The sequence below is a fragment of the Papio anubis genome, chromosome 15 (genome assembly GCF_008728515.1).
Source record: "Papio anubis isolate 15944 chromosome 15, Panubis1.0, whole genome shotgun sequence".
Lineage (NCBI taxonomy): Eukaryota > Metazoa > Chordata > Mammalia > Primates > Cercopithecidae > Papio > Papio anubis.
In genome coordinates, this window is record NC_044990.1 from 8767365 (window position 1) to 8911543 (window position 144179).

General features: G+C 38.8%; 1 protein-coding gene and 1 long non-coding RNA gene across 3 annotated transcripts in view; both read right to left on the minus strand.

The window, feature by feature from the left end:
• The window catches only part of LOC103879133, a 19676-nt gene extending 13435 nt beyond the window's left edge, over positions 1-6241 (minus strand). Inside the window, exons 1-2 of one of the 2 annotated variants that reach the window (XR_002518263.1) lie at positions 6203-6241; positions 3016-3140 (exon numbers count right to left, since the gene is read on the minus strand). This is a non-coding gene — a long non-coding RNA (uncharacterized LOC103879133). Of the gene's footprint in view, positions 1-3015; positions 3799-6202 lie in introns of those variants that run through there. The other variant, XR_002518262.1, reaches the window with a different exon arrangement.
• A 6932-nt stretch (positions 6242-13173) lies between these two features.
• Positions 13174-92154, minus strand: UBL3 (ubiquitin like 3). The gene is made up of 5 exons (XM_003913725.4): positions 91052-92154; positions 26001-26109; positions 20925-21011; positions 16392-16469; positions 13174-16081 (listed from the first exon to the last, which is right to left on the minus strand). The coding sequence occupies exons 1-5, from the start codon at positions 91076-91078 to the stop codon at positions 16029-16031; spliced, it is 354 nt and encodes a 117-aa protein (XP_003913774.1). The 5' UTR covers positions 91079-92154; the 3' UTR covers positions 13174-16028.
• Positions 92155-144179: the final 52025 nt, after the last annotated feature.

Genomic DNA, 144179 nt, shown 5'->3' on the forward strand with positions numbered 1-144179 from the left:
CACATTCTAGTAATATAGCTGGACCTCTGATGTTAGAGGATAAGAATCCCACAGGACAGGTATGGTGGCTCACACCTGCAATCCCAGCACTTTGGGAGGTTAAGGCAGAGTTCAAGATCAGCCTGGGAAACATAGACACTCCGTCTGTACAAAATTTTTTTTAAAAAAATTAGCCAGATGTAGTGGAGCATGCCTGTGATCCCAGCTACTTGGGAGGCTGAGGTGGGAGGATTGTTGGAGCCTGGGAGATTGAGACTGCAGTGAGCCAGGATTGCATCACTGCACTGCAGCCTGGGTGACAGAGCAAGATCCTGTCTCAAAAGAAAAATAAGAATACCTCAGACAAAGCCAGAAAACCAAATAAACAGGAAGAGTGAGGCAAGGGTTCCAAAGATGTCCTATTCTTGGGAGCTATTATGGCAGGAGCCCCCACCCACGTTGCTGAATGTTTTACCTTTCATGAGAGTTCTCAGTTGCACAGTGTGTTAGTGAGGTTCTCCAGAGAAGCAAAACCAACAGGATGTATACATAGAGAAACAGGGATTTATTACAAAGCATTGGCTCCCACAATTACGGGGGCTGGCAAGCACTAAGCTCCACAGGGGAAATTGGCCAGCTGGAGCCCCGGGAGAGCCAGCAGTGCACTTCCAAATACTGGCAGGCTTGAGACCCAGACTAACATTTCAGTTCAAGTCCAAAGGCAAGAAAAAGCCAATGTCAGGCAGGAAGAATCCTCTCTTAAACTGTGAAGAATCAGTCCTTTTGTTCTAGTCTAGCCTTCCACTGATGGGACGAGGCCCACCCGCATGGAAGGGACAATCAGTTCTACTCAGTCCGCTGATTTCAACACTAACTGCATCCACGACACCCTCACAGAAACACCCATATGTTTGACCAAACATCTGGGCACCCTGTGGCCTAGTCAAGTCAAACATAAAATTGACCATCACACATAGCTTCTCAAGTCACGCACATGCCTTTTTTGGATCCAACGTGAGGATAAAGCAGAAAGTCACATTAAGAGGGTGTGAACCCCGAAAAGCTGAGACAGGTCTCAGTCAATTTAGAAAGTTTATTTTGCCAAGGTTGAGGACGCATGCCCGTAACACAGTCTCAGGAGGCCCTGATGACATGTGGCCAAGGTGGTCAGAGCTCAGTTTGGTTTTCTACATTTTAGGGAGACATGAGACATCAATCAGCATATGTAAGATGAACACTGGTTCCGTCTGGAAAGGCAGGACAACTTGAGTAGGAGAAGGGCATCCATTTGTCTCTTATCTGCCAGGTCATAGGCAGATAAGAGACAAATGGATGCATTCTTTTGAGTTTCTGATTAGCCACTCCAAAAAAGGCAATTAGATATGTGTTTATCTCAGTGAGCAGAGGGTGACTTTGAATAGAATGGGAAACAAATTTGCCCTAAGCAGTTTCCAGCTTGACTCTTCCCTTTAGCTCAGTGGTTTTGAGACCCCAAGATATTTTCCTTTCACAAGGGAAACTAGCCTATGTCCCAGGAGGTGGACGGAGCTGCCTTTGAAAGCATGGGTCCAATGAGTCTACACTCATTGCTGTGGGCACAGGCCACCAGTAGACTTAGGGGCTGAGGATGAATGAGCACAGCTGACTAGGAAAACACCTTTAAAGCAGGAAACTGGCCGGGTGCGGTGGCTCATACCTGTAATCCCAACACTTTGGGAGGCCGAGGTGGGCGGATCACCTGAGGTCAGGAGTTTGAGACCAGCCTGGACAACATGGTGAAACCCCGTCTCTACTAAAAATACAAAAATAGCCAGGTGTGGTGGCGTGTGCCTGTAGTCCCAGCTACTCGGGAGGCTGAGGCAGGAGAATTGCTTGAGCCCGAGAGGTGGAGGTTGCAGTGAGCTGAGATCGTGCCACTGCACTCTAGCCTGGGTGACAGAGCGGGACTTCATCTCAAAAATTAATAAATAAATAAATAAATAAAAATAGGAAACAAAGTGCCCCAAGCCATGATTACTGCCTTGAAATCTTACTTTGAGAAAACTATATTCTAAAGTTGAGTACGCAAAACTGGAGAAAAATGATGATAAAGTAAGGCCATGGAATACAAGAAACCCAGCCTACTGTATGAAGCCTGGTTTATATACATTTTCTTTCCACAATATTTCCCTAGTCTTGGCATGTAAGCTTTGTCCAAGCCTCTATCCGGCAGGGAATCTTGGCTTAGACAATATACTAAGGGATGGTCACATTTTCGTTACAACAGGAAAGTGGTTCTTTGGAGAAATTGATGATGTAAGGAGGTCTTTATAATTAAGTACAAGTCCCAAGACCATCCTGACTTGTCAAGAAAAAACATACTAGAAAGGAGATGGCAGGGAAGGGACGGGCTGCCAAGAGATGAAAATAGGAATGTGTATAGGCAGGAAAATAACACTGACAAAGGGAAGAAAGGCAGGAACCAGCAGAGAAATTAAGGAGGGATGGAATCAGATTTGGAAACATGTTTGGATGTAAACTAATTCATCCTTACGTCCAATACATGACTCTTCTCTCTCCTACCTACTAGGCAGGGCATTTTTGCTTTCTGACAGCATCTACTTGAACACCTCCTGCGATAGAAGCTCACTATCAAAAATAACTCCTTTCCTTTTTGCACGGTGCTGAGCCAAACTGAATCAAACTTTGTCTACCTGCAAATTCTGCCCATTAGCTCTGTTCTGACCACTGCAGCAACTCTCAATAGGTATGACGCCTTTTGACACAGCGGCCCTTCAAGTAACTTAAGTTTCTTCTCTCTGGCTGGGGGTTAAACATCTCCACTTCCTCTGACAGCCCCACCCTGACACCATTTCTAGATCCTACATGATCCTGGTTGGTCATTTGTGAACACACTTCAGATGTGTCAATAACTTTGAAATGTGGAACCTAGAACTGAACACAACATTCCAGGTCATTGATGAAATTGGAGCACAACATTATTGTTCATATCCTGAGACTTACTGTCCTGTTAATAAAGTCTGAGATAGAACTTACTTTTTGGCAGCCCTTCAACAACGTTGGGTCACACGGAGGCTAAAATCAGTTTTAAATTACTGCTCCATCTTCTGATCACATCATAGATTCCAGGAGCTCTCCGATTACTGGATTTTATTTCAACACTAAAAAATGTTGAGAACAACATAGCATTATATTTTTTAAAAAAAGGTTCTAAGGAAGGATATTTTAAAAAGGCAAAAGATTAAAAGAAAATGATATCCAATGGAAAGTCATATCTAATGCAGAGTTTAGGAACTGGTAAATGTGTGGGCAAATATAAAAGCATTTTCAAAAGTCATCTTTTTATTTCTTTAAAAGATAACTGGCTGTTTAAAACAATGATTATATGTTCCGAGATTTGTAACATATAAAGGCAAAATGTATGGCATGAGAGCACAAAAGACAGAGGTGGACAAGTGGAAGTAATCTTCTCTCAGGTCTTGAATTACATGTGAAGTAGTGTAATGTTATTGAAGGTAGACTGCGAAAACTTCAAATATATATTGTAAGCCCTAGCTATTAAGCCAATCGTAGAGTTAGAATTAAAAATACCGTGATGTAAGCTTCCCATTTATAAATTTAAAAAAAGAAAAATGCTTGATCTAGAAAGAGAACAGATGAGACAATCCTTAGTGTGGCATAACTGTTTTTCACAATGCCAGGACATTAAACTGATATGTCCATAATTACATTAAATTAAATAGTAAAAAGGCTGGTGCGGTGGCTCACGCCTGGAATCCCAGAACTTTGGGAGGCTGAGGCAGGTGGATTGCTTGAGGCCAGGAGTTCGCGACCAGCCTGGACAACGTGGTGAAACCATCTCTACTAAAAATACAAAAATTAGCTGGGTGTGGTGGTGCATGTCTGTAGTCTCAGCTACTCGGGAGGCTGAGGCAGGAGAACCACTTCAACCTGGGAGGCGGAGGTTGCAGTGAGTCGAGATCGCACCACTGTGCTCCAGCTTGACAGAGCAAGACTGTCTCAAAAAAAAAAAAAAAAAAAAAAAAGAAAGAAAGAAATGATAAAAGCACTCCAATTAAAGGGTAGAGATTGAATAGTTCTTGTAAAAAAAAAAGTAATAATCTACTATACACAGTATATAAGAAATATACTTTAAACACATAAATGGGTTAAAAATAAAGAATGAAAAAGGATACACTACGTAAGCTGTAGTCATGAGGAAACTGAAGTGGGGATGTTGTAACCACCCAGTGGGCTCACGTTGCCCGCTGCCTAGACAGCCGATTTATCAAGACAAGGAATTGCAGTAGAGAAAGCGTAATTTATGCAGAGCAGGCTGTGGGGGAGACTGGAGTTTTATTATTATTCAAATCAGTTTCCCTGAAAACTCAGGGATCAGAGATTTTAAGGATAATTCGGTGGGTAGGGCCAGTGGGTCGGGAGTGCGGATTGGTTGGTTTGGGGATGAAATCATAGGGAGTCCAAGCTGTCCTTTTGCACTGAGTCAATTCCTGGATGGGGGCCACTGGACTGGTTGGCACCTCCAGGCTGGGGACACCCAGTTGTCAGAAATGCAAAAACCTGAAAAAACATCTCAACAGACCAATCTTAGGTTTACAATGGTGATGTTACCTTCAAGAGGAAGTTGCAATCTTATGACCTCTGGAATAATGGCGGGCAATATTGAGAATTCCAGCCCCTCTCATCCTTAACTTCGTGGCTGGTGACCTTTTATTTGTTTTGCAAGAACAGTTTCACTTTTGGTCAGGGCTATTATCTAAACCCTAAACTAAGTTCCTTCCCAAGGCTCGTTCGGCCTATACCCAGGAATGGGCAAGGACAGTTTAGAGGTTAGAAGCAAGATGGAGTTGGTTAGGTCTGATGTCTTTCACGGTCATAATTTCCTTAGTTATAATTTTGCAAAGGCAGTTTCAATGTTAGTATCAGGAAAAAAATAGAATTTAGGAAAAGTAATATTGAAATAAGAGACGGGGCTCAGACACTGGACCAAATTGAGGACTAGCTAAAACAGGGACAGGGCAGAAGCACCTTTCCATCATGCCTACCAGTGTGCCTGTCAGTTTACCATTGCCATGGCAACACCCAGAACTTACCACCCCTTTCCATGACAATGACTCAGCAAGCAGAAAGTTACAGCCCTTTATTAAACATGTCTGCATAATCCGCCCCATCATTTGCATATAATTAAAAATAAATATAAATATGACTACAAAACTGCCTCTAAACTACTACCCTGGACACAATGACTATGAGGCATCCCTTCCTCCCTCCCTGCCTCCCTGCCTCCCTGCCCTGCTCTGCAAGGAGCAGTCCCCTTTGCTGCTACCATGCACTGCCGCTTCAATAAAAGTTGCTGTCTGATACCACTAGCTCACCATTCAGTTTTTTCCTGGACAAAGCCAAAAACCCTCCCTGACTAAGCCTCAGTTTTGGGGCTCGCCTGCCCTGCATCATCATCAGAAATGAAGATAAACGTAATGATAAAAGGAACAAAGAGGCCGGGCGTAGTGGCTCATGCCTGTAATCCCAGCACTTTGGGAGGCTGAGGCAGGTGGATCACTTGAGGTTGGGAGTTCGAGACCAGTCTGACAAACATGGAGAAACCCGTCTCTTCTAAAAATACAAAATTAGCCAGGTGTGGTGGCGCATGCATGTAACCCCAGCTACTTGGGAGGCTGAGGCAGAAGAATCGCCTGAACCCGGGAGGTGGAGGTTTCAGTGAGCCGAGATCGCGCCACTGCATTCCAGCTTGGGCAACAAGAGTGAAACTCCGTCTCAAAAAAAAAAAAAAAAGGAACAAAGAGATACTGCACTCCTAATTGTGTATGCGCCTAATTACACAGCTTCAAATGCATGAAGCAAAAGCTGACAAAATAGAGAGTTAGACAAATCCAGATTTACAGTTCTCTCAGTAATAGATAGAAAAAGCAGACAGAAAATCAGTAAGACCTGAACAACACTATCAACAAGTTTGACCTAATTGAGATTTATAGAAAACAACATTCAATAATAGCAGCATTCACTTTTATCCCGAATATATATCCTATTATAGGGCACATGGAATTTTTACTGGAATAGACCCTGTGCTGGGCCATGAAGCAAATTTCAATACACTTAATTAAAATTATACAGAGAATGTTTTCAGTCTATAGTGGAATTAATTTGAAAATTGATAATTAAAAGATATCTTTAAAATTCCTACTTGGGGCCGGGCACGGTGGCTCATGCCTGTAATCCTAGCACTTTGGGAGCCCGAGGTGGGTGGATCACGAGGTCAGGAGATCGAGACCATCCTGGCTAACATGGTGAAACTCCATCTGTACTAAAAATACAAAAAAAAAAAAAATTAGCCTGGCATGGTGGCGGGTGCCTGTAGTCCCAGCTACTTGGGATGCTGAGGCAGGAGAATGGCATGAACCTGGGAAGCAGAGCTTGCAGTGAGCCGAGATCGCGCCACTGCCCTCCAGCCTGGGCAACAGAGTGAGACTCCGTCTCAAAAAAAAAAAAAGAAAAACAAAACAAAATTCTTACTTGGAAAGAAAACACATATTGATAAATAAGCCATGAATAGAAATCACAAGGGAAATTAGAATTTTTTTTAACTGATTGAAAATGAGAACACAATATAGCAAAGTTTGTGGGATGCAGCCTAAGCAGCACACAGAAGGAAAAACATTAATCTAAGCTTTCTACCTCAAGAAGCTAGAAAAAGTGAGAGCACACTAACAATAGAAACAGAAAATAAAATAACAGTGGAGATCAATGAAATAGAAAATAGGTAAGTAATCCAAATCAAAAAACAGTGAAAATAAAATGCTGTTTCTTTGAGAGCAATGAAGTATGTAAGCCACTAGCTACACTGAAATAAAAAGAAAGAAAAGACAAAAATTACCTGTATCGGGAATGAAAAAAGATGGTATTGTTACAGATGCTATGGCATTTAAAGTATAAAAAGTAAAGATTATTAACAATTGTATGTCAATCCATTTGATACTTGGATGAAAATGGCATGCCTATAAAATGGAGTATTATAGAGCTATAAGCAAATGCGTTTTCAAAGATTTAATATTCTGGGAATATGCTTGTGATACGTAAAGATGAAAATCACATACAAACTCTGTATACAGTACTTTTATTTTAATGTATACATATTCATAAAGAGGACTAGTGGAAATTTGCCAAGATATTAAGGGCTGATTTTGGATAGTGGGATTCATTTTCTTCCCCTCATACTTTTCTGTAATCATGGGATTACAGTCCTAAAATGGAAAAATATCAACTTTAAAAACAGAAAAAAATTATAAGGCGTATTTTTAAGAATAGTCTTTGCCTGAGAAAATGAACCTTCAATGTTCAAAGAAGAAATGGGACTTCTCTGGGCCTGTTTTATCATCTGTAAAATGGGCCTATGTTATGACCACAGAACAGTGCTTGTCACTAAGTAAACAGTCAATAAATGACAGCCTTAAAATACAGAACACCCCAGGACTGCAAAGGAGGCAGTGCCCTCAGGCGAGTCAGGGGTCAGAGCAAGAAGGTGAAGGGAACTTTCAGAGAGGTCGAAGGCATATGGCAAGTTTCCAATGGAGCCTGACCTCCAGAGGCCAGTACAGGGTTTCTGGAATGGGGGAGGGTGTGTGACAGAAAGTGGGAATAGAAAAGGGGATGTCCTGGGCCGGTAGAGACTCCAGTGAGGACACTGAGAGGGGATGTGGCTGTCTGCGGTTCCTTCTGGTCTCAGAGCAGATGATGATGGCGAGGTTGTGAGAGAGTGCCTAGGGCTTGCCCTCCACTTCTGACAATGAAACTGGGAGAGGAACAGGTTACTCAGAGTGCACAAGTTCTTTCAGAACTCGGAAATGTAACTGAAATATAACTTTAGCTGGGTCTGGTGACTTGAACCAAGGTAGCGGGGCACCTGCTTCCTGTCGTCGTCACCTCGGTTAGTTTCCAGTGCCACATTAACTGTCCTCATTCCCAGCTTTACCGTGTGCTCCCTTCTAGGGATCTGCTCCAAGCCATAGGTGTTCAGATTTAACGTGGTTGGTATGAGGCCCAGGCATCGATATTAAAAAGTAAAAAAATGATAACTCCCTGAGTGATTCTAATGCACAGCCACACTTGAGAAATATGGGGTGTATCCCTGCTGGTTTTTGTGTGACCATAACAAACATGTAGCTTTTATTATTTTTCTGTCAATTCTAGCTCATCCCAGGCCTTTCCAACATTATTCACAGAAGTGTTTGGCACTTATTATATTCATCCTTGATTTATATATCCAAACTCCCACTTTCTGTTCATGTTTTTTAAAATTATGAGATTGGAGAGCTGACTTGTAGCCACAATGGTCTCTTTTGATGCCTCTTTTCCCTTCATCAGAATAATCTGTGACTACACAGCAGATACTTATTTTTCAGAGATCTGAATACATAGAAGCATCTTCGTATTTTCTCTCATCTTTTTGTAAGCTAATTTCATAAGGTTTGGAGTAGATGTTGATGCCTAACACTCTCTTCTATGTATATGATGCTTTGAACTGGAAGAAGGAAAAAGCTCCAACAGATTACTTCCCAAGAAGCCCAGAGCATCGGGCTCCACACTGAGCAAAGTCAGCAGCTCTTCTAATGTATAGACTCAATGGTATTCCTATCAAACTACCAATGACATTCTTCACAGAACAGAAAAAAAACTATTTTAAAACCCATATGAAACCAAAAAAAGAGCCCCAATAGCCAAGGCAATCCTAAGCAAAAAGAACAATGCTGGAGACATCAGAGGCATCATGCCACCTGACTTTGAACTATACTACAGGGCTACAGTAACCAAAACAGCATGGTACTGGCACAAAAACAGGCACACAGACTGATGGAACAGAAGAGAGAGCCCAGAAATAAGGCTGCACTCTATGGCCACCTGATCTCCAACAAACCTGGCAAAAACAAGCATGGGGAAAGGACTCCCTATTCAATAAATGGTGCTGGGATAACTGGCTAGCCATATACAGAAAACTGAAGCTGGACCCCTTCCTTACACCAGAGAAAAATCAACTCAAGACGGAATAAAGACTTAAATATAAAACTCCAAACTATAAAAATCCTGGAAGATAACCTTGGCAATGCCATCCTGGACACAGGAATGGACAAAGATTTCATAACGAAGACACCTAAATCAATCACAACAAAAGCAAAAATTGACAAATGGGATTTAATCAAACTTAAGAGCCTCTGCAGGCAAAAGAAACTATCAACAGAGTGACAGACGACCTACAGAATGGGAGAAAAATTTTGTAAACTATGCATCTGACAAAGGTCTCATATCTAGCATCTATCAGGCACTTAAACAAATGCACAAGTATAAAATAAACAACCCCATTAAAAAATGGGCAAAAAACATGAACACTTTTCACAAGAGTACACGTGGCCAAGAAGCGTATAAAAAAAGCTCATCACTGATCATTAGAGTAATGCAAATCAAAACCACAATGAGATACCATTTCACAACAGTCAGAATGGCTATTATTAAAAGTCAAAAATTGGCTGGGTGTGGTGGCTCTTGCCTGTAATCCCAGCACTTTGGAGGGCTGAGGCTGGTGGATTGCTTGAGCACGAGAGTTTGAGACCAGCCTGGGCAACATGGAGAAACCTCATCCCTACAAATATAAAAAATCAGCCAGGCACAAGCTTGTAGCCCCAGCTATTCACGAGGCTAAGGTGGGAGGATCGCTTGAGCCCAGGAGGCAGAGGTTGCAGCGAGCCGAGCTCACACCACTGCACTCCAGCCTGGGCCAGAGTGAGACCCTGTCTCAAAAATAATAAAAGGTAACTAAATACAAGTCAAAAAATAACACATTCTGGAGAGGTTGTGTAGAAGGGGACACTTATACACTGTTGGTGGGAGTGTAAATTAGTTGAACCATTGTGGAAAACAGTGTGGCGTTTCCTCAAACACCTAAAAACAGAAATACTATTCGACCTAGCAATCCCATTACTGGGTATATACCCAAAGGAAAATAAATCGTTCTATCCTAAAGATGCATGCATGTGTTCACTGCAGCGCTCTTCCCAACAGAAAAGACATGGAATCAACCTAAATGCCCATCAGTGGTAGACTGGATAAAGAAAATGTACATAGGCACCATGGGATACTATGCAGCCATGAAAAACGAATGAGATCATGTCTTTTGCCGGGACAGGGATGAAGCTGGAGGTAATTATCCTTAGGAACCTAATGCAGGAACAGGAAACTAAATACTGCATGTTCGTACTTATAAGCAGGAGTTAAAAGATAAGAACACATGGACACATGGAGGGGAACAACAGACAATGGGGCCTACCAGAGGGTAGAAGGTGGGAGGGGGAGGATCAGGAAAAATAACTAATGGGTACTAGACTTAATACCTGGGTGATGAAATTTTCTGTATAACAAACCCCTGTGACACGAGTTTACCTACATAACAAACCTGCACATGTATGCCTGAACTTAAAAGCTAAAAAAGAATCAGCAGCTCTGCAAGGGCAGGTGTTTTCCTTTCTCCTCTACAGCTTCAATATGCTGGCTTTGCCCTCAGGCTAGATCCCTTCCAGGTCCAAATGTGGCTATAGCAGTTTCAATCATCACATTCAGGCAAAATAATGTCCACAGGCAAAAAGTCTCCGGCAAGGTCTCCTTGGGAGTGAAGGAACTTTCCCCAGAAACACCCTCAGCAGAGTTCCCTCACGTCTCCTTTGCCAGGATGGAGTCCCACGACCACTTCTAAAGCAATTACACCCAAGGTAACAGGGCTGGGATAACGTCCCCCTCCCTAAGCCACGAGGAGGGGGAAAGCAAAGTTACTCCTCAATATCCCAGCCAGGAAGCAGCAGGGATGCCGGAGAAGCAATCACCAGTGTCTTAGTTTCATCATTACTAACATTTGAGTGCACACCTATGTTCACTACAGGCTCCTAACATTTCCCCTAGAGTAATTCTTTCCCACTGGGTCAAAATGAATCCCAGAGCAGCAGTTTTGTTACTTCTGGAAACCTAATGGGATGGCATTATCAGCAAGTCAAGAGTTAATCGGACTCTTAGCAAATAAGATATCCAGGAAGGTCTTTTATAGCCCAACTACTGCATCCCTACCATGTCTTGTCTCCGTGTTTTCCTGTTGCAGATTCAGAACAGAAATCCATAGCCTTAATCTGATGAAGAAAAGTACAATATAACCCAACCATCATATTTTTGTCTTTTTTCATCAGTATTCACATACTCATTTACTTTCCCTCTCAGGTCTAAGTTCCTTTTGTGTATTCTTGATGTATAGTAGTTTCCCACCTTTATTAGACCCGTTTCTTTTGAACAGTGTAATTTTTGTACTCTAGTAACAAGTAGCATCTCAGATTTTGACAGTCATGTTTACGGCCTTATGTTAACATGTCTAAGCTCTATGTATGACCTGGTACCTCGTATATACACATCCGGAGCTGTGTCATTACTGGGTCCCCTACTTTCCTTCTATTCTAGAGCTTATTTTTCAGATCTCCCCACTCATCTTCCTTTTAAACGAACCCAGCATCATCCACATTTTCTCTGGCCTCTTCATGAGCTACTTTCATAAAGTTTAGAGTATATGTCGATGCCCAGCACTTTATTTCCAACATACGGCCTTCTGACAGGTTTGCTAGCTTACAAGAGTTCTCGGACAAAGCAGTGCTCTAAATATTTATTTTAAAATAATCCTTACAGCAACTCTCTAAACTACGTGTTAATTTTTATATATGAAAAAACTGAAGCTCAGATATTAAGTAACTTGTTCAAAGTCACCCAGAACAAAGCCACGCTTGACTCCAAAGTCCAGCTATTCTTCTGGTTTTCTGAACTCTGAGGACTGAAGAACCGTATCAGTCAAAATGTAGATGTGTTAAAATTATCAGACTTAAAAAAAATGCTACTGAGAAACACTGGGGGAGAGTGGCACCCTAACTAATGGAACCCAGGTGAGTGATGCCCAGGGAAAACCATGTGATAAGGAAGAAGGACATAAGGGGAACCATGCTCCAGCATGCAGGGAAAAAGAAAAACTATCTTATCTGGCAGACAACTGAGAATTGGCCAACTTCCTGTATGTTCCTACAAGAATTCTGAGGGTCTCGCTCTTCTACGGCTTGTCCCAGTTCCCCTCTAGGTTTTGCTACCTCCTTTTATTATTTAACTATAGCAAAGTTTCTCCCACTTCATTGTAAGACTTCCCTTACATCAAATAAGCTTCAAGAACATGTGTAGAAAATAAAAGATATCAAATAATGTTTGAATGTATAATTACCACATTCTAAAACCAGCCAGACTCTTGGCCTAAGACTTCTAACAACAAACCACTTTCAAAGCCAAGTTAGAAAATGTGTTTACTCAACTCTTTTTTTATTGGTTGACTCACATGAAAGAGATGGGCATTTCCTTTCCCCAAATGGGAACTTACTATGCCTACTCCCTATTTCTTGAAAGCTGTCATTTCGAAAAAGAGGAATATGAAAAATATTAAAAGACAAACATCTGACATCACTGTCGAAGACTACAAATAATGTAGTAAGTGAAATTGGTTTTCACATTTTAGTACTGGCTTAAACTCTTGATATTTAAGAATTAGGTGTTTCTCACTTAGTTTTATCCACGATCTCTTTCAGAAGTCAACCGTCTCCTGTGTAAAAAGGCTCATAGAAGCCGCTGCCTTCTGAAGAAAGCACACCAACTGGCGGGGGTCAGGGTAAACCAGGAGTCACACTCAACCACCAACTGCTCACGCCCAAGAACCCCACCCTACCCTGGCCACAAAAACTGTGCCTAGACTCCAGCACAGCCTGCAGCTGTGTTTCAATTATAGCTGTGTTTGTAATTACAGGTCACGTGCCCCACCCCAATCACTCCATTTGGCTAACAAGTGCCCATATTACAACACACAAATGGAAAAAAAACTGGAATGCTCGCAAAAGTTACAAATAAAAACGATATGAAGGCATATTAAATTTTGGCTGATACTTCTCTTTGATTTTGCTAAACCACAGCAGAGTAAAGGCTGGCCCAATGTTGAATTTTACTGAAGAGTATCATAAACTGAAGAAAGAAAAAAAGACAAAAACAGTAGTGAAATAAAGAATAGGCAAATATACCAGAATTATGAATGGAAGTCATTCTAGAGAATTATTCTACAACAGATGAAGTTTTAATTTCTTTTCACATTAAACATTGTTTACCACAATCAGCTAACAGAAATTACTGTAACATTGGTCACGATGACTTCATAAAACTAAAGATAGATGTTATGAGGAAACTTCATTTAATGTGAATGGTAATGTTAGATACTGTATTTTTTCATGGCAAAATACAACTTATCTTGAAGAGAAAGCAAATAGTTCAGATCAGGGAGACATGCTAAGGTTTTAATAAAGAAAAGCTTGGCCTCGTTCGGAACACTTAACAAAGTTCAGGACAAATTAGATAAAAGAGATGAGTGAGACACCAGCGTTAGGCAGGGACATAGGCTCATCATTCAGGCTTTATGTACATTACTGGATCTATGCAGCTCTCACTTTTAGATAAGCACGCTGTATTTTTGGCAGAGGGATCTTCAAAAGTAGCCTTGGATATGAGGAATCGTACTTTAACCACCAGGCAGTCCAAGAAATTATTTTTAAAGGGGCAGCTGAGTATTTTCACGTATATACTATTAAGGCATCTAAATTTTTGGTGTTTTCAGTATATACTTTTACTGCTACTTTTTATTTTTTTTCATGTTGTACAACTATGATATTAGGTATTAAGTGACATAATTCTTTCTCTACTAGTGAACTAGTTTATCTCACTTAGCAAACTCTAAATTGATTGAAATATATAATCTGAGAACACACAGAAAAATATATTGAAAAACCAATAGAGATTTTTAAACATCATAAAAACTCAATCTTAATTAACTGATAGTCTTTAACTTAAAAAAAGAGTAATTAGAATGAAAATAAGTATTAAAAATAATTACCAGTAGTTTGTTTTACAAAAGAATAGAGCCATAAATTGTTTTAATTGCCCAATTAAGCAACTACCAGATTCTTTAGTCAACACTAACAGAATTCACATTTCAGCTAGTCAACAAAGCATATATTTAACATCTCTTGAATATAACATTTTAGTGATAACACAGACTACATAATTCTATCCATTGTTGTGACTGTATACAAATTAACCATGTTAAATATCAAAGATACACTGGGAATACTCCCCAAACCAACAACAGAATATTAATTAAATGAATTTTAAAAGCTTAAGAAATAAAAGTAGAAAACATGAATGAGACAGTGCTTTAACAATTATTGACCTAATCAAGACCTTTAAAATTACCACCAAAATGCACTATGATTTTTTTTTTTTTATTTAGTTTACAGGAAGAATCTATAAGTACAGGTTGCAGAAAGAAAATGTTTAGTGCTATTTACATTCGTTTTAAAACTCTGCTCTATACAAATTTAATTCTGATCAGTATGAACAATATTTTCGTAGATCTACTGCATATAAAGCCTTTTCATCAAAGCATTAACAATGAATAAAATAACCTGATTACATTTAAACAACGCTGACCATTTGAAACCATTTACATTTAATGTTTTTAAGGGCTGTTGACACTTAGTAAGTACAGAATGTAATGTCAGCCTGCAACTTCATTTTTATAAAGGCTAAACTTATTTATATGGAATATTGTTCTATATACTACAAGCCAATCTATATTTTAAGTCCTATAGTTAGGTATTTTATAAGTCTTTTATTAAATATATTCTACACATATTTGTAATTTCACCCAGGAAGAATTTCTTCCCAGTGAAAAAATATAAAATCTTTCATATTTTTACAGGTTTAGATGAAACTAGCTCATGCTTTAGTGCTGTGCAAATTGTTTTTAGCATATCAATCTTTAAATTATTGGTATGAAATAAAAGAAAAAGTGGCATTCTTAATTGTGTATGCCATAAAAATCAGCTTTTGACTTTAATACAATTGCAAGCACTAATATCAAATGCAAACTATATAAAGAAACAAAATTAGTACTATGGAGTTTTTCTTTTTAAATTTTAAGAATTCATCTGAACTCTCTAAGGAGTAAGAATGACACTGGATGTGGTTACAAATGAATGATAATTATGGAAAATTTCAATTCACTGATATTCAAATACGTAAAATTGATCAATGAGGTTTTCTAATATTTCTGCACAATAATGAAAGCCGATGAGTGACTGGAACTACCCTCCCACATTAAGGCTAGGAGACGCACTCTCACCCCTTCTTGTGCTGTCTAAACAAGCGCTCAGTTACTGTAGGACTCAAGAGTGCATGTCTTAAAGGGAAAAAAATCAGTTTCATCAGCCCTCTACTGAGTGCTTTAAACAGGCACATTTTGTTTTTTCATTTGTTGCAGTGAAAAGAGTCACACTCAGTTTAGTATTCTGTGCCAGTGCAGCCACCACGGCTGACTTTGGTAGAATTCACCCAACATTTTTGTTTCTTTTCCATTTTTTCCTCTCAAGTTGGCCCAGTAATTAACTTCATTAATTGCCGAGTGTCTTCCAGTGTGGAATTGTATATGTAAGTATTTCTAGGTACCATAAACTGTTATAAATTCTACTGATGAGGAAAATAATGCCAATCTTTTTAGTGCAAATTGTATTTGGAACACTTGCTTTATTAGTTCTGATGATGAAAATTTTGTGGCAGCAAAGTGGTTTCTGCTACGAAAGATAACTTGTTAACTTTTCCCCTGGAGATTGACATTCAAAAACCAGTATGTTTTAAAACAGCTCAACATAAAAAGAGGAGAAATAAAAAATCAGAGTGAAAAATGTTCTTGGTGCTTTTACTTTCATGAGAAAAGAGGACAGTGTTCATGTGGTAATTCAGTTCCATGGGCTTACAGGCAGACTGTTCTGAACGGTTTCTCAAGCAATGGCGGGTCTTTTCTGTCCCAGCAGCATGAAAGACAAAGACTATATCACATCACACTAGGCAGACAGTGTTTACAGGATTACACAACAATTACTCTCTCCAGTCTTCTCACGATTCCTCTGACCTAGGGAAAATGAAGAAGGGCCTCGTTTATAAAAATTCTAGAACTGGAGGGGAAAAGGGGCTAGGCAATCAAGTATAGGAAGCAGTAGTTTTGCGTTTTTAAAAATGTTTGCATTTTTCAAAATTAAGAAGCTGTAATAAATGTTCTTTTAATTTTAGCATGTTTCAAAAATGTCTGGTTATTTGCTTGACAATCTCTATTCACAAACTATGCAAACTTCCTTTCCCTCAGAATCTCCAAGAAAAACCCAGCATTTCTGAATGCCTGTCTTTGTGCCTCAACTGAGACACTTTTCCAGTGCATGGCTTACCTTGAGAGTTTGGCTCTGGCAATGTCTCTCTGGCCACCAAATGCATCACTGTTGTTTTGCCAAAAGGAAGTTTTAATGCTATGTGAAAAGCAAAAGATGATTAGTTACACATATATCAACCTATTAAAATCACTATCCAGATTTAAAACCATTTTAAAAATTGATTGCTTTTTTTGACTTCTTTAACAGATTGAACTTCTTAACTCAGAGTACCTTCACAAAATTAGATTAATATTATCAGAAATAACATTTAAAATTTAAAAATTTTTTGCAGTTATATAGCCATTTGCTTGACACATTTACCCATATTATTTAAGAAATGATAAAAGAAAAAAATATGTAATTGGCTAATATCAGAGGCTACCTTTAGAGGAGAAAGGATTAAATTTTTTAAAAAAAATACTCTTTCTATATTAGGTAAAAGTTTAGATTAAGAGATATTCATTTCTAAATCTAATTACCTGTCAATTGTCTAATAAAATTACTGCACTGAACAGGCTACTATGATGTAGAAATGCAAGAAACAAACTTGATTTTAAACATTTATTCTCATCCCTGTATTCGTCCATTAGAAAAGAATTTTCTTAAAAAGATTAGGTTAAAATAATCACTGTCTTGGCGTTATCAATAATCACTGTTTCCTAATCAAGTCTTTATAACATGTTTTCACTCATAAATTTAATAAATTTTATCATGAAATATTTCAGGCATAGAATACACACCCATGTCCACTAAGGCAAATACAAACACTGAGTTTCATGGTAAATCCCTTTGTTACTCTGTGTATAAAATTAGAAGCAGCTGGTATATTTAGCTTCTAGAACTGTTTCTATAGTTGTCATGTTTTAGTTCTGACACCTCAAATTACCCTGTCTTCAAAAACTACAAACTGAAGTAAGGCCAAAGATCATTACTTAGCAATAATGACCCTCCAGCTCCCTGTTTTTAAAACTTGCTCTATAGGATGATGGTTACCATGCAGATTTTAAAAAGAATCCTAATTATCTTCAACACTGGTACTATTTCATATGTTTAAGGTGAGTTCCCATCTTATTTAAAGTTGGCCAGCCATTATTTGGTCTACACTTTTAACCTCTGATGTTCAAATGAAGCACGATGGCCCATAAATACATAACGAAAAAAGGGAGGCTTTTAGAATAACTTCCTAGGCCTGACTTAAATTAAAATGTAAATAAGACTTTATGTTATGAAAAATTTCACTAAATATTTGGGAAAGCCTGATCAACATTTTAAACCTTGAACTGAACTTAAAATGCACACATACCAGGCTGCATATCATTCTCATACCTTCAAACCTTGAACTGAACTTAAAATGTGCACATACCAGGCTGTGTATCACTCTCATGTCCGTCTTCCGGGCTCTAGTAAGACAGACCTGGATTAAAAATTTTCATCTCTGCTGCTTCCAACTGTGTAACTCTCAGCAAGTTACTTACCCTCTAAGCTTCTGTTTCCTCAACTAAACCGGAGATACTAATTCTATTACATGCCCTTTGTAGCTGTGTCCATTAAATCAAACAATCCAAGCAAAGTGCTTTGCCCAGAGCTTGGCACAAAGAAAGCATTCAGTATATACTACCATCATCATTTTGAGATAGCAAGGAAAATGAATCTGAGAAAAAAGGTAGGTGAACTGAGATATAAATGTAAAAACACGTCAGACAGGCCTGGAAAGTTCCCAAGAGGCTTACCATTTGAAGTTACAAATGTAATGTGTGGGAGCTATTATTTTTTCTTCTTCATCTGAATTTTAACTAGAAATAGTAGGTATTGATGTTAATAACATTTAAAAATGTGAAAGAAGAGGAATGCCAGAATCTAAAATGCGTTCTCTTCCTTTCACTGTGGACGCTTCTGCTTTCTCCTATGACACAGTACAATATCCAGAATAGAGGTTTTCAACCTTTAGAGTACATACAAATCACCCAGGAATTCAACTCTGTAGTAAAATCAGGAGACGCGGGTTGGGGAGAGAGGGCGTGCAGAAATCTGTATTTTAAAATAAGTATCCTAGATGAGCCTCATGCTCATTATTTCAGAACCACATTTTGGGAAATGCTAATCTGGGCCATACTGAATGCCAAAGCTTTAGCTGATCATCTTCTTCACCCTCTGATTAACAAGGCTGCTGTCACACTTTTCCTTTAATGAAATGAAACTTTATATATGACTATATAAAGGTTCTAGTTCAAAAAGGGGGATTCAGGGCTATGTTTTAAGACATTTGATAACTGAACATTTCAATCTGAAACTTAACTGAACCAGAAAATTTCAAGAATGGCAGAGAATGCTCTGGCTTCCCACTTTAACTGTCCACATAATGGCTGAATTCCACCCATGGCTGTATACCCACTACTTCGTGGTCATCCACTGCTTGACCACCACCTATAACAAAGATCTCACTAACTTTCCCTGGCAGCCTAGTCTTTCTTTCGGTAGTTCAATGTGTTCACATGTTCTTTCCTATATTGAATAGAAAACTGTCTTTGATTTCCAGTTATTGATCCGAAGTCTAATTCACAGGGCTACACAGAGCAAGTTCTAGGGCCACACAAAGCCTTCTTCCACACAGGCCACTCAAATATTTATAGATGGTTGCATTTCTCTGTGCGCTATCTTCTTTATTATTCACATTGAAGAACACAGGGATGCTAAAAAGAAAAACTGAGACCCAAAAGACAAATAGTTGATTATCGTTATCCAAACTTGCTCAAACATCCAGTTATAATTATTAACGCAGAGGTCCAGGCCATGCTTCTACGCTAGAGATAGTTTATTGTTTTTGAAAAGAAGGACAGCAATACAGAATGACAATAATAATTATATAAGTCAATCTGGTAATTATTCTAAAACAATTTCAAAAAAATACTGGTAAAAATTATACTTTAGTGGGAATGAATCAATAATTTTGATTTTTAACACAAATTCTATGAGCTTTAATATGAAGTTCAAACTCTGAGGTCACAACAGAAAAGATAATTAAGGAATGGAGTTGGTGGGAAATTGCTCACATAGATCAATACTCAAAAGGGAAATGGAGTATTTCAAGGTTCACTCATATAATCAATAGATTAAATTCAACCATCATTTACCAATTTTTAATTCACGGAAGATCTTGTATGAGCCATAATTTTAAAAAGACCAGAACATGGTCCCACCCTTAATGAATGTACAATATAGCCCAGGAGCTAACAGTCAATTCTTACACAAAGAGCATTAAGAGTCGGTCCATCTATTTATACAAAAGCTATAAAAAAAGCTACAAATCAAAAAAGCTCCATTTTAAAGTGCCAGATATCTTAGTAGATAGAAGCATTTTTTAGACCAGTTATAAAACTACTAGTGAAACTCAGTGTGAGATTATAGCCTGAAATGTTTTATTCACTTGACACTGTGATAAAATCATTTGCATTCATCTACTTTAGCCCTTATTGCCCAGGATTTTTACCAGTGCATTTGATCTGTTTGTCCTATGTAATACTAGAGCAACCTGAAGGGAGAGCTTCTGTCTTACTCTACTGGATTCCCAAGTGCTTAGCACAGTACTGGCACATAAGAATTTAATAAATACATGCTGAATGAACGAATGCAAACATTCTACCTTTAAGGAAAAACAGATTATATATTAGGTTTAGAGGAAAAAATCAGACTATATTTAATGAAATATATATTTAGATAGATCGTTTGCCTATACATTTCCAAATATCTGAATATATTTGAAATACCTATTTTCAAAACTAAACAAATCCTGTTGATGGTAGAAAATGTACCCCATAAGGGGGCACTACTGAGCTACATTTCTCCAGTCATATATAAAGAATAATAATAGCTAACAATTAAGGTGTTTACTATGTGCCACGCATGTAAGCACTTTGAATATATAAAGTAATTTACCCTTCTTAACCTCTGAGGTAGGCACTATGGTAATTCCACTTTACTGATGAGGAAACTGGAACACAGGTTGGTTAAGTCACTTGCCCAAGGTTTACACAGCCAGTAAGTAGTGCAGCTAATACAACTTAAATAGTCTAGTTCCAAAATCTTTTCTTTCAACTATTACGCTAAAATGCTGCTCTAATGTCAGTCACTTACTTTATTCTCACATGATTAGCAACTATATCAGGTAGGAACACCTGAAAACATCCCTTCATATATTTGAAAACTATCATAAATTTTTCCTAGTTTGTGTGTCCAGTCTTAAGTTTAAAATACTATATCTGAATTACATTATTTGGAAATATAATAACATTACATTTAAAAAATAGCAGGTATAGAATTCTATCTATACTGGGATAGAGTTTATTTTACAAGGTAGTAGATACTTATTAGAGTCCTAAAATTAAATTTAACAGAATACACAATGTGAAGGAGTAGGCATACCAGAAGTAGGCAGAATTCATAGTTTGAATTTGTCTTTTTTTTTTAGTAAATTCAAAGACCTTAGCATTTAAAACAAACGAATCATGCTACCATGAGACAGACATGAAATCCCACTACAAAGGTGGCTGTTACCTCCTAATGTGACATTTCCATGTAGAAATCGCCCTTGATAAATGAGTCGTAGAATATTTGGACTGCTGACCTGCTCTTCTTCCCAGTCTGAAAAGAATCCAGTGAACTGGTTAGGTATATTCTAACACGTAATTAACGTACTACTATATTGTTTTAAGAATTCAGATTCAAATCAGTTAGAGTACAAAGAAGGCCCTTGGAGCTTCCTACTATTAGAAACAGTCACTATTCATATATTCACCGCAACCCTAGTTCTTGCTTATTCTTCTTAAGTAGCAAGAGCTGCAAAAAGACTCATTTTGCTTCTTAAAGAATACTAAAATGTACCAAACTGTAGTCCCCAAGTTTAAAGTTAATACAAATGAGTTGGGAAAGACCTACCAAGTAAAAACAAATACCATTTTAAAATTAATTTAAATTACCAGTAATTAACAGATAATATTATAATGTTCCAATATTTGTACCTGTTAAAATGTACATTTAAGGCTAGAAAACAGCAGGTTTAACAAATATCTAAAAAACAGTTAATATATTGATATTAAGAATAACAAAAAAACTGTGTTTACTTTTGGATAATGTTGATTTATTATCTTATTTTCTATCTGAAGTCAGTTAGTAAACATTAGAGAAGATACAACTTTAGTTCACCTCACCCAAAATGAAGACTTGGAAGAAACTGAACAACTAATATATATTAGAAGGTACTGTACAAACATGAAAACTTAGAAAGGTGTACACACAAAGAAAATCAAAAGACAAACTGGTAGGTAGAATGGGTAAAAGATTATTTAACTTCAGCCTATAATTTATATAATAGTAAAAGATGGAAGCCACTCCATTAAAATAAAGGTTTAAGGACACTAGTGTTATGATAGGGTAAAGGGTTGGTAATTTTCATGAGCTTGTAGATGTAACAATTTAAGCCTTGAGTTTATTAATGATCTGAGAATTCCTTTGTCTTTTTTGTCAACAATTCTCACGTGTTTGTTTCCTATAGCAAGAGCTAATGGGCAACACACAAAAAAAAATAGTTTAAAGTATTCTGAAAGAGTGACAGAAGAGAAAGGAAGTAATTACAGACTTTTGTTTTGCCCTTTTCTTGACTATTCAAAATGATGAATATGAATTTGATAAAACCACTGCCTATAAGTGACTTAGGCACAGCTGAAATGAGCAAAGGAGAAATAAATCTCAATCATTTCCTGCCCCTGACCCATGCCTTTAGTCTCTTCCCTCTTCTCCCTCCTGCAAGGTTTTGTTGCCTTCTGATCCTGTTACTCCCAGGTCCCTCCTATTCCAGAAGAAAGATCAAATAAGTCTCTAACACTATAATACAAATTGTTTTGAATTCATCACTTCCAAAATTATTGTTTAATAGAATATTTCTGGTCAAGATGGAAGTGCTCCATAGATACAAAGGTAAATTACAGTAATTGTTTAATTCACAGGAAACAAAGACTAATATTCTAAAAATACTTGAATTTTTTTTTTTGAGGTGCAGAAACCTGAAGTCCCATGTTTCATTATCTTATACAGAGTGTCATGATTTCCACGTACTTCACCGGTGTAATATGCTATCTCCCTTCCCCTCTCCAAGGATCTAAAATTTAGAGAAACCTTAGAATATAGCTTAAATGAAGAATTTCAGGTGTTATTAACATATCCTAAGTTTAATAGATTTTTTTGAACCTTTGACCCAATAACAGCTATGTGTCTGACTATTCCACCTGTTAGTAATATTTCCACTAAATAGCATGAGGGTATGCTAAGGAAAACTAATTCCTTCAACAAGTATAGTGCATTAAGTATTTTCTTCTATTGATTTAATATTTGCCACACATTTATTATTAGCATCAATAAGTATTTAATTTGCTGATTTTTAGTACATTATGTGATACAATACAGACTTACATTTTTAATTTAAATATTCTATGTAAAATAAAAATTAAAGTACTTCTCTATTCTTTGCAGTGTCTAAAACTGCTGAGTAGATTTGGCAACCTGAGGAAATCCTGGGAACTAAAATCATTTTTTTGAAAATAAAGGAACATCCACTGATACAATCAATTTTCAGTACTGGTAGATGGTTTGTTCATTTGGGATACTATTTATGGCAAAGGCTTATACTTGAATTTAAACTAATTTTAATATCTAAGTAAGTAATTATGAAAGTAAAAGTGTTTCTTTTACCTTAAGTTATGATACTGCCCAAATAAATTTCAGAGTGATTACCCTTCTTCTGCCTTGTGTTATCTCATCTATAATATCCATATATCAAAAGCTATTACTATGACCACTCCCTCCAAAAAAAATCTCACAAAGATAATCTTTTTGTATCACACTTAGAATAACATCATTGTTGGGTATTTAAAAATGCTTTTCATACTGACAGTCATCTATTTCCGCCTGGCTATAAAGAACAGCCAATATTCTTAGAGCCCAAATTTAGTCTTCTTTAGCTTTTCTGAAATTCCTTCTTAGCTATAACCTTTATAGCTTCAGTATCTCCCTGATTTAGAAATCAGCTGCTTGGTTACTAATGTGAAGAAAGATCCAGTAGTTGAAAGTATTTGTCTAAATCAGTATTTCTTAAATTTAGGCCTATGAATCCACAAAGACATGTCCTTAGGGTCTAAAAGTCCTCTTCAAGAAGTTTTAAGTTGTATTTTCATTTTAATGAAAATCTGGAAAATCTGTATTTTCATTTTAATGAAATCTGGAGGAGACTGTCTAGATGATTTAAATAGTCATTTTATAACCAAGCGCAGCCTTGGGGTTTTCAGTACTCACGTGTGCATTAAACTTATGATTGTACTGGTGCCAAGCAGTCAGTACTTCTTTAATTGTTAAGAGGCTAATGAGATAAGGACAGAGGTTCACTTAACAGGTAAATGATGCATTCTATCTAAGAGAAAACTGAGTAACAATTTGTTATACTGTATAAGTAAAGGTTTTATGGTGACTCTACAGATAACTTGATCATCAAACACTATGTAGGAACATAGGCATGGCAAACTCAATAGTATTCATGGGGTAAGCAGTGAGTTGGTTTTGGCAAAAATACATCATCTAGCACATTAATGTTATTAATTTGAACATTATTGGTTTGAGAGTTATATTTGCATTTTCTGAATCAATCTTTTTTAGTTTTATGATTATGCATATGAGTTAACAAGAATAAAGAGTTTTAACTGGGTTTATGTTTCTATATTTTAAAATACTCATTGTAATAAAAATAATTTAGGTCAGCAACTAGAGATCTACAAGAATTATGTTCCTCTAGAAAAGTTCCATATATTATTTAAGGCTGAGAAACACTGATCTAATTGACTCATTTTGTATATATACTATGTTCTTTGTCAAAATAAGTCTTGTCCTTTAAAAGTTCAAATTGCTTCTGCTAAAAAAAATTAAGTGAAATCAGCTGAAAATAATTCGTATCACTATGATATATGACATAAGGATCAAGATGACACTGGGGAAGTTCAAAGGAAGAAAACGAACCAACAATTCACTTGAAGGAGGCAATTTTTTTTTTTTTTTTTTTTTGAGACGGAGTCTCGCTCTGTCACCCAGGCGGGAGTGCAGACGCATAATCTCAGCTCACTGCAAGCTCTGTCTCTCGGGTTCAAGAGATTCTTTTGCCTCAGCCTCCTGAGTAGCTTGGATTACAGGGGTGCACCACCACGCCCAGCTAAATTTTGTAATTTTAGTAGAGACTGGGTTTCACCATGTTGGCCAGGCTGGTCTTGAACTCCCTGACCTCAAGTGATCTGCCTGCCTCAGCCTCCCAAAGTGCTGGGATTATAGACCTGAGCCACCACACCTAGCCCACAGTCTTACTCTATATTTAAAAAAAAAAAAAAAAAAAATCAGAGAAAGGAAGAAATACCAAACACATTTTCCAAGATTGTTATGGTTACTGGCTTGAAAATGGAAAGCATAGACAGGTATTAATCATCTTGACCTTATAGTAGTTCAGAGAACACAAGAACTGACATGAATTAGAAGTTAATTTTGTTTCAAACTTAATTTTAAATAGGCTATCTAGAGAAGACCATAGAGAATGTATTATCTGTTAAAAATGTTGCTCTTTCCTCTTACTTTGTGTTTTGGTAAAAACAGGTTTACTCATATGAAGGTGTGTGTATACTCACTATTTTGTGTGTGGTTTTTTTTTTTCTTTTCTTTCTTTTTTTTTTTTTTTTGAGACAAGGTCTTGCTCTGTTGCTCAGGCAGGAATGTAGTGGTGTGATAACTGCTCATGGCATCCTCAAACTCCTGGCCACAAGTGATCCTCCTGCCTCAGCCTCCCAAGTAGCTGGGACTACAGGCATGTGCCACCATGCCTGGCTAATTTTTAAATTTTTAGTAGTGATGACATCTTGCTATGTTACACAGGCTGGTCAGTCTCAAACTCCTAGCTTCAAGCAATCCTCCTGCCTTGGCCTCCAAAAGTGCTGGGATTACAGGTAAAAACCACCATCCCTGGCTGCATTTTTCTTTATTAAAAATATATTTTGGCCAGGCACGGTGGCTCCCGTCTGTAATCCCAGCACGTTGGGAGGCCGAGGTGGGCAGATCACAAGGTCAAGATATTGAGACCATCCTGACCAACATGGTGAAACCCCATTTCTATGAAAAATACAAAAAATTAGCTGGGTGTGGTGGCACGCACCTGTAGTCCCCGCTACTCAGGAGGCTGAGGCAGGGGAATCACTTGAGTCCGGGAGGCAGAGGTTGCAGTGAGCTGAGATCGCGCCACTGCACTCCAGCCTGGCGACAGAGCGAGACTCCATCTCAAAAAAAAAAAAAATTTTTTTTCCACTTACATTAAAACAGTTCTAAGGCAAAAGGAGTCATTGCATCCTGGGCTCCTTTACCATCTGGGAATGAGACTGCTGAAGAGCAAGATAAGGAAGGATACAATGATCTTCTAAATCTGAGACTTACACTCCCAATTTTTGGTTGTTCTTTTAAATGTTATATGTTTATAACAGTTTCAAAATGTTTGTGAGACAAGGTAGGGCATAAAGAATCAACATTATTCATACTCAAGAAAAAAATATCACTTACCCATTGGCCAATTGTCATATACATGCTTTGCAATGTCAGAAGCAGAATCGTTAGGAGAAAACAGGAACTCTTTTGTTTTTCCGCTTACCAAAATGAGGCGCAAATTTATCTGTAAGAAGACAATGATTCTTTTAACATAAATCTAAAAATCTTTTAAGTAAAAAAGAAGACTCAAAGGCTTTTCATTTCAATCACATTCTAAATTATTACCAATGCCATATTGTGGTTTTAATTTAAATTCTATAAAAGTTTTTTAAAAAGAATGGGAATTTGACATTTCATTTTATTGCCTATTATTTAAGGGGGGTGTGTGTGTGTGTGTGTGTGTGTGTGTGTGTCAGACATATTTGCCACAATAAATGAACGCAGGGAAAAAAAATTCATTATGCTTTTAAATTTAATTACTCCAACAATGTTCAGAATTGAACTTTTGCAAGTTATCACTATTATTATAGAACATACATTTTTACCCAAAAATTAATAAAAATGTTGGCACTGAAGATCTCATCACTAAACAGAAAAAAAAATTAGTTGATACTCTACTTCTTAAAATATATAATTAAAAGAAAAACTATATACAAGTTTTTATCCTATGAAAATTATTAAAACCTAGACAAATTAACAAGAAACTATATATATTTTTTTGAGACACAGTCTCCGCTCTGTCGCCCAGGCTGCAGTGTAGTGGCACAATCTTGGCTCACTGCAACCTCTGCCTCCCGAGCTCAATCAATTCTCCTGCCTCAGCCTCCCAAATAGCTGGAATTACAGATGCCCACCACCACGCCCAGCTAATTTTTGTGTTTTTAGTAGAGATGAGGTTTCACCATGTTGGCCAGGCTGGTCTTGAACTTCTGACCTCAAGTGATCTGCCTGCTTTAGCCTCTCAAAGTGCTGGGATTACAGGTGTGAGCCATCGTGCCTGGCCAAGAAACTTTAATTTTAAAGAACTTTATCATGGTTAAAGGAGGAATCAATAATAGTAGCTCTTTTAGTCCCAACTGCATGACCATATATTTTTTAGGCGGAGTAGGGTAGGACACATGGGACAAAGGATATAAATTCACCTTCAGTGATAACCCTAAGGGGGATAAGAGAATTAAAGTGTTTGAGATCTACTGGGTTCACATTTCCAAGTCAATATATATTTGCTTATATCATTGTTAATATATTTCACAAATGTTTAATTTTTATCTGTTGTAATTAATTTAATGTTATTTTTTTAAAAACACCATATCTATGTATTCCCCTGTAAGTCACAGAAATACAAGTGTTGTTTCTATTACTCCTGGCCTTTGTTAAAAGAGTAAGTAAGATCTTACTAAAAGTTGGGTCCAGTCCAGAGCTGTGCTCTGGGATAAGGCAATCTAGCCTAGTTTCTTTATATGTAAAGAACAGAGAATCTCATTGTACCAGTCTGAACTGTGCCAGGTCCCAGGTTACCCAAGCTCTCCTTTTTAGTGACTAATTTTTTTTCTTATTAAAAATACCAGAAAATCTTTAAGATGTCAGAGTCTACAATGAATAAATTGGTGCCTATTACAGCAGTCACTGATTTACTATATTCACCTACCACCATGGCCAGTGTCACTTCCAGTACCTCACCAATTTGAAAATTATTTGAAAATTTTGTTGAAAGTTATAAAATATCTCCCCTATAAAAATGCATATACACAATTCTGGATTCAATGTAATGCAAATGAATTTCATATTAGATGGAGTGGAAGTAGATTTCATATTCTATCTACATATTTCAATTAAGTTTTTTAAAAGATAAAAGAAAATAATCTATGTTCCAGGTGAAAAGCCCTTTCAATATGCCCAATAAGAATTTCTTCCTGCTTTTTCTAATTAGAATGAAGTTATACCAAATAGCTGAATACAGGAGAGATCTGATAAAAACATGTTGCTGTAAAGAAGTGATCCAAAAACTTTGAGTTCCACTTGAACAAGTTCAAGTAGTAGTCTGCAAGAATGATTACGTTCTACGAAAGTAACACCTTATTTATTTCCTATAGCAAATCGGTAATGAGCAATTCTTCAAGCAAGGAACCTAACATCTATGCAACACAATGTGAATTTTAGTCGTCACAGATACATTACTACTCATGGCTTTCTCTTAATGTATGAATAACAAATACATATTACCCTATGAACTTATATGGAATATTTAAGGTTCTTCAGTCATTAATGTCCAAGAAATTCTGCCCCTAATAGTTCAGCCACTTGTGTTTAACTAGAAAAAATACAATTAAATTCAAGCTTCCTAATTAAGAGTAATGCAAATTATGTGAACTTACTACTTCTTAAAATTTTTTACGCTTAAAATTAATTTCCATTGGGTTTTTACTCAAATTATAATATTTAAAAATGATGAAAGGAAATAGATTTAGTCTTTAGGATCTGTAAAGGGGACACCAAAGCCTACTTTTGATCTTCCCTGATGTCTATCAATATGGAAATGGGAAAACAAATGATAGTATATCCTTACCATGGAATTCCATGCAGCGTTAAATGACATGAGATAAAGACCTGTATGATCTGACATGAAAAGACAGCCACAACATACTAAGTGAGAGAAAGCAGCCAGGTATAAAACAGTACTGTGGGAACAAAAGAACACATGCCTATTTGCTATGTACTGACTCACGTGTCCCCAAAATCTCTGTATTGAAGCCTTAACTCCCAAAGTGACTGTGTCTGGAGGATAGGGTAATTAAGGTTAAAGGGAGATCATAAGGGTGAGGTCCTCGTCTGTCCAACAGCAGCCTTATAAGAAGAGAAAAAGCTCGGCTCCTGTGCTCTCTCCCTCTCTCTTCCTGCCCTCCAGGTGGGGACAACAAGAAGGCAATGGTATTTTGCCGTCTACCGTATTTTGCTGTGGCAGCCTAAGTTGAATAATACACACAAAGAAAAATATAAAATAAGAAATGTGAGGCTCCCTTTAAAAAGGGAAGCAGCTTTTCATAGAAACTATGATTGGTGAGAAAGTTGACAAAAAAAATCAACAAAAACTAAAAACTAAATTACTTGGATCTAAAAACATCTTGTTTATTCAACTTTTGTGTTATAAATTCCTTTGCTGTCCTATAAGAGGCTAGAAAATATAGACTATTCATGGGTTGCTGAACAAGTAACCTGTTTACTAACAAGGTTGAAAAAAGGTGTAACTAAGACTACATTTAACTATCCTATATTTTCTATCTTCAATGACAAATTTTTCTACTTTGTTTTCCTGTCATTCCATATAAAGAGATCAGGACTCTCTTGTTGCCAAAATGTTTTATTACAGCAACTTGGTTTCTTGTCTCTCTGGTACAGCAATTTATAAGTTTATAACTTTGAATTGAATAAAAGTGCTAGCCAGGCGCAATGGCTCACGCCTGTAATCCCAGCACTTCGCAAGGCCAAGGCGGGTGGATCACCTGAGGACATGAGTTTGAGACCAGACTGGCCAACCTAGTGAAACCCTGTCTCTAATAAAAATACAAAATATTAGCCGAGCATGGTGGTGCGTGCTTGTAATCCCAGCTATCTGGGAGGCTGAGGCAGGAGAATTACTTGAATCCCAGAGGCAGAGGTTGCAGTGAGCCGAGATTGCACCATTGCACTCCAGCCTGGGCAACAAGAGCAAAACTCCACCTCAAAATAAATAAATAAATCGTGCTTCTGACAGTTTAAAAACCTAAAATACAAAGCAGAACTCTGTTTATATTTCAATAGTATGGGTGTGTATATCTCACACATATACATGTACAAACTAAAGTCTTGAAAGGTATGTACCAAATATAACAGTACTTATTTCATCTTTAGTTTCTTCTTTGTGTATTCCTGCATTTTCTAATTTTTACAGTAAGTCTGCATTACTTTTAAAATAGAGTAACATTTAATTCAAAGAGTACTCAATCATTTCAGGATATTCCTAATAAACTATTAATATTTAAAAAATGTAAAACTATCAAGTACTATATCAGTATGGGCTTTCAAAGAAATACAAATGATTTTCTTAAGTAGACAAATAACCATATCAATTGTAATAAATACACCGCTCTGGTGGGGGAATGCTGATAACAGGGAAGGTCATGTATGCATGGGGGAAAAATGTAAATGGGAAATCTCTGCCACCTTCTCAATTTTGCTGTGAACCTAGAACCGCTCTAAAAAATAAAGTTGGCCAGGTACAGTGGCTCATGGCTGTAATCCCAGCACTTTGGGAGACTGAAGCAGGAGAACAGCTTGAGGCCAGGAGTTTGAGACCAGCCTGATCAACAAAGTGAGACCCTGACTCTACAAAAATTTTAGAAAAAAAATGCCAGGTGTGACGGCATATGCCTATAGTACTAGCTACTCTGGAGGCTGAGGCAGGAGGATTGCTTACACCCAGAGTTTGAGGCTGTGGGGATACAGTGCAATGATCATGCCATTGCACTCCAGCCTGGGTGACAGAATGAGACCCCATCCCTAAAAAAAGATAAAATAAAAATAAATCAACAAAGTCTACTTTTTATAGAAAACACTAAGCACAGAAATATAGAAATACAACATTTAAAAATGAAGTTATAAGATATTCATGGATCCTTTGAAGGCTATTCATTGAACCTAAGACCTTCTGTTCTAGATGTCCGGCTGAAGAAATTATCTTTGAACATTCCCAATTTCTTTTTTTCCTCTTTTTTTCCTGTCACAAGCTTTTAAGCTTTTAAGCTTGTGAGAGGAAAACCAAACCAAAACAAGACAAGACAAAACAAGACACACATACCGCACTCTATAAATTTAACTGTCTGGGTTCGTGCCACAAAATTCTCAGCATTTCCTATTTTAAAACTAACACACATCACAGTTGCCAATAAACTGATATTATACTTTCATATTTCAAAAATCAATGGTCTAAAGAGTTCATATTTATCTAGATGTTCAGAACGTTGGAAACTCATAGCCTCTAAATACGTTTGAACCATGTTTAAAAAATATTATTTTAATGTTTATAGGTGGTTATGCATCTTCGGTTTGACAGAGACCCTACTACTCCCTCCTTACTCCCCCTGGCCTGCTTCAAGCACTCAGGAAACTGCCTAGTTCCAGAAAACATTTGAGTTTGGTAATTCACAGTAGAGTCTGAAAGTGGTTTCGAAGTATAAAATGAGAACAAAAAGCAGGGTAAGATTTTAAAATCTTCTACTCAGAGGAAACATAATCACCCTTCTGGGTGGGGAAGGGGGAGAAAATGACAACTGCCAACATTGACTGTGTAAATACTTAAGTCTAAAAATTTATCAAGTCTTATAGTAAAACTGCTTCAGGAAAGAAGCTTATGTCCAAAATTGAAAAGAGCGGCAACAAACCCACAACACTGCATTGCTGAGTAAAGTGACTCTTGCCTGAAACATCCAGTGCCTGTATCAGTGTTTGGCGCATAGTAGGTAGTCAGTAACTGTGGACTAATATTTCAGTTTTTTCAGTTTCAAGATGCAAGTGAAAGTGCAGACTAGAAAGGTCAGAGCTGATTCAAACCTGGGCTTCAGCATTCTGGCACTGTATTGAAGGGGTGGCCTAGTAGGTAGAACAGGAATGGATAATTGTTTCTTGGTAGTGCTATGGTCATGCAGATAGTTCAAATGCGTAAACACCTCAATCTTTGATTTGGGCTCTGGATCTTTACTGTCAGCAATATGCCCCAGTTAACCTAAATGCTTTAACGTATTTTGAAAAGTAAAATTAATTCTAAGTTACCATATTAACATATATGTTTGGGCCTACTTTTCAAATGGACTAGGTTAATAGATACAGACAATTAACAGACTGGTCTTAACTTGGGCCTATGCTTATATCTATGAGACAAGCTTGCTACTAGACTAGAGCCGTGAATCTGCCTCAGTCTGCTTGTCAAGTGTACCTTAGGACTGTAAGAAAGATGGAGAAAAACACTGGATTCCCATAATTTCCTTTAGAAGAAATCCTGAAAGCAATCATGCAGATAAACAACTGGATACCCGGGCTGGTTATTAGTTAATTGCTCCTATGCTATAGTAAGAATCTTCCAGGGCTTATTCAGATAAATAATGTTAATTGTAGCTCCTCTCAGTAAATGTATGACAATTTCTATAAATGTGAGCTGGTTTCCTTTAAAATATTAAGTACTTATTATTTAAATATTTATTAATGAAAGACCTTTTTACATCTTTGAAGCCAAGCTAAGCCTAAGTATAAAATCCATTTAAAACCTCTGCTTGTAGGATCCTTGACACAGCAACAATGGGTTAAAAATAAGACTTATTTATAGCTTAAAATGTAATATACTTTGTGTACATACCTGTCTAAAAGAAAACTGGTAATAAGGACTCTGACTTGGTATGAGAGCTAATATGTAGTAAAGTTCCTAAGAGATGGCATTTAGATCACTCAAATGAATTATATATTTTTTATATTTACTTTTGAGGCAAAACAAATCAGACAAGACTATTAGTGAGGCAGAACTACCATGATGATTTCCTGTAAGGCCAATGGATACAACAAGAACCCTTCAACGCATGTAATTTCAAGTTAGAACCATTTTTAGTCAAACTGCCATTTCTATTTGTTAGACAGTATCAATTTGGGGAAATTTCATATAGAACTTACTTTATAAAATAATATGTTTTTAATCAGTCAGGATGAAAAAAATGAGGGGAAAGAAAGAGGGAGGATGGAAGATGGAACTGACTACAATGGTCTTTGGGTATAAAATATAATTATGGAGATGGACCATGCTCTTTAAAAAGACTGTTTTCTGCTGAAAGACAAATACGTTGATCTGAAAAGGAATTCCCACTTCTCCTCTGAGAATCTTTTAAGAATAAAATGAGTATTGGGATACTCTACTTCACATGCCAGTCTTCCTTAGAGAAAACTATCAACAGAAGCATGCTTTGCCTTTCTACTGCTCATTCCTGCCTTCTTTGCTAAATGGCAACAACAAGCAGGTAGCCAGTGGGAAAGGTATTAGACCCTTTTTGCAAATCTTAAAAAAAAAACAAACTCCCAACTTATATCAAGAGAATTATGCTTAGTGAAGAAAGCCAATTGCAAAAGGTAACATACTATATGATTCCACTTATACAATATTCTTGAAATGACAAAATTATAGAGATGGAGAATGGCCAGGCTGGAAGGGAGGAGACAGGAAGGGTTACTTTGCCTATAAAAGGGTAGCACAAAGAATCCTTGTGATGGAACTGTCTGTCCTGTATCTTGGCTGTGGTAGTTGGTACAGGAATCTATCTGTGATAAAACTGCATAGAACTAAATACATACACACACACACACACACATAAATGCACATAAAACTGGACAAATATAAAGTCTGTGAATTTTATCATTACCAATTTCTTTTTTTTTTTTTGAGATGGAGTCTCACTCTGTCGCCCAGGCTGGAGTGCAGTGGCGGGATCTCGGCTCACCGCAAACTCCGGCTCCCGGGTTCAGGCAATTCTTCTGCCTCAGCCTCCCAAGTAGCTGGGACTATAGGTGCCCACCACCACGCCCGGCTAATTTTTGTATTTTTAGTAGAGACAGGGTTTCACCATATTGACCAGGCTGGTCTCGAATTCCTGACCTCAGGTGATCCACCTGCCTCAGCCTCCCAAAGTGCTGGGATTACAGGCGTGAGCCTCCATGCCCAGCCTAACATTATCAATTTCTTGTTGTGATATGCACTGTGATTATGTAAGATGTTATCATTAGGGAAAACTGGGTGAACAGTGTTTGGGATTTCTCTGTATTATTTCTGAAAACTGCATGGTTAATCTGTAACTGTCTCAAAACAAAAAGATTTTTTTTTAAGTGCTCAACTTTCTGATAATTTGTTGTTTATGTCAGTCTCTGGTTATTTTTCTTATTTGCATTTGAAAATGAATAGTTTTTTAAAAATAATATCATATTAAAACAGCTACTTGATCTACAAAAAAAATAAACCTATCAGTGACTTAATATATAAATTTTAAAATAAACATTTTCTAGAGTTAGGAATTTATAAAGGGCATATTTTGAATTTTTGTTAACTATACTGTAAAACAAACAAAGAATGAAGAAGTGATATATTCATTTTCCTATGTAAGACTGATTTAAAATAAAAATTATTCAAACAATTGCAGTGCTAAAATATGGTAATTACATATTTCATAAACTTTCTTTTATTCACTTATTCAAACATTTTCTAAAACAGACACTGCTTGGTACCTGGATTGCAAAAGGTTAATATGAAATTCCTTGAGGATCTCATAACCTTGAAGCTATGAGAGACATACAAACAGATAACTATGGGAGGGAGGGGTAGTTAGGATATGTTAATTGTAAGTGCTTGATAAATATTTGCTGGATGAATGTTAAAAATAATAAAAAGGAAGCAGCTGTGGGTCTGAGATTCCTGAGTAGGGTATGGAACAGCGAGTTATAAAAAGTAAAAATAATAGCTTGCCATTTACTGAGTGGTGCAGTATATTTCAGGTGCTGCACTTGGTTATTCTACCTAGCCCATCTCTGAAAAAGGTATTAGTCTCACATTCTAGAGTTATGGGACAGAGTTTAGAGACTAGTAAGCAGATAAGCTGAGATTTGAGCCCAGGTGCATCTGAGCCCACAGCACTTAGCTGCCATATCACTCTGCTAAAGACCAGCTGACCCAGCAACTCCTTACCATGGTCCCTATATGGGCCTGCTTATTCTCCAACGTCATCTCCATCACTCTTCCCCTCACTAGGCTCCAACCACAGGGGTCTTTCAATCAAAACTGCTAATTTCTTACTTGCCCCAAGGCCTTTACACAGGTTTTTCCTTCTGCCTAGAATGCTTTGCACTCCTCACCCTCTACCCCAATTCACACATTCTAGCTTCTACATGTTTGAGAGAGAATGGCATTAATAAATCCTTTGGCATCTAATCATCCTGGATGAAATAATGACCCATGTTTTGAAAAAAAGAGTAGAAAAAGAATGTCAAAATAGAACTGGAGAAGTCAAGAAAGGATTTCTCTCCCCCACTGAAATGGGGCAGCCATCATATTTGTGAAGAAGTAATTTAAGCCATCTGCGAAAACAGATTTAACCTATAATACATCTGAATTCCTAACTATGAATTTACTTGTATTCAGTAGACTAAGGCATGAAGTTGTAAACTAGGGTACATTTAGATTTGCTAAATGGATGGAAGAAGTTATGGGGTCTTTTTCTATATTCTGTTTACCATTCAGTATGATGTAGATTCTAATATTTATTAAACGTTAATATTAAATCCTTACAGGTAGAACACTCAGTGAGATTCCTGCTTTTACTTGTGGAAACATTTACCTACCCTACGAGGTAGATAAGAGAGCCAGAGAGTCCTCCAGCTTAAGTTCCCAAATAAAATTTTTACGACATCTCATTTACTTGGAATGTGAACTTCCAGAACATTTTAACTCATTTTAAAATGTAGGTGGAAAACTACATTCCAAAGCAACATTTAATAATTTTTGAATTACAGAAACCATTCAACTACTTATTAGCTAAAATATTTTCGGGAGAAGGCTCATGAACATGAACGAAAAGCTGTTGGGCTATGGAGATGAATGAATAGTAATAGTTAATTAGCCTCCTTGCTTTCTATGTAAACTGTTTTTTTTTTCCTTCATCAGTGAAGAAACAAAGAAAACTTTGGGTTCTTATAAATACCTTTCAGAATCAAAGTATAAAACTCACAATTTATAAAGCATTTAGTGCCCAGCACATAAGTCCCTAATAGTTAGATATTATCACAAATTATCATCACCATTATATCCATCATCAGTTTAGTAAATAACGTAACGCTAACTATATAATGCTCTTTCCTTTAGTACTTTAAAATGTACATTTACTTTCAGTTTGGGAAACTTTGATAAAATTAAAATTCCATGAGAAGACTGACAGTATATATTACTGCGAATTCCTGCAACTTATTCTTAAAATTACTTTTTTCGCAAGTTCAAAATCCTGTAAGCTTACAGAGCATACTGATTCTGAATTAAATTATAGTCTGTATCACTTTAAAACCTGACTGTAGGATATCCCTTGCATCTAGGATACAAGGTAACAGCTTTAACCTGATTTCAATGGACAATGGTAGCCCTCTAGTTTTCTATACATACTATTAACTAAATAACAAATTTGAATGAATTCAAAAGTACTTTCTCTAGGGCAATGGATTGACTTCTAGAGAAATCTTAGTTTTGGGGAGTATCTTGAGGTCACAAGGCTCAGTAAATTAAGAACAACTGTTCAGTACAATTGTTTCTGTCACCCAAACACTGAAGATATTAAACTAAGAAAGGAAAAAGGGAAATGGTAAAGGCAAAGCACTAGAGAGGACAGCAGGGAGGGGAAGAGTAGTATATATTCATGATACAGTTTCATATATTTCAGGAAGATGACAATTCCATTTCCTCTGTCCACCTTCCATTAGTGGGGGCATGATGGTGGAAGTTTTTTGGATAAGACAGCCTGAAATTAACCAGTATTTTTTGAAGATCAACTAGGTACCAGTTTTCTTTTGAATAGTTCTAGCACAAGACACATTTCCAGCACCTACTATATAGTATTTTCTCTTCTCTCTAACCATCTCGATATTCCAATAAATCCAGGTATGATACAGGATAAATCTTTTATGTCTACACTTATTTGCCTTAGCTTTGCCATTATTTGAGCCTTCCACAATATCCCCTTTGAGCTGTCTGCTCCTTTGTTGTGTCAATTTCCAGATTCCCTCTCTCCTACTTATTCTATGCCATTATCAAATTCTCAGTACTACTTTAAATTCTATGTCTTTCACAATATTCCTCAATCATTCAACATAGAACAATTTTTAAAACCAGGAATCTCAGAATTCATCCAGTTCATAGATAAGGAAAACACCAGGACAGAGAGGCCCTGAGAGGCTGGCTAGAACCTGGGTTTTCTCCCTTCTAGGTCAGGGCTTGTTCCAGCACACTTCGATGCCACCCCAAAAACAGCCGTTCAAGACTCCTCCTATTTCTTTTTAAATATTTGATTTCTATCTTATTCAAATAGCCTCTCCAGAAAAGCTTGTTTTCTCTTAGGATTTACACAACTTTTGAGACAAAATATTCCTTACTTTTCTGCTATATACTAACTGAAAACGAATCCTGCATTTCTCTGACCCATGGAACTTGTAGGGAATATAAATAGATGCTAAGATAAAAAGAATTCTTAATTACTGTGAAATAAGTTTGGAAATGGGTTAAAAAATTCAAAAAATGCAGTTGCCAGGGAATGGAGGTGGGGCTTAATGGGGAATAGTGTGTGTGTGTGTGTGTGTGTGTTTGTGTGTGTGTGTTTGAGATGGAGTTTTACTCTTGTTGCCCAGGCTGGAATGTAACAGCACCATGTCAGCTCACTGCAACCTCCACCTCCGGGGTTCAAGAGATTCTCCTGCTTCAGCCTCTCAAGTGGCTGGGATTACAGGCGTGCACCACCACACCCAGCTAATTTTGTATTTTTAGTAGAGACGGAATTTCACCATGTTAGTCAGGCTAGTTTCAAACTTTTGACCTCAGGTGATCCACCCACCTCGGCCTCCCAAAGGGCTGTGATTACAGGTGTGAGCTGCCACGCCCAGCGGGAATTATTGTTTAATGGGTATAGAGTTTCAGTTTTGCAAGATGAAAAGAGTTCTGGAGACGGACTGTGGTGATGGTAGCAAAACATCACAAATGTGCAATACCACTGAACTGCACATTTTAAAATGGTTAAGATGGTACACTTTATGTTATATGTATTTTATCACAATTTTAAAATATAAAAGAAAATTTCAATTCAAGTAAGTTTCTTCACTGCAAAATTCAGAATCTTTCATATGCCAAAATCTCTAAGAGGGAGGAGAGCTATACCTGTATTATTAGTGTGTTCAAGATTGTTCTACTTTTAGCTGATTCTCCAAAAGACTGAACACACAAATGTGTGTTAAAAAGGCACTAGGCTAGATGCACTAGAAAATACAGAGATGATCAAACACAGTTGCTAGCTTCACAGTACTTTGGGATTGCTATAAGGCATTCAGCCACCTCAGCAGGCAATGGGGCTAACACAAACAGGTCACTGAAATTCAAGTTTATTTGCTGATTTTCAAATTTGTTGGGCACAATGTATTGATGTAGAAACAAAATTTTACTTGTAATGGAAAGTCAGCCAGAAGTCCTATGACATAGCATTGCTACCTTTAAAAATGTTAAAATAACTGTAATTAAAATAATCTACTTACTGTTAGGGAATGTAAAAATGACTCCCCCTTTTATAGCATAACTATGAATTAAATATTTGTATCACTGTTGCATGAAAGAGCAGAATATACCCAGAGATGGTCTTTAATATTTATTAGAATAAAATTCACATAAGATGGACACTGTAAAAACACAGAATTTAAAAAGGTGCATCTTTCCCCATACTTTTAAGAAAACATGGGGAAATGGTTTAATGCTTGAAGCCATGGCTAAAAAATAAGATAATTTTAATGTATGACTTTACCCTATAAAAAGGAAACTAATGGTTCTCAGAGGTATTGTTCTAGATGACTGTTAAAAGTTCCTCACTAATATATGAAAATTATTAAGTAAAAGAGAATGTTATTTAGGAATATAATAATATACATAGGACACATAAACATTCAATAATGACCAATTTATTCCTATCAGTCACACTTTAGACTTAGATAGAGGTAAAATTACATAAATCCAATGCTCTAATTTCCTTATCACTAACTCTTTATCTTTCATTCCTTTTAAACCTGTGTCTATTGAAGCCATGCTACTGAACTGGGTTCTTAAAGGTTGCTTATGACCATCTAATGAAAACATAAAAAATTTTCTTCTCATTTCTCATCTTCCTTAGTCTCTCTGTAACGTTCCACACAATTTAACCCCTTACTTCTTAAACGTCTTTCCTCATTAGGTTCCTATAATTCCCAAAGTATGTTTTCTGGAACACCAACCCCCAAGAGGTATTTTGGGGAGAAACGGGTTCTGATGTCAGATACATCTACAAAACACTACTTTATGTGTTTCTTTCTTGGAGATGTGTCATGTATGTTAACATATTAAAAGGGCATGGAATTCTTTTTTTCTTTTTGAGATGGAGTCTCGCTCTGTCACCCAGGCTGGAGTGCAGTGGCACAATCTCCGCTCACTGCAAGCTCCGCCCCCCGGGTTCATGCCATTCTCCTGCCTCAGCCTCCCGTAAAAGGGCATGGAATTCTTGCAGTGAATGAGTATTTAACTATAGAACCAATTTTCTTTCCCATATTACCTGTTACCACCTCACAGAACTAGTGTTTGGTAAAACATCCTTTGGGAAGACTATTCCTGCTTATTTAATCTTCTGATCCTCTCTTTCAGTTGGTTTCTCTTCCTTTTATAATCCAAATATGGGGTTTTCCAAGGTTCCCTCATCAGTTTCTCTCCCAGCCCCTGCTCCATCCTTGAGAGATCTCATTCACTCCCAAGGTTTCCACTGCCATCCATTTGGAATATTCCCAAACTAATTATCCATGAAGCACCATTTTCATTTATCCAACTGCTAGCTGCCCATTTCTGATTGGGTAGATAGCTCACTGTCTCCTCAAAATTGATATGTTTAAAACTGAACTTACTTCTTAACAACAGATATCTTTCCTGACTTATTTATTTCTGCTGAATTCTCCTGGTCTCCTAGTCCTTTAGGCTTGAAAGCTCAGTCATCATTTACTCCTGCCCTTTGTTCTCACTTGCCCTTACCCAATTACTAATTCTTTCAAATTCTCTCTGCCAGTTTCTCAGCCCAATCCATCGTGTACTCTCAAACACATTCTTAAAAGTTTAAAATTCTGTCAGGGTGTTCTAGACAGCTAACATTTACTAATCACTTACAAGTGTTGCACAGTACTTTCTATGGCGTACACAGTTAAACATCACAGGACCCTGTAAGACAGGTACTGTTATCTCTGTTTTACAGATGGTAAACTGGGACACTGAGGTTAAGTAACTCTTAAGATCAAATATTTATAATCCAAACTCTTCAGTACAACTACTGCCAATTCCCTATCCAAATTTCTATTTCAGCCAAAGCAATATATTTATTATAAATCCTATCCTGGCAAGAATCACCAGAATGACTTTCTAATTGTTCTTGTTTGGTTCTGAGGTCACCTTTGAAGCCTAAGTGACCACTCAAACCTACACTACTCATTCCTTCCTCGGCGTTTCCATCCAATCACTGGCATATCCAATCACTGTCACTATAGGGTCCATGCTTGCCTAGGACAATTCTGATTCGTGTTTGTTGTCTCAATATTACTATGAACTATATGTCTCACTATTACTGTGCCCCCTTTCACTCTCAAAAGTACCTCAATTTAGACAATAAATTATATGGTCATCCTACATATATCACATCTGTTATTGTAGCAAGAAACCATTTATGTCCATATCCTACCAACTCCCCCAATTAAATCATGGTCCTTGAAGGTAGAAAATCAATCTTAAAACTTAAATTGGTCTTATTTCTCTTACACCAGGCACATTTATTATGTGTATGTGGCTACAGAACAATTGTGGAGATGAGGTTCCATTGGTTGTGTTTTGTTTCTCAATTAAATCCTGCTTTTAAATCAAAAAAGGAAAAATAATTCATTTTAAGTTAATTCATATAGTTAACCTCAGTCACAGTGCTTGAAAAAAGTAGGTATTTAATACTTTCAAAGGATGAATGAATAATGTACTAGAGTATGTATGCCAAACTATAGCCAACATTACTAAAATATTTCAAAGATGTACATGCAACTGGACACTTCATGTATAATCAGCAAGTGGATCTACCAATAATTACCAAGAAAAAATGTTTTCCAATATTTTTTACTGTTATACACAGTTAAGTGGTAACACACTATTTCCTACAACCATTTTGGAATACAAGCTCTGAAACAGATTACAGTGATAATAAAAACCAATTGCTCTAAAGAGGGAAAAAATAAAAATAAATAAATAATCATCCTATTCTTTACAATATGTTGTCAGTTAACTCATTATTCAAAAGTGATAGCAAGCTCTCCTGTTTAAAAAGAATACAGTCTGTCTGTCTATGAAGAAAACGATTGTTTCACACTGCCTCTGCTTTGCAGTCCTATTCAGCTCGCACAGACAATTTGCATCAACCTGTGACTAGTGATACTGTCACTTAGTGGTGCCCCAGAGAGCCATGATCTCACGTGCTCTTAATATTGAAGTTCTTATTTATAAATAGATGTCTCTGGAATACTCATGAATTCTTACTTGAATACAATGGTGTTTTATTAATAGTAATTAATTAAATTTTAAAATCCTAATACATAATTTATCAATTTACTTAGAATTGGTATGACAAATTATTCAGGACAGCTTTGCATAACAAGCAGTGAAAACGACAAGCAAAAGTGACAAATGCATCCCTGTCCCTACATAATATAAAATACAGCACAAAATTCTGCATCTATGCATACTTTCTAAAATAAGAATGCTCATTAACATAATCATTAAGTGCTATTTATTAGAGGTGAAGGCATCACACTATTTATGTTTTTTTAAAAAACAGAATGCTCATAAGCTCCTTGTTAGGGAATATAAATCTAGTAGCATCAAAACACTTCATATTACAATACAGAAAGCAAAACAAATGGCAGCAGATGGCTTCAAAGAGTCCCGGGAAATAAAGAAGAGAACTACAGAATAGTAAAGTTCAAATTAAAATTGAAAGGAAAAAATTTAAAAAGAAACAGCTAAGGAAAAGAACAGATAAACTCCTGGGGAAAAGTCAACGACTAACAGATAGCAGAAATAATATTCATGAATAGGAAAGATTGGTATATGCAGATTAGACAATTATCCAAAGCCATGGACATGAAAAGAGCAGAATGCTTCATTGTTAGAGACACAATTCAAGAACTAATGGATCCCTGGCACTGAGCTAGAAAATATCACATATTTTTTGCAAATTTAGAAAGAGGCTCAGAGTTTGTAGAGAATTATCTAAGGTTACAAAAGACAAGACAGAATTCCAAATAAATTGGTATACGTATGGCAACCCTCTGACATGAACTATTTGCTTAGCAATGTTCTATTTATTTATTTTAGTTTTCTTCTTTTTTATTACTTTAATATTCTAAATTTCTTCCTCTTTTGTTCATAAATTACTCAAATGTTCTATTTTTAATCAATGATATAGCCTATACTCACATCTATTATCTACAATTATCTACATCTACAATCCTCAAGAATATTTGAGGGATGCCAGAAGTTGCTACCATGTATCAATGATAACTCAGAGTAACTAACAAGTCTGGAAAAGATTTAAATTAGTCTCTGGACCTCTCATTACAAGAACTAACATGTGTTACTGTTACTACCACTTTCATTTCTTCTATTACATTTCCCCCCACCACCTGTTTTTTTTTTTTTTTTTTTTTTTTGAGACAGAATCTTGCTTTGTCACTCAGGCTAAGAGTGCAGTGGCACAACCTCGGCTCACTGCAACCTCCACCCGCCAGGTTCAAGAGATTTTCCTGCCTCAGCCTCCCAAGTAGCTGGGATTACAGGTATGTGATACCATGCCCAGTTAATTTTTTAGGTTTTTAACAGAGATAAGGTTTCGCCATGTTGGCCAGGCTGGTCTTAAACTCCTGGCCCCAAGAGATCCACCTGCCTCACCCTCCTGAAGTGCTGGGACTACAAGTGTGAGCCACTGCACCTGGCCTATTAGATATTCTCTTATTTTCATAATAGTCAAGATGTTAATATTTGAACACTTACCAATACTGAAGGTATTATCTTACTTTATCTTAAAAGTTTTAGAAAGTATGACTATGCCATAAAAGCTGCTTTCTTAGGAAATTTTTTTTTCTCAGTTTTCTTCAATAGTAATTCAACATTAATAAGAGGGAATCTTTACTAACACTACACACACGCGCACACACACACACACACACACACACACCCCTACCTATGTGCAGGTTGACTTTTTCTAATCTACTTTAGTTATGTTTGTTAGGTGAAAACTAAGTACCCAGGTACAGGTTAATTGAATTTAGAGAATAATAATGATCCTAGAAGTTAGAAGAAGATATAAAGAACATGGTTGGTAGCAGATATGATTTTAAATCATATTTTAATCACAACTATTTTTATTGAGCTACACAGTCATCAGGTTTTATTAATTTTTCTTCTGCAGTGTTTATCCTTTATTTTTTCTCCATTCACCTGTCAGCATCCTAGTTTAGACCCTTATCACTAGGTAAGTAATCTACTAATGGGTCTTCCCAGGCACTGGGTGCCCTTTCTCCAATATATCTTGCTCTAGTTAATCCTGTGTATTAATTTGTCCATGCAAAATGTATTTATCAGGCACTTATCATATCAATGCTTAAATATTCAAGACCTGCAAAAGCAACAGAAATTAGCAGGTACACTTCAATATGTGCTTCTGAGATCATGAAATCGGCTATGCATTTGACTACATTTTTCTTGCAGCAGGTACAGGGAAGAATTAAATGCATGCATCAAGACTACAAAATAACAAAGGCAGAATTCTACTCAAAGAGACAATTATTACGAATTGTAGCCAAAACATTCTTATCTTGACACTCTCAAATAAGACAGCAAACATTCATTTCAAATTCAAGTACTCAGGCTATTCACTCATGAACAGAGTTAGTGATTTTGATCATATATGTTCATACATAAACTTGTATGTGCATAAGACCTAATGCCTTCAAGGAATAACTCTACTACCAGTGGCTTTAATCTAGCAAATACTAAATAATCTGGAGCCTGACCAATGCTGATTTATAAACTTTTATGTCCTAAGGGCTTAACTTGTAACTCCATTGTTTGTAACCTGGATTACATTTTCCAAAGGGGAAAAAATGAGCTATATATGGCAGCAAGTATCCTAGCGAACTCCTAAGAATATAATCTAATAATATAAAAAATATATACTTAATATGCGGTATGTAGTAGTAACATTAATAACTACTAATACATATAACTCTTACTAGATCCTCTAGTCAGGATCTAGTAACATTATTAATAATATTAGTAACAGTTACTAACATTAGTTATATTATTAATTAGTAACAATTAGTAACATTGTGTTAGTATTAATAATGTAAGTAACATTATTAATCAGTAATAACACTATTAGTAATTGCTAATCCATATACCTCTTGCCAGATCCTCTTTTAGGTGTTTATAAATTGACTTATTTAATTCTCACTGCAACCCTAAGGAGACACGCAGCTTGTGCCTGTAATCCCAGCTACTAGGGAGGCTGAGGCAGGAGGATCACTTGAGGCCAGGAGTTCAAGACCAGCCTGGGCAACATAGCAAGGCCCCATCTCAAAAAAAAAAAAAAGAGAGAGAGAGCCATGTGTAGTGGCATGCACCTGCAGCCCCAATTACTTGGAAGGCTGAGGAAAGAGGATCACTGCAGCCCAGAAGTTTGAGGCTACAATGAGCTGTGACTGTGTCACTGCACTACAGCCTGGGTGGCAGAGGAAAACTTGGCTCTCCCTTTTTTTTTTTTTTAAATAAGGAGAAGAATTTTAAGTTTTTCTTTTTAACGATATTTTTAAATACTTAGTTCTATTGTTCGGTTCTTATAATTAGAAAGCCTGAAAAGAGAACAGAAGATAAAACTTGAAAGATCTACTGCAAAGGAAGAAGCATGTTAGAGCTGGCCTAATATAAATAATTAGATGATTAAAATTAAGCCATTTGCTCAAAGGCTGAAGATGTGAGCTGCTTTTGGAGCCCTTGGAAGTGGTTTTTGTGCCAAGAGTAGTTTTTGTGCAAAGAAAATAAAATCTAGAAGTTTAATTTTATTTTTTAATTAATATTTGATGTATGAAAATTACAAAAAAAAATCAAAAAATTAGTCCCAGCTTTTAAAGTTAGCTTTAAGTTTTTACTTAACTTACAAATCTGTCAAAATGTATCACTTACCACTGGCTTTCAATTATTTAGATTTTAAACTGCAATTATTAATTGAACAGACTCAATTTCTTCTTTAGATATTTCCACTAACCGCTGGTGAATCTTCCCAATTACCTATACTTCTTATAAGTCTAATAAACTAAACTTATAAACATGGTCAACCTGAAATTCTCATAAATGTTACGGTCCTATAAATAAACTTCTAAGCCTTTCTCCTAAAAATCACAAGCAAAATCACTACTCAAGTACATGTTTTAAATTGGAAGTGACACTGCCCAGTAAGCACCTGAAAAGATGCTCAGCATCATTTAGTCATCAGGAAAATCAAAATCAAAACCACAGTGAAATGCCATCTCCAACCCACTAAGATGGCTGTAATCAAAAACGCTGACAATCTTTTAGGTGATAAAATGATTTCATCTTGGATCTCTCCCATGACTTGGTCTGAATTCTGATCACAACAGTTAAGGTCATTCTTCTAAAAGGTTTGAGGATTCTTTCAGCCTTTCACTAGATACTGTTTAAACTCAGCTGCTATTTCTCAAGGGCTTTGTATTCTAGATTCAGAAAAGTAACAGGAAGATTTTAGGAAAAAATTTAAGGGCAGGAAGCATGGGTCATATAAAGAGAACATAGTCTAAATGTCTCTTTAACCACTGACATTGCAATTATACTGCCATGGAATAAGTAGTTAACGTACTTAGAAATTAATTATTTACAAATTAATTAGTAGAAATTATTTATTGAAAACATTATCAAACAGGCTCTAAAGAAAAAAATTCTTAATGTATTTTTCTTATTCTTCATATTTTAGTATCAGTTTTCTGTTGGCTGGTTGGTCTTTGTCTCCCCATCGAAACTGTACATTTCTTCAGGTCAGAAAAGGAAAAAGAGAAAGAAAATTACATGCTAGGTACTTTGCTTCCCTGTGAAACAGATATGATGTTCATGGTCAAAGAAGCAGACTTAGTTAGTGAGTAAAATGTGAGTTGAAGGGTACAGACAGAATCTTAGAATTACAGGAATTTAATGTCTCTATAGAATATTTTCACCAAGATGTGGTTCTCTGGTGAATCCCCCTAATCCTCTTTAAGGTCTTGAAATACATTTATTTACACTGGCCAAGATAGTGTTGGAGAAAGAACCCTTCAAATTCTACACTGACATTCCCCATTACATGTTTTTTACCATTACATTTTTACCAATACATCTTCAAATCTATAATCTGACATTACCTACATTACCTACATGCATTTGGGAGGCACATTACATAACTGTTCATGCACCTTTTATGACTACTGCAAAGATCAAATAAAATAAATATGATCAATGTAGTTTTGTGAGTTTTTTTTTTTTTTTTGATGGCATCATTAAACACTTTTTTTTTTTTTTTTTTTTTGAGACTGAGTCTCGCTCTGTTGCGCCCAGGCTGCAGTGCAGTGACACGATCTTGGCTTGCTACAACCTCTGCCTCCTGAGTTCAAGCAATTCTCCTGCCTCAGCCTCCACAGTAGCTGGGATTACAGGCACCCATCACCGCGCTCAGCTAATTTTTCGTATTTTCAGTAGAGACGGGGTTTCACCATGTTGATCAGGCTGGTCTCAAACTCCTGACCTCAGGTGATCCGACCACCTCGGCCTCCCAAAGTGTTGGGATTATAGGCGTGAGCCACCGCGCCTGACCCTAAACATCTTTAAAGAAGGCATGGTACAAATACTAAATCAGCTGATCGTCCTCCCTAAAGTACATCAATAAAATCATCAGGGGGCCATTAGAAAGAAAGAGAAAAATACCATAATTACCATGATTACAGACAAGATGTCTAATAAGCCACAGCTACTACTGTAGATGTAGCCCTAAAAAAGAAGAGGCCCCAGTCCATAAACTTACTAACAGTCCTTATTCTAAAGACTCAGAGTCCACTAAATATGTGCAATCATTCTTCTACAAATTTTTCACAGCATTTAAGCATTATTTTGATAATACAAGTATGAATAGAGTAGTCTGAATCAAGTGTAATTACAAAACACATGGAAAACAAAAACTTCTAAGTAGTCATACTTGCAACAGCACAGCTATTTCACAAAGGATATGTGAATTCTTCTTAAATGAGCAAAATTAACAGAGAAACCCAAAAACTATAGATGCATTTAAGTACTCATCAAACTTTATAGTTTTAGTAATTTTTGACATGCTTGATATTATTGGTGGTGACAACAATGAGAACAGTATGTGTTGCCTGCTTACCACGGTCTTGGAGATTGTGCTAACTATAATTATAGAAGATAAATATTATTCTCTTTATTTTCCAGATAAGGGAACTGAGGCGTGAATGAGGTTAAACATCTTGCCAAAGGTAAGTGGGGGCCGGGCGCGGTGGCTCAAGCCTGTAATCCCAGCACTTTGGGAGGCCGAGACGGGCGGATCACGAGGTCAGGAGATCGAGACCATCCTGGCTAACACGGTGAAACCCCGTCTCTACTAAAAAATACAAAAAAAAAAACTAGCCGGGCGAGGTGGCGGGCGCCTGTAGTCCCAGCTACTCGGGAGGCTGAGGCAGGAGAATGGCGTGAACCCGGGAGGCGGAGCTTGCAGTGAGCTGAGATCCGGCCACTGCACTCCAGCCTGGGCGACAGAGCGAGACTCCGTCTCAAAAAAAAAAAAAAAAGGTAAGTGGGAAACTGAATACAGCTCTGTTTCTGAACAGATCTTAGGCTAAGATAGGGTTTCTCAACCTCAGCACAACTGATATTATAGACCAGATAATTCTTCATTTGGGTGGTGGGGGCGGGGGTTTGTGCATTGTAGGAGGTATAATATCATCCCTTGCTTCTATCCACTAGATATCAGTGGCATTCCATCCTTGCTGCCCCCCTTTCCCCCGGCCCCCGGCAAAGTTGTGGCAATAAAAAAATGTATGCAGACATTGTCAAATGTCTCCTAGGGGGCAAAATTGCCTCGGTTGAGAATCATTGCTAAGTAAAGTATTACTTAATTCATACCTTTACCACGATGAACCCTCAAGAGCACATTCTTGGAGGAATCTAGAGCAATACAATAACTTCACACATTTTAAACTACTCAGCAAATAGGATATTTAAAATCATTTGAAAATAAGACTAACTGAAGATGTTATATGGTTAAGCAAAAATGTCTAAAAGGTACCTAAATGCAATAAATTACATGATCACATATTATTTTCTTTGTTCCCATACACTAAGACTATAAAATTAAGAATCTGTAACAAAAATAGAACTTTTTCTATGCATATGAGTGGTTCTTCAAAGCGGTCCCTCTGGACAGGATGTGCACAATTGCTGCCACTGAAGGGAAAACAAGAGTCAAATCCTGTATTTTGGAAGTATTTTGAAACCTAGTTCAGGAATATGTCTCTCTGTTGTTCTCCATCACCTCACTTCTACATGGCATTGATTTATAAACCTTGCCTTAGTATTTTACAAATCACATTTGGCTTTTTCTTTTAAGCCAGGATAATATTATGCAGTTTATCACCATTTTATTTTAGACTTTATTTTGAATTATTATTGCTATTTTCAAAATGAGTCCAAATATCAAAGGACAAAATTTGTCACATTGTGGGTACTGAAAAAAAAAAAAAAACCCAAAAAAGTCAAAGTATTTTATGAAATGGCAGAACCAATGGACTGAGAATAAAATTTCCTAGGATGACTAGGGCAGGGAGTAGGGGAATGACTATACTAACATCCAAAGGTTTCAAACGTTTATTTTAAAATCCAGTTGCTGAACAGTAATTCCTTTTCAAGCTTATATTCGTGATTATTTAAGTCTTACTTCCAAAACACCCTGCAGTCAATTCAAATCAATAAATCACTGAATTTCACGTTTAATTTTTAAAATATCTTTTGAAATGCTAGTGTTGACACTTGCTCTGCTGAAAATATGACAAGAGACACCAACAAAGTAACAAGACTGATGGATTTAAATTTCAGCCTCTTATTTCTCCTCCTAACCCCTGACTGAATGAGTTAATAAGTTCTGACGGCCAGTGAGTAGGCAGATTTGAGGACACAGAAGAGCACTTGAACAGTGTAAGCCTGTTTGAAAAGTCATTTGGCAATTAATATCAAAAGCTGTAAAAAATATTCCCTCTTTTTAACTGAGATTCGATTCCTAGAAATTGATTCAATGTAAATAATTCAAAAAAGGCAGAAGAAAAAAAGCTATGACATACAAAAACGTCTTCTAAAATCCTAACAACGATAAAGTGTGAATGTTTTAATACAACTAAAAAACCAGAAGATAAAAGAAAAAATAGGGCAGACTAACTTGAAAGAATGTTATGCAGCCGTAAAAATTTATAAAATATGGATAGAATAAGTCAAGCCAACCTTTTGACATGATAGTTACCTGCCAGTCTGTTAAATCGTTGGAGCAACATTGCCCTAAGGAACAGACACTCAGGCTGGTAGCAGCTCTGCACCTCCCTGGGATGGATCTCCCAGAGGGAGCAGACAGGCCGCCATTTTTGCTGCTCACCAGATCTCTTTTCTGTTGCCTTGAGGCTTAGAAGGCAGCTTAGTGGCTGGGGACTGACAGGGACCCCGGCACAGTGCAGCAGCCTTATGGAAAAAGGGCCAGATGGGTTTTCACCTCCAGGTAGGGGCAGGGTGCCTCTCAACCTGGACCCCCAGCACATCTGCCCTGCCCCTACCCAAACACTTCAGTGGGTGGCAGCTCTGCATTTCTCTAAGGAGAAAATCCCAGAGACAACCCACAGCCCCTCTACCACTGCAGATGCAGTGGTACCGCCCTTGCTACCCTCAAGCTGAGAAAGGAACAGAGGGCCTGATGGCAACTCTGGCATACCACAGCCACGCTATGGAGAGAAGCCCAGTCTCTTTTCTCCGTGAGACCCCACTCCCCACTCTTCACCAGGTACACCTGCTCTCGGAACCACTGAATAGCCATCCTACCCCAAGCTGAGCATTCCCACTGCTAGTGACTCTGTGTTTCCCTGGGGAGGGGCTCCCAAAGGCAACCAACAGCAGCGGTTCTGCACCAGCTGCTCTAGGACTGGAGAAGAAACAGAGAGCCTGAGAGCTTTATTCACACTTAAAGCACAGCAGTCATTGTACAGAGGAGCTCAGCTTCTTCTCACTATGAGCCCTCAACCCCCGCATTTTTCAGCAAGCAGAGCCCCAAGCTTGGGCCAGCAGTGCAGCCTTCCCAATCCTTGGCTGAACAGTAGCAATGGCTCTGCATTTCTCTGATTTCGCTCCCGGAGACAACTGAAAGCCCCTCTGCCACTTCAGTTGTACTGCCCTTATTGCCCTCGGACTGGGGAAGGAGCAAAGACCCTGAGTGCTTTAACTATACCTTTAGCAAGCCAGAGCCGCCCTAAGGAGAACAGGCCAGACTGTCTCCCCTCAAAGTCCTCTTTCCCCATTGCTCCTCACCAGGCAGGGTTCCCTGGCTTGAGCTCACTATGCAGCCACCCCACCCCAGGCCAATCACACTGATTGGTAGAGGGTCTGCATTTCTCTGGGGTAGAGCCCCAAGAGGCAAGTGAAAGGCCCTCTGCCACAGCTACTGCCAAGGTCCCTTCCCCTGCTGCCTCCAAGCTGGGAAGGGAACATGAAGCCTGAGCTCATCCAAGGGCAGCAGTGTGCAGCCTTGGAGTATGAAGGCCAGATCTGCAGCCAGCACTTAAGTGGGAGAGGAGCCCACACTTTCAGAGCACGGAGAGGAAGCACAGCTGCAATGGTGACGAAATACAGAGGGGCCACGTGGTGGAGCAAGAGCCTACCTACTAGCCATTACGCTTAGCACCATCTACTGGATCACAGCTTAAACTTCAACACCAAAAATACTTTGCTAACACACCCTGCTGTGAAACCCAGGACAGGAACTCAGTGACAAATAAAGACTCTGCACAAATAAAAGGCCAAGACACAAAGCCTTGGCCTTCTGAAAACATCCAGAAAAGAAGTTAACTGACTGTACTCGAATTATACCACAGTTAAAGAACATCAGCCCACATAGATAAGAAAGAACCAGTGCACGAACTCTGGCAACCCAAAATGCCAGCTGACCAACTGACCATGCTAGTTCCTAGCAAAGGTCCTCCAACCAGGCTGAAATTTAATCCCAATTAAAAGGCATAGAGTGGCAGCTGGATAAAGAAGCAAGACCCACTGGTACGCTGTCTTTAAGAGACCCATCTCACATGCAATGACACCCAGAGGCTCAAAGTAAGGCATGGAGAAAAATCTACCAAGCAAATGAAGGGAGAAGGGGTTTCAATCCTAATTTCAGACAAACCAGACTGTAAAACCACAAAGATCAAAAAAGACAAAGATGGACATTACATAACAGTAAAGGGATCAATTCAACAAGATCTAACTATCCTAAACACATATGCACCCAACACAGGAGCACTCAGACTGATAAAACAAGTTCTTAAAGACCTATAAAGAGACTTAGATTGCCACACAATAATAGTGTGAGGCTTCAACATCCCATTGACAATATTAGGCAGAAAATTAGCAGAAATCAAGGCAGAAAATCAAGGCAGAAAATTAGCAAAGATTTTCAAGACCTGAACTTGATATTTGACCAAAAAGACCTAACAGACATCTACAGAACTCTCCACTAAAAAAACAACAGAATATACATTCTTCTCATCTGCACATGGCACATACTTTAAAATAGAATACACAATCGGCCATAAAACAATCCTCAACTAAATCAAAAAACCTGAAATTATGCTGCCATACTCTTGGATCACAGCTCAATAAAAATAGAACTCAATACTAAGAAAATCACTCAACACCATACAATTACTGGTAAATTGAACAACCTACTCCTGAATGACCTTTGGGTAAACAATAAAATTAAGGCAGACATCAATAAATGCTTTGAAACTAGTGAGAACAAAGATACAATATACCAAAATCTCTGGGACACAGCTAAAGACAGAAGTTTATAAAGTGGGAAGTTTGTACCACTGAATAACCATATCAAAAAGTCTGAAAGATCTCAAATTAACAACCTAACATTACACCTAGAAGAATTAGAGAAATAAGAGGAAATTAACCCCAAAGCTAGCAGAAGACAAGAAATAACCAAAATTAGAGCTGAACTGAAGGAAACTGGGATGTGAAAAACCATACAAAAGATCAACAAATCCAGGATTTGGTTATTTGAAGATTAAATAAGATAGACCACTAGCTAGAAAAACGGGAGAAGATCCAAATAAACACAATGAGAAATGACAAAGGGAGCATCACCACTGACCCCACAGTAATACAAAAAACCCTGGGAGACTACTATGAATACTTCCATACACACAGTCTAAAAAAACCTAGAAGAAATGGATAAACTCCTGCAAACAGCACCTCCAAAGATTGAACCAGGAAGAAACTGAATAATGCAACAGATGTTATTTCTGGCGGACAGCATAATGAGTTCAGATTTCTACTTTATCCTTTTCACATTTTTCCAAATTTCCACAATGAACATGATTTATAGCTATAAACAACAGAGATTACAGAAACAGCTTATAATGCATTCGATCATTCCTACCTTCCAATGATCTGAACACACACAACACACGTGCATGTGGCCTGAAATACACATGCACATATATATACAACTTGGTTATGTATAATTCTGTATTTCAGGTAACAGTACTAACTTGAAAGAGCCAGGATTATTAAATGTCAAAATAGCCATCTGATTCAGAAATACGGGACCATTTAATTAAGCTAAGCCAATGATTTAAATAAAAAACAACTCTCTAAAGAGACTACTCAATAATTAAAAGGTATTTAAAATATCAGAAATACTAAGATTTATGTAAAACACATAGTACACCTATACCAAACTAAGAATGTCTGCCATTTTATCACAATGGATGATGGATTAAATGGTCGATAGCAGCTTTCCACAGTAATTCTCTCTTGGGAATTCTGTCTGGAAAACAAACCCAATTTTAGAATCTAAATTCTTAAAGTCCCCAGATTTCAGCAGTCCTTGAGGGCAAGGTAGATTCAAAATCATCTAGGGAGTTTTTTCAAATTATATTTCCTGGCCTGGGCCCCCCCTTCCAAGAGTCTGATATGTCTGCCCTCTGGGATGAAAGCATGGGCATCTACACTTAGAAAACGGCTCTTACATCCCCAGTACTGCCTTCTCTTTGAGAAACATGACTGTATATGCTATATATCTTTTTAATAAAAAATAGTCTCCTCTAACTTGGGGGGGTGGGAATCACTCCCTAGTACAACTGGTTTGGCTTAATTATAACCTACCCTCCCATATTTTTTTATTGAATGAATGGTTGAAACATCACAACATTCAAGAAGTTGATAGAACATGATTTCACATATTCATTATATACAATTTCCATGCAATTATCTAACATTAAATTATATACAGGATAGATTTAAAAATAAATTCTTAACAATTCTACCATTTTCTAAAACTACTAAGGATTTCCAGAAAACTATGGCATTACAAATGCCATTTTAGAATAAAGTGGTATGCATCCAAACTTGTACCTTGTTGCTGGACATGGTGGCGCATGCCTGTAATCCCAGCACTTTGGAGGCCAAGGCAGGCAGATCACCTAAAGTCAGGAGTTTGAGACCAGCCTCACCAACACAGTAAAATTCTGTCTCTAATAAAAATATAAAAAATTAGCTGGGCATGGTGGTGTGTGCCTGTAGTCCCAGCTACTTGGGAGGCTGAGGCAGGAGAATAGCTTGAGCTCAGGAGGCGGAGGTTGCAGTGAGCCGATATTGTGCCACTGCACTCCAGCCAGGGCGACAGACCAAGACGCTGTCTCAAAACCAAAAAATCAAAACCAAAAAACCCCACAAAGTCGTATCTTGTATTTCTATGTTAGTAAAATTACATACTAGCATCCAATTAGATAAAACTGTGCTATAGAGAAAAAACCTTTATTACTCAGCAAGTGAGTAGTTAGCTCTTCTTCTATGGTTACTGATTGATTTACTAACTTTTACATTAGTCTACTTTAGCAAGAAAAATATCCAGAAAATATCTAATGCCGGCCTGGAAAACAAAGTTTATCACTCTTGCCAATTATTAATTTAGAGGAGCTGCTGAAAATACGTTCCATTAAGAAGGATCTTAAACCATCTCTAGGGTCAGTGGAAAATGAGTTGCTATTAATCATCCACGTCTGTCGTAAGTAAAGGGTAGCGCTGAGGGGCAGGGAGTATGGTGGATGCAGTGCTGAGGTGCAAGGGTGCCATATATTTACTGACCCCAGTCTAACACCTTCTTAAATTGGACCCAGATCTTTGCTTCATTATAAATACTGAGGCATTCTTTGGCTTAACTTCAGAAATATTAAAAAGCATTTTTCTCATTCCAAAACTGGCTTCACATGTGTTCACTGCCTGAAGGGGTATATTGGCCATGGCTCTGCCATCTCTTCTGACCCAGTGATACACATGCAAACTCATAATTCACTTTATTGCCTTTTGTGATCTGTAATGCTTTCTTCAACAGCTTTTGTGTCTATGGTGCAATTTTTAAGTTTTATAATAATATCCTCTATCTTGTTCTTTCCCACTGTGAGACTGTATTTCCAAACTAATATTTAATATATACCATATTTGATACCAAAAAGGAATTGGTCAGAATATGAATTTGGGCATTTGAATCTGAAGGTTTACCATATTTTCTTTCCTCTTCCACAGAGACCCAGCTATTGTTAAAGAGAACCTAGGTGCCACAAACTTCATATAAAGTTAATATTTGTAGAATTCATTTTCTATAACGTCAAGCCCAGTTCTTGCTACTTCTTGTATGGGAAACAAAGGTTAAACTGTAAGTCAGGAACCCTGGACTCTCCTAGTCCTGGTTTTTACACTAGCTGACTATATAATCTTGGGTAAGTCACTTCACTGCTGAAGGCTCAATTCCCTAGTCCGTAAACTGGGCAGCTGCCTAAGAATCTAGCCTGCCAGTTTAGCTGCCTTACTGCTCCTGAGTTCTGTGATTCAAGTACCTCAGACTTCAATTCTCATTGCCTTTTATCCCTTTATTTTCTGTTCTCCACCAAATTACTGACTTCAACCACAATTCTACATCCAGTTTTTCCTGTTAATTCTATGAATTTTTAAGGCTCCTTTTTATTCAATAGTTATTATTATCCAAGTAACTGTTTACATTGCTGTTCAATGAAGTATGACTTAATTTAATAACTGTAAGTATAGTATCTAGTGTAGTCTAAATAGCATCACTGTTCAGATCAAATGTAGCCCTCAAGGAAGCAATCAGCTATGATGATTGCGGTTCTGGGGGAAAAAAAAAAAAAAAAGGATTCTGAAAAAGAGAAGGCAAAAGTTGATTCAAGACTTACCTCTAACAGTTAACTGCAAGATTGCCAAGACAGAAACCAAAATATTTACACAGGCTATCTTTGGGAGGTAAAAATATGGATGGCTTTTTGCTACTTTTTAATATTTCCCACATTTTTCAAATTTTAAAAGAACTGTCTATTGCTACTTAATGGTTAAACGTACTATAATAGTCTATTTTATAAATTCTTTGTAGTGGGTTAAAAACCACGATGATTAACGAACATGAATTAAAACAGCTTTTATAGCACTTCTAAGAGAAATCAGGTATATATGAGGAAATTCTCAAAGCCTCTGTTTGCTAAAGAGAAAAATGAACAAAAAGAAGCTGCTTAGGCAGCTTTCACTACAATCTATTCTAGATCATTAAAAATCAACTTCCATTTTCCTTCCAACTCTTAAGATGGAAAAAATTAGTTAAATATTTAATGTATAGCTAGCAAGTTAATTTTGTATCAAATGTATAAAAAGGTGTCACAGTATTCTCATTTGCTCAGTGTAGACTCAATGCATACAGTGTGTATATGACCATTTAATAAAGCACGGCATTACTATTTTAAATTAATTACAAAATTTCAAAACCCAAGCTCCCACTCCCCTCTCCTCACATATAGATTTATGAAGACATTCTAGTATGTTACCACTCAACCTTTTGATTTTTTCATTTCACTATACAGACTGGGTTTGGTTATCAATCATACCACTTAATACCTGTGACATCCTAGACATGCCACTTAACTTAACTGTCCTGGAAGCTAAGTTTCTTAGTTGTAATATCATTATCACCAACATCTGTTTTGTCTTGTGTAGTTTACAAAATATTGTCATATATATTAATTCTATGGATACCCACACCACCCTCATAGTCTCATTTTGCAAATGACTTACCTCCCAAAGTCACATGCCTAGTAGTAAGACCAGTGCTTACATAAAGTTAAATACCCCAACTACTCAGAAGACTACTGTGAAGCTCAAATGAGACAATATGAATGTATTTTGTAAGCTCTAAAACTTTTTGTAAAAATATAAAGTAGCATATTATTTTCTGTGTTCCCCTCTTAGGGAAGTAGTAGTTGCATTCAATGATCTCCTGTTGTGCTCAGGTATAAAACTGCAAGTTAGAAGAGTTTTTAAGTTTTAATTGAAAAAAAAATTGGAATAACTAAAGACTATTAATATTTTTAACACAGTATGATCGTGCTCAATAGAAATACAGATCTTTCTTTTCCTCAAAATAATATAAACATCTCTCCAAGATGCATGACTATTAATCATGCATTCAAAAATTTTGAGCACCTACCCTAGACACCTACTGGGTACACATGATGTAAAACACAGATGGATGTCTGAAAACATGGAGCTAACAGTACAGTGATGAAGACAGGTAAACAAGGAAACAAACAAAAGACAACTTGCGGGAAAGTGCTATAAAGAAATAACAGGGTCAACAGGGTCCTAGAATAGGGAACCTGGGGAGAGGGAGCTTCAGAAAGTGATACTTGCACTGAAACCTGAAGAAGGACTCAGAAAAGCAAAGAGTAGGTGGTAGAACAATTGAGGCAGTGAGAACTTCATGCATAAAAACTCCAAAGCAGAAAAGAAAAAGCCTTAGTACATCTGAGGAAAAAATAAATAAATCAGGACAGAATGGTGACTGAGGAAGAGAGCCACCAATGAAGTTGAAGAGCAAGCAAGAGTCAGATTTCACACAGCCTGGGAAGGTCTTTAAATATTAAAGTGGACTGTGAAACCATTAAAAAGTTTTCAGCAGTGGAGCACAGTCCAATTTACATTGAAGGTCATCATGGTTGTTGTATGGATAAAGCATTCTTTCTTTAGAAACAGAAGCTGACAGACCAGTTAGAAGACTTTGCAGGAGTCCAGTTGAGATGACAAAAGCCTGGTCAGGGGTAGAGGCAGTGAAGAAGGTATGTTTCCATTAAATACAGAGTCATCTCTAAGCATTAGTGGGGGCTATGTTTCCGGACCCTGCCCTCTGACCCCCACCCTGCAGATAACAAAAAGCAAGGATGCTCTGGTTCCTGATCGAAAATAGCACAGTATTTCCATATAACCTAGCACATCCTCGTATATACTTTAAATCACCTCTAAATTACTTTTAATACCTAATACAAATCACTATATATTACTTCATTTGTGAGGATCCAACATAGTACTCAGAATGCAAAAAATTCAAGTTTTGCTTTTTGAAACTTTGTGAAATTTTTTTTCCCGTATATTTTCAATTCACAGTTGGTCAATCCACAGACACAGAACCTACGAATATGAAAGGCCAACTGTATATTTCAGGGGTAAAACATACAACTTGCTGAAGTCTGTGATGTGAATAATGGAGAAACTGAGGAATTAAGGTTATTCCACAAATCTGATTGAGCAACTGGGAGAATGATGATGGTATCAATAGGATCAATCCTAAATTTGACATGTCTGTTTTTTAAAAAGTGAGATGTTAAAAATAACTGGCCATGTGATTAAGGAATTCAGAGGAGATCATCTGGGCTAGAAATACATATTTGGGGGTCATCAGCATTTAAGAGATATTTAGCCTGGGAACTGATCCAATTCTAGAAAAGAGAGAGACAGAAGAGAGCAGACTGAGCTCTGAAGAAGGGTAATATTTAAAAAGCAAATAGAGAGTTGGCAAAAGAAACTGAGAGGGAATAGCTAATGAGATAGCAAGAAAATCATGTATATAGGGTCACAGAAACCAAAAGAAGAAAGTGTTTAAAAGGCCAGATGCGGTACTGTTTTAAGTGCTGCTGAGAGGCCAAGAAGATGAAGACAAGGCACCTTTTGGATTTGTAAACTGAAGACCAGTGGTGTATAATACATTTTGTGCATAGCCTTTGTAAATATTTAACAACTAGTTAATATTCTACTATGTGAAAATACAGGTATTTTTAGTGTAACAGTGAATTTTCTACATGTGAATTAGTTATTTTAAATTAAGGAAACTGATTTGCCTTATTTGAACCAATGTTGTTTATAATGCAAACTATGGTTGGAAACCAGCACCCTGCTTAGGAAGAAGTAGCTGCACACACAACAGAAGGACACAAAATGATTTAGTTTGAAAGGCTGGCTACAATGTGGGAATGTGTTCTTTTGCTCACTGTTAACAATTATGAATTTTGGGCCTTTACAATAAACACCTGGAAAACGTGCTCAACTTTTACTAGCTATGCATAAACCCTTGACATAGTTCGAGTCAACGGTGGTATAGGTTAAAGCACCTGGGGAGGAAGGGTCATTTCTCAAAGCACTGCTAGCGAAAAGCCTTTTGCCCATCCATTTATTCACCACCCAGAACACAATGTGATCTTTGAAATTATTATATGATAATCTTTGGACTATGGGGAGGAAATCCATAAACTAAGGAAAGCAGAGCAAGTAGACAGGAGGATACTGGTCCCTTGAAGGCACTTCTCAGGCCACTGTACTAGACCTGGAATGCCACCTTCCAAATTTCTTGTTGCAGAATAATAAAAACTCTTTACTTATTTTAACCTACTAAGTATGATTTAGAAGTTACTAATTGCTAAACTTAGTATTAATTGATACATGCCATGTTTGTTTCATTCCTTCCTAAGAGTATTTTAAAATGAAGCAATGTTTAACACAGTGAAGAGGACATCAGAGCTACAGTAAACTCCATTGCAACTAGTACTAGCCATGTGACCTAGCTCTGGACAAAGAGATGTACGGAAGACTGATGGGGGCTTCTACGAAATTTAGTCCTATGCTGAAAAGAAGAGAGAGCTGAGGAAGGAAACTGGTAGATGATGCTGTCCCTGCCATGCCCTCCATGCCATTCCACACCCCTTGCTCTTCTTGTCTTTCAATTGGTTGTGATACCTAGAGCTACACAGCTATCTTGCAACTACTGAGCAACAAGCACAAGGATAAAAAGCCTGCCTCCAATAATGAAAATACCTGGCTGCTTGATAACATCACTGAGTTGCTAGCCAGAATGCCTTTTCCCCAGTTTCTTGTTATGTGAGATAATTAAATATCTTTAGTGATAAAGTCACTATTAGTTGGGGTTGTTTGGAGTTTTTGTGGTTTTTTGGTTGGTTGTTTTTGCAGCTAAAAGCATTCCTAACTGATACACTCCCTATTTTCTCTCAAATATCCAAGTACCTTCATGCTGCCCTTTAAATAAACAAAATTCGAAATTTTCTCCCTGACTCTGGCTTTCCATCTCACTTCAAAATTTCTTCGCCAATATAGGCTGTACTCGCACTAACGTTCCTACACTTGGAATGCTCCCCCATCTAAATCTTATGAATTTGTAAAAGGCCTAGCTTAATACCTGTATCCTTCCAGAAGCCTCTCCAAAGGGGCCACAGGGTTTACATCTTGAAGTCCACAATTCTCTGAATGTATTGACAGTCTCGCCATTATTTATTCCCCATGTAAACCTTCCCTTTCAAATCAGCATAGGGTTTAGCCAATTCAAAATTCAATTCTAAGAGTTTTCAAGCTGGGAATGTTGAATATCTGCACTTTGGGCTCTTATTGCTGAACTCTTGTACAAAGCCTACCTGCAAGAACCACCACTCATGGTTATATCACTTTAAGTATACGCAGCTCATTTTCTCTTCTGGATTAATACATTCTTAGCCAAGTGTATAAATCAGAATATATTTGTGGAACTTTCCAAAATACATATTCCAAGGCACCACCCCAGACGTACTAAATCATTTCCAAGGTCATATATGTTGAAGGTATCAGGTGATTCTGATGTGTACTCTCGGGTAAGATTTTTCTAACTCTAGATACTCTAGAGTTGCACTGTTCCCTGCAGTAGCTACTGGCCATATACAGCTATTGAGCACTTGAAATTAATTTAAATTTAAAAATTGATATGTGAGATTCAGTTACCAGAAAACCTTATGCATGTTTGGAACTTGGGTATATGAATTTATTTTTTCAACTGTAAATTTTATGAAATATAGACTATTTCTAACGAAAATCTGACATCTGAACTCAGATGTGCTCTAAGTATAACGCACCTTAGATTCTGAAGACTTAGTATGAAAAAAGGTAAAACACCATCAATAATTTTGTATCAATTAGAAGTTGAAATTATAATATTTCGGATATAACAGGTGAAATGTTATTAAAATTAATTTTACCTGTGTCTTTTAACTTTAATGTGGCTACCAGAAAATTTAAAATTACATATGTTGTGTTCTACTTCTATTGGACAGTGCTATTTTCTAAAGAGTCATTTTTACCCAATTGTGACTAAGAGTTATGTCGTTAAAAATACCTATTACATTTACTTGGAAAGAGCTAGTCAATGTCTCCTTTATAAGGGCCTATGTAAGACATTTCTCTCAGACTTCAGTGCCAGAAAAAAAATTCCTTATCCTAAGCAATTGGTATAGTTTTAATTTATGAATATTATGAATCTTATTATCAATCAGGTATCCCTCTTTGCCTTGCTGAGAGCCAAATTACAGCCAAACTTCAGTAATTGCATAGAACTTCAGGAAACGCTTCTCCGGCTAGCCATAGTATTCTTCTTCATTTTCTCTTTGCTCAGAAATTATTTTTCTTCTTGAAAATCATAAACCTTTTTTTGTTGTAACGAGAAAAGAAATTATCTTCAATAAGAACCAAAGTCTGAGAAACACCAAAACAACTTAAGGCGAAGGCAAATTTATTTAAGTAAAATATGAACAGTTGTAAAGCTGGCTGTATCCTCGAGACTCTGCATTCGCAGGTTCAACCAACCACAGGTTGAAAATATTTGGAAAAAATTGAAAATAATACAATAATTAAAAATAATGCAAATAAAAAACTACATATAATGACATTAAATTGTATTAGTTGTAAGTAATCTAGAGATAATTTAACATATAGGAAAGGATGTGCATAGGTTATATGCAAATACTGTACCATTTTATATCACGGACTTGAAGCATCTGTGGATTTTGGTACTGGGTGATGGTAGCGTCCTGAGCAAATCCTTCCCTCATACTGACAGACGACTGTATTCAATTCCTCAAACTGCTACTTTTTAAATTCACTTTGCATCATTATTTTCAAGAAATAAAGCAACCTTTAAACACCACCACAATATTCTCATATGCTTTGGGGAAGAACAGCCAGAGCCACTTTTGAAATAAAATGAAAATCCTCAGAAGAAAAAGATGTAATTAATGAGTATTAGTGACACTGTTCTGGTTATCTAATGAAATAATGTTCAGAGTTACAAAAGAAGGAATGCAAATCATCCTTCTTCAACTTATTCAAGAGGGTTAATTTCTATTCCCAGTTATTAGGTCTAATCCAAGAAGAAACAGTAGTTTTAGGTTCAATTTAGAATCTTTCTTTTTCTAAAAGAGTATCTAATGTTATTTTGCTGTAGATTTTGTGAAGTTATATTGCACAGCCAATATGAATAAATACAGGTTGTTTTATTTACTTCAAATATCAAAAATCATACAAGGTCTTTCCACAGTTACAAATTTTACTCATTAGTCCTTAACTAAAACTGAGCCTGCCTGCTAGCTTACAGATGTTCTCAAGGAAAACAAATTTATATTCTGCCAAACAGAAAATCTAGAACAAATTAATGGCAACAACATGAAAACCTACTAAGAACTTCTACTGTTATCACAAATAATCATTTAATATATAGAGATCTATAACAACTATATAATAAAAAATAATAAAAATTTTGAGATGCCAAGTCAAATTTTATAAATGAGTAAAAAGAAAAACTTTAATACTCTTTCAAAAAGTCATCAAATAAATATTAAAACCCACTCTTTTCCAAGCACTGTAATAGGCCTAAGATATAAGGGCCTACTATAAAGCTGAATAAGATGCCCATGTGCCATGCCCTCCCAGCACATGAGCTAGTGAGACAGACCAGAGTTTTATTAAAGAATGACCTAGGCGGGCTGCTGTCCAGAAATACACCACTGGAATAAGATGGCCATGTGTGGTTGCAGTTAGCTGAAGTTCCAAAACTGAACAATATATTTTTACCAGAATTAATTAAATTTTACTGTGTAATTTTAAATGCCCTTTAGAAGCTGTCTGGTTCAGAAAAATCATGCAATAAAAACTAAGGGATTAAAACTACCAAACCTTCAGAAATGTTTTGTCTAATTATTTTTAGAAAACTGACCCTGCATTGGCCAGCAGAAAATGAATTAGTAGGTATTTGTTTCTATATAGAAATGTTATAAAAAGAAAATCAGTTTATTCCTCTTCTATTAAATATATGTTGGGCAAATATTTAAAACTTATTATTACTGTGTTAGTTTGCAACTATTAGTTCCCAACCCCTATGAATTGTCCTAACTCTGGGCAAAACATGGTAGCAACTGAAAAGTCAATCCAGTGTGTACTATAATAGAAATCCTGTGTCACTGGGGCACAAAGAGTGAGCACCAATACAGATTTACAAGGGTCTGAAACAGCATCCCAGAGAAAAAGACTCAGCTGAGATTTCAAATAGAATGAGTTAGATGAGTGGGAAATGGGTGTGTGTGTGTGGGGGAAATATCTCTTATAATAAATCAGCTTCAAACTTCTGAGATCCTCTAGTCTGGATACCAAAAAATGATAAATGCATACTTTGGGAAATGACCATGAATTACCCACCTACCATAGATCAAAGATATTAACATTAAAATTATTTTATCCAAGTTAGAAATGTGTTAACTTCCTGAACAAATCAATTTGTGAGGTCTAGAAGCCAAGGAATATGTACACCCACAGCTAAACTAAACAAACAAAACCCCATTTTATTGTTGCTCTTCTGAATGCCACTTTGTTCCCAAATATGTACTATCTTTCCAACCCAGAACCATAAAATAAAACTTCAGGCAATGTTACTGTCATTTTATGGAAATTCTCAGTGTGCTTTCTGAACTGCCTAAAAATCTACCTAAAAGTTACCAGATGAGTGGGTTTCTATACCTATGTCATTCACAAAGTGATTAAACAGATGCCAGTTCAAACAGAAAAGCACTCAATGAAAGATGTCTAGATAACTTACCTACTGCAATGAAGGAACTGAACTCATACAGGTCTACGTTAGCGCTATCTTTGGGAGCTATCTTTGGGAGCTATCTTTGTGAACAGCTGAATAATCTATACATTTCTGATGTAGGTAAGTTTAGCACCTTTCAATAACTATCAAATAACCAGTCTCTGCATGGAGTCATCAAAAATATCACTTATCACACAATGATGCTTTTAGGACATATTAGGTAGGGGCTGAGGGCTATTTTCCACTAAACTTCAGAATGCTATGCTAGGAATTCTGTCAGCTTTGAAGGATTTTTTTTTTCCCCACCATCACCAGGATCTGACTAAGAAGAAATAATCTATTTTTTAATAAGACAATATGAATGAAAGTATTTTAACTGAAAAGCAAAAAGCACTCTGTAAACATATTATAATTTTATTATTGAATAATAGTAGTATTATTACTTTACTTTGTGTAGAGTCCCTTCTCAACTAAAGCAATATGGTATTGAAGAAATTGACTAAATTATGGAATGTAACCACAGAGTTTAGGGAGTCTACTTTGAGAACTAAATAACAATAAGGAATTTTTATCATAGAAGCTGACTGTTTTCACTATCTAAAGCAAATCTCTTGCTATGTGCTGAAATAATCAGTTTTAAACTGTTTACCTAAAATAATACTACACGTGTCTAAAATAAAAGTAAATGAGCTGGGCACATTGGTTCATGCCTGTAATCCCTGCACTTCGGGAGGATGAGGTTGGAGGATCGAATAAGCCCAAGAGTTTGAGACCAGTCCGGGCAACATGGTGAGATTTTGTATCTACAAAATAAATAAATAAATAAATAAATAAATAAATAAATAAATAAATAAATAAAGTGTTGGGCATGGTAGCACATGCCTGTGGCCCCAACTACTGAGGTAGGAGGATTGCTTGAGCCCATGAGTTCATGGCTGCAGTAAGCTGTGTTTGTGCCACTGCACTCCAGGCTGGGTGACAGAGCAAGACCCTGTCTCAAAAAAAAAAAAAAAAAAAAAAAAAAAAAGGAACAACGTTGAACTCTGAAAATCTTCTAGAAGTAAAGTTTATAAATTTGGTTATAAGAATCTGTGTAATATTTTTATTGCTTGGAGACATTTGCTATTTCCTTTTTCTTGGATAAACTCTAGGGAGCAGACTGCTGTTACACCTAACTGCTAGGTAAATTAGGTTTATCACCTCTCGATTCAAGATGTGAGACGCAAAAGTCATCCGGCCTGCATACAACAATCCCCCAAAGACAAAAACCATGGCAGTGCTGCCATGCTGTTTCCTCATTATTCCTGGACATTTTGTACCGAGAACTGTTTGATTCCAAGTTTCAGTACTAAATACTAAACCACCTCAATCTTTAAAGTCATTTTAGGAGGTATTTACCTCCTAAACTTCTTGTCTGTGACATTTTATTTATTCTGGAGTAAATAAATAAAAGCATTTTCTAGTTTAGAATCTGAATGCCATTTGGGGAAGTCTACAGTTACCATAGCTTGGTATGCTACACGTTTAATATGAAAACATAAACTGTAATAACTAAAGCTAAGCTTTTCTGTTTATTTTGCCTCTTATCTGATGGATAAATGGGCAGCAGAACCTTCTAATTTTTAAAATGAATTAAGCCATTCAGGTTTGCTGCAATGTTTTAATCACTGCTTAGTCCCCGCTCTACTTGGTAGGGGAGGGGTACAGGGTTATGATGATAAAGCTGGCTGAGGTGATGGAAGTAAGAATGGGTCAGGGGAGGAACAGGAAAGAGACCATAAGCAAAATAGCTGAAATGTATTAGAAAGGAGAGGGTTTCTGGAAGTTTTCCATTTTCTTCAATGTAATCTGTAATCCAACTCTAAAAGCAGAAAATAATCATAGATAATTTTTTCAAATTTCCATTTAGCAGAAGATCAATGCTGAAATCCAATTTGTTAAGTGAAATACTTAGGTACAAATTCACATGTACATGTGTGCATGCATGTATAAACTTGTGCGTGTGGTAAATCCCTACTCTAATCCCAAACTGGGTCAGCATTATGACAGATGGGAGAGCAAGGAGCTGGGTAAATGGCAACCAGACGTAAACAAGTGCTTTCTCTGTAAGCCAGGAATTCAAAATTACATTTGATCCAGAGAATGTTTTAAACTTTTGCTTTTATTCATTTAAATTACAGAAAATAACTTGTGCCAGCCTGAACTGACAGCAAAAGTTTATTTTTAAAATCTGACATAGCTGCTAGTTTAGCAAATTAATGTGCTTCATTCACAAATTGCATTTAGTCCCCATTTCAAGCTCCTGGTATAGAACATATTATATGCAAATGTTCTGGCCTAGAAGCTGCATTACACCAGTATCAGCTCTGCATTTACCCTTAACTGCATCAAGCAGTGAAAAAAGGAAGTTCAGCAGCAAAAGCAGCTAAAAATAAGAAAACAGTCATACTCTAACATTCACATACACTCACAGGCTTTCTAATTCATGATCAAGAAATCTAAATTTAGACTAACTAAGGAAAAAAGATACTATCACACACATCCTTTTCAGTCAGGAAGAGAAAGTTAATATGTGCAAAGCCTTCAAACCACAGGAATTCAGAGACACTTAACATCAATTATTTAAACTACTAATCTTTTATAGAGCAAAGGAAAAAGAAAACTGTTTAGGTCACTTGGTCAGAAGTACACAAATAACTATTTTCTTCCTTTTCCTTCCAATAAAAATGAAGATGAAAACTAATAATTTCTCAAATTAAGGCCAATCACCTGACAAATTTTTCTCTAAGAACTATTTTTAAATGTTAAGGCAGTTTTTCCAGCCTTTCAAAAAAGTGTTTGTTTCCTTATTTTTAAAGTTCTGACTTCACATAATATGCATATCACAAGCGTGCCTGCACTTCACCTTAGTGGCCAATGTATAATAGCTTGCATATTTTGATAGCAGACTGAGACTTAGTTCATTTTAGTTTAAGACTGAAAAACCCAGAACTCTAAGAATACTGTCTCAGAATTTAAAAAGACCTTTCCCACACGTTCTCCCCTTCTCAACGTTCACAAGACAAAAGCCACTTTAACACGAATCACATTCTGAAATGTTAATTTTTCAATGCCTTCAATTGCTAAAAGATAGCATCTTTACATGCTTTATATCTGTGTGGTTTGATAATATTAAGTAATTGCTGCTAATTTTTAAGGCGTGATAAGAGTATTATGGTTGTTTTAAAAATAATCACTATCTATATTATATATCTGGGAATATTTACGAATGACGTGGAATTTGATTCAAAATAATTGAGAAGGAGCAAGTAGGGCAAATACAAATACAGATAAAACACTACTGTCTATGAGGTGATAGCTGTTGAAGCTGAAATATGGATACATGGAAGTTTTATTATAATATTCTCTCTACTTCTGTATGTCTGAAATTTTTCATGAAAGTTAAAATAAAAGTGCTTAGAAAATCCCACCTAAGTGACTCTCTAAATTCTTTATAATCTGAGAGAATTAAACCCCACGTTTAGCTTTGGGACAGAAAAGGAGAACTATGAAGTGTAAAAAGAAAGGGAAAGAGCCAAGTAAGGTGATTTTATTGCATTTACCCTTAACCGCATCAAGGCTATCCATATCAGAAATCCTGGGATAAAGAAAGATGCTCAGAGTTCAAAAGAAACAGTTACCTGTGAATATAACATTTGCTCAAGTCCATACACTAAGGAGGTTGTTACAATGGTACTTCTACAAACCTGGAAAAAAATTAACCTACCAATCACAGAACTAGAAGATTTAATATAATAAAGCAGTTATACTTTCTGTAATAGAAGCTATATAATTACTGCTTACTTACAATAATGAATTAAAATACTAGGATACTGCAAATTATGTAGATTTCTTTTTATGAGCATTTTTCAAAAGTAAAATTTCTTCTTCTACCAGAAAAGACATCACTTTTTTTAAAAAAGGGAAAAGTTAGAAGAGAACCATATTTCCAAGTTGGAGAAAAACAATTTAGAAAGAATCCAAGGACCACACCACTGCCCCCACTCCCAAGAGTTAATGAGCAAGATTCATTAATGCCAAAGGGCTGATTTCAAGACCTGAGACCTCTATCACAGGAGATAATTCAAGAACAATAATCCTTTTTCCCCACTCCCTACCCCCCAAACTTTTCTATAGACAACTGCAAGGATAAAATGTCAACCATTCCAAAAACGTAAAAGGTTCTACAAATAAACTGTATAGGATGATTTATGGTGTTCAGATAAGCCTAACAATGTCTCTTAACTTATTCCAACACATGGTTTTTTCTTTCTTTTCTGGAAAGAAGCTTCTCTAATTAAGTCCTTAGTAATACTAGTATGCGAGTGATCCTGAAAAGAGAGATGTATCAGAAATGAGAATCCCACTGAGAGGTCCTCAGACATTTTTTTTGAGACAGAGTCTCGCTCTGTCACCCAGGCTGGAGTTCAGTGGCTCGATCTCGGCTCATTGCAACCTCTGCCTTCCAGGTTCGAGCAATTCTCCTGCCTCAGCCTCCCGAGTATCTGGGACAACAGGCATGTGCCATCATGCCTGGCTACTTTTTGCATTTTTGTAGAGACGGGGTTTCACAATGTTGGCCAGTCTGGTCTTGAACTCCTGACCTCAGGTGATCTGCCTTCCTCAGCCTCCCAAAGTGCTGAGATTACAGGCGTGAGCCATCACACCCGGCCTGAGGTCCTTAGACTTTTTACAGTAACACAGAATGAACTCTAAGTTTAGGATACTCCCCAGATTCCTTGCGATCCTGGAGTTTATTTTTCACTCATGGTTCCTATATTTGAAATAGTATTAAACATTTAAAAACCATTATATCAAGCTTTTTTCTCCCTTGAGTCATCATCCACTATATTTCTGTCCTTTCATTCTAATGAATTAACTATAGACATTGCTTAAATCAACATATTAGGTTCCAACCATGAGAAAAATAGTAAACATAACTACATGCTAAAGTTACTGAAGTCAACCCTTCAGCTTATTTGCTATTATTTGTTAAATGACTGTTGTCTTTTTGTTCTATAATCTTACCACATGCATATATAAAATGAACTGCCTTATTTCTAATGTATATAGTATTTAATAGCAGAGTATGCCTTCCCAGAATTCTGGGAATAATAGGCGGTCACACAATAGGCTCTGGAAACAGAATGCCAGGATTTGAATGCCAGGGCTCCACCAGTTACCAAAAAACTGCTTTAAAATCTCCATGTTTCAGCTTCTTTATCTGTAAAACGGGGATAATAATAATACCTACCTAACAGCATTGTAGGGAAATTTTACTGAGTTAACATGTGTGAAGCATAGAACAGTGCCCACCTGGGCACTCGATACATGCCAGCAACTGGTATTTCACTATTAAAAAATAATGCAAAGAAGAAGAAGGCTTACTGACTTAAGTACCAAAAGAACTTTGTTTAAAAAAAAAGACTATGAAATCTGAGCAGTGTTTCAATATATTTATACTTTTTAAACCTATCACTTATAGGTTATATATGTGTTTGATTTATTACACTAAACTCATCACAAAGAAAATACCTTTCTTGTAACATAGCAAAGCTGTGTATACACACCAGGATAAAACTTAAAATTGTCTTTATTTTTTTACAGCTGTACTATGTCATATCATAGTAATCACAACTCTTGGGTAACTAATCAAAGTACTCAGGAAGCCAGATGTAATACCTTTTGCAGCCATTTCTTGGTAGATCTAACTCTAAAATCTCTAAAGTAAGATCAGGCTGCTACTGCATTCCGGATACTAAACGTCACTGGAACATGAAGACATTCTCATTTCCCAAAGAACATACTAACTTCTTTGGTTGAGCTTTCTAACACTTTGTATGTATATCATTTGTTCATTACAAACCTATTCCACAGGTAGCAAAGTTTAGTTTTTAGCCAATAAAAATCTTTTATCTGCTTTATATTCTCTAGTATGAGACCATACAAAAATGTTTTTACTAATTTTCTGTAAGTTTCCTTTTGTCTTGTTCTATTGATTTTGTACAGAAATACAAAATATGAATTATCTGACTGCACATATATCCCCAAAACAGAATCTTCAACACAGTGGCTCTCAAGGAACTCAGATGAAATTAAAAACAATTTTATGAGTAATTGCTAGGTGACTGCAACTAGTCCTAAAGCTCTTTGTTAAATTAAATTACCTGAATTTGAAGATCTAGAAACTTGCTCTCATTCAGTACTTTTGAGAGTTGATGTTCGTAATTCTGATATAATTAACAATACCACCACCGGAATATGCTGCCTTGGTTGAATATATAAGGCAGGGAAAGTATCTTATAAATTAGCAGACATTGAACTCAGTTAATGAACTTTATGCAAACGTGATTTCTGAAAAGATAAATGTATGTGTAAATTTTGTAAATCACACATTTAGATATTTGTTTTTACTTCATTTACTTTTAGCTGGTGAAAGGGGGAGTAAATAAAACATAATTAAAATCTAAAGAGTCTTTTTAAAGGTCTTGTGGACTACAGAGATGTATATAGATACCATATACGTATTTACAAATCTAGCAATAGGATTAAAGTAGTGACTGAAGGAGGGAACAGTTAAAAACAAAACAGTCCTTTTGTGAGCTCTCAAAGATTTTAAAACAAGCATCCCACAAATCTCAAATATAAACTCAAACCTCTGCGCCTTTTGATTCTACTGAAATAGTCTGGTTTAGGTGAGTTTCAATTTGCTTTGATCTTAGTGAAATTACAGGATTAAAATTAGAAAAGTGTTTCTAGTCACTGGCACAACCATATTACTCTATAGAATCACCTGAGGTAGAATGCAGTAGCACAATCACAGCTCACTGCAGTCTCAAACTACTGGGCTGAAGTGATCAACCCATCTCAGACTCACCAGTAGCTGGGATTACAGGCACGAACCACCACACCTGGCCAAAGACTGCATTTTAGAAAGGAAATATGGTACAGCTATGATGTGTTAAAAAGAAGCCTGTTTTATCCTATCGAAAAACTCAAAGAACTAAAGGTTTTCTTTCGAGTGAGTGTAAATTGCCTACACAAAAGGGCACATAAAAGGACCCTTAATTAAACTGGATCTTTAAGACCTCCCCAAGTTAGAACATTTCAAAATGAATTATCATCTGTATACACACACACACACACACACACATCACATCACACATAAAAAAATCTGGAGTGTAGAGAGAAAAAACATTAATAGTATTCATATGTAAGAAGAATTTTATAAATGGCACTATTTTCCTTAAAATGTTTTCTATTTTACAAGTTTTACAATAATCTTATTGCTTTTCTAATTAGTTACAAAATTAGAATGAAAGAAAAAATAAAACGGTAAATTCAGGTTTTTTTTTTTTTTTTTTTTTTTTTTTTTGAGACGGAGTTTCGCTCTTGTTGCCCAGGCTGAAGTGCAATGGTGTGATCTCGGCTCACTGCAACCTCCGCCTCCCGGGTTCAAGTGATTCTCCTGCCTCAGCCTCCCAAGTAGCTGGGATTACAGGCATGCGCCACCACGCCTGGGGCTAATTTTGTATTTTTAGAAGAGACGGGTTTCTCCATGTTTGTCAGGCTGGTCTCGAACTCCCAACCTCAGGTGATCTGCCCACCTCGGCCTCCCACAGGGCTGGGATTACGGGTGTGAGCCACAGCACCCGGCCGCAAATGTAGATTTTTTAAGAGCAGACAGATAAAAATAAATAGAGTATGGCCAAGAAAGGACAAAATGGGACAAGCCACATAAATACTTCTCTTTAGGAACCACTGGTCAAGTACATTGAGAAATCACAGAAGGAATACACGTCATTAACTTTACTATGGAGGATAACTGAGCGGCAACCACATAGTTGACGCTGCATAATGATAATTAGCTTTCCTTCTGAAAAGTTAATTGTTTAAAAATATTGTTTTTATGTTATTAAAATAGTCACATCAATTATAAATTTATAAGAAATTACTCCTATTATTTTTAATTAAAATATGTTCTTAAAATATTAAGACAAGAATGGTCAATTTGGGAAAGTTACTCTTCTAGCTTGAATGAATCATCTAATATGTGACCACATATATACTATGTTTTCAAACACAGTGAGTGGCTAGACCATTGTTCCTATCTTTGTCATAATCTGATGTGCCTATTCTGGAAAACCTCCCTTTTGCACCTGTGATTATTTTTGGTGTGCTTTTCAGGTAATTATAAGTTATATAAGTTATTCAAGTCACCTGGGAAACAAAAAACGGGTTTTACAGTTTCAGAGTAGACTGCTATCCCTTTTGTCCACCCTGGGATAGCCACTTGAACTACTCAAGGAAGACTTCAGCTGTCCATCTAGTGGTTCTAATTGAGAAATGAGATATGTCAGCATTTCTTCCAGAAATGACTCACGTGTTGGCATAATTTGAAAAGCAAAAATATAATAACAAGCTTACATCTGCAGTCTGCAGTACATACAACTTATCAATGAACCCAGAATAAAGGTATTTAGGGCAAAAGTTTTCCCAGCTTTTGATTTTTCTTGGCTGCCTGTTCTAAGTCCCAAAGGAGTAAGATAGACAGTACTTTGGGGAATGAAAAAGCCATTTGTTTCTCTCCTATTCAGCTGGGAATCTGATTTCCCAATTTTTTTTAGTAAAACTCTTTCTCTGGGTACAAAGAATTTAATAAGAAACATCTCTTTGCAAACTCTGCATCAAAGCATGAACTAGATGATTGCTACTGAACCAACAGCCCTATTATTCTGTAACAGAAAAATTCACCTGAGTAGGATTAAAAAGGAATAATTTCAGAGCAAAAAGCAAGCACTATTAATGCCTGTCCTGATTATACGCAGTAGCAAAGCAAAATATTTTGACAATTAGAAAGTGTTGGGAAAATATAGATACAGGCACAAGAATGGAAAAAATGACTTCCAAAAAAATGGACATACTGAATACTTCTATGCCTAGCATATCAATACGAAAGAAAACTACAAGAATTATATTAAAAACACTCTTGACCACATTGAAATATCTGATAATGTATTGAGACCCATACAGCTTTCACCAAATTACACAATATTCCTCACCTCCTTGCTGTATCTGCTGTTGCTGACCACTCTTCCTCCTGGAGTTTCTCCCTATATGCCTTAAATGACAATCCAGCATTTTTGTCATTTTCTTTTTTCCTGTAACTCTGTTCCTTTTCTCACTTTTTTAATTCCCTTGTTCCCAAATAGAGGGGTTGTGCCTTCAGGGTATCCTCCCTCCCTCCCTTGGTGACTCATCTAATCTCACATTGGTATTTTTTCTTCAACTGAATGCTCACATAAATTTATACTTTTTAGACTTCTCTTCTTTCCCGAGGACTAATTTCACACTCTTACGGAAGTTAAGGAGAGGTAAAATGACTCACAGATTCCTACACTACTTGCTCTTTTAAAAAAGATAATTCCTGCCGGCTGCAGTGGCTCACACCTGTAATCCCAGCACTGGGAGGCCGAGGAGGGTGGATCACCTGAAGTCGGGAGTTCAAGACCAGCCTGACCAACACGGAGAAACCCCATCTCTACTAAATATACAAAATCAGCCAGGGTGGTGGCGCATGCCTGTAATCCCAGCTACTCAGGAGGCTGAGGCAGGAGAATGGCTTGAACCCAGGAGACAGAGGTTGTGGTGAGCCGAGATCGCGCCATTGCACTCCAGCCTGGGCAACAAGAGCGAAACTCCGTCTCAAAAAAAAAAAAAAATAAATAATAATAATAATAATAATTCTACTACCTTGATTATATGTCTTTCTATATGAGAACTGACTAAAATCAGAAAAGTTGAAAGAAAGGCTGATGACAGCTTAATGATAGAAAGAAAAAAAAAAAAAGAATGCTGACATTGAGAAGAAGAAAACTGAAAAATCACAAAAAGTAAAACGAAAACCTTAGCAATCTGGGACCACTTGGCATACAAGCCAAAAACAAACAAACAAAAAACCAAAAACAGTCAAAGATCTTTTTAGTCCACTGAAAGAATTAATCATATAAACCATACACATGCATTGTCCAATAACAGTAGCCACTAGATACACATATTTTCATTAAAATTAAACATAAGTAAAAATTCACTCCTTAAACACTAGCCGTGATGAAAGTGCTCAATAGACACATGTAGCCCAGCAAGTGGCTACCTTATTAGACAACACAATAAAGAACATTTCCATGATTGTGCAAAGTTCTATCAGACACCTGCAGTGCTAATTCAACATTCATTGAGTTTTCCTTATTTAGTAGGTACTGTGCTAGATACAGGGGTTTAGAAAGATAAGGCCTCTTTCCGCCCTCAAAGAGTACATAGTCTGTTTAGTGGGAGAAACACATAAAAATACTTACAGTTGCTAGAGTACAGATAATGAAAATTACGAAAGAGCAACTAATTCTGTGGCCTAGCTCTGAATTTCAGACCAATTAGCCAGGATTCCAATCCTTTTACCTAACTTCTATAATTTACCTTCTCTGTAGACTTAGCCTTGTTCATCTAGCAGTATGACTTTATGACAAATAATGCTGAGACTCACTACTACCTAGAAATCCCCGGGCCATCAGAACCGGAAATACTGATGCCTGCATAGGATTTAAGCTAGCACTGTTCCTCTGGAGTCTACGCTTTACATTGCGGGCAATCCCTGAAGGAAGAAGCTATCCTGCCACTCTGGCTACTTTTCCTTGGTCCCTCCTAGAAGTCAGCTTTGTACCAACTGTCATTTTTAATTTGGAGGTCCCAGCATGTTCCATACTTACAGTGTCTAGTTGCCTGACAAAATTATAAAACACTACCAAGGAATCAGCACTGCAGTTGAGGACAAGTCTCAGGTGCAAATGGAGCAAGATAAAGAGAAGTCAAGGTCCACTTTAAGCAGAAAGGGAAGGCTCTGCAAGGATGAGAGAGCAGCACAGGAGTTAAAAGAAAGATTATGAACAAGCAGGGGTTCATTACAACTCAAACACAGGGTACATACAAGGGGCCAACAGGAGATGAGGCTGGACTGCGGCCCAACTGCCAAGAGAAGAGCCTTAATGCTGTCATGGTAAGAAGGTTGGCCTGGATTAGCATGTGAGTGAGAGCCAGCCATTAGTAGGTAGTATAGTCAGTCAGACACTGAGATCTGTATTTTCCATAGACAAATCTGGGAAAACAGTGGAAGGCAGACAGTAGTGGATAACTAAAGTAAAAAGACATCTGGATGGAGATCGGGTTACAAAGTAGTGGAGATACAAGAGAAAATTGATTTGAAACACATTAGAGAAAAATGATTGGCTCTATTGACAGGATCTATCTAGGACACTGGCACCCAAAAATGTTTGCTGCCCAAATTAGTGAGGAAAATAATGAGACCACTTAGATCACACAGGACAGAAAACAAATGCCACAAGAAACATAAAAATGTGAGGAAATGGCAGAAGACACACTGAGAAATTTAAAAAGAACAAAGACTCCAATGAGGGAATATTCCCTCTGCCTAGAATACAATTCCCCAAGAGAGCTGCATGGCTTGTTCCCCACCTCCTTTAGACTCTTGCATAAATGTCAACATCTCTGTGAGCCCTTCCCTGCTCCCACTATTTAAAACTGAACACAGACATACTCTTAGCACTCCCAACCCCCTTTACTGCTTTTTCTTAATACTTACCGCCATCTAATATACAATATACTTCACTTATTTTGTTCAATGTCTGTATCTTTACCATTTAAATGTAAGCTCTATTAGGAGAAGGATTTGTTTGCTTCATTCACCACTATACACCAGCACCTAAAAGAGCGTCTGACACATAGGAAGTACTCAACAAATACTTATTGACTGTCTGAATAAATAACGCAGTGGTTCACACCTGTCATCTCAGCACTTTGGGAGGCCGAGGCGGGCAGATCACGAGGTCAAGAGTTCGAGACCAGCCTGGCCAACATGGTGACCCCATCTCTACTAAGAATACAAAAATTAGCCGGGCATGGGTGGCGTGTGCCTGTAATCCCAGCTACTTGGGAGGCTGAGGCAGGAGAATCACTTGAACTCAAGAGGTTGCAGTGAGTTGAGATCACGCCACACTGCACTCCAGCCTGGGCGACAGAGCAAGACTCCATCTCGAGAAAAAAAAAAAGAAATAAAAAGAACAGAATGATTACATGTAGACTAGTAAGTAAGCATAAAAATGATACCTACCATGAAAATTCTGTTGATCTTTTTGGATGCTAAAATGAAAAAATATGGATAACTAAATAGTTCTTTAAATATAAAAGGCTCAAAAATGTTTTCTTCATGTATGACATAATATATTCAAATACATATAATTATAATACAGTCTTTCTCTTTACAGTCACAAAGTAATGAGAAAGATTTTATAGCTCGAAAAATCACAATACTTGATAGCCGCATAGCAATCCACCACTTAAAGTACTTAAGTCCTATTAAAGACACCAAACTTCAGTTAATGCTTTCTCAAAACTTCCATTCGACTTTCAAATTTATTTTCTGACATTTTGGCTTAATGATAAACAAATGTTAAAATTCACATTTAAATTATTAAATTACATGCTGATTTAAAATGCTAAAAATTAAATGTTAAGCAAAGGCCAGAAGCTGAAGTTAAAATATCAGAGTATTAGTATAACCATAACCATTGGCTTTAAAATATAGTAAAGAGGATACGACAAAGTGAAGAATGGTCAAAAAGTTAGAAAATCAAAAAATCCAAGAACACAAAAAAGGCTACCTAGCTAGCTGGCTTCCTGAAAATAATCAAACATTACTAAACTTCACTTTCTCTATCAATGAAATGAAGTTAACAGTAGCACCTACCTACCTGATAGGATTGTTTTGAGAGTTTTCTGACGGATTAAATTTGTTCCAAGTAATAAGCTTGGCACAGTGTCTGTAAGCAATCATTTTACTCCTTTAATCCACAAACCTTTATGAAACATCTACTATACAAAAGGCACTATACTAAGTACTGGTTATGGCAGCAAATAAAATATATATATATCTACCCTCCTGGAATCTATGGCCTACTGGCAAGGACAAATAACTGAATTACAAAGTGTGATACGTGCTCCAGAAGAAATCAATATGGTCTTGCAACAGAAACCAAGGGAGTAAGGGCTCTCAACTTTAGATGTCAGGAAAAGTTTCTTGAAGAAAGAAAAACTACCCATGCAGATGCAGAGAGGGTACAGAAGCATACTGATGAGTATCCTAAGCGAAGACTCAGTGATGCAGAGTGGGTACAGAAGTATACCGATGAACATCCAGGCCGGGCGCAGTGGCTCATGCCTCTAATCCCATCACTTTGGGAGGCCCAGGCAGGTGGATCATGAGGTCAAGAAATCAAGACCATCCTGGCCAACATGGTGAAACCCCATCTCTACTAAAAGTACAAAAATTAGCTGGGCATGGTGGTGCACGCCTGTAGTCCCAGCTACTCGGGAGGCTGAGGCAGGAGAATCACTTGAACCTGGGAGGCGGAGGTTGCAGTGAGTCGAGATCACGCCACTGCACTCCAGCCTGGCGGCAGAGTTAGACACTGTCTCAAAAAAAAAAGAAGAAGTATATTGACGAATATCCTAGGCAAAGACTCAGCCCTGCTGTGGGACAGGGCTTGTAGGCATGTTTGAGGAACTGAAAGGGAGCCAATATAATTAAAGCATAGTAAATCAAATGAGATGAGATAATTATGTTAGGCAGGAGTTAGATCATGCAGGACCCTGAAGGCCCAAGGTAAGGATTTGTAATTTTATTCTATGGAAATTTATTCTTCAATGGAAAACACTCAAGGTATTTTTGGAAAAGGTACTACAGGGAATGTGAATGAAATTAGAAGGATTAGTTCCAAGATTAATTCAATAGTCCAGGAGAGACAGGGTGCTTGAACTATGTTGGTAGCATGGAGATGAAGAGAAGTAGATGGATTCTAGATATACTTCCAAAGTGACTGAATATAAAGAATGAGGAAAAGAGACGAATCAAGGATGGTTCCAAGAGATGTCTGACTTAAGCAACTGCTTGGCTGATGGTGCAATGGTAAGTAACATAGTAATTAGTTTTAGCTGTTCTTAGCAACTAGAAGAATAGAAGAGAGAGAGGACTGCCGATTCTACAGCACAAAACAGCAAAAATAAGTAAATAAATAAATAAAAAATAAAAAATAAAATAAAACCAGGGTACGAAAAGAAAAGGCAATTAGGTTATCTATGAGAGAACAGCAATATCAGACCAAATTTCCCATGGAAAACAACTATAAAGGTTATATAAAATGCCCCTAAATCCCCAGCTATTTGAAGGTTTCGGGAGAACAACCAAGAGTCAGGACTTGAGAAGCCAAGATTCCTTAGAGAAGGGAAACACTTTGAAGATCTCACTTCAATTCCCCCTTGAGGTATTTGCCAATTACCAGCACAGAGCAAAAGGCCAAGCAGAAAGCAGCATCCCAGAAGTTGGATGAGTCTCACTGGGCGAGGAAGACACAAAAAGTGGATGTTGCACCACCAAGGAGCCAGGAATTCAGGATCTCAGGAAAATAAAAAGGAACCTCAAAGAAAGGAGCCCAATATTCTGTTCAACTTTCTCTCTCCAGGAATGTGCTGAATCATAAACTGCATGGACTGAAATTCAGGAAATCCCAAGAAAAAGATGTTGAAAAGAGGTTTTTAAAAAAAGCTTTCATCAGCCTCATGACACTTGAAATTCGGGACTTGCCAAGGAAGAGGTATCTTGGTAAATATGCCAAACTTTCAACCGAGACCTTAGCTAAGGGCTATATACCAGTAGTGCACCAATAGTGAGGCTATCAGAATTTCCTGACTGCCCTGAATTCAGGCTCATGTCATATCAGTCACTTATGAATCAAAGTAATCAATGTTTTTCTAACTACTCACCAGAGGATATGAAATCCTATATGGAGAAAGATAACCATAATTCAGATTCTCTATAATTTTTCATCACAATGTTAATAAAACATTGCCAGGCACCCAAGGAAAAAGGATTGAATGATCAAAAACAAAACAACAGAAACAGGCTCACAGGCAATCTAGATATGACGGTCATCAGAAAGGAATTTTGCAACAATAGTTAATATACTCAAGAAAACAGATGAAAACAGAATTTGAATCTATGTAAATTTTAGGATAAAAAAATACAAAAACTAAAATTAAAAACTCAGTAATTAGAAATAACTGGATACTGGACAGTGAAGATATAAGTGAACATGAAAACAGGTGGCTAGAAAATCTCTAGGCTTACGAGAAGGGGGAAAAAAGAATGGAAACGGTGACATGACCTAACATACATGTAACTTCTTCCCATAAGGAAAGAAGACAATAGAATAGAAATAATACTTAAAGAATATTAGCTAATTCCTGGGCCAGGTGACTATAATCCCAACACTTTGTAATCATGCCTGTAATCACACCTGTAATCCCAACACTTTGTAATCATGCCTGTAATCCCAACACTTTGGGAGGCTGAGGTGGGTAGATCACTTGAGGCCAGGAGTTTGAGACCAGCCTGTCCAATATGGCAAAACCCCATCTCTATGAAAAATACAAAAATTAGCCAGGTGTGGTGATATGCGCCTATAATCCCAGCTTCTAGGGAGACTGAGGCACTAGAATCACTTGAACCCAGGAGGCGCAGGTTGCAGGGAGCTGAAATCATGCCACTGCACACCAGCAAGACTCTGTCTCAAAAAAAAAAAAAAATTTAGCTAATTCTCAAATGACAAAATATAGTAAGCCAAAGATTGACTCAGGACCTCAAGATACTCTACAAGCTTTATGTAGATTACAAAAAAAAAAAAAAAAAAAAAAAGCTACAAAAGAGCACATCAATAGCAAAATTGGTGAAAATCAAAGACAAGATATAATCTTTAAAACAGCCAAAGGAAAACACATTAACTTCAAAGGAATAACAATACAATTAAAAGCCTGAGTTGACATAAACAGTGGCAGCCAGGTGATGATAAAATAACATCTTGAAGGTGCATGAAGTAGGGACCCCTTAAAAGTGAGGTAAAATGAACACATTTTCAGGCAAACAAAAACAGAATTCATTACCAGAAGACCTGCACTAAAAGTTCCTTGGATAAAAGGATAATTACCCAGATGCACATACAATCAAAAAGAAAGAAATGAAGACTTCCAGAAGAGTAAATTTGAGGACAAGGTGAAATGAGTAATGATTATTTTAACAATAACATTTTATTACCACTGTTGTTATGGGTTGAAAACAAAGCAAAGACTGGAAGAGGGGTAAATGGAATTAAATTAAAAGGCCATTCCATTACCCTGAACTGGCAAAGGCAAAAATTTATGATAGATAAAAAAGTTAAAGATGTACATTGTAATCTCTAGACTAACCAGTAAAGGTAGTAAAAGAATTTATAACAGAGAAGCTAAGAGAAAGGCATATGGGAAACTATTTGATTAATCCAAAAGAAAACAAGAAATGGAAGGTAAAGTTATAAAGGACTGATGATGGAAGCAAAATACAAATTGCAAAATTGTAAATTTAAACCCAAATAATGTGCTACAGTAATTACATTAAAGGTAAAACAGAGATTATCAAACTTAGTAAAAAAGCAAAAACCCAACTATATGATGCTTAAAGAGATTCATCTTATGTATAATGACAAAGAAAGATTTAAAAGAAATGGATAGAAAAAAAAAGAATGCTATATTAACATCCCCCCCCCCAAAAAAAAACTTTAAAGCAAAAAGTGTTACTAGAGAGGAAGACAAAACAATCATAAATTTATTTGTAGCTAACAACTTAGCCTCCAAATACGAGGCACAATTTGAGAGAACTAAAAACATATAGACAAATCCTTATATATATGGCAATTTTAACAGAAGTTTCTCAATTGAGTGATTTAAAAAAGACAAAAAAAAATTCAGTAGTGATACAACAGATTGAACATGATTAATAAACTTAATTGCTGTCTATGGCACACTGTCCTCAATTTTCTAAAACTGACCATAAAGCAAGTGTCAACAAATCACCCACAAGCATAGAATGATTCCAGACCACGACAGATACCGAACTAGATATCAATAACAAAAATATAGCTAGAAAATCCCCAAATGCTGAGAGCACAAGGGAAAATTTAGAATATGCTTTATTGAATGATAATAAAAATAATATATATCAAACTTGTAAGATCCATCTAAGTTGCATTTAGAGGGAATTTCATATACATTTTTTAAATTCCAAAAATATTCCAAAAAAACCCACAAAGGAGCCAGGCACAGTGGTCTGCACATCTGTATTCCCAGCTACTCGGGAGGCTGAGGAGGAAGGAGCAGTTGAACGCAGGAGTTCAGAAACCAACTTGGGCAACACAGTGAGACCCCCGTCTCTTAAAAAGATGTTTAAAAATAGGCCGGGCACAGTGGTTCACGCCTATAATCCCAGCACTTTGGGAGGCCGAGGTGGGCGGATCACAGGGACAGAAGATAGAGACCATCCTGGTTAACACGGTGAAACCCCGTCTCTACTAAAAATACAAAAAATTAGCCAGGCGTGGTGGTGGGCACCTGTAGTCCCACCTACTCAGGAGGCTGAGGCAAGAAAATGGCGTGAACCCAGAGGGCGGAGCTTGCAGTGAGCCTAGATCACGCCATTGCACTCCAGCCTGGGCGACACAGCGAGACTCTGTCTCAAAAAAAATAAAAAAATAAAAAAAATTTAAAAAATAAATAAATAAGCTGAAAATTAATGACTTAGGTACCCATATCAGAAAACTTTTAAAAGTACAGAAAATTAACATTTTTAAGTAGAAGAAATAAAGGTAAAGGCAGAAATCAGTAAAAACCTAAAAACAACATTCAAGTTGAAAATGGACTCTGAAAAGACTGAGTACAAAGAGACCCAAATTGCCAATAAGCAGACTTTGAAAAGGAGAGATCATAGACACTACAAATACCAAAACAATTATAAAAGGATACGCACATACAAAAAAAAAAACCGTAAGCTGAACTGGAAAATTCAGACAAAATGGACAAATCCCTTAAAAAGCAAAACTTATCAAAACTGACAAAGAAATAGAAAATAAGAATAGCTTTTTATGTATTGAAGAAATAGAATCAATAATCTTCACAAGAAAATTCCAGATGGCTTCACCAGTGAATTATTTCAAACATTTGTGGATGAAATAAAATCAATCCTCACAAATTCTTCCAGAGAATTAAAAAGCATTTCCCAACTCATTTTATGACGTCAGCATAACCTTGATACCTAAATCTGTCAAATACTTTACAAGAAATTAAAATTGCTAGCCAATGTTTTTCATGAACAAAAAAAATTATAAATGAAGTATTATCTAGCATATACCATTTGAGTAATGTATAATTAAAAGCTAGGTTTATCCAGAAATTCAAGGATGCAGGAAATATATATCCTTCTCTTTCCCACCCATCCCAAAACTAACACTTATCTTTTGACAGAGCAACTACATTACTAAGAGTTTTGTCCTAAGGTAATAATCAGACAAGGCACAGAGATACGCTTAAGAATATCCACTATGTCATTGTTTGTAATAGCTTCTAAATGCTCATGAATATGGAATTAGCTAAGTAATTTATATACATCTATCATAATCAGTTCAAAATTATAATATGGTTCTATACTTATTTGCACAGATATATGTTCAATATAGGCTGAGCTTAAAATATGTAAGGAGGTAGCTTTAGGCTAAACTTGATTTAACATGACTAAATGAAAATAGCAGGATACAAAAGCAAGACTATTTCTAAGGCAAAGAAAAACACTAATTTTATATGAAAGTAAAGAAAAACATATCATAAGAACATTTTGTCTAGACACAATAAATTGCCATCTTAAGTACATAAACAAAAAATGTTAATGTCAAACTTCAACAATTTTCTTCAGCAGAAAGAACATTTTCTTCTCAAAACCTAGTCAGAAAATTGCCCAAATATATATTTACTTAGACCAAAAATGCTACTTGATTTGACCAACCAATACAGAATCTCTCTCTTTCTACATATATATATGCAGTTAAAAGTATGAAGACAAAACAAAATGCCCCGAAAGCACTAAATCCTTTACAAGTCAATCTATTTGTTACATATATAAAGCATTCAAAGTGGTACTTTTTAAGAAAAATCCACTGTGTAACAAATATATACACAAGAAGACTCAAAGTTCCTACAAGTTTAAAGGAAACTCCCTTTAATTTTATCAATTAGTAAGACAAGCAACCTTAATTAAAATCATTCCAATCCAGAGGTTACATAGTATATTACAAAGATACATAAAATCGGTTTCATAAAATAGGTTTCATTTCTACCATGCTAGCTCAGACCAATCAGCAGGGACTCCCTGGAACAAGGTATTGGGAAGGAACCTAAGGCATTCTTAGGATAGTGTGCCTGAGGGATTCAGCGATGTTTGCTCAGTTATGGTTGTGGAGAGGGGGTGTAGATGTTTATCACTATTGCCACCAGACCCAAATTCCTATTTCAGCTCAACTTCTTCCTCGCTATGTGATCGCAAACAAATTCCTTACCCTCTCTGAACCTAGGCTGTGAGAAAGTAAAAATGAGCTCGGTTGATAACCAGACTGTGATATCTGAAAGATACAGAGAAGACCAACAGGTAGAAAGTTTTTCCTATGGCCACACCGCAGCTCCAAAATGACCAACAATCTCCTATTCTGTAAGTGATCATGTTTTCTCACCAATGACTTTCCAAGTCCCCTTCATTTATCCTGTCTCCTAAACAAAGACTGCTGAAAGACCCAATAACTAACCCACCTCCACTTGATGTATGATAGCATTCAATCCAGGAGTCCCTGCTTCCAGCACAGCCCAAACCCTACTGAAAAGTCCTCCCATTCTTTCTTTTCTTTTTTGTTTTTTGGAGACAGAGTCTCACTCTGTCGCCCATGCTGGAGTGCAGTGGCACAATCTCAGCTCACTTCAACCTCTGCTCACTGCAACCTCCACTTCCTGGGTTCAAGTGATTCTCCTGCCTCAGCCTCCGGAGTAGCTGCGATTACAGGCTCCTGCCACCATGCTCAGCTAATTTTTGTATTTTTAGTAGAGATGGGGGTTTCATCATGTTGGTCTGGGTGATCTCGAACTCCTGACCTCAAGTGATCCGCCCACCTCGGCTTCCCAAAATGCTGGGATTACAGGCGTGAGCCCGGCCCTCCCGTTCTCTTTTACTGACACTTGGCGGTATCTGGCATATGCTCTTCCTAGCTGCAAAACAGTCAACCTAATTTGTTTCACCACAGATGCATTCCTGGTGGTCTTCACCTGGTGCGTATTAAGAGTTTCTTTATATACCAACTATATTTATCCAGGGTGACTGTAAGGATTAAATTAAATGCTATAATGTAAAACGCCAAGCATCTGCCTGGTATTAGCAAGTACACAACAAATATTAGTTCTCTCTCCTCTACGAGCTCAAAGTAAAGTTATAAGTGTAATTTTATTTTTTATCACGTAACCAGTTCTTCACTATCAAGAAACTGCATATCTGCAAAACACAGCTAACAGCCAGAAAATTAGCCCCCCAAAAAAGAGAATTCTAAGCAACCAAAACAGATATGATCAAGCCCATGAAATAAAAGATCATACACTTGACTGTGAGGTAACTCCTAAAATTCTACTCAGACACCATTTGTTCATTTTAAACACATATTATTTTTAATAAACTTTGGAAATATGGTTTCCACACCCATAGCAAATTAAAACCAGCAACTGTAAATGGTTAGGAATAAGTAGACACACTGATCACAGGAAAAAACAGCTACAGCTGCTCAACAAGGCAGGAGACAGAAAACTTGTAACTATCAAACACAAGAAGTTAAAATGTTCAGAAATCTTTAGTCATCTAATGCAGTGGCTTCTACATTTTTTTGATTGAAAATCCCAAACATAAAATACTTGAGGCACGTATCTACAGTATATGTGTTGTCATTTATAAACATATATATAGTATAAAATACATACTAAAAACAGAAGTTAAAAGATCAAAATTTTGTTTTACTTTTTACTATTTTAACTATCAACTATTTTAAATATTAATTCATTTTAATCTTTCAATCACTAAAAATGCTATTATTAACATATTAAGTGAGCATTATTATTAAATATATCTCTATTTTTTAAAATCTTAGTTTCTTCATTTGTGAAGTTCAATGTATTCTGACACTTGGTTTTAAGAGTTGTCATAAGTCATATCTGAAAAACTTATCTTACAAAGATGAGATCTATATAGAAGAACATGTCACTTACTAATTTTCTAAATCATATTACTTTTCCATTCTATCACCAAATACGCAAACATTTTTATTTAAAGTCAGCTACCTGTTGTCAATGTTATTAAAATTTTCTTTTTCCTGACTGCAATAAGGTATTTTTACAAATCAAAATGTTTGGCTTTCCAATAAATGGTCCAAAGTCAATTAAAATTGATTGTAAGGAAGATTTTCAACAGATAGGAAATACCTCAACACGCTTTCAAAATGTTCTCCATAACACTTGTTTCTTTTGAAAAGCAGGTACTTTCTCACTTACTATTTAAAATGTCGATTTTGCCTTCAAGTGACAATTTAGGATTGTTTTCCTAAAAATATCTGCTAAATTTTTATTTTTGGTAGCCTCTTGTCATCACGGATAAGAACAGCATATAGAATACTCATCTTCTGTAATAAAAATGTGTGATTAATCTTTGAGTTCTACAATTCTTTTAAATGCTTTGACAGCAAACCTCTGTTCCCAATCTCAACACAAAGTATCATAGATTCTTCTTTTAAAAAAGTATTTTAAAAGGGACTATATAACAGAAAAACTGGAAAAACTCTGAGAAACTCATGATGCTGTTGCTGGCATCTACATTACAGAATTCACACATCTTCCCTCAGCAAACCACACTCTCAGCGACTACCTGAATGCAGGTGGACCTAGGAAAACCCCACAGCCAATTCATATAGTACGAATAGAAAAGCTCAATCCTTTTCCCTTTTGGGGCACAGAATAAACAAATAGACGTTCTCATATTTACTTCTCAAAATCGACTTGCTTCATCTCACTTTGTAAATTACTGATCTAGTGAAGGCGCATAAAGCTTCACAATCTATATTAGGTGCTGAGGATATTATAGTTATAGCTTGTACCTATTAATACTACTACTATATTACACAGACAGGTACCCAATAAACACTGATTAAATGCAAGCAACATTATTCAAATCATAGCTCTTAAGTTGCCAAAAATAAGTTAACTTATGCATAGTATATTTCATTTAAGCAAATACAATGGTAATCCAACATTGTTAGAATGGGCTATTTTAACACTCAACCTCCAAGTATTCAGAAAATTTACTGGTTCAGAATGACTTATTACCCAAGGTTTCCAGGTTACCATGAATTCTACAGTCACTTTTCATTTTCCCCTCCCAGAATAAGATGACTTAGAAAATTAAAGAGCACATTTACTAAGTATATGCTTCAGTCTCCTAAAACACATTTACTGTTGTACATTACGAAAACTAATAGCGGCCGGGCGCGGTGGCTCAAGCCTGTAATCCCAGCACTTTGGGAGGCCGAGACGGGTGGATCACGAGGTCAGGAGATCGAGACCATCCTGGCTAACATGGTGAAACCCCGTCTCTACTAAAAAAATACAAAAAACTAGCCGGGCATGGTGGCGGGTGCCTGTAGTCCCAGCTACTTGGGAGGCTGAGGCAGGAGAATGGCGTGAACCCGGGAGGCGGAGCTTGCAGTGAGCTGAGATCCGGCCATTGCACTCCAGCCTGGGCGGCAGAGCGAGACTCCGTCTCAAAAAAAAAAAAAAGAAAAAAGAAAACTAATAGCACCATCAGTATTTTATCCACTAATTTAAAATAAATTCAAGCTTTAATACTACAAATATAGTTTTCATATTTCAAGTGATAACAGAAGCAGACATTATAGACTTCATATTTAATACCACTATTACTACGGAACAGTATTTACTTTTTCCATAAGTAACAAAGACAGTAATACTTTGTGAGTCAAGAAAGTCACTCAACAATTTCTGAATGTCTAAAAACTATCAGAGGTGAAATAAAAGTTATACTATATCCACAGACATTTGATACCTGTGTAAGAGGAATGTCAAAAGCACTAAAGGAAAGTGGTTTACAGGAAGGAAAGATCACTGTGGCCTAAAATGAACTAAAGACCATTTCAGACACAAGCTGGGGCAGGTAGAAAGAAGTTAATTCAAAACTGAGGGAAACAATGTCATCCATTTTCTTAATAAAAATGTCTAATTCAAAATACCAAATATGAGATACATTCAAGTAAAAATTTAGAGAAACATTCAATTCTTAATATATTATTTATTAAGCTATTCAAGTAACACATATACGTAAACAGTACTTATCTACCCTTTGGCTTTATAAAACCCTTCAACTTAAACCTGAAATGAGAATCATCAGGAAGAGAAAGAAAAATAAAAAGGAGCTGTAAGTAAAGAGAAAAAAGTCCTTGGGCATTAAATCTCAGTATACTTTTCTCAATGTTAAAAACTTTCTATTTTCTGGACCTTTTTCTTTCATGGCATTTTCTCCTGGTATATTCAACATATGACATTTTACTTTAACTTGGAAAAGTGATAAAAGTTCACTTTGAAAGGAAATATATTTTAGTAATTTCCTGTCCACAAGAGGGCTCCAATAATTCTTACATGAATGGAAGTGATACAACAAAAATTATAATAAAAATATTCATTAAGCACATAAAATATACTGGAAAAAACCTGAATTGTCATTATCTCATTCAACTCCTATTACAAATTGTTGTTATCTGCTACCATTTTTACATTAACAGTTGTTAAAGATACGGGGCTTTTCTTTGTTTTATCAACTAAAATGTTTTGAATCACAAAATTGCTCTGCCATTATTCTCACACTGTCAATTTCTCTCTTAAAGTTTTCAATGTAATAGATATTATAAAGTATAATTTTAGTCCAAAGCTCTAAATAGTAGCCTAAATGTTGTATACAATACTCTTATAAAAACAAGAATGTATTTCTTGATAACTTTACCAATCCAGAAAACAAAATTACCACTGCTGCCCAGTCTTAGGTCTTACTACTAACACAGGCAATGAATATTTTCTTGCAAAAATCCTACAGTGGTTCACATAAGTCACACTGCAACTATAAACAATGAATATTGCCGCATCATGAACTATGATCTTGGCTGAAAAATAAATAAATACATCATTTAAATACAATATATTATAATGATACTCTGTTCACGTATTTTCAGATTTCTTTAAAAATAAGTTACTACACTAAGATGTTATCAAATCTAGTTCAAACTCAATCACTCTTAGCAAAGAAAAGCCAACATTTCAAGTAAATATATTTATATTTATAGGACATATATATTACAGAATGTAGTAAAAGTACCAACTACAAATTATGTTTTAAAGGGTACAGCAAATCCATTCAGTAGGGGTGCCACTCCCTCATCCAAAAAATTGACATTTGGATTATTAAAAATGAGAGCCCTTATGCTAAACACAAAAAATTATTGAATGTTTAAAAATAAATTTTAAATGTGAGTTCTATCTACAAAACAAAAACCAAAGCTGAAAAATCTATTTTAAAGTGAGTCATAATCATGGCCATAAAGACTTTACCAAAAACATCAATTGATTTAGCAACTGTTGTAGCTCGAGAATAAATTATCTCTATTGGAAACATGACAGAGATTGTAACTTCACCACCCCTATCCCATCTCCCCAACAGGATTTTCCTATACAACTAACAAGTACCATTAACATATAAAAGACTGACTTCAATAGAAATGATACCACCACCAAAAAGTAAAAGTGTAACATTTGTTTCTAAATAGCACATACTGTCAACTAGGAGAAAGCTTAATTAACATTTTACTGCATCTAGCAAAAATGTGTTTATTCATAAATGCAAGTTTAGCGGATTGTAACAGTACATATCCTGATCAATTCAGAGTTATGCTACAAGGGATATATGTCATTAGCTTTGCCGTGGGAGTGGTGAGAGGAGCTCTTCAAGGTTTGGAGCGGTAAATTGTTCTGTCATGAATGTAAACGAAAATCAACTGTCAATTAATGGTATGAAGAGTTTAATAATTATGAAGCATTTAATCGACAACTTCTAACCAATATTTGTCATGTTATATTTCAAAAAGTTGAGAATTCTAGGCATATAGCAAATGATAGACTTCTTAAGCAAAAATGCAAAGTAAAGTAATAAATGAACGTTTAAAAGACTTTCACAAAGAAAAAAATCTTAACCTCTAACCAGTTGAACAGTAGAGAACAAGACATAAAAAAAATACTCAGAACAATCAAACTGTGCTGTACCTTAGTACCCACTCTGAAATAGCATCATCAGGGCATTATATGTTTATTACATAATACTGCTTTGCCCTTGCATATCACCTTTAATCAAAGGATCTCAAAGCACCACAGAATCCTCAAGGCCTTAACATACAGTCTAAAACAGATAAACTGCTATATTTTATAATTGCAGATATTAATAAAACCCTGCTCCTACTTCCCAGTCCTCTGATCCTAACATCAGCCTCCAAACCTCTCTCTGACTTGGAAACTGTATTTCCCAAATCATCTCAATCTGTGACTGATGCTACGCACATTACAGCTTTTCTTCACTGGACCTAAAGGAAGTAGTGGCACTGTTTTAATAACACACATCTATTTCATTCCAACTTCTGTGAGAGAATAGATGGTACTTAAGGTTAACCTATCTTGCACTGTGCTTGATGATATAAAATGGAGGCTTTCGAGAGAGCAAATCTTTGCTTGAGGCGATGAACCCACAGATCACTCATCAAACAAGGGAAATAGCGTTTCCCAGCTCTGTCTAGAGACCGCTCCCGGCAACTTCAAGAGTGGTATGGAGGAAACCTTGTCCAACCGTCCTTAACCAGGCAGGAGGCTATTTCATGTGTGCACACCAGAAGAGAAGCGAAAACTAAAAGGACAACGCACGAGTTTTAGGACTCAGGAAGGAGAGTGTAAAGCTGTTATGTGGCCACCCAAGAGACAGAACACTGTGTTTCCTTTGCATTAAATGGGAAATTAAACAAGAGCAAAATGCCTTTAAACCAAGGTCAAAATAAGCCATTTAGAATCATTTAATTTTTATTATAAAATCTGTTTATGAGCTTTGCTCCTATAGAAACATCTGGCGTTTTAAAACTTAATCAGCAGCAGGCCGGGTGCAGTGGCTCACGCCTGTAATCCCAGCACTTTGGGAGGCCAAGATGGGTGGATCATCTGAGGTCAGGAGTTTGAGGCCAGCCTGGCCAACATGGTGAAACCCTGTCTCCACCAAAAAAAAAAAAAAAAAAAAAAAAAAATTAGCCGGGCGTGGTGGTGGGCGCCTGTAATCCCAGCTACTTGGGAGGCTGAGGCAGGAGAATCGCTTGAACCCGGGAGGAAGAGGTTGCAGTGAGCCAAGATCGCGCCATTGCACTCCAGCCTGGGCAACAAGAGCAAAACTCCGTCTCAAAAAATAAAAAAAAATTAAAATTAAAAAATAAAATTTAATCATCAGCAATGTTGAATTTGTTTCCACTGAATACACAAACACTCAAATGTTAACATATGTGAGCACAACTACATTAACTTCAATACTTTCATAAACAAGATTATTCCTCTTCCTGTTAATTAACTGCATTATGTTTGTCCTTAGGACTGCAAAGTGTAACTTCACACTCACACAAACCAAGCCCCCAGCACTGTAAGGTTACACGGTTACTGTCAATCAACAGACTCACAACCTCAGCCTTTATGAACAAAACAAAAAGAAAGGCGTCAATACACAACAGTACTTTTTGTTTCAAGCTCTCAACACTCAGTTATCGTGATTGAGGCTCAATACTACGTTTCCTTAGCTTTATGTCTAATATGGAATCTACTACTAATAAATATTTGCCATTAAAAAGCCCTGGAATATTCACAGTAAGTACCAATACAGGGTCAGCCTACGTTTGTGAAAATCCCAAAATATCTTAATATTTCTGTTGCCATCCGTATTCTGACATTTCAGAAAGCTCACGGCAAATTCTAACATACTTTTTCTTGAAGAGATGTGCATCTCTGTTCTTGAAAAATATCAAGTTCGTCCCTAATGCACTGATGATCTTGTCTGTGTCATAAAGCAAGATTCCCGTTTCCTTACCTATTCTCTCGTAGGGACACCCGTCCTCAGCTCTGCCCACTGTCACTGACGTTTTCAGAAACGTTAAAATACTAGTGTTCGGAGGCTTCTAGCAAAGAGAACGATGTTTTGTCCCCTCAAGCTACCATGATACATTTCCCTACTTCTCCACTGTCTTCAATGATTTAGAAAACACGACCAAATGAGAGAACCTATATTAAAAGCACTACTTTCTAAAAGGGGGAAACCAGAAGCTCCAACTTCTCCAAATCGCTCAGCACGGTGGCTTTTCCACAGTCCCCAGCAAATCTTCGCCCCACGCCTGCCGTCTTTCCGATTAAATAAGATTGGAAACCACAGTTAAATCAGAGTGTCATAACTTATCCGTCACTTACCATATCCGCCGGGACATTACTGGACATCTTGCCGTTTGATGTATACCCAGATATTTACGGAAAACAAAAAAACAAAAAACAAAGAAAAAACAGTAGAGGTCTTCAAGCTACAGAAATAAGCCTTCACGATTTTGACTGGTTCGTGATGTGCTTTCTCTCCCAAAAATAAGTTATTTCGGAGCCAAAGTGCCGGTCAGGCCGAGGTTCTGGTGCGAAGAGGAACAATCCCCAGGAGCTGTGTGGCCGGAGCAGGAAGAAACTCCCGGGACAGCAGAGGCAGCCCCTGTCGTCGTCGTCAGCAGCAGCAGCAGCCGCCCCAGGACCGGCCGCGCCAGGTGGACCGAGCCGAGTGACACACGGACATGAAGAGGGGTGGGAGGGGGTTAAATCCGCCTTCCTCCTTTCCCAGCCCCGGCAATGATTCACACTCGCTCCCGAGTCAAGTCCTCATCAAGCAGGAGAAAAATGCCCCAGCGTGGATGTACATAGATAACTATGTAGCTACACATCGACGCGTGAGCCGTGAGTGGCGGCCGAGCGGTGGCCGGACGCTGGCCGCGGACCCTGCCGAGCCGCTCTCGGGGCGCCCGCGCGGGTGAACGGCTCAACTCGCGCCACCGGGGCGAAGAGCCGGGCCGCGGAAACCCGCGCTCAAGGGCATTTAACTAGTTGGGAGCCAAAGCGAAAGACCGGGACGGGGGACCGACAGCGCGGGGTGCTTGCGGCCGGCCGGGACACTCCACAGCCCCTCTGGGCTCAGGCCGCGGGCGCCTCCGGGCAGCAGCGCGGGTCGGGACGCATCGTCTCCGGCTCCTCGACGCTCCTCTTCTGCCTCCGCCTCCCCCGCCGCCGCCTCCCCGGTCTCCGCCTTCCCCTCCCCTCCCCGGCCTCGCGAGCTCCGGGCGACGCCGACTTCGGCTGGTCCCCGGAAGAGGCCGGGTCCTCCCTCTGCTCAGCCCGGGAATGGTTTCCTCTCAGAGCTTTGTTTCTCCTCCTCCTCCTTCTCCACTTTTCAATCCCACACGCCGCAGCCGCCGCCTGTCATAGCCTCTCAAACCAACATGGCGGCAGTGGCAGCGGCGGCGGCAGCTGCCTGAGTGAGATTAGGGGAAACGGGGAGAGCACGGGCCCTCCTTCGCAGCCACCGCCCCCGTCGTCGCCCTCCCTCCGCGGACACTAAGTGCGTCACCACGGAGACCACCCTCGAGCATCACGGGAAGTGTAGTCTACGAGGATGGGGGGAGGGAGCCGCCGAATGCGTCCTCGCACGGCTCCGAAGCCACGCCCCCCATAGCAACAGTTGCGAGGAAAGGAAAGCCCCCTTCCCTTGCTTTGGACAAGCTGCTCCCCAGGAGTTAAGTGACACCTGCTACCAGGAGTGCTGTGATCATGAGAATTGTTGGGAGAAAATAATTCTGCACAGAGAAATTCCCTTATGCACAATATGCACACAGAGCTAAAATATGCTGTACCTCCAAGCAGAATAATTCATTTTAATTACAGCACACTCCCCACATCCTGCAATCTCAGTGCATTTTGTAGAGTGATTTCATCTAGGTCTCCTTAACATTACATTTTGAAGAACAAAAGCAATCATTGATTTCCAATAAGGTCACAGAAGTTCAACAGGAACAAGGATCTCATTAAGCAGTGAGAATGCTTGAACATGTGTTTCCTTGAAGACCCAGGGCCATAAAGCTACAATCAACTTACCTGAAATTACCAAAACTGTATTACATACAACAGTGTTATTTATCAAATCTGTATCAGGAAATAGCTACTACAAACTACATGGGGATTCACCAGTTTACCCATCTGGACCCTAAATTCCATTCTATGTAACTCATAATGTAATTAAAAACCTATATGCCTTGCAGTGATTAGCAAATAGGAGAAAATAATGCCATCGTTGAGAGACCAATCAGATGGACATTTGTGATTTCTGCATTTTGTTCCTAAATCTGAGGTCAACATCTGAATCTCTATTCATGTCTCTTAGTCCTTTGACAGAGTACTTTAGAAAGGGCAGTCTCAATCTGACACCTATATATAAATGCCAATGAATTTAGAGTCTGAAAGTCACTGCTCCAACCTACAGCTATGTGACCTCATCGGTAAAATGGTCTTGCCTACCTTCCAGGGGTAAAGTAGGGGTAGTTATGAGGATGAGTTCATGCATGGGAAATAAGTCACTTTGTAAATAATAATGCATCATTTGATATGAAATGTCACTATTCATTCTCTCATTCAGCAAACAAATGTGCCAGGCACTCTGCTAGGCACTAGGAGATTAAAAATGAGTCGCTGTAGCAAACAGCAGCATCATGTGGCAGAAATGCCAAGGTCTTGGGTTGGCAATGGGGGTTATTACATCCTTGTCTACAGGGCTGTTGAAAAGAGGCAGAATCCAGTCACTGTCCTCAGGGAGCTCATTGTCTAGAAGCCTACGTGACTCCCCACAGCAATCTCTCAAGTTGGGTTTCTCATCAGATGGAAACCCACGGGACATTTAGAGTACCTGCCTCTTGAGTAGCCTGGGTGGAGAAATTCCAAACACTCCTAAGGGACTATATCACCCTGAGGAGGATAGATCAAATTCTCCAAAAAACCAAAGGCGAGAAGAGAAGACAGGCCCAAATCTCACTGTGATTAGGCTTCAGACTTTGTCTAGATATTTCCAAGTCCATAGTTACATGATTTTCCATGGCCTTTGTTATTTGGTAGCTCATTTGCCATATTTAGCAACCACTGAGGTCCCCCTACCCCTCCACCAGCCCTCCAGGAAATAACGGCAGGTGAGCTCAGAAGGAATGTTGGAGCACATTTTGAAAGCTCTAACTCACAGAGTTAGTTCCTCCACCACACCCTTGACTCCAACTTTTATCCAATGACCTCCCTGGCCATGGCACTGCCAGGCCTAAGTGCTACTATAAGTAGAAAGGCAAGAGTTGCTGTTTGCTACAGGTTACCACTGCCACCTCTACAAAAGGCCATGTCTTTCAAAAGTCCCTGTGTTTCCAGTTACTCTTCTAAGAGAGGCTGAGACATTATTCTCAATAAAACTCATTATAACTCATCCCTAACATTGTTAAGGCATGAGGTAACATTATTGGACACAGTTGCAGATTTTTCCACTCTTTCTTTCCTCTCTGCTTCCCAGCTCAGGCGGGTGAGATGGGAGACTGTAGAAAGGAGTTCAGCTGTCCCTAGCAGGAAAAGGTAGCATCTTCCTGACCCTGTGAATCTATTGTCAGCATCAGTTGGAAGAAAGTGAACGATACGGCATTTTTGTAATGGGAAAAATAACTTCACAGGAACTCAAAAGACCTGGCTTTGCCATGGATTAGTTATGTGACCTTTTGCCTCTATGAGTTTCAATTTCTTCATCTGAGAAGCTTGAACTAAATCTCTAAGGTCCCTTCTAAGAGTCTATGAGTGTCAAGTCCTGGAAAAATAGGGCATGACACTCATGGCCTGTTAAAAATATCTTCCCTAAGTGACTACTTATGGGTAGGAGGGATTTGGGGGGAACAGGGAAGGTGGAGTGATGACAACCTAAAATTAGATTTTGGCGATGGTTGTAGAACTCTGTAAATATACTAGAAACCACTGGATTATACACTTTAAATGGATAATTCTTTATTTTTTAAATTGTAGCAAAATACACATAACATTAAATTTAACATATTAGTCTTTTTTATATTTTCAGTTCAGTGGCATTAAGTACATTCACACTGTGCAACCACCACCACCATCCATTCACAGAACTCTTTTCATTTTGCTTCCTGAACCCATTAAGCACTAACTCCCCTTTTTCTCCCAACCACCTTTCTACTTTCTGTTTCTGTTTTTTTTACTACTCTGAATACTTCATAAGAATACGATCATATGGCATTTGTCTTTTTGTGACTAGCTTATTTCACTTAGCGAACTGTCTTCAAGAGTCATCCATGTTATAACATGTCAGGATTTCCTTCCCTTTTATGGCAGAATAATATTCCATTGTATGTATAAACCACATTTTGTGTATTCATTTATCCATGGATAGACACATGAATTGTTTCTACCACTGAGTTATTGAGAAATGAGTGGATTTTATAATATGTAAATTAAATCTCATACATTTGTTAACTAATGTATCTCCCCCATCTACCATGTAAGGGGTCTAAAATGGCTCCCATCTTAAGATCATTCCCGAAGGATCTTCTCAAGGAACCTCGTGAAGTTAAAGTAACTAAATGGAAGGATTACTTTCTGTGAGACCAGTAAGCTTTTATCATGTGGTTCTTTAGTTGATTATCTCATGATGCCATGCACTGACATTTACAAAGAATCAGACAGTAGGAAAATGCGATAAGAAGCAGAGATAGCCTTTGCCATCGCCATTCAGTTTTGCTGAAAGCTGGCCTGATCTGCAGGTACCCAGGACCCCAGACAGAGTCTGGAGTTTCCCGTCAAAGGGCAGCTGGAACCCTAGGTGTCCTGGTCATGGCCCGGGGTAGGGGCCCAGTGCAAGGACAATCGCGACTCTAACCATGCCTAAGGTTCTTCTTTAAGTCTTTTATTTGATTCTAGCCAATGTAAGAGTCACTTCAAAGGCTTAGTAAAATTATTCTAAACTTCCCATGAGAAAACTACGTGAAACCCTCTAACATAGACGGGGTCTCAGGAAACATTGATTCCGCCATGTGCAGTGGCTCATGCCTGTAATCCCAGTCCTTTGGGAGGCCAAGGCGGGTGGATCACCTGAGGTCAGGAATTTGAGACCAGCCTGTCCAACGTAGTGAAACCCTGTCTCTATTAAAAATACAAAAAATAATTAGCCGGGAGTGGTGGCAGACGCCTGTAATCCCAGCTACTCAGGAGGCTGAGGCAGGAAAATCACTTGAACCTGGGAGGCAGAGGTTGCAGTGAGCTAAGATTGCGCCACTGGACTCCAGCCTGGGCAACAAGAGCAAAACTCCATCTTCAAAAAAAAAAAAGAAACAAAGAAACAAAGAAATGTTGATTCCCTACCATAAGTGGCCAAGGGCTTTCCTCTGAAACTAGACATAATTTACTGAATGGTTTTGTAATGGATTTTCCTCCCTTAGTCTTTACTCTTGGTGGAGCAGAATGAATGTGTGTTTAGATTTGAAAATTGTCCTCTGAAGGAGTTTGCAATATAAAGAATGAAATTAAATTGTGTAAAGCAAAGGAATAGATAGGACAGTCTGGGTGACCTCTTTGTACTCCCATACACATATGGCAGATACTTCCAGCTTGTTAACCTCACACTTTCCTAACCAGAGATTCTCAACTTGCTTCCCATAAGAATCACTGGAATTCCACATACAAGTGAAATCATGCGGTATTTATCTTTCAGTGCCTGGTTTATTTCACTTAACATAATGGCCTCCAGTTTCATCCATACTATTGCAAATGACAGGATTTCTTCCTTTTTAAAGTTGAATAGTATTCCATTGTGTTTATATACCACATTTTCTTTATCCATTCATCTGTTCATAGACACTTAGGCTGATTCCATATCCTAAGGATGATGGTTACCAGGAGTTGAGGGAGTGGGAGTGGGGAGGAATGGCGAGTTGTCAATCGAAGTGTACAAAGTTCCAGTTAGACAGGAGGAAGAAGTTTTGAGAACTGTTGCATAGCAGGAGGACTATAGTCAACAATAATGTAGGATATGTCTCAAAATCATTAAGTTTCAGATGTCTCACCACAAAAAACAATGAGGAAGGTTATGTAAAGGAAGTGATGGTTATGCTAACCAGCTTGATGTAATGCTTCCGGGTTGTATAGACATATCAAAGCATCACAGTGTACCCCATGAATGTGTACATCATAATTTGTCAAATTAAAATATTAAAATAAAAAAGAATCGCTGAGAGTCATTTAAAAAGGCAAATACCTGAGCCCTCCTCCCGACCAACCAAATCAGACTGTCCAGGGCAGGGCCTGACACTGGTATTTTCCAAATCTCTAAAGTAATTCTAATGTGCAGGGAAGAAACACTGCATATGCCAGATTCCTTCTGCCCAGCTCCCCTTGTTTTCCCAGTTAGTTTCTCTTATGATAGTGCTTACCTGAAGGTACTGTGATTTATAAAGGTGACCAATGGCCACAGTCTTGAGCGGTCTGAGGAACAATCATAGCACACTGCTCTCTCCTCCCACTCCCCATACCACTGTATTCATGCACCAACCTAATAACTAAGAGATTGACCTTTCCCTGATGCAGCCCTAGTCTCTGTCTCAAGATGCTTCCCTCTTTGCTCAGAGTCCAGTAAGAAACACAGACAAGTAAGGCGAAAATTAAAATGCCATGTGATGAGTTGTTAAATGCTACCACAGGAACATGCACTAGGCACTTCGAAAACACAGAGGAAATAAAGCAAACTAACTCAGCCTTGAGGCGTGTGGAGTTTAACCAGGTGAAGGCCAGGTGAACAGGCAGGGTAATCAGGAAGAAAACACATGGCCCAGAGTGAGGCAGAGAAGGGAGGTGGCTAAAACTCAGATGGTTACTTCTGGGAATCAAGGCAGGACTGGGGTCAGAGAAGGGCAGGAGAGAGAAACTAGAGGTAAATCACCAAAGGCTTTATAACTTAGGCTGAGCAGTTTGGATTTACCCTCATAGCAAAAGGAAGCCATTAAAAGGTTTTAAACTGGAGAGTGTCATGATAAGATCTGTTGATATAATAGGATAAAAATAAAAGGTCTATGAACTCCAACAGTACTTTTTGTCTGTATGTTTTGGCTCAGTTGTCATGTTGTGTGACCTCTTGGACTGACATAATTTTAAAACCCTTAAGGGGTCTCAGAGATCATCAAATGCCATCTCCTCATTTTGCAGACCAGGAAACCTACCAGTGTCAAGGGCTACCAGGGTTGACTCCTAGTGCAATGCTTTTTTCACTACCCACCTCCTGCCAACAAAATTCCATAAAAACAAGGAGGACTTTTAGTCATTCTACTACATAATATATATTTAACCCAGTAAAACTGTATTTCCCCTTCTGTTTTTAAAATAAAGAGTAACATCAGTATATCATAGCAATTCTGGAAATTAGAGGATCTATTTTTGGGTTTTGGTATATTTCTTTCCAGGATTTTGTGTGTGTATGTATGTGTGTGTGTGTGGGTGTGTGTACGTGATATCACACATTTATAATATACATAAGTTTTTCTTTTAAATATAAAAGCAAAGTTTTTTCTTTTAAATAAAAATGTGCATTTTTTACAAATGACCATGTCATCTTTCAATTGCTCATTTTCATTTTTTTTTTTTTTTTTTGAGACGAGTCTGGCTCTGTCGCCCAGGCTGGAGTGCAGTGGCCGGATCTCAACTCACTGCAAGCTCCGCCTCCCGGGTTTACGCCATTCTCCTGCCTCAGCCTCCCGAGTAGCTGGGACTACAGGCGCCCGCCACCTCGCCCGGCTAGTTTTTTGTATTTTTTAGTAGAGACGGGGTTTCACCGTGTTAGCCAGGATGGTCTCGATCTCCTGACCTCGTGATCCGCCCGTCTCGGCCTCCCAAAGTGCTGGGATTACAGGCGTGAGCCACTGCGCCCGGCCTCATTTTCATTTTTAAGAGCTAAACACTCTTACATGGCATATTGATTGGTGCATATGTAATCATTTTCTATTTGGCAGGCATAAGATTGCTTGCAATTGTTCACTATTTGTGCTTATAAATCTGCATTTTGAATTACTTGTTTAGGTGAGAGTTCAGAAACTATTACTGGCCACAAAGTCTCTGAGCATTCCATTAGTGCTTGAATTGCATAGCAAAATTACTTTCCAAAAGGGTTTTACCTGCTTAGAATGCTACCTGTGCATGAGAATCCAGCTTTCCCACTACCACCTCCAGCCCTTATATGTGTCTACAGCTGTGTCAGCGTGTATATAATATACACGCATAACCTTGATGCAGTGGCAGTGCACAGTGGTGACTGCAGGGAGGTCTTAGCCTCTCAATATCATTGACTCTCCAGGGCTGGGCCTGACGCTGGTATTTTCCAAAGTCAACTATACTATACTCCAAGTAAAGATACAATCCAAGTAGAAATGAGTGTTTGCTATACAAACACAGCCTCAGCAACACCCTCACAGCCCCCACTTCACACCCTCCCACATCCACACGCAAACACACATTCCAACCAGATAGGAAACCCCAAATATTTATAAAGGTTGGAATCATTTCTGCCTATGCATGCTGATTTATTAGATTAAAAAAATGTACTTTGTGATTGTTCGTTTTATACTTTGATGATTTTTATCAGATTCAGCCTTTTATTTATTTATTTATTTTTTGAGACAGAGTTTCATTCTTGTTGCCCAGGTTGGAGTGCAATGGTACGATCTCGGCTCACTGCAACCTCTGCCTCCCGGGTTCAAGCGATTCTCCTGCCTCAGCCTCCTGAGTAGCTGGGATTACAGGCATGTGCCACCACGCCCAGCTAATTTTGTATTTTTAGTAGAGACGGGGTTTCTCCATGTTGGTCAGGCTGGTCTTGAACTCCTGACCTCAAGTGATCTGCCCCCCTTGGCCTCCCAAAGTGCTGGGATTACAGGCCTTTTTCTATGCATAGCTAACAGACATTTTTGAAGGGTGGATGCTGAGCAAGCAAAAACAGGGCGGCAGGCACACTTAGTTAGATTTGGGACTTGTGTGCAACATAAAACCTTGGTTTTAGAATCACTTGAGTACAAATACCAATCTGTTAAACTTTAGAAATCGTATTCTTACATAGATAATTTCGGTAATACCACTCCTGGGCCGTCCATCATGAATATAGAAAGAGGCAACACCCAGTTTTGCTACCATTTGGCAGCTTTGACATTTGTCTCTTTCTCTCTCTCTTTTTGAATTGCTAGTTATACCAGCAATAGAATGATATTTGTCTCTTTCACCATCATTCATCTTTCCGTCAGTTTGTGCCTGGTGTCTCCAACTATGTGTATTCTCCTTAAGGGCTGGAACTGGGTTTTAGTCATCTTTGTATCCCCAGGGCTTAACCTAGTGAATAGCACTCAAAAAAATCTTCTAAGTGCATTGCAGAGATGAACATGTGATGTCTTAAAATCCCTTCCCAGTTCTGTGATTCTGTAAAGTCAAGGATTACCTTCTTAATGTTATCTTCAGACCTAGAGCTGTGTCTGGTTTCCACAGAAATGATATCCAAGGCTTAACTCAATGAGTCTCCCATGACTAAAAGAATATGCCAATGGCAAGAGGAACGATTTTCATGTTAAGGTTGGAGAATTTAAAAACGAGTTACATTTTTTAATGGTAACGTGTTTTTTGCTATTTTGCCAACAACAATGTGAATGGGGGAGTCTAAGAATTCATAGGCTACCAGAAAAAGAATCCTCGAATTTTGTGTCTTGCTGATGCCCCTCAATGCCTTTCTTCCTGACCTGACCTCATTTGCGGACACTATGGGGTCATTGAATCATCCAGTGCTGGAGCTGGAAGGATGCTTCGTGATGATATCATCACCTTTTTTTTTCTTCCCACAAATGAGGAAATAGAAACTTCTTGAGAAGCAGCCACAATTTCTTTGTAATTTTCAAATGCACATGAGAATGCGTTTCCTTTAAGTTGTTCCAAGAAATAGAAAGACAAAACAAATTCTAGTAACATTATGTAATGTTGAATTATTATATAATTTTATGTTAAATCATGTCAAATAAATATAGAATTTTTCATCAAATTGATATCATAAGACATAATCATTATTACTGGTTTTCATTGTCATAGAGATCAACCCATTATCATAGGGCTATTTGACAACAACTTTTTTTTTTTTTGAGACAGAGTCTCGCTCTGTCGCCAAGGCTGGAGTGCAATGGCGCCATCTCAGCTCACTGCAAGCTCCACCTCCCAGGTTCAAGCGATTCTCCTGATTCAGCCTCCCGAGTAGCTGGGGTTACAGGCACGCACCACCACGCTCGGCTAATTCTTGTGTTTTCAATAGAGACGGGGGTCTCACCATGTTGACCAGGCTGGTCTCAAACTCCTGACCTCAAGTGATCCACCTGCCCCAGCCTCCCAAAGTGTTAGAATTACAGGGGTGAGCCACCGTGCCCAGCCAACTAAAAAATTGTTCATGCCAAAAGTAGTAAAACTCTATCAAATGTTGTCTCCTTTTTAAAGTTGAGGGCCTCACCGTTTTGTTCAGGCTGAACTCTACCTCCTGGATGCAAGTGATCCTCCTGCCCTCAGCCTCCAGAATCTTTTGAGCCAGTCCACCATACCCGATCCCCCATTTTAAAAAAAATCCTATGTAAGAAATATATTTTCCTCAGTGTAGGCAAGTGTACTGTTAACATTAATCTTGTGTCATGAACTGTAAATCCTATTTCTCTTATACCCCAGTAACCTCTAGTATAGTCATACCATAAAGTTTTGACACTAGTTTTTATTGATTACTTGATTGATGGGTTATTCCACACATTCAAATTGTGTTGTCTTATATTCACCAAGGGAGATAGCGACACGGTTTATCAATGAATGTATTATATATTATATTAATATTTGATAGGGCAAAATAAAGAATCAAGGAGAGGTTTCTTGCAAGCCTCACATTTGCTCTTGAAGGCTTCCACATTAACAGAGGGGTCACCACAGTTGGAGACTGGCTGCAGCCAGAGAGCGGCCTACGTCATTGCTCATTAAGCTCCTGAGTCAGGCCTTATTGGGCAACGTGGTTGAATTCATGACTGTATTTCCTAAACTGAGCAATCTAGTTAGCATGCACCTCCTCCAGCATGCTCCCGAGAGGTTTCAGGGAAGAGCCAGGGGCCTAACTAACTCTCTTACAGGGGTAGCAACAACATTAAGAACTGATGACCCTGTTCTGCTTGGCATCTGGTCTAGCATGCCAGGAGCCTTCATATCAGATTACTGCGTCATCTTTTTTAGAGGATTCAGACATGATTAATTTAACGCAATCACAACCTTTGACTTAATGCCACAGATAAAAGAGAAGACCTGAAATGAACTTAAGTAGATAAGAAAGAGAGAGAGAAATAACATATTGGTTGAGTGTGGGCCCTGGATTCACATCCTTGCTCTGCCATTTACTAGATATGGAAGCTTGAGTAAGTTTCTCATCTATTCAAAAAAAAGGGGGGCCTGGGTGCAGTGGCTGCAGTGGCTCACACCTGTAATCCCAACATTATATATGGGAGGCTGAGGCAGGAAGTTCTCTTGAGCCTAGGAGCTTGAGACCAAACTGGGCAACATAGTGAAAGTCTGTCTCTACAAAAGTTTTAAAAATTAGCTGGATGTGGTGCACACCTATAGTCCCAGCTACTTGGGAGGCTGAGGTGGGAGGATCGCTTGAGCTCAGGAGTTTGAGGTTGTAGTGAGCTGCAATTGTGCCACTGAACTCCAGCCTGGGCAAGACCCTGATTCTAAAAAACGTTTTAAAATAAACAAAGTTTTTAAAAAGAATAATAAAATTAAAAGTGGATATATTTAGAATCTTACATCAAAACACATAAATTTAAAACTTAGAACACTTTCTAGCACATGGTATGCTATTATTAGAATTATCATAATGAAATGGGATACTGCTCTTCATAGGTGATGGAAACACTACTAATCTAACTTCTCTTAGAGCATGTGTTTTCAGTTATTTGTTGATGCTCAGCACAGATCTATCCACATCGTCCACCTTTTCATATAGAGACCAATGGAGCCATATTTATGAAAAGGTTGGCCTCATGACTAACAGAGTAAAGCAAATTGGGCCTGGGAATTTGAAACCCAAACTGTAACCTTAGGGCCACTTACTTCACAAAGAAAGGGGATCAAGTAAAAAATTTTACACATTTGTATCCATTCCCTTACCCGTTGCTGTCCACACTTACTCTGACCTCATCACCTTCCTGCTTCAGGGAAGCCCTATCCCCCTCCCTTTTAAAACCCTGTACCTGCCTCATAGCCACTCCCTCTGTCTCCAGAATCTTATTCTGACAAACAATCTTTCCATCTCTTACATCTTCTGTCTCCTGCTCCCAGGGTTCTCCTACCTATGGGGGCCACATAATGTATTGTACAAATCAGGAAATATTCTAGGGAAAAGGGCACTATTAATCATCCCTAGCAACAACAGGTAAGTTGGGGCTACCCCAGGCAAACCAATCTTCTTCTTTTTAGAATGGAAACAGGCTCAAGCCTCTCCCATCTTGAAAAACAAGGACTTCTCATTTCTCAGTGCTCTTGCTCTAACTCCTACCCTCTCTTGTTCTTCCCCTTAACACCACACTTCTTCAAAGTATGTGGGAGTGCCTCCTCTGTACTCCACGTAACCCTCAGGCAGGGCTGCTGCAAAGGGCTATGCAGACTGTACACAACATAACTCCAGGAGTTGCTCATACTGTGATCAATGTCAATGGCACCCCTGGAGTTATACAGTGTACATCTATCAAGACCACATATGGTGGTTCTATCCACTAACATGTGGCATTCCTCTTTCTCGCCTTCCCTCACACCTCACTCAGACCCTTAAGCTAGGATTTCTAATAGCCAAATGCCACAAATACATTTCAGGCTTTGTCATTGTTGACCAACGCGCTGATTCCTTGACAGGAGAGGCCACTCCCTCGCCCTTGGATGAGCTCTGGACTCAAACCACATGGGACAGGATTCCAGCTCTACCACTCACTAGCATTGTGGGCATTGCTGCCTTCATTTGGGTAAAATGTGAGCATCTCAGCTGTAGAAATGGTTAGGAATGGTAGCTACTTCATAGGGTTGTTAGGAGAGCCAGAGGAAATAGTTTGTAAAGCTCTTAGCACAGTCCCTGGTAGGTAGAAGGCATTCTGGAAATGCTCACTGTCATTATCTTTTCAAAAACAGCACATAGTTTTCTACAATAACACCCTTTCCAGGCTTTGTGACTCTCTCTTTGCCGTCTTTCCAGCTCCTTCACTAATTTCCGTACTACATCAGACCCTCAAAGGTTGATGTTCCCTAGAGTGTTCGTTTTGGTCTTTTTCCCCTCCCCTCTTCCCTCCCCTTCCCTCTATCTTCCTCCTTCCCTTCCCTCTTCTCACTCTGAGCAGCCTCCGCAGCAGTGGCTTCCACTGCCTCGCTGAAGCTAATGATGTCCAATTTTGCATCTCAGGAATCACCTGCTCCAGACTCAGAAATCCCACCTTCCCGTGAGACCACTCCACTAGGATGTCCTGCTGGAGCTCCCAAGTCAGCACATTACAAAGAAAGCAGCACGTGGCTGCTTACTAAGCTTCCTCCCTTCCTGTGTGGTAGGAAGCTTCTTCCCGTCGTCCATCCTGGAGTTTTTCCCATCACACATCCCCAACATCCAAGTCATACTCGTTCTACCTTCTTAATATTTCTTGAGTCGATCACCCACATTTCCATACCCATTTGGACAATCTTACTTAGTTCATTCATTCACAAGTTCTTTCTGGGACCAATTGCCACCCATGGTGCCTCCCTACATCCAGGGTCACTCCCTCTAATAAAGCCCGAATATCAGAGCCTCCCAAACACCAATCCAGGATCAAATTTTTGTTAATCTGGGGGAAAATGTTGAAGAATGCAGTGAGTTTTTCAGAAAGTAATTTCTTTTTTTTCAATTTAAATAAACATTCACCCTTTGTTTGGAGAGAATGTTCTTCCTGCCTTTTTAGTGGTAAAATAATTTATTTTGAAATGGTGATAATAGGTCATTTTTATTATACATACATATTTTAAGTTGGCTTTCCTGCATTAGTCACTAATTTTTTTATAAATGTTTTACAAATAGTATACTAAAAATGTACAATGTGGCTGGGCACAGTGGCTCACACCAGTAATCCCAACACTTTGGGAGGCCAAGGCAGGAAGACCACTTAGACCCAGGAATTCAAGACCAGCCTGGGCAACATAGGGAGATCCCATCTTAAAAAAAAAAAAATTAGCTGGGCATGGTGGTGCACACCTGTAGTTCTAGCCACTGGGGAGGCTAAAGCAGGAGGATTGCTTGAGCCCAGGAGGTCAAGTCTGTAGTGAGCTGAGATTGCACTACTGCACTCCAGCCCGGGTGACAGAGCAAGACTCTGTCTCAAAAAAAACAAAAAACAAAAAACAAAAAAAACAGAGGTTATTATACATCAACTGTAATCAATAAAGTTTTAAAAAATGAAATCTGTACACCTGTCAATGCCTGCTGTGTACCTATGTCAGAAGGTTTTTTCTAAAATATAAACTTTTCATGATATCCCCAATAATAACCTTCCAAACTAAAAGTACTTGCATATTTTTATGTGCCTATCACAGGCCCAAATAACTTTGTATACATTACTCTTCACAACAAATGTGTGAGGTGGGGTTTTATCATTATCCTCATTTTACAGATGAAGAAACTGAGGTTTAGATAGAAGGGCACACGCCTTATAATTAGTGGAACTGGTACTTGGATTCAGGTTTGAGTGACTCAAAAGCCCTGATTGGTCTTTACCGCTGTTTTTTTGACTCTTTACTTAAAAATCTTTTAATCACATTCCAAATACCTTAGTTTATCTCCCTCAGTATTTGCTCTGTCTCTCTCTCTTTCTCTGTCTCCCTCTCTCTCTTTCAACCTATCTCCCTCTTTTTCTTTCCCTCCACTTAATTTTTTACCTCTCTTCACCCTTTAATGCCTGCTTCAGTTACACCAAACCTTTTACAAATCTAAGAGTGTGATACCTTCTTTGAAGGGAACCATGCCTTCGTATGAGCTGTTTCCGTTTCCTACCTGGGCCCCTTCACCCCTTCTTTGGCAACCTGGTGTTTCTCTGCTCCCGGAAGGTCACCATCTTTTTTTTTCTTTTCTTTTCTTTTTTTTTTGAGACAGGGTCTCACTCTGTGGTCCAGGCTGCAGTGCAGTGACACAATCTTGGCTCACTGCAACCTCCACCTCTCCAGTTCAAGCGATTCTAGTTGGGACTACAGGCATGTGCCACCATGCCCAGCTAACTTTTCTATTTTCAGTAGAGACGGGTTTTCACCCTGTTGGCCAGGCTGGTCTGGAGCTCCTGACCTCAAGTGATCCGCCCGCCTCGGCATGTCAAAGTGCTGGGATTACAGGCGTGAGCCACCGTGCCTGGCCGAGGTCACCATCTTGATGCCAAACTTAGTGCAGACACCCAATTGGCACAGCCACTACAGCCCAGGATTCCTGGGCACAAGTGATCCTCCGGCCTCGGCCTCCCAAGTAGCTGCACTACAGGCACGCACCACTGCGCCCCGGGCACGAGCTGTTTCCTCTGCCTGGCATATCTTTCCCCTGCTCCATTACCTGGCTAACTCCTGCTCATTCTCTGAAACTCAGTGCCCTCCAGGAAGGAGTCCGCAACCCTCCCCACACCTCAACCAATCTCAGTTTCAGCCTCTGAAGGACCAAGGGGAAGACATTGGAGTCCGGTGTGGCCTGCGGCAGCCCTTGACTGACAGCCCTTTGGCAAGTGTGTCCTGCTTTGGCATCCATTCACATACCTGTGTCAGGCACCAGGCGAGAGCACGGAGCAGGACAGGTGAGGCCCCGCTCTCATGCAGCCTCTGTTTTTGTTAAGGAGACAGCTGATAAACCCAACAACTAAACACATGAATATGCAAGATAATTTTAGGTAGTCATAGATCTATAAATAAGTAAAATTGGGTAGTAAAATGAAGAGTGACAAGGAGGGTGGTCAACTCAAGGGCGGATGGTCAGAGAAGGTCTTGGAAAAGATGGCACTTAGCAGAGACCCTAATGAAAAGAAGCAGCCAGCCAAGTGAAGCGGTAGGGGCAGAAGTTTCCAGGTATTCTTCACTTACAGGAAGTGTCATGCATAAACATGTAAGATTCTAACCTTACCTGGCACAACATCAGGGTTCAGCTCAGAGTAGTTGCTCAATTAATGCTATGAATTGGATTGTTCAGCTGAAGAAACTAGGAAGGCTCTGGCGCTGTGCTTTTCATCTCTTAGGACTCTCCTAACATCCCCCTGTTGGGGAGATATCACTACTTTACAAGATTCGTTGAATTGTCTCGGGTAAGCAAAGAATATAGAGTCAGGCAGGAATTGCTATGTTCTGAATTACAAGCACAGCCTGCCTCTGGGCCCTGGGTATGCCCAGTTCTGACGTTTTCAAAGTTATCTGGAGATTTGGAGAGGAACTGTTCATCTTGTCTTTGCGGGTAGGTTTTTCATGAAATGTTCCTCTGTATATCTCCTGCTGTTATTTTCTCTATTGTCACAATTCCATCCCCGATCTTATACCCTAGTGACCTTACCTGATCTTACAGTGGGGCTAGAAGTACTTCAGCGAGACCAGGATTTCATGGAAAAGACAGTGATGCAGCAGTTCTGTTAATTTTTTTTGAGAATTCACATTTATTGAATTACAGATATGCTACAACATGGAATTTCTGAATTCCAAATAAATACATTTCGCTTTTTGAACATTTGTTCTGTTACTTTTTAGCACCAGCAAACTTCATAGCAGCCAGCTGCTGACCTGACAATGGGTTGACAACCTTCCCCCACTGGCTCTTCAGTCTGCTTAATCACAAGTCCTTTGCTGCTTCGTATCCTCCCAGGGGATGGCCTACTGCCCTCCTTTCTGTACAATCTGGGCAAGCCGACTGGGACGGTAAGAGTGGTGTCAATGAAGCGGTCCACAGAGCTAGAGAGGCAATTTTCAGTGTGAGAATCTAGGCATTTCCCTGACTTCTCCACACATCCATCCCAGAATAGCTCCAGGAAGCGACACACTGGTGCTGCAACCCTGCTTCAACCACCTCGCCCAGCTCTGTCATTGTCCACGTGAGGCTCAGGACCTCTCGTTTTTCTTAAAGCCCCAGGAACACATTTCACAATTTTATTTCATTGAATGTGTGTCCTGACATATTTAAACAATTGAAATAATAAACCCCCTGATTTAGTTTGAAAATTAAAACATGCATAGGTCCTAAACCAGCTTCAGTTGAGAAAAAAGTTATTTTCTACTCATAGAAAATCCAATATGAGAGATCTCCCTGAAATACTTTCTTTTGTAACTACTTCAAAACATTGCGGCAATTTGAACAAAGATGTAGTGAGTGCTGCTCATGTGGTGCACAATGCTAGTCTGAAGATTTGAATTGTTAACTCCAGCAATTTCCATGATCAATTGGAATCTCTATTATTGATAATCCAAGTTGTCATTTCCCTGAATCCTAGGGAGCTCAGGGCACTTGAATCCAAAAATGTCTGGGTGCTACATAGAATATAAGTCAAACGTTTACAGAAGGGAAGTGGGAGAGAGAGAAGCAGTATACTCACAGACAAAGTTTGCAAAAGGGTGAGCTAACTGAAAAGCAGCAGCAACAAGCACAGAGGTCATGCTCCGAGCAAGAGGCAGGAGAGGGTGTCCATAGGCTCTGCCTGTTCTGCTTCTCTTTAGGGGAGCCCAGGGCAAGTGTTGTTGAACTTTCCCACCCTCATAGCTCTCAACTCTTGCATTTGTTTATTATGCCTGAGCTGTGTAGTTGCCTTGTCCAAGGGGAATTGAACCAGTCATAAGGGCATGGAAATGAATGGATTGGTGGAGATCTTTTCCTTGCAATTTTTCATACTGCATGGGGTTTTCATCAGGCAGCAGAAGGGGAAAGAACATGGAATAGTCCCCACAAACCTTCCTGGGCTCTACCACACATCTGCTGTGTGGAGGATGTAGAGGGTGAGGACGAGCCAAAAACGAACAAAAGCAAAAACAAGAGGAGAGCTAGGTGCGTTGGCTCACGCCTGTAATCCTAGCACTTTGGGAGGCCGAGGCGGGCGGAACATGTGGTCAGGAGATTGAGACCATCCTGGCTAACATGGTGAAACCCCGTCTCTACTAAAAATACAAAAAATTAGCCGGGCGTGGTGGCGGGTGCCTGTAGTCCCAGCTACTCGGGAGGCTGAGGCAGGAGAATGGCGTAAACCCAGGAGGCGGAGCTTGCAGTGAGCAGAGATTGCGCCACTGCACTCCCGCCTGGGTGACAGAGCAAGACTCCATCAAAAAAAAACAAAAACAAAAACAAGAGGAGAACAGAAAGAAAAAGGAGCAGAAGCAGAAGGAAAATTGGATGGCACTGACGGTCCCCAGGTGACCTCCATGTGTCAGGCACAAGTAAAAAGGACTTGTGAAGCACCAGATTTATTTATTAAAGTAAAAATACTTTATAAAGTATTTATAAACTATAAATACTTCAGTTCACCTAATCACTACAACAACCCGTTGAAATGCCCATTTTTACAGGTGAATAAAAGAGACTCGAAGCTAAATAACTTTCTTGTGGTCACTGGGTTTCATACTCATGCCTGTTTAACTCTAAGGATTAAAGAGAAGGGGAGGGGATGACTAGAAAAGGTACCACGTGGCAATTTGCACTAACTCACTAATACAGAGTTAAGACATTAGAAGAACAGGAGCTTCACTCTCCTTAGCTCATGCATATTCACTTTTCTTCCATAAACAGGAAAAAAAAAAAAAAAAGTCAGCTTCAGGGACCCAGAAGTAAATTATTGGTTTAATAAAATGCTGGCCTTTGGGTTTACTTTCTTTTAAAGACACAATTTGTCCATCAAATCCACTCTCGGTTTGTCTTATTCCTGGAAGGGTGTTCCTACCTTCTGCACAAATGTGATTACAGGCAACTCTGTATTAGGAAGTAGCAAAAAAATGTGAAATCAAATTTTACCATTTATTTAAAAACTAACCACATCACTAACATTTATTAGTATGTAACAATGGCAAGCTTAAACATACCTCCCAACACCGTAAAATGCTTGGAGGCCTAGACAGATCTACTGACTTTTTATTCTTCTTTTTCTTGCCAGCTCTGTCCTGTTTGGATGCAAGCAAGTGGCCCAAAGCTCTTTTTGTTTTTAAAAGTGTTTAGGGCCAGGCACAGTGGCTTATATCTGTAATTCCAGCACTTTGGGAGGCCGAGGCAGACGGATGGCTTGAGTCCAAGAGTCCAAGACTAGCCTGGGATACATGGCAAAACCCTGTCTCTACAAAAAACACAAACATTAGCAGGGTGTGGTGGTGTGCACCTGCAGGCCCAGCTACTTGGGAGGCTAAGGCAAGAGGATCGCTTAAGCCCAGGAGGCAGAGGTTGCCGTTAGCCAAGATTGCACCACTGTACTCCAGCCTGGGTGGTAGAGTAAGACCCCGTCTCAAAAACCACAACGATGAAAACAGTGTTCTAAAGATTAAAGATGTGCTGGTCAGATTTTAAATTCAAATTTTCTTTCAGGCTGCCTACTGAGGAAAATAAGAGATGATTTTGTTGGAAGCCTGCGTTGATTTCACCCTCCACCTGATGATTCTTCTGGACTTACGTTGTGTGGTAATTAAATTAACATAGTTTACTCTAAATCAGGTTATTCCTTTGGAATATGCCAAATAATGGTCATGAAGATACTCTGGGGAGCGTTTTGCTGTTGTTGTTGGTGGTGGTCATCTTTTCACAAATTTAAACTCCAATTATATTTGAGTATGTGGACGCTCTTCACATAGGCACATGCTAGCTTGTTCCAGATCTTGTGGTAGTAGAATGTGTGAAGGCTCAAGTTTACAAACAAATCATATTAGTGATGATTCTTAGGAGGTCAAGGATGAAATTAAAAATCTTAATTACAAATCATCGACACCTCCATCGTCAGAGGCGTCCTGGGATTCTCTGAACAGCTGCGTAATGATCCTCTGTGCTTCAGTAGCGTTGGCACGCCTTTGAGCTTGTTCCCTACTCACCTTTTATTTATAGCACCAGGAGCGTGTTTATTTTCATTCTTATAAAAATTTTTTTTTGCTGACTGCAAGATATGACAAAAGTTTCATATCAAGGACAGAGACCTGTGATGTTTGGAACAGATTGTCTTTTATGGGACGATTCACCGTGGACTCTTTAGTTAGAGCGGATAGACTCCTTTGTTTTTAGCTCTTGTTTTTTAGTTTTTTAAAAATGTGTTTATTGGTTGGTTTTAGCCTTTGTTTTCAGCTCAACTAACCTGACTAGCTGTGGATCTTGAATTCGCTTTACCAGCATAGACAACTGAGGGAAAGCATGTTCCTGAATGTAGGGTGACAGTCTTAGTTTTTGATTAGCTGACATATGCTAATGGCCCATAGAGTCACTGGATCGTAGAGTGGCAAAGCCCTTGAAAGTCAACCCACTCAGTTTCCAGCTCGGGTTTCTTGATGCCAGGGATCTGAAGAGACGGTGATGGGAAAGAGAGTAGGCCGGTCTGGGCAACATAGTGAGACCCCATCTGCACCAAAAATTTAAAAATTAGCTGGGTGTTGTGGAGTGTGCCTGTAGTCCCAGCTACTCAGGAGGCTGAGGCGGTAGCAGGATTGCTTGAGCCTGGGAGGTCAAGGCTGCAGCGAGCTGTGACCATGCCACCGCACTCCAGCTTGAGCAACAGAGCAAAACCCTCACTCAAACAAATGAACAAACAAACAACACAAAACAGGGAAGAAAAGGGAGTAGGGGGGAATCCAACACTTTTAAAAAGGTAAAAGAAAATGTTTATTTATGACTGATAAGGCTGCCCAGGAGACTCAAGTATCAGATATTTTAGATTTGGGCTGGAATATGATGGCATTAATTATCTCATGAGAAAATCTGTTAGTAAAAACTGAATAAATATAGTTCAGGAAACAGAAGTCTTTTGGAAAATTGGGTACATTGCAGAAAGGTAATAAAAATTTCCTGTTAGTTGCTTTAGTACAAATCCTTAGCACTGTCTTTGGAAAGCCACAGTGTTGGACATCCAGGCCATAGCAGGAAATAGAAGACACAAATCCCCTGCTCTTGTGAAGCTGGCATTCTGATATGGAAAGACAAAAAAAAAACAAAAAAAACAGGGAAGCAAACAAGCAAATAAATAACTGAAATTAATATGGCCACCTGAGATTGTGCTAAGTGGTATGAATAAAATGACCCAGGAAGATAGAGTGAGGGGACAGGTGAACTTAGATTGGGTGATTAGAAAGGTTTCTCTGAGGAAAGATGCTTGTGCTGAGTCCTTAAGGGAAGAAGAAAAGTCACATAGGAGTAGGAGGAAAACTGAGGTCCAGACCCTGGATTTTGGTAAGGTTTCCTGGGAGATGTCACCCCAGAGGCCTGCTGGGGAGCCAGTCAGCTGTGTTCCTCCCCAAGCAAGACCCCTGCCCCCACCTTTCTATGCAAGCTTTCAGATCTCAAGGTGGCTGCAAACACTGTGGTCACTCTGCTTAGCAAACTGTCATGATTTTCCAAAGTAATGATCTATGGTCATTGTATTTGAAAACCTAGAGTTAAAAAAAAAGAAAAAAAGAAAACTATGACAAAAATCAAACCAAAACCACAGAGAATTTTTTCAGCAAAGGGACCCTCAAGGTAAGTTCAAGAAACAGGAGAAGACTGGTGTAGTTTGAGCTTGCTATGTGTGGGAGAAAATGGCATGGTATGACATTACAGAGGTCAAAGTGAAGCAGTTCTTGCAGGTCCCTGGAGATCTGGCAAAGAGTCTGTGTTGCTGCAATGCATGGGGAAAATGTGCGGGGTTGAAGCAGGGCAGTATGAACATCTGATTTACATTTTATATCAATCACTCTGGCTGCTATATGAAGAATGGATTATAGAAGGATGTGAGGAGAGGCAGGGAGATCATCTGGAGACTTTTACAATCATTTAGGTAAGAAATGGTGATGACTTGTGAGCTTACAAAAGCAGAGAGTAGAACAACGGTTGCCAAAGGCTGGGGGAGCTGGAGGTGTTGCTTAAAGGGTACAAACTTTCAGTTATAAGATGAACAAGTTCTGAAGATTTAAGGTACAGCGTTGGCGGTCATGGATGTGTTTATTCATTCTATTATGGTCATCATTACACAATGAAAATGCATATCAAATCATATTGTATACATTAAATATGTTTGATCTTTATTTGTATGAGGTTAGTGCAAACATAATTGCAGTTTTTGCATTGTTGAAATTTGCCATTTGATACTGAAATACATTCTTAAATAAATGTGGTTATGTTATACATCATTTTAATGTGCATTTCTTGCTTTTTTTTGCTAATGACTTATTACTTGCTATTTTATTTTAGACTGTGAAAATGATGTTAGAGAAAATGCAAATTCGAGCAATTTTCTTATTCGAGTTCAAAATGGGTCTTAAAGCAGCAGAGACAACTCTCAACATTGACAACACATTTGGCCAAGGAACTGCTCATGAACTTACCATGCAGAAGTTTTGCAAACGAGATGAGAGCCTTGAAGATCAGGAGTGCAGTGGCCAGCCATTGGAAGTTGACAATGACCAACTGAGAGCAATCATCGAAGCTGATTCTCTTACAACTACACGAGAAGTTGCAAAGAACTCAACGTCCACCATGCTAGGGTCAGCATCTGAAGCAAATTGGAAAAGCGAACAAGGGTGCCTCATGAGCTAAGTGAAAATAAAAAAGAATCATCGTTTTGAAATGTCATCTTCTCTTATTCTACATAACAACAAACAATTTCTTGATTGGATTGTGACATGCCGCGAAATGTGGATTTTATATGACAACTGGCGGCGACCAGCTCAGTGGCTGGACCAAGTAGGAGCCCTAAAGCTTTTCAAGCTAAACTTGCACCGAAAAAAGGTCATGGTTACTGTTTGATAGTCTGTTGCTGGTCTGATCCACTACAGCTTTCTGAATCCTGGTGGAATTATTACATCTGAGAAATATGCTCAGCAAATCGATGAGATGCGCTGAAAACTGCAAAACCTGCAGCAGCATTGGTCAACAGAAAGTGCCCAATTATTCTCCATGGCAACACCCGACCATATGTTGCACAATCAGCACTTCAAAAGTTGAACAAATTGGCCTACAAAGATTTGCCTCACCTGCCGTATTCACCTGACCTCTCGCCAACCGACTGCCACTTCTTCAAGCATCTCAACAACCTTTTGCAGGGAAAACGTTTCCACAACCAGCAAGATGCAAAAAATGTTTCCAAGACTTTGTCAAATCCCAAAGGACAGATTTGTATGCTATAGGCATAAAAGAACTTATTTCTCGTTGGCAAAAATGTGTTGATTGTAATGCTTCCTATTTTGATTAATAAATACATGTTTGAGCCTAGTTATAACGACTTTAAATTCACAGTCTGAAACCACAATTACTTTTGCACCAATTTAATACTTTTTTAATAAAAATAAATGATGATGACTTGGACTATGTGGGTGGCAGGGAGCAGAGGAGGACAAGAGGTTGGATGCTGGGTTCATGTGAGATGGAGTCGGCAGGACCAGCCAAATTACCCCACCGCAGCAGCCACTGCAGGTGGTCACATAAGAGAAAGGATTACAGAAAACACAGCGATGATATTATAGAGACAGACTTATATGTCAAAATATAAATGTTCCTGAGGAGCTACTGCAGTGGTGATAAGGCATGCCAATTTAATTAGCATTGCTGCTTGTGGCAGGTATATCCAGAAGCGTGCTGCAGCAGCACAGAGCCCTGTGACTTTGCTTTTATCTCCTGGAGAGCTTGAAGTTCTTCCTGCTCCCATTGGCCAAAAAGTCTCTCATCTTCCCTCTACTTTCCTCCCTGGGAAGTCATCACCATGATAGCACACACATGAAGGCCAGTCTTTGTGACCATGGTGAGGAAAACAATTCTCCCGCCATGGTAACTGACAAGGGTGCAATCTGTCCAGGCAGGTGGTTATAGGAAGTAAAACAGAGTCTAGTTTGGTTCCAGTGACTCAGATCCCAAAGCATGGAGGACTCTGTCCAGCCTCGAGAGTCAGGTCTGTTTTTACCGACTGATTTCTGCTGGACTCCTGCAAAGTCTGTATTCTTGAGTCCCACTCTTCTTCTTCCCATTCAAAGCCAAGCTATTCTTCCCGAATACCAGAGCAGTGTTTCTGCTGGGCTCTCGGTCCTAGTCCCAGGTCTGGCAAAGCCCCCAGTTAAATGTCTCTGACCCAAAAAATAGGTCTCTTCTGATGCTTAGCTTTCGTGGAAATAAAAATTAAGTCTCCCTTTTGGAACTGTCCTCTATTTTCTGCCTGCATTCCCCTTTCACTAGACTCTAAGCCATCTGGTTTTTTCTGGAGGAATACAAAGAGTATCCTTTGTTTACTCATTAAAATGTAACATTTAATAATCAGTGACAGTCATTTAACAGACATACATGATGTACCATGCGCTGTGTTTAGATGAAAACCTGCCTAAGTAAGCCATTTGAGCCACACTTTCAGTGCAACTGGATTGTGACCACAGCAGTTCTTGGGAATCTCTATTTATTATGACAACACCTAGAGGGTTTCTTTAACTCGAACCTTTGCAAAAATAACAAAAGGTTTAAAAATTACTGGGCTAGAGAAGGCATAGAAATGAATTTTTTTAAAAACTTGGTGAAAAATCACAAATACAAAAGTAATGCATCCTCATTAGAAAAATGTGAAAAGACATAAAGCCAGAAAAACATACCCCACCCCTAACCCTCCTAACCCTTACCACCAATCCCCACCCCTGTTAGTATTGTTTTCTACATTTCTTTTAGATGTTAGAACTCATACGATATATAAAATTTGAAATCTTGACTTTTTTTTCCACTAGCATAAACACTTTACCAGCATCACAATTCTTTGTAAATATCATAGTGAATGGCTGCATTTTTCCATTATAAGGCTATGTCACAACACGTAGTTTTTAGAACTCTCCCCATTTAACAATTTTATACAAGTTGGAATAGGTACTTGAATATGACCTTCAAATCTCCTGTCTTACTGAACTCAACTTCTTGGGAAACTCATAAAAAGCAATTGCCCAAAGTCCAGGTATATTCAGGAAGAAAAAGAAAAAGCCAGCCGGGTGCAGTGGCTCACGCCTGTAATCCTAGCACTTTGGGAGACCAAGGTGGGTGGGTTGCCTGAGTTCAGGAGTTCAAAACTAGCCTGGGCAACACGGTGAAACACCGTCTCCACTAAAAATACAAAAAAAAATTAGCCAGGCGTGGCGGCGTGTGCCTGTAGTCCCAGCTACTTGGGAGGCTGAAGCAGGAGAATTGCTTGAACCCGGGAGGCGGAGGTTGCAATTAGCCGAGATCTTGCCACTGCACTCCAGCCTGGGCAACAGAGTGAGATGCTGTGTCCAAAAAAAATAATAAAATAAAGAAAAAGCCCATAACTTGCATAAATATTTCTTAAATACAGCCGAATGTATTTCAAAGTTCATTTACTTTCTTACTTCTGAGAATTCCAGCTCAATCTAATATCACTTAGATGGCAGGACTTTGGGCTCTCGGTAATTGACACAAATGTGTATTTTGAATATATATACAATAGTACAAATACATTTATATAATTGGTGATTTATGCTTCTACCTCTAAAACTCCTTCATGCCATGTATCATATTTTTTCAACTGAAGTGCATTAAACTTTATTTAGGGTTGTCTGTTGAAGGAATTTCACAGTATTTTTGAAGTAGCTGGAGGCACCCTGGAATATTACAAACTAGGGTCCTGAAACTATCATGAAAGTGATGTTTATATTACGTCTCACATAAACATTCCTCTTCTGTTTTGATGGAACAACAGTTTTGAGTAACCAATAGGGGGAAAATATCATTGTTTGCCTGTCTGATTTGAAAGTCTTATTTTCATGGAATGAAATCCATTTAAATGTCACTATAAAGCAGTTTTTAGTTATTACATTCTAGTGATGGAGGAGTTTGTAATATAGTCATAGAAATAATTAAACGTTCATAATAGTGCTCTTGTTCATGATTTTTGAAAACAGCATTCTTTTAAACTATAAAAGCTCAGAACCCTCCTATTATCTTTGATTGATCCCCTGAAATGCCCTCTCGCTCAATTTCCAGCAGTAAAGCACACTGAGGATTTAGAGAACCCAAAGGGAAGTTCAAAGAGGCTGATTGAGCTGAGCAGTTAGAATTGGAGGTTTCCTTTTGAAAATGCATCACCTTGAAGAACATTCAGCTAAAAATCTTGAAAAAAATTTAGATAGCCGGAGGGCCAGAGCATTTAGGTGGGATAGATTTTCCCCCCTAATTTTTACACGGCTTGGCATAGAGTCCCAGAAAGGAATTCTTAAAGCACGTAGGGTCTAGGCCACCAAATTAGCACAGTTCCTATCCCTGAGGAGTTGACTTTAAATTTATCCTGTCTTGGTTTCAGGAAAGAAAATTCTTTTTCTGCAAAACCTGCCCCCACTCCCACCATCAGATTTCCTCGATTTGTAGAAACTGTATCAGCATTTTGTGAAGGAGAAAGAGCTCTCAAACAAAGGGCTACACTTACTTTGAAGGTCTGGCAGGGAGAAAGCAGGATTCTTTTCCTCCCTGGAGGATCAAATGGCAGCAATACAAGATAGAAGCATGCGAGTGAGGGGCACAAAGGATACATTTAAAGGACACAGTTTAGCCTTTCTCAAGAGGAAGGAGGTCTTATTTTTAGTTTTATATTCTCCAGGTTAGCAAAACATGCTTCTCCTACTGATTTTGTCCTTTTCCATCCAAGCGGTTTTGATTTACAACATCAACTTGGATACTCGCTTACTCTGCCTATGTATCACTTTGTGCTAGATTCATCTACCCTTGTTGCTACCACTCTATAAACAGAAGCAGTGGCGGGTTTGTTCTTCTTGTTTCAGCGATGTGGAATGTTGGATTTTTGTTTGTTTGTTTTCTTAAGGTGTAATCTCCCAAACATCCTGGTAAATTTAAAGAGAAAATCAAAGTATGCAAACTGTGGCTATGCTCCAATCTTGGCCATATTGCTTTGAGGCACAGTCTGCTCAGCCCACCTTCATACCTTACATTCCCTTCCACTGACACCAAATTACTCTTTACACATTAATCAGCAGCAATGCTGCCAAAATAAGAGTCCAATTAGAGCGTTTTTTCTTGATTGTTTTATTCTTTAAATTAACACTAAGCCAAAAGACCAACCCTCAGATGAGCAAATAAAGATCTATCTGCTTTAAGCAAACCTGATGGATTAAATTCCAGATTTGCAAAACCCATGCATTAGGAAGTAATTATTGGCTTTGTAAGACAATCCTTCACTTTGCAAAGGAGCAACTAAAGGATTTATTTGAAAGCTCTATTGCATGTAAAATAATTTGGCTTACCCACATTTAATTTATACCAAGAGCCCTTCTACCGGTAAAGCCGGCAATACCATGCAAATGACCAAAGATTCTAACCACTTACTAAAGAAAGCCTGAAAGATACAAGTTATTGCAACTTTTACAGAGATCAACTGGTTCCGCAGCAGCTTCTTTAAGAATGACAGAAAAGCAGACATCCACTACATATGCACTAAAACATCCCAACTTTGGAGAGAGAGAATGGTTTATCAGTCAGTGAAGACCTGTTTGACGTGGAAAGGTAATTATAAATTGCAAACCTGAGATTTTGGCTGAAATAATATAGTTACTAAAGTACATAAAGGAGAATTTATTCTAATGCAGAATCTTCAGATAGGTAAGAGTTATAGGGAGAGTCCAGTAGAATTTAAAAATGGAATGTTTTCAAATAGTTCCCAATGTGCATTTAAACTCATTTAAATGGGAAAACACAGGATGACTGAGTTAATGAAAAATTGGGGATGCTCAGTAAACCTGTATCACTGCAGATTACGACTTTATTACACAGTTTTGTTAAAAATAGTAAATCAGCCAGGCACGGTGGCTCACGCCTGTAATTTCAGCACTTCCGGAGGCTGAGGCGGGTGGATCACCTGAGATTGGGAGTTTGAGACCAGCCTGACCAACATGGAGAAACCCATCTCTACTAAAAATACAAAAAATTAGCTGGATGTGGTGGCCCATGCCTGTAATCCCACCTACTCGAGGGACTGACGCAGGAAAATTGCTTGAATCTGGGAGGTGGAGGTTGTGGTGAGCTGAGATCATACCAAAATCTCAAGCCGAGATTTCCTCCCTATTTCATTGAATGCAAGTTATAAATTAATGGATCTGCACAATTTAAACCAAGTTTTAAAGGTAAATGTTATTTAAATATAGAATTAGAAGTAAAATCATACTTCTTTTAGACTGGATTTTTCTTCCTATTGGCAAAAATTATACATTTGCAAAGGGACAAATTGTTTTGAACTCACGCGTAATTAAATATTGACTTTAGTGCATCTAAATTAATGCTCATTTTATAAAAAGATTAGAATTAGACATTATATATGCATAGTATGGCTTGAAAGTAAGATTAAAACCTCATTTCATGTTCGCTTATTTCCCTCTAATAGCTTTTTAATGGAAGTAGCTATCTCTCCTTCCCGTCCTTGCATCCTGGGTTTGGTTGGAGAAGAAGACATTTGCAGGTTACCCCTATGCTGTCACCTGAGTGGCTTTCCCACTTGTAGGGAAGTAACAAGAGGCACACATCAGTCCTTTTCCTTTTAACCAGTGCTGAATGCCTCAAAACTGAGAATTCACAAAAGACCTGCCACAGGATTAAGTTCTGACCTAAATAACTGCCTTTAGCAGTTCTGCATACTCTCTCTGAAGTTGGCATGGCTCACACATCCCCCGGTGAACCTGCTCTGTTCTTATACCTCTCGACCCACCTAATTTCTTACTCACCTGAGCTCTATTTTTAGACATATAGGTCATCATTTCAAGGACTGATTTATAGCGTGACATCATGGTTAATGATCTTCCGTTGGCATTGTTCTTGGATTGTTTCATCCATTCTGCCTTGCCTCCCACAAGACTACCAGTTAATTGTGGCAGTCACGGCACGAGATGCCTTGTCCTCCCCAACAACGCCTAGGAGGGTGCTGACAGCTAACCAGTGTTCTTCCAATTCTCAACTGTATGTGTGTCCAGGGACTCTGAGCTCAAGGTTCATTCTGATTTGGTGAGCTTACTAGGTAAGGGCTTAGAACAACAATCATAATTATATAGTAAGGGACACTTCATAAAGTGAAAACAAGAAGAGAGGAAAGTAGCTTAAGAAATATATATATGTTTTTTATTGTGGGTAACTTATTTTAATTTTTGTAACACATTTGCTGCCAGGAGTCTAGTGTTGTAAATAGCAGTGGCATAAAAGAGAGAGGGAGAAGGAAGAGGATGATAAGATAAGGGGCACTGAAAGGAAAGATAAAGGGTTTAGTATGAGGTTACTTGCTTCCCTAATTTCCAAGGCCAGACCTGCATTTCAAGGCATTGCTATCTTTAAGGAAGTTGGTTTACAATTACATGTCTTTCGTAAGCTGTTGCTTTGGGGTCCAGGATATAGGCTCAAATTACTGTATTTCTACTGGAAGTGAGACCAATGGAAGCTAAGCAAAAGTGCATATTTATTCAGGCAGTATTTGATGAGCTAGGCAGTCTCCAATGAGCTAGGCAGTCTCCTGAACTTCTTTATTATATATTTCCCTGCCTGTTAGCCGGCTATAAGTTATAAGATGTTAAAGAAAAGTCAACTAGAATATGCTATGGAATTAACAACAAACCATTACCTTTTCACCAATTATTAGTAGATTTAGATTCGATGATGAATAAGTAAGAAACATGATATCGTGTCAGTCAATGGGAGCCCCATAATTTCCATATAGAAGGGCATTGGGGGGTGGAGGGTCACAATTTTCTTGGAAGGACCAGGAGTTAGGGGATGTCCGCAGGTGGTGTTTTCATATGGAGCACATCATTTTTACTTAGATTGGATACTTATTTGGAGTGGTTGAGGGCTAGCTGATGCAGATTACAGGAGGAACCTAAGATTTTTAACAAACATTGTTATGTTAGATATGGGGGTCTTTTTAAAACACCATTTCTATAGGTTGGTGCAAAAGTAATACTTTCTAGATAAAGCAAAATTTAAAAATATATCACTTCTGAAAAAATGGAAAGTTTTCAAACTGTCAATTTCCGTACTTCCTCCTCTTATTTTGAACATCATTGGTATGGTTTTGTGCACTAGTAAGCAATATAAGGGGAAAGCTAAGTATCTGGAAATCCTAATTGAATCTGACATGCTATGTGTGTAAACCTGGAGCTGCTTGACAGTCTGCAGAACTGTATTTCTTATATCAAATGTCAATAAGACTGCCTATTTAAAAATCTCTCCATAATTACCTGCCAGAGTGTCCATGTTAGTCATTCCTTGGGTCTAGTCACTCAAGACCCTGTTAGGATGCTATGTTGGAAGAAGAACACCCATTATTTCCCGTTAATAAATTAGTATACATTTTATTATCACATTACCTAGCCAGTCACTGCCAGATCCTGAAGGAATGAGATATAGGATGTGTAAGTCTGGATAGAAGACAAGTGACTAGAAAATTGCAAAGCAGTGAGCTGCAAGGGAGGGTATCAGTGTAGAGGGGACAGAGGGCATCAGAGGGTCTGGGGGCTTGGGAGAAAGATCAAAAGAGAGGGCCCAGAAGATGAAAACCCAATTTATAGAGTCACTATTTTGACTATGGCCAGTTGTATGTTTTTAGCATATAGTAAGGATTAAATTTAGCTTAAGCTAACATGTAACAGTTGTTGCTTAAGCGGGAAAGAACGTTATTTCTCTTATGTTCTGGAAGTTCAGAGGCAGTTAGTTCTCAGTTAGATGGTACTCCAGAGTGTCTGGAGAACCCAAACCTTGTCAACTTTATTTTTCGTCTCATGCATAATTTTCACTCTCTAGGCCATTTCATGGCTCTGGATAGCTGCTGGAGCTCTGTTCCATTGCCTTTACATTCTCACCAACAGAAGAGAAGAAGCAGAAGCAAAGGACACAATTTATCTCTTCCATTTCCACTTATGTTCTTACTGGCCAGAACTTAGACATGGACTCTTAAATTTCGCTGCAGGAGGCCAAGCACAGTGGCTCACACCTGTAATCCCAGCACTTTGGGAGGCCAAGGCGGGCGGATCACAAGGTCAGGAGTTCGAGACCAGCCTGACCAACATGGTGAAACCCTGTCTCTGCTAAAAATACAAAAATTAGCAGGGCATGGTGGCACACGCCTATAGTCCCAGCTACTCAGGAGGCTGGGGCAGGAGAATCGCTTGAACCCGGGATGGAGGTTTCAGTGAGCTGAAATTGTGCCACTGCATTCCAGCCTGGGTGACAGAGCAAGACTCCATCACAAAAAAAATTTTTTTTAGCTGCAGGAGAAATTGGAAAATGTAGTCTTTATTTTGGGTGTCCATGTGCAAAGCTGAAATTGTGAGTTCCATTACTATGGAAAGGGGGAGAAAGGCTACTGGGAGACATGAGTCTCTACCATGGGATTACAGCCCCCATCTAAGCTGGTCCCACTGTTGGGGATCACCATGCTTCATCATCTCTACTGATTTTAGCCAGTGCTGGCCAAAAGTCTATGATTTGTGTCAGTGAGGAGCAAGACTAGGGAGCCTATGAGTGACTAGCAGAGGCGGCAGGTTGCCAGGGGGAGCCAGGACACACAGAGATGTGGCAGTCAGTGGTGGAGAGAGGGCCAGGATCCCTGGGAGACTGAGAAAAGAAGCAACACTGCGGCAACCTCCTGGAGTTTAACTAGGCGGGGATACCCTGGGAACCCAGAGACTGGGACGGGGAGGGGGACTTTGCCGCTGATCAGGATCTACCTCAGACCTTAGGGTGAAGAAAGCAAGTGAAACACTGGCTCCAACAGTTAACTTCAACAAGTCTCAATTTAAAGAGCAGTTCTTTCCATGTGTTTGGGTATCATTTGGGCAGGATGTAGAGAAGAACTTTCCATCTCATGAGAAAATGTATCTGTTCTCTGCTTGGGAAACCTGATGGTGATTTAATTATCCCCAATTGAATATTAGCAGCAGGTGAGGTTTGAACTGCTGCTCTTTTAACTCTGCCAGGTATTAACATCAAAGCCTCCTTGGACTTTGTTACTGTGTTCCACACGCTGGCTTTTCCATTCCACTGTCTTTCTTCCTTTTATGCATAAAAACTAAAGACATGGAGTTATTTCAAAGTTACGATCTGAAAAATTAGCGTTCTCATGGTAACAATAATTTATTTCCCTATTTTCTATGTCCTATTCTAAGATTTTGCAATTAGCAGGATAATTGGAAATTTAAAATACCATGGTCAATATGACCAATTTAATGGATTTTTTAATATGTAAAATTGTAGATGTCCTAATTCTATAGCTTTTAGTTCTTTATAGCTTTGTTATTTCCCTTGCAAGGGTTTTGTCTTAATATATATGAGAGTTTGTAATAGTCATGCCTACAAACATCAATGTTACTCGTGTTTTACACTAACAAGCAAGCATTCAAAAGATGAGATTAGCACTTTACAATATACATGACTGAAAGAATGTTGGTGATGTGAATAATATTATTTGCACTTAATGGCTTTTGTTTCCATTATCAGAGGACACGGATTATTACTTTTGCAGCTGTAGGTAGTATATTTCTAGTAGGACAGTGCCTTGGGCACAGCATGTGGTAGGCTACAAAGATTGCTAGGTGTCTACCCCACTGTCCATTCTAGACTCTTACTTTTGTATCAGAAGCCTGATGGGGAAAGGATGACATTTCCCAGCCTCTGTTGTAGCTAGGTGCAGCTAAGGGCTAAATCCTGCCCAGTGAGATTAAGAGGAAGCCTCCGAAATGAGTGAGGGAATGCTCTTCTTTCCTTTTCTTTCTTCTTGTCACCTGGAAGGCAGATCTTTGGTCAGGAAGTAAGGCACTAAGGTTTTGGTGAAATAGCAAAGTGGAAGCAGCCTTGATTCTAGAAGACCGGGAGGTGTCTGTATTAGTCCTGAAGGCTAACTCTGGCTTTTCAGCTGAGAGAGAAATTGTCTGTCTTGTCTAGGCTACTATTATTTAGTCTTCCCACAGTTAGGCACCCAGGATGAATTCTAACTGATAGACTGGGATTCAGGAACTTGGAATGGAGGATGCAAATCAGAGGTAGCAAGGAGCCAGACATCTTCTATTCTGGAAGTTGCAGGTTCACGTGGGAATTACATAGTGTTAAATCAAACTAAATTTGGGCTTTAGAGGCCTCTGTGGGAGTCCTATGTAAAGAACTACAACCTAGCTTAGTCCATACACAAACTGAAAACCTAACTTAGGAGTATATTCTGGTAACAAAGAGCTAAAAGTCTCAGCCAATCACAGAAGCCAAGCTTCAGTCAATTCCTTGTAGCCAGATGTTCAAACTGGGTTCCAACAAGGCAAATGCCAAGCTGAAACCAGTCCAGCTCTCTCTGTACCTCACTTCTATTTTCTGTACATCATTTCCTTTTTCCTGTCTATAATGTTATCCAGCCACTTGGCAGTTCTAGAGTCTCATTAAACTCTCCTGGTTGTAAGAGTTGCCTGATTCTTGAGTTGTCCCTTGCTCAATTAAACTGTGCTAAATTTAATTTGTCTAAAGTTTTTCCTTCAACAATGGTCATCTGCCAAGCTTCTAGACCAAGGGGTATTATTCAACTTTGTTGAGACTGGAAATCTTGAGTACGTACACAAAAGTTGCTTTTGAATGAATAAATAAGCAAAGGAGTAAACAAAATGAAGAAGTTTTGTTTGAGGTGGCAGGTGTGAATGGAATGATTTGTGCTCAGTAAGCCAAAAATGCATGAAAAAAACTCACTTTGGGCACTTAAAAATTAATTTTGAATTCATGATGGATGAACATACTTCAGAGTGATTCAAATATATTAGATTCTAATTCTAATGTATTAAAATATTCTTAAAATGATCTATAATTTAACCCATCAGACATGGTAGTGAGCACTTATGGGCCCAGCACTATATTGGGTACATAGGGGGGAATGTTTAAAAGTAGTTTCTCCTTTATGATGTCTGACATATGGCAAGGGGCTGCAGAGCCTTACTTCTGTTCTCACACCCAAGGGGTTGTGTTGTGGGTATGTGGGGAGTAAGCCAAGCAACGACATCAACAATGTGTGTCTCCATACTTTATGTATCTCTCTCTCTCAATCTGCCCTGACCGGTATAGTCCATATACTCTCTCCCAGTATGGAGAATAAAGAAGGTATCTGTAAGGCCCAAAGGAATAAATCTCCAATGATGGAATGTTAGGCATGTTGATTAATAAAGTGCACATAAGCAGCAAACTAGTCTGGCTCTGCCTAAATGGGTAGTAATAAAGGTGGTACTCTACTCTTCCTTGAATGTCTTTTCTACACTGCTGTGAACCTAAATCTTCTTCACTGATGATCCAACTACCCGGTGTCTTTGGAGCTCTAGATAGCCAGAATGGGGCTAATAGGCATTCAGGAGTCATCTGAAGGAACTCTGAACCACTCCTGGAACTATCTCAGGAGAATGCTAACAAGATTGTTTCAGACTTTAGGGATTTTCGTTTCACACGACTTGGATTGAGGGAACTGCGGAAAGATACTAACATCAAATTGGTCAGCCCATTGGTGTTAGGATGAGACTAAGAGTGTCTCTAAGTCAGTACTGTTCAATAGTACTTTCTGCAATGAAAGGAATGTTTTATATCTGTGCTGTCCATTGCATATAGCTATTGAGTACTTGAAATGTGGCTAGTGCAACTGAGGAACTGAATTTTTTCATTTAATTTAATTTAATTTTTATTTATGTATTTGTTTTGAGACAGAGTCTCAGACTCATGTCCCCCAGGCAGGAGTGCAATGGTGTGATCTCTACTCACTGCAACCTCCACCTCCCAGGCTCAAGCAATTCTCCTGCCTCAGCCTCTCAAGTAGCTGGGATCACAGGCACCCACGACCACGCCCAACTAATTTTCATATTTTTAGTAGGGATGGGGTTTCACCGTGTTGTCCAGGCTGATCTCGAACTCCTGACCTCAGGTGATCTGCCCACCTCAGCCTCCCAAAGTGCTGGGATTACAGGAATGAGCCACCACGCCCAGCCTATTTAATTTTAAATAATATAAGCAGCTGCATATGACTAATAAGTACCATATTGGATAGCACAGCTCTATAATTTTTTTATTCCTAGCTATCATAAATACTTCTGGAGAGCGAGGGCTTAAAATCATATCCAAAGGAGAATGCTGAGGTCGGCCAGGAAAAATGCTGCCAAAATGAGTGGTCACGCACGAGAGGTGATGGCAAGGAATTTGCTGAGTACAGAGGGCAGGCTCGGGCCAGAGAGAGACAAGGCCATACCGAGAAGCTGAGAGCAGAGTCCCTAGTGGGACACACAGGACCACTATGGATTTTTCATAGCTCCTGACTTATATTTGATTGCCTCGGGCTTTTTAGAAGGTCCGGCCCTAAGTCCAAAACAAAGTGAATCAGATTGGTGATAGAAAGAGAAGATAAGACCACATGTCAGAATGCCCACTGCTAATTCATCTGCTGATATTTAAATACCAACACACATGTTTAAATAAAATTCAGTTTTTTTCTAATATGTCATTTTTTTGGTCTTTCCATAGGGTCTATTTTCCCCTGGTGTGAGAATTTTATTTGGCTATGGGAATTAAAAAAAAAAAAAAACACCAAAAAAGAAAGCTTGCAATTAAATCAAAGACATTTTCGGTTCAAAGTATTTGTAATTGCACCTAAATATTTATGAGTTAACTTTCTCTTCTTTAAAATAACAAAGTATGTGCAACTCTATTTTTAAAAAATTCATCAGAAAGTCCACCTGACTGTGACTGGCATTTTCTGTTGCCCTGGAGACAGGCTCAAGACTCTGCTCCATTGTTTCAACTTAATGGGACAATACAATAGTCTAGTGTCTTTGGGATCCCGCTGTTTCCTGTGTCTTTAAATTTATCACTATAGATACTGAGTACAATTAACAAAGACTTTGGAAGGAGGAATCCTGAGAGCATTTGACATCACTGAATCATGCCTTTCTAGTTTTTCTCAATGTGAGGCTTTCTTTAGAATTGTAGGAAAAAAAAAAAAAATTGGAGAAAACGTAACCACACAGGGAGCTGGTCTTTGAAAATCCTTAAAGTGAAAGGAGTCCTCTATAAGAATTCTTTTTTCTCAGCCAAGACTCAGAGCGGCTACGTTACTGGGGATCAGGACTTCGGGGAAGAGAAAAAACATCAATGCTACTTCAGCCTTATACTTGTTAGATCAGAAGTGGTTTTTATCCTTCCCCAAAAGGCTCATATTTATGCATATTGCCCACGTCTACACGTGGCAAGAGAGGAAAGCCTAAGATTGATTATAAGGGATTATGTCACTGGAGGTGGGGTGGAGGCAAGAGAGCCAATCCTGTACATGCAGAGTGTGATTGGCAGACAAGTCGGCCTATCTAGCTGTGGTGGAGAAAAACCATTCAGGGTAAGTATTCACCACTGTGGAGAACTCTGATTTTGCTAGCCCATTTTCTGGGTCTTACTATGCAGATCACTTGGGTAATGGATGAATTGGAAGCACATGAGAAAGGATGGATTGATTTATACTGTAAAGGGGCAGAGACTCACTCTATGCTAATCCCCGCTCCCAATACTATACATTAAATCAGAATCTCTGCGATTGAGGCAATGCTGTTTTTGCATTGGAAGAGCCCCTCAAATTATTATTATATTAATTTCCAGTTAAGGGCCATTGCCCTACTGGGTGCAACCATGGACTCAGCCAGATTTGAAGGTTTATTCAAATAGGCCTTCAAAAGCATGTGTAAGAAAAGGTAGGACAACAGTGTGTATAGGGGTCAGGCGCAAGGGATTTGGCAGTCAGAGATCATAAAGAGTAGCCACCGGGGCAGTGGCTCATGTCTGTAATCCCAAAACACCTTGGGAAGCCCAGAAGGGAAGAACACTTGAAGCCAGAATTTCAAGACCCGCCTGGGCAACATTTTGAAACCCCCATCTCAAACAAAACAAAACAAAACAAAACAAAACAAAAAAATTAGCTGGGCACTGTGGTGAGCACCTATAGTCCCAGCAACTTGAGAGGCTGAAGTGGGAGAATCATTTGAGCCGGGGAAGCCCAGTGGTGATCGTGCCACTGCACTCCAGGCTGGGCAACAGAGCAAAACTCTGTCCAAAATAAAAAAAAAAAAAAAGGAAAAAGAAAAAAAGAAGGTAGCTATAGTGAGATAGGAATTCAGTGCGACTAGTTTCCCAGACACAGGTGACAAGATCCCACTGATAAAACAGGACGCAGTAGAGAAGCCAGCAAAAACCCAGCAAAACCAAGAGGGCAAGGAAAGCAACCTCTAGTCATCCTCATTGCTCATTATACACTAATTATAATACATTAGCATACTAAAGGAACCTCCCACCAGCACCAGGACAGTTTACAAATGCCATGGCAACTTCCTAAAGTTACCCTACATGATCCAAAAGGGGAATTACCCTCAGTTCCAGGACCTCCCCACCTCTTTCCCAGAAAACATGAATAATCCACCCCCTGTTTAGCATCTAATCAAGAAGTAACCATAAGTATAGTCAGTCAAGCAGCCCCCAGTGCTACTCTGCCTAACGGGTAGCCACCTTTTTATTCCTTTACTTTTTAAGTAAAACTCAGTTTCACTTTACTCTATTGGCTCACTCTTGAATTCTTTCCTATGTGAAGCCAAATACCCGTGTGGCCTCCTGGGCTGAGTCCCAATGTGGGGGTTTGCCCTGTGACAATAGTATAGAACATCATTACTCACAGCGGGGTCTGCGGTCCCGTGGTTTCAGTGTCACCTGGGAGCTCATTAAAAAATGCAGAACCCTGGGCCATGTCTCAGACCTGTGGGGTCGGAATCCACATTTCAACAACATCCCCAGGTGATTCATGGCAATGTGCACATTCAAGTTTGAGAAGCACCAGCCTGGTGGGAAAGGTGGTCTAGGACCTCCATTCAAATTCTGCCTTTGCCAATTTCCAGCTGTGGCAGAGACACAGAAGAGGGAAGATTGTGAGGTCAGGCTGCCCACTTCACACACTACTGGTGTCCCACACATGCGAGCCTACGGTCAAGATGTGTGCACGCTTTTAGCTTCCTCATCTGTATCCTGCAGACAACAATACGCCTACAACACTGGGTTGTTATGAGAATAATAAATCCAAATAAAGCACTTATCTGGAAAGTGGCAAGCGCTCAATAAACGCAAGATGCTAGTGATTTTTTCTTTAGATGGTATGATGTTGGACAAGACTGTCAACCTCTCTGGACCTCAGGTTCTGCAGTGACAACATAAGAACAATGATAACTAGTCCCTGGCCTGTGGGACTGTGTGGTGTGTGCTGTGTGGTCTGTAAACCTCTACAGAGATGATGATGCTGTTATCAGCAGCCTGTCAGAGGAAGAAGGATAGGTGTGAAGGTGACTCGTGCAGCCACTCCTGGCAAGAAGGCAAAACTCGCCACTGTGGGAGGAAGCCCTGACCCGTGCTTGGGCCACTGAGGTTTTTCTGCCGCTCAGTGAAAATCAGACCACCCGCAAATATGTGACAAGGTGAAAGGTCAGTGGGCTCATGTCACCCTGTCCTTTGTCTTATTCTCTCCACCTCCACCTAGGGACTGGACTAGACCGCCCGAGAAGGGACATTTGCTTAGTGGCTGCTGGGTGAACAACTTTACAGGATTCTGGCCGGTGTGAAACAAGAAGCAGCGCGGGTTTTCTACCCCGCAGCTTGCCTCAGAGTCCCCCAAGACTTCCCTTGCTTTTTTGTTTCACTCCTCTCTTCTTCTGACATATCCAGTCCCTTTGTAGTCTTGACTTTCCTCTGAGGGTGCTGCCAAGTGTATATGGGATACATTTCATTATTTGCGGGACTATGAGACACTCACTTCCTGTGGCTTGTTTAGTACCTGAGGGGCAGAAAAAATGACCCTAGATTTGCTGCTGCTGCTGCTGGGGAGACTTTGAAGGTTTCTGCAGCGAACATCTCCTTCTTTGTCTATCACAGCTCTGCTGGACAGAAGCACTGTGAGTCTCAACCCTAAGCGCCCTGTCAGGGCGAACATGTGAATGCAGCCACTACTGGAAGCCCCAAGAGGCCCCTCAAAAATCTGCCTAAGAAAATGCCTCCTTTTGGAAGGAAAGTGATCCATGTGGATCCTCACCCCGCTCACTGGTTTTTTTCCTGGTGCTCTGCCACCACTTGCCTTTGAGAACTGAGTCCACAGCATCTCTTTTTTTGTCTTCCTGCTCCTCCAAAACAGCCTCCAAAACAGGATGTGTGTCCCGCATCCTCTAAACTTACAGTTGCAAAATTTAAGACTCAGGTCAACGCTTGAGAATTGTAAGCTCTGCCAAGCAAGGCTTTGCATTTCCCTTTAATAACGTGTTGCCGCATCTAGAACCATCCATAAAACCTCTGACAGCAAAATGCCCACCTCACAGAGATCCACGTAAAATCTGAGTTTTAGCCAGAGCAGAAATGCCAGCCCTGACCCTGATCCCTGGTCAGAGTCATCTGTCTCCTGATGGAGACCCTAAACCCTTCCCTGCCCTGCCCTGCCTGAGCTGTCTTATTATTTTTCGAGCTGGGTGAAGGACTCTTTCTGCCTCAGGAACAATATTAGTTACTGTTCAGGATAATGCACATTTGTGGTGCTCCAAGATACTATGTAATAATGCCCTGATGCTCTCTGGGAAGACAGTTCTGAAACTGACTCAACTATTTACTACTTCATGTGGAGAGGACTAGATTGCTCAGTGTATAGAAGTAGCACCCCTCTGGTTTCAATGACCGGGTGCCAGTAGCTTCCTCCCTGCTGGGCAGTTGCAGATCCTCTTCCTTTTCAGAAAGCAAGGATGGCACAGCACGTTGGGAGAGTTGGTTCTGTAGCAGGCCATCCATCTGTGTGTGTAGGTTGGTCTCTCTAGCATCTTCTAAGGGGATTCCATGTCAGGAGGCGAGTTATCCGAAGGAAGGAGGACCCTCGTGACTTTGTGCCCAAGTTGATGACCTGGAGCAGCTGACTGGCCCCCATTTGCCAGGGTGGGGTTAGCTTTGCGATCCTTCCCATGCTGCTGGTGACCCTGGCCCTGGTCAGTCCGGTGAGCAGCGCTGCCGTCCTGATCAGCGGGGAGGGGAGGCTCAGGTTCCATCCCCGTGGAGCATCTCAGGCTGCTCTGAGACAGTTTTGTCCCTCAAAACAAAAGTGTCCCTTGATTTAAAAGAAAATGCTGGTCCCAACTCCTTAGTTCACTCTTTGTGGGTAACAAGCCTCCCATTCACTGTCCAGAGGGTCTCTTTCTCTGGGGCCTCAGAGAAGGCCTCATTGTTAGAAGACTAGAAAACGGCAACGTGGGACAGTGAGGCCCCGCGCTGCAAGCGCTCATGGCATTTGAATAGTTGGAAACAAGCCCCTCCCTCTCCCCCAAGAGAGACTTGCTCAGGTTTGAGACTCCAAAGCTTTTTTTTCTTTTGTGATGTAGACTCTTGACTGTAGACTGTGTCATCAGTGTTTTCTCAGACTAGGTGAAAAATGGCTGCAATAAAAACAAGGCTTGGCTTTCCTTGTTTATGATATTCCCCTGCTCCCAGACACAAACAATTGTCTTCAAAACCCTAAGACAGAGTTACATAAAGAATAGGGAATCAAGTCAGGTGCAGTAGCTCATGCCTACAATCTCAGCACTTTGGGAGGCCGAGGTGGGAGGATCACTTGAGCCCAGGTGTTTGAGACCAGCCTGGGCAACATAGTGAGATCCCGTCTCTACAAAAAAATAAAAAACAGCTGGCCATGGTGGCACATGTCTGTAGTCCCAGCTACTTGGGAGGCTGAGGCAAGAGGATTGCTTGAACCTAGGAGATGGAGACTGGAGTGAGCTATGATTATGCCATTGCACTCCAGCCTGGGTAACAGTAAGATCCTGTCTCAAAACAAAACGAAAAAGAAAAACAACAACAACAAAAAAACAGAATAAGGGAATCATTTGAAGACAGGTGACAGGTTCCTCAAGACAGCAAATAATGTGTTACTGGGATAAGAATGAAATTTCCATTGGTTTATTTTTGCTGCAGGTGCAGGGAAAGAAGGCTCTGGGCTAAACTATTCTTAAATCATGATAGCAGACAACACTCAAAGAAACCAATTTTCAAGGGAAATGAAAACACAAACTTTGAACTACACCCTCCCAGTCCTGTCCTTTCAACTTCCATTTCTTTGTGGGCAACTCCAATGCCTATGTCTCTGGATGCTTCTCTCCAAGCTCCAGCTCTACCATCCCAATGTGTGCTGGGTTTGTCCAACTGTGCATCCTGCTTCCCAAATTGATCATGTCCCAGGCTGGACTCAGTCCTCCGCTTCAGAATGGCACCTCCCTCCTGACTTCCCTATTCCTGCTAATGGCATCATTGCTAAATGTTTCCAGTTTTGTCTCTTTAGTAATTCCAGAATCTTCTCTTTCCCTGTGTTTCTACTACACAAGGTGAGACCTTATTACTGTTTCCCTTGACAGTTCCTATAGGCTTGTAACTCGTCTTTTCACATCCAGCCTTTTTCTACTATAGTACTTTATTTTATTTATTTATTTACTTATTTTTTGAGACAGAGTCTCACTTTGTCACTTAGGTTGGAGTGCAGTGGTGTGATCACAGCTCACTGCAGACTTGACTTTCCCAGGCTCAATCGATCCTCCCACCTCAGCCTCCAGAGTAGCTGGCACTACAGGCACACACCGCCACACCAGGTTAATTTTTGTGTTTCTTGCAGAGACAGAATTTTGCCATGTTGCCCAAGCCAGTCTTGAATTCTGGGGCTCAAGCGATCCTCCTGCTTTGGCCTTCCAAAGCGCTGGGATTACAGGCGTGAACCACAGTACCTGGCCTACCCCAATCTTTTCTACACAAATCATGGCAAATTACTTTTCCTAAAGCATAGCTACAGTGGCATCATTCTTGTAGTGGAAACTTGTCATTTGTGCAGATCTGCAGAAGATCTTTGAACATCCTCCAATACTCTGGGTCATGCCTGCCTAAAGTATAAGGCTCATATTCCCAGACTCCCTTGCAGCTAAGACTCAGGTATATCATTTCAGTTCCATGAATCACAGTTACCTTGGGCTCCTGCAAGAGAGGTAGAACCAACAGTGAGTACTATGAGGGGGTACTGTTTATAGGGATCCATTCTTCCGTCAACTGCAGTGTGGGAGGTTTCTGGAGCCTCAGGAGTGTTAGTGAGATGTGTTTTCACTACAGCAGCCCTTTTTACCTTGCTTCAGAGCCTGACTGCTTATTCACCTGAAGATTCTATAAGCTACCTAATATTGTTTGATAACTTCTCTTTCAGCGTGGACTAGGCAGAGTAGATTCTGTTGTTGGCAGCTAATAAACAGAAAATTTAAAAAGAAACACTGAATGGCTCCTCAGTGCCTAGTGAAATAAATACATGTTCCCCAGCCTGGTACCTAAATTTCTCCCTAAGAAGGTCTCAAACCCACAGGCCTTTCAAACCTATCATATTTGTTTATCTATTTCCTGCTGGCGCTCTCTTACATGTGTGCCTTTCCTCCAACTTCATGATTTTCTCCCCCTTGATCTTAGTTTTTTTGCATTAGCTTCTACTTTTGTTTAACAACGTATTTTCTAAAACAACCACCAGGAACAAGCTTTTCACAATGAGGACATTGCAAACTCCAGTCTGCAGCTCTTTCCTCTTTGATTTTTAAACATTGAGATCAGCAGCTTCTAAAGGTCAAAAATATGCTAATATATGTCCTATATAAATATGAAACCCATCAAATCTTGCTTGGGACAAAACTCTAAAATATTAAAGGGGAACTTTACTATCATCAAAAAGCATTTTTGATGATATATTTTTGCACACCTTTCATTTTCTTCTCATATTCTCATATCTGTGACTCTGTCTATAACATCAAACATCTGAATGAAAAATGAAAAATTCAATCAAAGAAGTTTTTCATGTTATGCAGATAAAACATCTGGAAAACAGTTTCTTCTTTTCTCCCGTATGGTTGGACCAGTATAGGCATAGTCTGTGTCATTTGCCAAGATGATAAGAACTTCCTTGTATCAGTTCATCCTTCCCCTTCATATGAATTTTTAAAAATATTTAATTCTTGAGAAGCTCATTTTCCATCCTTGAAAGACAAAGGCTTCACGGAACCTTTCAGAACACCAATGGAAAGGGATGCAATATTAATTGAAAGCTTGCCCCTTCCCAGCATCACTTTATTAATATTGGAAATCATAAGGCAGAGATTTCCCTTCATTCAGAAGAAGAAAAGGGAGTTTGGATCAGAACAGGATGCTCCTGGTTTTACTAAGCCCCGGGAGTATGGAAGTAATTGCTCAAAATCAATGCTGACCCTCTGGTGAACGTGGCTTATGCAAGGCCTAGATAGGCACCATTGTGCATTGTCTCCCTAAAGAGGCGAACGCTGCCTGTGATCGTGGCCTCGGTCTGGCTGATGGCACGCTGCTCACGCTGACTCTGAACCGCACTGTTCTCATTAGCAGCAACGGGAGGCCCTAGCAACTGCCATGGTTTCCCAGGTGATTGTAGCAGTACTGCCCCACTCCATGTTGATTTTCAACACTCTATATGAGCTCTATTCACAGTTTAATAGCTTCCTTTCTCTTGGCAAAGAAAACACTTTCCTAAGGTCTGCAGTTATCATTAATGCCAAATTCATTTAAACTCATTATCTGTCTTCTTCACCCATTCTCACTCCCCAGGTCTGCCACAAATATCACTCTGAACTGGCAGCACCAACAACTCAGTTGAAAACCTAAGTGTGCCAATGATGAACATCAACAACTTTTACCCTATCAGGTGATGGCTTTTTTGGATTACATTTTTAAAAAGATTTTAGCCATATCAGAATTGTTATATAGGTGGCAAATACCACAGCAATCTACTGCCAATATTTTCTATGTTAAGTCTTTATTGATTGAATTTTAAAAAGAAAAGACAAAGCTATTTTTAATTTATTTCAAGTTAATTTATATTTTCTTTATTCTGCATAGATTAACTGCCATTACCATATATAGACCACTGTTTCTGTCTTCACAAACTTATTGGAAATTCCCATGAAAATGCACTTCGCACATTAAGGGGCTGGCATTTTATACATATCATATATAACATGTGTGTGTGTGTGTGTATATATATAAAAAAGACATTACATATATGTTATATATCTAAGACATATATAAAACGTATATTATATATGACACTATACATTATATGTAACATTATATAATACAGATATAAAACATAAATATAAAAACATTTATATCTATAATATATAAAAATTATATATAATATAAACATATATATAAACAGATATAATGTATTTGTAATATATAATAAAAAGCATTTATATATTGAAATATTTACATTAAAATACATCTATTTACAGGTTAAATTAATATATTTAGTTATAAATTAAATGTATTATTATTGAGCCTTATGGAACAATTACTTGTTGGTTAGGAGGGAGTCATGTTTGCATTTACTTCAAACTTTGTTAATTGTTTGGCCTCACAATCACCAATAAGCCGGATATGATAACTTGGGGTCTGTTAGAGTCAATGAGAGTTTACAAAAGAGGCATTCACCATCTCTCAGCATGCTTCAGGAATGGTCAAGCTTCCCCACATGACCTACATAACAGTGTTGCTGAGGCAGATTAAATTTGTTAACTGGTTAATCATCTACCCCATACATACTTGAACAAAACTGAAAATTTTGTCATCTGGTTGCCAGATGCTCTAGAGAAAATTGAGATGAAAATTCTGAAGTTCAGTTAACACTTTAGTAATTTGAGTTTTATTATTTTACAAAGCTTTCTCAGGGATCAGATACGTGTGTGTGTGTGTGTGTGTGTGTGTACATATACATATATATTCATGCTACCTGACTCCCTGTTGGAAAATTTATTAAAACACAACTTCTTTCCATTTAAACGACTGGAATACTACTCAGTTCTCACCGTCCCCCTAACCAGGTGGTCTCTGCCTGTGTGCGCATGGGCACACCCACACCCTTTCTCTGGCCACTTGTTTTCTCCCTGGACCCCACGCCTCTGCATCTTGCCTGTCCCATTTAGGGTCTACACTCCTGCTTCTTTCTCCTTTGGCCCCTAATGTGCTCCTCTGCTGGTTGCTTTCTCTTCCCTGGCACTTCCCATCCCGGCGCTGTCATGGACAACTATTTTCCCTGGCTTCCCTCAAGCTGCCTGTGTGTTGCTCTTAGTGCTGGGACACCTGGCCTTGTTGGTCCTCAGTGAGCACAGGGGCAGTGCCAGGCAGAATATCAGTTATTAGGCAAGTGTGGTACAGACCCATTGCCCTTCTGGCCGGGTGAGGAAGACAGCACTTCCTGCCACTAGTTTGGCCTCTGTCTGCAGGGAGCATGAGCCAACCCAGCCACTTTCTACATGTAAGGAGGTAGCAGCAGGGGGAGAAGGTGAAGTAAAGTGCCAGCTCATGACCGCAGAGTCCCTTGCTTATTCCTGCATTCACCTCCTCGATTCTCACCATGTCATATTGGAACCATGCAAAGCAGGTACAGGCGGGAGAAGCAGAACAGAGATAACCATATATAATAAAGGGGAAAAGGCCTGGGGGTGATGGGTCAGTTAATTTGATTTCATGTATAGTCATAGCAGCTCTTCTATGCAAAGGCAGAAAAACATCAGAACGTAGGGGCAAGGTGAGACAGGGAGCAAATGCAGAGAAATCCAGGCTGGAATAAAATGCTTTTTAATACTCTGCCCTTCCTTTCCGTGAGGGAGTCATGCCTTGGGTAGAATGCTGAGTATATCCTGTTTCAGGACTGTTCTTCAAACAGGGTCCCTACCCACTAGTAGATCTGCAATCAGTTTAAGGGCTAAGAACCAACTACTTCAAAATACACATATACAAGGCCGAGCGGAGTGGCTCATACCTGTAATCCCAGCACTTTGGGAGGCTGAGGTGGGCAGATGCTTGAATCCAGGAGTTTGAGATCAGCCTGGGCAATATGAAGAGACCCCAACTCTGCTTAAAAAAAAAAAAAGAAAATTAGCGGTGAGTGGGGCACATGCCTGTAGTCCCAGCTACTTGGCGGAGGACCGGGAGGAGGTGGAGGGTGGTACTGAGGTGGGAGAATCGCTTGAACTTGGGAGATCAAGGCTGTAGAGAGCCCTGATCATGCCACTACACTCCAGCCTGGGTGACAGAGCAGGACCCTCTGTCAAAAAGAAAAGAAAACATAGTAAAGAAAAGAAAAGAGAAGAAAAGAAAAGAAAAGTGAGGAAAGGAAAGGAAAAGACAAGATAAGACAGTTTTTAGAGATGGGGTATTGCTATATTGGCCAGGGTGGCTTCCAACTCCTGGGGCTGAGCAATCTTCCTGCCTTGGCCTCCCCAGATGGGACTCTAGGCATATTTCACTATGCCCTGCTTAAAATATTTTTTATTGAAGTATAATTGTGATACCATGATGTATAATACAAAGTAGATACTTGGTTTTTGTCCTGTCTCCTGACCCAGAGCTCCTAAAACCCCTGGAATCTCTGAGTAATAAGTGCCTTTTTGGAATGTTAATAAATGATGGATGGCTGGGGGCTCCTAGATAGCCTCAGGATGGGGGCTGGCTCCTGGGGGAGCCAACCTTGTGATTTGAGGGCTAGAACTTTCAGCCCCATTCCCTGACCTCTGGGGAGGGGAGAGGGGCTGATGGTTAAGTGGATCACCAATGGCCAATAACATAATCAATCATGCCTATATAATAAAACCTCCATCAAAACCCAAAAGGACAGGGTTCAGGGTTGCTGAGCCTGTGGAGGTGTCTGGAGGGTGGTGCACCTCGAGAGATCATGGAAGCTCCTAGCTCCTTCCCACATACCTTGCCCTGTGTGTCTCTTCCATCTGGCTGTTCATCTGTAGCCTTTGTAATATTCCTTATAAAAAATGGATCAACACAAGTATTTCCCTGAGTTCTGTGAGCACCCCTGGCAAAGTATTATTATTATTGTTGTTGTTGTTATTATTTGAGATGGAGTCTCACTCTGTCACCCAAACTGGAGTGTGATGGCGTGATCTCGGCTCACTGCAACTTCTGCCTCCCGGGTTTCAAGCGATTCTTCTGCCTCAGCCTTCCGAGTAGCTAGAACTACAGGCACGCCACCATGCCTGGCTAATTTTTTGTATTTTCAGTAGAGACAGGGTTTTACCATGTTGGCCAGGCTGGTCTCAAGCTCCTGACCTCAGGTAATCCACCTAATTCGACCTCCCAAAGTGCTGGGATTACAGGTGTGAGCCACCAGTGGCGCCTGGCCTCTGGCAAATTATTGAACTCGATGAGGAGGACATAGGAACCCTGATTTATAGCTGGTTGGTCAGAAGCACAGGTCGCAACATGGGGCCTGAGATTGGTGTCTGAAGTGGGGACAGTTTTGTGGCACTGAGCTCTTAACCACTGGAGATCTGACACTATCTCCAGGTAGTGTCCAAATTGAGTTGAATTATAAGACACTGGAGAATTGCTTTGTGTACAGAGGGGGAAAAAAAAAACAACCCACACATCTGGTGTCGGAAGTGTTCTGTTAAGAATATAATAGGAAAAAACAGTTAGTTTTCTCCCTATTATACAGTTTACAATAATGCACATAAATCTCAAATGTATAACTCTGATTTTTTTAACATGTGTATATACCCAAATAACCAACACCCAAATCATGATATAGAACATTTCTAGCACCCCAGAAGTTTCCTTAAAGTGACTGCCCAGTCAATATTCACCCACCTCTAGAGGCAACTTCTATCACCATAGATTATCTTGCCTATTTTTAATCATTGTATAAGTGAAATCACACAGTATAAACTCTTTTGTCTGGCTTCTTTCACTCAAACATTATGTTCTTATGGTATGAGTTTATTCTTGTTTAAAATAGCTGTATAGTATTTTATTGTATGACAACACTATCCTTTAAAAAAATTAATTCTACCATTGGCTAACACTGAGTTATTTCCAGTTTTGTGCCATTATATTGCATATTCCTTCATGGACATATTCACGTATTTTCCTTGGGTATTGTCAAAGTCAGAATAAAAAGGTAGAGATGAATAGATTTAAAGTTTCCTCTGGGAAGAAAGAATACACACAGACTGGGTGGTCTTTGGTAGGTCTGAAGAACAAACGAAGGTTGGAGGTTTTGTAGGAAAGAGAAATGTTACATATTACTCTTTGAGAAAGTTCATTGACACTAGGATGGTTTTGGGGAGCTGGGAAGCGCTCATCTGTGGGCAACAGCAGCGGGCAAAATTGGTCCTAGAGTTGAATAAGTTATTTCAGCAGTTACAGATAAAACCTGTCTCAGGTTACAACAGACAGTTTCAGCAGCCAGACTTGCAGAGAATTCCATTTCTAGAACAGTGTTATGTGACCCAAGTGCTTTCTCCCCCTAGGAGCAGAATGGCTGGGTTCTAGGGTAGCGGCGTATTGAGCTTTATTAAATACTACCAAAGAGGTTTTCAAAGCTGACTTGTTCAGTACAATAGCCGCTGGCCCATCCTCGTGGCTCTTTAAATTTAAATATGGCTATTTACCTTTAAATGTAATTTTATTTAAAGTAAAATTAAAATTTATTTCTTCAGTGCTCATTAGACATTTCCAGAGCTCAACAGACACACGTGGCTGGTGGATTCTGTAACGGACAGCGCCGCTATAGAACGTCTCCATCATCCCAGAATGTTCTGTTAAACAGTGATGTTCCAAACTGACTTGCAGCATGTTCCAAAAAGCAAAATCAAATAGAAAACATCAGCGTGCATCCTACGGAATAAGGATAACTATTGTTTCTTGAGACCTTTGTTTCAGTAAACACATGTGGAAGCGTGCACCTGGTTGTAGTCGACCTGTGTATTTTACCATGTGGCATAGCGAAGCGGTGATTACGGGAACAGGCTCTTGTTATCTTTGACTGGAGATGTGAAGAGCAGCAGAACAGGGAACAGGGGGACCATGAGGGAAGTAGATAAATAAAGACTTTTTTAGATCAAAAAGATTTCATTTAGCCTAATGTTTTAAAATCTAATGCTTTTTAAATCTAATATTTTGCACAAGACTGTATAGAATATAAATTAATTTCTTCTTTTTTTCCTCCACCAGTATGAAGTAGTGAAAAAGTTAATTTCTGTAAGTACATATTGCCTCTGGTAAGGTGATTCTTCCAAATGATTAGGGGACACTGTGCTGTACAGCTATAGATGTTGTTCTCAGCTTTCTATACCCATCCTGGCCCATTGCATCCACTCCCTCCGTGAGAGTTTATTGGCCATGCATGGGGCTGGCTCAAAGGATTGCTTCAGTGACCACTGGGTACATCCAGGATGTTGTGAAGTACCATGTTACCCAAAAGAAAACTGCCTCTGTAAAGTCACTGTCAATGATAAGTGAAATGTCACATTAACTTTGCATGCTTTAAAACTCGGATTGTGTGCCATATGGTCACCTCTTCAGAAGTAGTAAAGTACATTGCAGATGTACTTTGAAAGCACATTAAATGTAAGAGTACCCCCCAATTATTTTGAATTTACAAGATGTTCTCAATATGAAATTATTGCTTTAATTAGTGAACAGTGATTCTTGTTTTTTTTTTTTTTGAGACGGAGTCTCGCGCTGTCGCCCGGGCTGGAGTGCAGTGGCGCGATCTCGGCTCACTGCAAGCTCCGCCTCCCGGGTTTACGCCATTCTCCTGCCTCAGCCTCCCGTGTAGCTGGGACTAAAGGCGCCCGCCACCTCGCCCAGCTAATTTTTTGTATTTTTAGTAGAAACAGGGTTTCACCGTGTTAGCCAGGATGGTCTCGATCTCCTGACCTCGTGATCCGCCCGTCTCGGCCTCCCAAAGTGCTAGGATTACAGGCTTGAGCCACCGCGCCCGGCCTCTTGCGTGGTTTTAATAGTTGAAAATATGCATAACCAGAAATAGAAAACTAAACAACTTTTCAAAGTATCCTGAGCAAAGTTACACAAAACTCTTGTTGACTTTTGCACACTTGTATAGATAGCATCAACCCCCAAGTCTGGTCTGGAGAAAGCCATTCTCAGTTGATGGCCTCATGTGGGTAGAAAGGTCCCAGTAATCTCGGGAAACATTCCATCCTGGGTTACCCTCAGCCTGGACGCCTTGGCATAATGATTTTATTCCAGAGGCAGGTTTGCTCCATCCACAATGCGCCAAACCTTGCTGGAGATGTCAGACCACATGGAGGATGTAGCATCATCCGAGTCCAAGGCCATGTTGTGAAAATCAACTCAACTGAAGATTGAGCTGAAGATTGTGAGGATTTGGTATAAAGATCTTTCTCATCTACTGACATTTCCTTTCACCTCAAGAATATCAATAGCGAAGCCTTTTGTTGATAGATGTATTCTGGAAGGTGGAGCTTGCAGTGAGCTGAGATCGTGCCACTGCCCTCCATCCAGCCTGGGCGACAGAGCCAGACTCTGTCTCAAAAAAAAAAAAAAAAAAAAAATGTTATGCACATAAATTTTGCTTTTTGTTTTTAGAGACAAGGTCTCACTGTTTTTCCCAGGTTGGAGTGCAGCGGCTACTCACACGGACAATCATAGCTCACCGTAGCCTCGAATTCCTGGGCTGAAGCAACCCTCCTGCCTCAGCATCCCAGGTAGTTGGGTTCTATACATTGAATAATAGTTCCTCTTGCCTGATACTCCAGCATCAATTTTATAAATGCGCATTCCTGATTGCTTTTCAATAAGTAGTCTCCCAACACTTTAGCTTCTTTTATTTATTTTTAAATTGACAAATAAAAATGTTGTATATTTATCATGTGCAACATGTTGTTTTGAAATATGCATATATTTTTGGAACAGCTAAATTGAGTGAATTAAGATATTACTTACCTCATATACTTTTCATTTTTTGTGGTGAGAACACTTAAACTCCATTTTCTTAGCAATTTTCAAGAATACAATATATTGTTATTAACTATAGTCAGCATGTTGTATAATAGATCTCTTAAACTTACTCCTCCTGTCTAAGTGAAATTTTGTGTTCTTTGACCAGCATCTTCCCAGCAACCCCACTCGCCAGTACTTGGTAATCAACATTCTCCTCCCTACTTCAGAGTCCAACTTTTTCGGATTTCACATATAAGTGAGATCATGTGATATTTGTCTTTCTGTGCTTGACTTCTTTCACTTAACATAACGTCTTCCAGGTTCATCTGTGTTGTCACAAATGACATGATTTCCTTCTTTTCATGATGAATAGTATTCCGTTGTGTATAAATATCACATTTTCTTTATCCATTCGTCCATCAATGGACACTCAGGTTGATTCCATATCTTGGCTATTGTGATTAGTGGTGCAATAAACATGGGAGTGCAGGTATCTCTTTACCATACTGATTTCATTTCCTTTGGATATATACCCAGTAGTGGGATTGCTGGGTCATATGGTAGTTCTATTTTTAATTTTTTGAGGAACCTCCACTTGTTTCCCATAATGACTGTACTAATTTGTGTACCCATTAACAGCATTCCCATTGACAGTGTACAAGGGTTTCCTTTCTCCACATCCCTGCCAATGCCTGTTATCTTTCATGTTTTTGATAATAGTCATTCTGACAGGTGTGAGGTGATATCTGATTAAGGTTTTAATTTGCATTTCTCTAATGGTTAATGATTTGAGCATTTTTCGTATACCTGTTGGCCATCTGTATATCTTCTTTTGAGGAATATCTATTCATATCCGTTGCCTATTTTTAGTCTGATTATTTGCTTTCTTACTGTTGAGTTCTTTGCGTTCCTTATGTATTTTGAATATTAACCCCTTATTGGATGTATGGTTTGCAAATATTTTCTTCTATTCCATAGGTTGTCTCCTCATTCCATTATTTTCTTTGCTGTGCAGAAGCTTTTCAGTTTGATGCAATTCCATTTGTCTAATTTTGCTTTTGTTGCCTGTGCGCTTTGTTACCATCATCAAAAATCATTGCCCAGATCAATGTCATGGAGCTTTTCCCCTATATTTTCTTCTAGTAGTTTTACAATTCCAGGTCCTATATTTAAGTCTTTAATCCATTTTGGTTAGATTTTTGCATGTGGTGTGAGATAAGGGTCCAATTTTGTTCTTCTGCAAGTGGATATACAGTTGTCTCAGTACTATTTATTGAAGAGACTGCCCTTCCTTCATTGTGTGTCCTTGGCACTTTTGTTGAAAATCAATTGACCACAAATGCAAAGATTTATTTCTGGGCTCTGAGTTCTGTTCCACTGGTCTGTGTGTCTGTTTTTATGCCAGTACCATACTCTCTTTTTTCTCCCTCTTTTTAAAATCAGCTGAATTTAAGATTCAAGTAGAATATTGTTTTGATTATTGTAGCTTTATAGTATAGTCTGAAATCAGGTAGTATGAGTGTCTCCAGCTTTGTTCTTTTTACTCATTATTGCTTTGGCCATTTGGGGTCTTTTGTGGTTTTGGACAAATTTTGGGATTATTTTTTCTATTTCTGTGAAAAACATCATTGGAATTTTCATAAGGATTGCCTTGAATCTGTAGATCACATTGGACAGTATTAACAATATGCTAACAAGAACAAGCTTAGTTTCTTATTCTGACTCCCTCTCCCATCTTGAATGGGATCATGAAAGACTCTTTGCATGCATTGGGTGTGTTTGGGGTAGTGCTAAGGTGATGTTACTCTTTAAAAGCATCCCAGTTATCCTTTTGTAAGGTTGAGAATCTCATACTTTGTAATTTTATGAATGTAGGTTTCCTTAGAATGAAGCATGCTTGCATCAATTCTAATCCAATCTATTGTGTTTCATCATCCCCCACATCACACAGAACTGATGAGGTAACACCACATTTTACTGAACCCATTTTTATGATACATAATTTTCAATGGCCATTATTATAAGACCTAAATTCAAGGTGTGAGTCTAAATTTTAGGACACTTGTCATCCAATTCAATACATCAAATATTACAAAATATTTATCATATTCCCTGTAGTTGCCTTTCTTGATGCCAGGCCAGATGTCACCGTATCCATCAGAGTACACCTTGCCCCTGGGCTCACATGTGGCCTCAGACACTTTCTCAACACAGCACTCCAGGTATACATGGACAAATAATCAGAATTGGTGCAAAAAAACCTATTTGCCAGCTCTGGAATCTATCATTTGTCAGTAAATTCCCCTGCAACTTGATCAGCTTAAGCCTGATAAGAAATCTGTGATGCAGTCATTGATCTAGAATGCTATGTCTGAG

Coding starts and splice junctions, on each gene's coding strand:
- UBL3 (XM_003913725.4), bottom strand. CDS start 91,078: ATGTCCAGTAATGTCCCGGCGGATATG. Junction 26,110..91,051: donor GTAATGTCCCGGCGGATATG/GTAAGTGACGGA, acceptor GTCTTCTTACAG/ATAAATTTGCGCCTCATTTT. Junction 21,012..26,000: donor ATATGACAATTGGCCAATGG/GTAAGTGATATT, acceptor GATTCTTTTCAG/ACTGGGAAGAAGAGCAGGTC.